The sequence below is a fragment of the Anoplophora glabripennis genome, unplaced genomic scaffold, assembly GCF_000390285.2.
Source record: "Anoplophora glabripennis isolate ALB-LARVAE unplaced genomic scaffold, Agla_2.0 scaffold236, whole genome shotgun sequence".
Taxonomy (NCBI): domain Eukaryota; kingdom Metazoa; phylum Arthropoda; class Insecta; order Coleoptera; family Cerambycidae; genus Anoplophora; species Anoplophora glabripennis.
Window position 1 is genome coordinate 590,990 of NW_019416367.1, and position 129,853 is coordinate 720,842.

The 129,853-nt window shown below is 33.4% G+C and overlaps 4 protein-coding genes across 6 annotated transcripts in view; 1 reads left to right on the plus strand and 3 right to left on the minus strand.

The window, feature by feature from the left end:
* Positions 1-14,223: 14,223 nt before the first annotated feature.
* On the minus strand, positions 14,224-51,689 carry LOC108905928 (serine/threonine-protein kinase GL21140). 2 transcript variants are annotated; one of them, XM_018709002.1, is made up of 9 exons: positions 51,072-51,689; positions 30,183-30,407; positions 24,115-24,377; positions 23,913-24,064; positions 23,767-23,858; positions 21,993-22,113; positions 21,744-21,889; positions 21,532-21,678; positions 14,224-16,252 (listed from the first exon to the last, which is right to left on the minus strand). In XM_018709002.1, the coding sequence occupies exons 1-9, from the start codon at positions 51,402-51,404 to the stop codon at positions 15,995-15,997; spliced, it is 1,737 nt and encodes a 578-aa protein (XP_018564518.1). In that variant the 5' UTR covers positions 51,405-51,689; the 3' UTR covers positions 14,224-15,994. The 2 variants fall into 2 exon arrangements, with proteins under 2 accessions (XP_018564518.1, XP_023310050.1); XM_023454282.1 differs by lacking the exon at positions 51,072-51,689 and adding an exon at positions 49,989-50,057.
* A 118-nt stretch (positions 51,690-51,807) lies between these two features.
* Positions 51,808-54,770, plus strand: LOC108905930 (U3 small nucleolar ribonucleoprotein protein IMP3). 2 transcript variants are annotated; one of them, XM_018709004.1, is made up of 4 exons: positions 51,808-52,003; positions 52,055-52,162; positions 52,216-52,495; positions 54,674-54,770. In XM_018709004.1, exons 1-4 carry the CDS (start codon positions 51,867-51,869, stop codon positions 54,692-54,694), a joined length of 546 nt encoding a protein of 181 aa, XP_018564520.1. In that variant the 5' UTR covers positions 51,808-51,866; the 3' UTR covers positions 54,695-54,770. The 2 variants fall into 2 exon arrangements, with proteins under 2 accessions (XP_018564520.1, XP_018564521.1); XM_018709005.1 differs by having other exon boundaries at positions 52,291-52,495.
* On the minus strand, positions 54,734-57,152 carry LOC108905929 (NADPH:adrenodoxin oxidoreductase, mitochondrial). The gene is made up of 4 exons (XM_018709003.2): positions 56,868-57,152; positions 56,652-56,808; positions 56,384-56,599; positions 54,734-56,321 (listed from the first exon to the last, which is right to left on the minus strand). Exons 1-4 carry the CDS (start codon positions 57,053-57,055, stop codon positions 55,485-55,487), a joined length of 1,398 nt encoding a protein of 465 aa, XP_018564519.1. The 5' UTR covers positions 57,056-57,152; the 3' UTR covers positions 54,734-55,484.
* Positions 57,153-99,396: 42,244 nt separating this feature from the next.
* LOC108905923 (anoctamin-4-like) overlaps positions 99,397-129,853 on the minus strand; it is a 38,369-nt gene continuing 7,912 nt past the window's right edge. The window contains exons 5-15 of the mRNA XM_018708995.1: positions 124,354-124,526; positions 116,606-116,792; positions 116,344-116,552; positions 114,530-114,656; positions 112,516-112,659; positions 111,392-111,450; positions 110,711-110,835; positions 105,771-105,976; positions 105,146-105,245; positions 99,754-99,920; positions 99,397-99,585 (exon numbers count right to left, since the gene is read on the minus strand). Of these exons, the coding sequence (XP_018564511.1) occupies positions 99,397-99,585; positions 99,754-99,920; positions 105,146-105,245; positions 105,771-105,976; positions 110,711-110,835; positions 111,392-111,450; positions 112,516-112,659; positions 114,530-114,656; positions 116,344-116,552; positions 116,606-116,792; positions 124,354-124,526 (1,686 nt within the window). The remainder of the gene's footprint in view (positions 99,586-99,753; positions 99,921-105,145; positions 105,246-105,770; positions 105,977-110,710; positions 110,836-111,391; positions 111,451-112,515; positions 112,660-114,529; positions 114,657-116,343; positions 116,553-116,605; positions 116,793-124,353; positions 124,527-129,853) is intronic.

The following is a 129,853-nucleotide window of genomic DNA, read 5'->3' on the forward strand; positions in this document are numbered from 1 at the left end:
TAGCGAAAAAATCAAAGAGATCAAAATTGTAGAAAATATAATTCTTTCCCACTTTGTTTATGTATATTTATGTCGTAAAGTCAATAACAAACTAGATAATTCAATAATTATACTTTGTCACTATTTTCCCCCTTAACTTGAAAAATATCGATCGCACGATAAAATTTGTAATAAAAGAAGTTGTAGGAAATCGCATTTGCAACAACTTAAGTCCTTACCATTTTTGTTGTAAAGTTGAAAATGGCCGAGATATTGAGGAAAAACGATTTTTCCTTAAATTCAAGATGGCGGCCGATGCAGGGGTGGAATTCAGTCGCGATTCTGAATTTACACTGCTATTAACCCCCCCTAAAGGTCGGAACAATAAAATTATGGTCCCTAATTTTTTCCCAGTTAAGCCCTTTTTTTGTCTAACGCGACTGGACTATTTTGGCCCCAGAATTTATTGCATTCGTTTTTTAAATTTTGTGTACAGGTGACAAAATATCCAATGAGGCAGTGCAGTATTGGGGGTCATGAAGGCTTGCAAAAAATTTTATAAAATTTCTAGGGTCGTATTTAAAAAAATGAAGTTGATGATGGTCCTAGTGAGTCAAAACGTTACATATAAATATTGATTATGCCATTCGATAGAGGGCAAAAAGTGGCCATGAGAAAAAGTTCTTCTTTTTTCAATATCACCTCAAACAAGGCTGAAATGAAACAAAAACCAATTTCCAAAATTTCGGTTTTTTTTCGAATATTTCGAAAACTAAACGTGTTAGCCATGATTTTTTAAAGGCATTATGTCGGTCCCCTGATTATGCAACTTTGTGTCCATTCAAGCTACTTCGTATCTATTGCCGTTTCCGAGATCCCTGCAGTGAGAAGCGAATTTGTAACAGCCTGTATATCCAATCCTTTGTGAGATTTCAAGATCGATTTCTCATTTCTCATCGCCTAGAAATAATTCCCTAAGAATGGTATGCATTATTATCAAAATATAACCGCTTTAATTTTCACTAGCCTCCTGCAGCTAAGGTTAAAAGCCTCCCTATTAAATTTTAGAACAGCAGCTATGCACAGGACAATCATTTCTTTTCAAGCATGTATTTTCTTTAGATAACACTAAATCGAATCCCATTTTCTCCACGATCTATCTTACTTCGCTTTTCGATTCCTCCCTAGATTTCAGATGGAATTAAACCGGAACTCTTGGTGGTTATCTATTAGATCCCTCCAAAGTCCGCAACGACAATTGGCCGAGAATTTATAAGCAAGCAAAACGAACGTGACAGGGAAATATTAGTCCTCGAACAATTGCAGGAACAATGTAATTGCAGGAAAGGAAAACTAAAGGTATAGTCCAAGCATTATGTCACGGATTAATGTTAAATTTGCAGAAATTATTACCTGGACAAAAAAAATATGACCGTATAGAAAATTAAATTTTAAATTGAGTTTCTTGTTCTTTAAACTCGATCCAATATGGCGAACATGGTTAAAAAAAATCGCAAAGTTGAAAAAAACGGTTTTTCTAAAATAACTAAAAAAATATAGCACGGATTGAAAAATTTTAAGTGAGAAAGTTGTAGGTTTTAAAAAGATCTATCGACTGATTTTTTGAAAGTATTGATTGCTTTGTTACTTTTCGATATATATCGAAAAAACCGTTAAAAATCTTCTCTTTTCTCTTCTTCTATAACTCGTTTACATTTACGTGCCCATATTTGCTATTTACTGCAAGCATAGCCCGCGGTAAGCCAAAAAAGTACATTTTTGAAAAATTAAAAAATATTAATTATTTTTCGAGATATATCGATTTTTAGAAAAAAAGGCGCTCTCGAAAATTGGCTAGATCTTCTCAGAGGATAGCCCTACAGTAACGATTTTCGGTTTATTTTCTTCGTAAAGAGTTATATTATCATGCTGTTAAAAAATGTTGACGATTTTATTAATTTTAAGGATCAAAAAATGACTGAAAATGTTGCACTTTTTTGGGTATGTTTTTTTCAAATAACTATTTCAATTTATATGAATTAGATCCTTAACTTAATATTTATTGGAGATGGCAATTATGTATTCAAAACTGAAGACATACTTTACATTATTGAAAAACTAACTATTGTCAACAAGACCAATGAAAAACAATAGATACGTTATAATAGCATTAGCGTCATTAAATACGCCTTTCACTCTATACAATCAATACTCCCATTAATTACAATTTTTACTGAAAATATACGCGTGACGTGCACGCATGAGTGACAAACTTAACCATCCTAATTAAAAGCCCATTTATTCCGGAGGGGCGCGATGGGGGCGATCGGGTACAATCAGATAAAGTAGAAACGCACGCATATTAACTGATTTTAGCTCAGCGCAGAGAAAATTGTAGTGGGTGTTCCTGCGACTCACGGTGTTTTCATTACGCGCGGGTAGTTTTATAGGGTTATATCGATCCCGATCGCAACACCTGGTCCGGAAAGGCGGAAGTCTCTGACAGCCCTACATGTGCCTGTGAGAAATTGACAGCGGCGCCGGTACGGGGGAGACAAATAATAGGTGGCTACAATAGATTTCACGATTTCTTTCTTACTGTCGCGGTTTTAGTTTCCCCAGACCTTTATTTTGGGGAAGAGTGCTCTTTTTATTGAAATCCTCATATTTGGTAGACGGTGCTGAGACTCCTCCTGCTCGCTTGCAAATGGCAGCATCCTTATTTACCAGATTTATTTGCCTTTAACATTGGATACACTCAAAGATGGTATTGGTTTGGTAGAAATACTTTCAACTAAGCCATTTTGTACTGAAATGTTTTCACTTAGGATTTATGAACATTTTCTGTACTGTGGCTAGGTTTTTCACTATTTCTTTGACTATTTTTTGTCTTTATATCCTTTTGGCACTACTTTTTAAGCTTGACTTTAACGCCATAGAAATTCTTAAATGGATTGGGCGCTTAATGGTTGGACAACTAATTTTTGGCTGTATTTTCCGTGCGTAGCAGTTCTGCAAACGGGTTCATAGGTCAAATTCGAAAGTTGAATGAAATTCGAAATGCACTTGGGTCTTGGAATACATTGCCTTTGTACAATTTCGCTTTCTTAAAAGCTTTAAAATCTTTAAATAAAATATTTGATGCGTGTTGGCAAGTTCGTCACATTCACACGAGCGCCATTAACACGGAATCTAAGGAGGAAAAATTTAAAATATCCTAAAATCTATATTTAAAGTCTGTGATAAAACGTGAACGACGGAAAATCCAGGGAATGGTTTTGAACACCACGTCTCTTTAATTTTTTTAAATATTTTTTCCACATTTGTAAAATACCCGACAAATAAAAACGCCACTGCTAGGCAAGCTTGTGCTACCTAGCTTACCATCAGTGTGTCTGTTTCCAGTGTAGGTGCACTGTTTTTCGTTTAATTATGGATGAAACTATGACGGCAAAGTAAATATTTAGTTTCTTTCTCCCTTTCGTCTCGCTTGTAGTCATCGAGATCCCGATATTATGAATAAGAACTAAAGGAAAATCTCTCGTTTTCTTTGCACAGACTGTAATAACGTGTAATATTTACCTAGCTGGTTCTTGAAATAATTAATCACGGAGATGTCTGTCCACATATTTGCAACACTTCGGTACCTACTGTTTGTTTTCACAAGAAAGGCGAGAATGTCTTTAAAAACGTTTATAATATTCCCTAAAAAAATAAACTTTCGGTTCAAGTTTATTGCTTTTTCAATGCGACTTTTTGGAGCAAATACTTTGCAAGTTTTATTTAAATTAATGGAATGTTAATGAATAAAGATATCCAATTTTTTACACATTAAAACGTCTCTTTGTAGTGTTTAATCACACCTACCATTTCTTAAATGAATTTCTCTAATTCATCATAATTGGCCTTTATACAGTGTGTAAATAAATATGTGTGAAAACCTTAAGGTAGTGACTCTTGGTTGAAAATTTACGAAGAGTCTTTCATATTTCATGTAAAAAAATTCTCCGCCCCCTTCCTGCGGATATTTGACCCGTCAAGGGAAGAAATTTTTTCAGTGCATATAGAGGCAGTTACCTACAGAAAACTTTTTTTCTAGTGATTTAAAAATCATATGTTTCTTGAATGGCTTGATTTAATTTAAACAAAGTTGACCTCTTTTAGTGTAAATGCAATAGCTTTCCAGCAAAAAAAAATAGAATAAGCTCGTTTTGGGGAACGCTAAAGGAATTTGTCTATTCTACACCAGTCGAAACACGTGATGACATGAAATCGCACTATCAATAAATTAACTTTATAATCAAGAGTTATTGGAGTGAATTTTCATTTGCCTTAAGCCCCGTACAGACTTGGATACAATTGGTGGAAACATTGTCGGCCGACTGTATTTTTCTTGTAGCTCTTGAATCGGCCGATTTTGCAGCAACTTGACAACATCGGGCAGCATTTTATCAAAGGAACCGTGAACGAGTTGCTTGTTTTCCGTTTTAAATGGAAAACATCGGTAGGTCTGTACGGGTTTTAGAATTAGATACGTCGTTTCAACTGTCAAACGAGATATTTTATTTAAATTTGAAGTTAGGTTGTAAATCAGTGTTTACTTTAAAATCAACAAAAAACGTTGCAAAATGTGGACAACTGAAAACACGTTGAATTTAATAGCAAATTTAAGACCTGCCTGCTCTGGAATGGAATGTCTCTTGTAAAGAATACAAGGATCGTAACAAGAAAATGGACGAAACAACACTGGCTGGCTGCTATAATTAAATCATCATTTGATGCCATTTTCACCAAAATTGCAACTTTAAATGTGGACGAGATACATTTGTGTTTATTGATCGACCAATGTAATCGGCCGACTGTTGGTGAAGAAAAGATACAGTCGGCCGACAATGTTTCCACCGATTGTATCCAAGTCTGTACGGGGCTTTAGAGAAAATGATAATTATTTGGAACAGTTTATCTAAGTTACAGCCTCATAATTTCATTGTGTACATTTAAATTACATTGTTAGCGTAATGGCTTTGTTTTTTCATTAAACCGTTCTCGTTTAAATCATTTTTTTAGAGTCAAATACAGCTAATTTTTTCGGTATTTAGGACATTAATTTGAAAACCTACATCTTCGCCTAAGTGCAACTTTGTATATGCGTAAGTTTGGTAAAATTACAATATTTTGAACACTCCTACATGAACCTGCTCGTGTCAGTGCTTATGCGAGACGCTCTGTATATGTATATTTCTTCACGAACTATTTTATCCGATAAGCAAGAGTTTGGATATCAAAGAGAAAGGTACCTACGCAACAAAATTATTAAAATTACATAAATACTTACCACATTAGTGTACCATTCCTCCCTTCGCAGTATAAAAATCACCTCGATATGAACCCGACAAACTACGGTCATACCGATATAATTGCAGGTGCACGAAAATTACTATCCTGAAAACAATTTATAAATCTCAGTCGTCACAGGAGTCTGGTTACTTCATTTACGTTTCGAATAAACATTTCCAAGAAGAAATTAAGCCAGTACCGTACATGGCACTTAATCACGTTTGGTGAACACAGGAGAATGTTGGCATACTTTTCACGTAATGTTTATCTCTAGTTATGCATTTAATTGCAAAAAAATTAATCTGCGGATAAAATTATGCAGCCATGGGCAATTTTCGGACTGATGCCGGGTCTAAATAATGATATGCAGAATGCACACTAAATTAATGTTTGAATTCAAAAGTAAGAGAAAAACATCAACAATGATAATCATCAAAAGGAAAAATATATTAATTTACTGATTTAAATTTTGTGTATATTACTCGCATTGTGCAGGTGCAGGATAACCTTTGCAAAATGGAGTAAAATAGCGACCATTTTTCTAAATGATATTTTAGTTTTTATTCGAACTCCTCAATTTCTAAAGATTGTAGTAACAGGTGCATAAAGTATATCTTAAATTTCTTCTATACACGTTGTCCCGTTTATATTTCAAACGCTGGGGAATGAATTCCTCATGGATAAATAATGGGGGTAATTCATATAACGTTTCCAAGATGTTAAAATTGTTACTTTGGTGAAGGTTTTTCTTGATCATCTTTAAATCTAAAGATAAAGCTCAAATTTACGCGAACAAGCCTGAAGGAAAATATGTTAAAGTTAAAACGGCATTACAAATCCCTGAAGAGACAAGAAAACGTATACTAGTTGGTGAGGTCCAAACAGTCCTTTTCAAGTAAACTGTATGTTTAAAAGAAAAGAAAAAAACTCACCGCACATTCTGATACAATTGGGTAAAATGGAATATGTTCGACAAATTGCTATTCGTGGTTCACTTAAAGAATTAATGGCAAAATTATTCATTTTAAGATGTATACATATACCGAAAATATCGCGAAAACTAAACTGATACTAATATTTTATATAAAAAAAAGTAAAAAATTCTACAAAAAACCGGGGATCGAACGCCAGCGGTTCGCCGGGATGGAGATCTCTTTCACCTACCATATCACTAGGTAAGATAACGACTAGTTAAAGAATGATAGGATACATTTTTATTTGCTCACAGAAAAAGGCAAAAATAAATTTAAAAATGTTAATGTATTGATGAGAATTATCCAATTATTGGGATTCATATTCTGAAAGGTTTAAAAGTCTTGAAAAAAGAAACATACCTACCTATAATAAATCGAGTGTGACACAAACTTACCAGGTTTTCGTAGTTTAAAGAGCTTACGCGGCTTCTTCACAGATAGAGTATTAGATATTAGAAAAGAATTATCACAATGAAAATTGTTAGTTCACAAATTATTTAAGCGGTTTTTATAGTTCATTACAGGCGCACGCACTACAGCGAAGTTTTAGCGAGTATTCTTCTTCTTCTTTTTTTTTTTGACCTTCAACCAGAAGGTATCTAGCCAGGTTGTTATATAATGAAATAATTAATTGTTTATTTAATGGAAAGCACCGTGATTGTAGTGAGTATATTTATTAAGACCAAAAAATCAGGACTTTGTCCGGGTCACACAAAAAGAACGAGCAAAAAAGCAAATATTTTTAAGACAAAATAAATCAAATTTAAGCGAGTTTGTACGGGCAACAAGACTTTATAATTAATAATATTTAGGAATTTAAATTTAAAATAAGAACAATTACGGAACAAGTATGGATTCATTATATTTTGTCAACACAAATTTTAATTTGTTACAATATATCAATCAATTTGTTGTATTAACTTACAGTTAAGTACATAAAAATATAAAAAATGTACTCATTCTCATGAGATGAGTTTAAGTTTATGAAGACACAATGTTTTAAATTTACATATTTGTCAAAGTTTCACAAATAATTTTAAAATATCATATTCAGCAAATACGGTGATCAATTTAGCATCGTTCTTATAGTGCTCTCAAATTCTAAAAAATAACAATTTTGTCAGTTAAGGTTACGTAACCACTTTTTTTAAAGACCGTATAAAAAAATACAGAAAGGAAAATTACAAATGTAGAGAGTAAATCAATTTCATGATGAGAACTTTAATCATCTATAGGTACCTAGATCTCGTCAAATAATATCATTTTGTGGTAGGTATAAGTAGGTAGCTACAAAATTTTTTTTTAGATTTTCTTAGTCTACGAAAGACATTTCTTTTAAATTTTGTAAGAAGTGACCAATAAAAAGTTCTATAGATTTTACAAAAAAAAAACAGCAGAAAACATATTGGAAAAATAATTTTTCCAGATAGGTAGGTACTCGTCAAACATTGTAAACGACAGATTTTGACAATATCGGTACAATATATTTACCTATTCATGATATTTTAGTTATTAATTTTAAGATGTACCTATATAGCGAAATGGCTAAGAACATACCACGAGTGCGAGAACTGAACTGATACCTACGACTATTTTAAATACAAAAAAAAAAGTAAAAAATTCTGCAAAAAACCGGTGGCCGAACTCCTTCACATACCGGCGTATCCAATCAATTTTTCGTAAAACATGCGTTGCAGAAGTCATTATTTTCGTTTTGTTTATTCCATAACCAGCTACGTTACAAAAATATAATCTAGCAATGTTATCCTAAGATAAAAGTGAACTCTTAGGTAGGTAATAGGGACGTAATTGTTGTTCTCTTAATGTTCTGTGGACTGTAGAGTTTGAAACATTAAACTGACAAGAAATTCTTCTTACACTTGTAAGTAGATTTTCTTCAACAGTATTTAAAATGGCTTCGTTAACATCTACAGTCCTTACAGGCCGTGGACTAGCGTGTTCTTTAGTGCGAGTTAAAAATGTACCTTTTCTCGAAACCTTCGATCAATTACAGCAAAGGTACAGAGATAGCGAACATGTCGATCAGGAAACTTTTCAGCATATTGTCTTGATGCTAAAGAACTACATTTACATTCTCTATATGCTAAATGCATGTCGGCCATCAATTTAAACTTTACTGATTATGCGACATCATGACCATGCCAAAAATGAATAAAGTTGTTATGATATCTTATGACGGTTAAAATTTGTGTTTTCAGATTATAATGAATCTCATACACTGACCAGGGCCGCTAACCCGCTATCGCGGGCACCCGACACGGCAATCGAAGGGACTCTACCAAAGTTCTAAAATATCCAAAAAATTCTGCCAAGAAAAATTTAAAAATTTGGTTAATTAGAAAAAATCGAACCTTTATTACAATCCAGGGTATAAAGAGTTTTAGCCACTTTTCTTTTCTTTCATGTTAATATTTTAAAATTTATTTCTGTGAGGAAAGAGCTTTACCTTTTTGTATACCTATTTTTTTATATTATCCTTTGGGGTTTGCAAAGCTGTTAGGATCTGCCCCATCCATTCCACTGCTACTGGGTATAGAACGATTTGCACATTTTTCTGAAGCCACAGTTGATAGTTAATATTTATCCGGGTACAAATTTTGACATCTTTATCACATTTAAAAAAAATAAGAAAAACCCTCTTCAATGTAATCGCAACTGTATATATGAACTCCCTCAAGTATTTTCCCTATTTTTAGTATAAATGGGACACCTACATAGAGAAAAAATAAGGCAAGACAAGATTTGTGGAACTGACAGTGCAAATACAAATAACTAAGCGACTAATGCAAACAATAACAGCTTGCAAAGATCTATTTTTCTAAGAAAACTGCCTAATAAATTTTGCAAATACTTTAATTAGATTAAGATAAAAGTTAGTGGGCATTCGGAGAACGTTAAGCAATATATGGCATACATTCACTGTACATACTATTACACACTCAACCCCTTCCGGGCTACCCCCCGGATATCCCCGGCTTTGGAATTCTCGAACACGCGTTCACCAGGTAAGAGGTGACACGATACTGTTTGGGAACGGCGCGGCGAGTTGTGCGAGCCACCCACACACGTACAGGGGGTTTGGCGGAAAGGCCTGCGCTGATAACGACGTTCCAGCTTTTTCGGTGGCGGGGTAATTTTATTTTTACGTCCAAGAGGACCCGCAGCGGCTGGAAGATGACTGCCGGACCCCCATGGGATTCTGGGGAAGAAAACAGCGTTAGTCTTACCGGCGAGAGTGGCGGGGGAATATGTGGCGGCACGGCGAATATATGGAAAGAAAACGACACATTTTTGAGACTAATTCGTTATTTTATTATTTTTATTATATTCACAATTTTTCTTACTAGTGTTATAATCAAGTTAAGTTTAATAAAAATGATTTTACTAACATGATTTTACTTTTAATTTTCTTCTTCAAAGATTTTGACGCATCTTTTGACAAAAAAAGTCCGTAAACTGTACCGCAAATAAGTAACATCAGACAACAGTAGTTAATATTGTTGCCATCACTTTGAATGTTTTGTGTAAAAATTTGGTTAATTTACTCAATATGCCAATGGTAATATCGTAGATCTCTGCTTTATTGAGTAATAAGCCGCAGGTTGCTCGCCTTGTCGCGAATTTAAGTAGGTTGGTCGCCGGTTCTCTAGTGCGGCCCCACGGTGGGCGCCAGGCGCGGATTCGCCTCGTTCCCGCCAGCTTCCGATTGAAGAAACCTGTCGGCTCTCCTCTGAGCATCGTCAGTAGGTCGTAGACCCTCGGTGCTACAGCGTCAGACGCCTGCTCGGTGGTGAGAGGGTTCCCCGGCATCTCATTTTGCTCCGTCTTGACGTAAGGCCTTTTGGTCGTCAACGACGGAAAATAAGATTTCCGATCCTGCGCCATCGTGAGTTCAAGATACTCAGGTGGAGAGTCCACGATCTAATTTGTTGTGAGTTGATGCGACCTATGAGGCCTTCGGAGCCCTAACACTGGTTTTTTCCAACTTGGGACACATGGAAAAAATGTTTTGGTTCGGGTTTTTAGAATCACCCTGTATAGCACGTTTTCGGGTCTGATACCCTAGTGTCTGAAAATCACTGTCCTTATTCACTAATGTTTAAGCACTCCGTAGACAGACTCCATAGAGTGCCTGTACAAAAGCTTTTAAGAAGCTCGTTGTATGAAACTGTTGTAAAGTCCGGTCTAGGGACACCCTATTCCGGAGGGCGACGTTTGCACTTCTGGTGGTTCTGGTCGTTTACTTATAGTTTGGTATCCGAAACTTAATGGAAGTTAATATTGACCCGAAAATCTTGTGGGCGGCGAAATTTAAAGTTAATCTATTTCGTGAAAATTTCGAAAGTGGAACGAAATTTTTGTTTTCCTCATTTCTCGTGGGCGATCTTCGGGGATGCTTCGGCACAGGTCGGTGTCATCATCCAATGGAACAGGAACTTTTAGCATGTTTCCTCTCATCCTGGCGGCTCGACGGTCGAAATTTGGAAACATCGGTGATTTTTCAGGTTCGTCTAACGCGTACAGCGTTCGTTCACGGGCCTGTCGACATCGATGTGGACGTATTTAGGACGATTTTACGTCGATAGCATCATTTGCGTAGTTTTAAGCGGATTTTTAAAAACATCCGCTATTTTTCCAAGTCTTCTAATGGTGTTAAGAGTGTGCAGCGCTCGTCTGCGCATCTTTTTACATTGCCATGAAGGTCTCTGGCACGAAAAGGGACTGATCGCGTCATCTGCGGAGCTTCGAGTGGGATTTTGAAAACATCCGCGATTTTTTTCAAAGTTTTTGCTAAGTTCGCTCGTTTTACATTCTACGACAGTAAGTAACTTTGAAGAAGCATCTCGATTTTAAGCTGAAATGTATCCTCAATGTATCACCATACCTGTTTGCACTCCTCCATAAATTACTACCTGAATCTGGAACTTTCATGAGAAGAATTTATTACTGTAGTTGCCACCACGAAAATAGAATAATGGCTTAGGAAAAAGTTGTGTTGAACTTGATTGATGAAGAATCGTTCACCAGTGCCAAATAAAATTGCTTTGCAACCATTCACATGACAGTATAGGCCATTTCCAAAGATCATCTTTTATATCCCTTTCACATACATTTTGGATAAGATGAAGAAGAAGCCAATTTCTCAAGACAATCAGTAATTAATAGAAATTCTTGGAGACCACTTAGTTAACCCACAATATCTGCTAGCTAGATTGAACGAAGATATCTCACTTTCAGTACCTCTTGAAGATTGAAGACATACTAGGTGTCAGAACTCAGCTTTGGTTTATGTATGATGGAACCCATTTTGGTATAAAAGCACGACAATATTTAAATGAAACCTATTCATATCGTTGGATAGGCTGTGGTAGACCTCAGATTTGACCTCCTAAAATACCGGATTTAAATCTATACAGAAAACTATATGTTTCTTGTATATGGGATTACATAAAAACTTCAGTGTATCTGTGCAAATACAAGTATATTCAAACCACATTATTGATGCAAGTATGGTAGGTAATTCAAAATTCTCCAGGAATTTTTAATCAAATGTAATGGTAGGAGGTGGTCACTTGCAACATGTTATTTTATAACTTTCCATTTATAATTAAAATTTCTTTTTTATTTTCATTAATTTAAATGGATTTTTATTGTAGTAAAAGTTTTCCCACGAAGCAAAATTCTGTGTGCACTATGGCCTATTTTATATTTTTTTGCACAAAAACTATTACATTCAAGAAAATACATGAGATCAAATTTGTAAAAAAAGCTATCGATAACAGATTTTCAAATGATTAAATTGCTGATAGAAGAAAAGGTACCTTAGAAATTATTTGCAGGGATGGTTACTTCTACTCCTTAAAATTGATGGGGAAAGTTGGGGAATTATTCAAAATCAGAAAAAGTGTACATAATCTCATTTTTATCACTTTCTCATCTACTTAAATAATTGTACAAACTGTGTTCTACACGGCATCCATGTGAATCAATACACTTTTTGAAACGTCTTCTAGTATATCCTTTTATTCACTGAAATATTCCATCTAGGTACTCCAATTATGCTTTTTTTAAACGTCAACAGTCTGTACCTCAAAAGTAAATATTTATTTATATAAAGGAATATTATTAAATTTAGACCACAAAAATGCTCCGTTGTCCCAAAACGATAAAATTTGTGCAAAGTTATCACTTCAATTAATACAAAATAAAATTTGCATTTCAATAACGAATTTTTTTTCATGCTATCTTTCAATGTTTCAATCTTTTTATTCTAAAAATATTTGTGGTTATTTAAGACACAGAAAGGTCTTTCACCAAGTTTCGTTAAAATTAAATTATTTTTGCAGAAATGAGAAATAAATAACGAAAAATCAGAAAAAACCGTTTTCCACATTTTTCTCGGAAATTTTGAGGTTATCGTAAAAAGTGACCTCTACAAAAGTTGTAGATTTTTGCATGATCTACAACTTTTGTGTTGTATACTTTTTTATTTGACGTCAACTTTCGCCAGAAATTCCAATGATACAATTTTTCACTTTTCAACCCCCCAAATCAACCCTCCCCTCACGCTTTTATATTTTTTAGGTTTATTATAAGCCCTTTTACCATTTCCACTTATAAAAGTTCAGGTAACATTTTTTTTTTCTCCAAGTGTAATTTGGACTAATAAGGGAATATTATTAAAAGACCACAAAAATACTTCTTTGTCCCAAAACGATAAAAGTGGTGCAAAGTTATCACTTTAATTCATTCAAAATAAAATTTTCATTTCAATAACAAATTTTTTTTATTCAAGTGATGTACCATAATTTTAAAATAAAATGCAACCAACATAACTCCTATCTACGATACAGGTTTCAGCTAAAATTAATTTTTTCTCATGCTGACTATCATTCATTGTTTCAATAAGATTAAATATCTTCATTTACTTAAAAGATAATATATATCACTTTTTTGAAATTTAAAAAAAAAATTCAAGGCTTTATTGTGTAAAGTTGTGTACATTTTTCATCGCCAGTGACTATTCGATGCAAAAAATTTTCTTTTTTTGCCGTTGAAGCAATTGCTCACATATGAAAAGTCAACGTTCAACATCTCTCGACTTTAATTCGTATGGCACCCAATTTCCTTGCTTTTGAAACGTTTGGAATCTGTTGTTCATTCAACAATTCAACAAGTTCATCTTGCATTTGACACGAATCTTTGTCAAGTAATGCTTCCAGTTCGTCATCTTCGAACTTTTTCAGTTGTCCAGTGTTCATTGTCAACTGTATCGAAATCAACACTTTTAAAACGTCGAAACCAATACTCACACGTTTTTATTGATGGAGTATGTTCACTGTAAGTTTCCAACAGCATTCGATGACTTTCAGCAAAACTTTTCTTTGAATTTAACAGGAAAAATAAAACTTCCCGCTCATAATTCGTCAGCTTCGGAGCTGTTAGTTACACAATGTATCGTAGTCCTTCAAAATTAATTCACAGGCCTGGTTAGTAGTAAACATTATTTCAAACAACTGTTCTGCTTACGATTTTCCATTTCGTTTAAATTTCGCTTGGTTTCAGGTGAAAGTGGGACGGAACGAAATAACAAACCCTTTACTACTTAAATAATTTATTTACATTAATATCTACTGCATTTTACAGCGAGAAATCTATAACTGATTGTATAAAAAAGTAAAATATAGATCTAGATAGGTGTACGCTAGGCTTACATAAAATTAAATAACTATAATAAATAATACTTATACGTCGAAATAAGTCTCAGATTTTAAATTTGAAAATATTTAATTTATTAAAAACAGTGATAAGTGTACGAGACAGAAAACCGTTCCCTTTATTTCTAAATAAATAATTCCTCAATGGCAACAGCAAATTCAATAAAATAAACATTTTCAGTCCGTTTTATTTGGGGGGTACTCCAATTTCGTATTAACAATAATAATACCGTGATATAAAAAATGCACTTTGGTATAATATAATTTTCGTGTATACGTCGTATAAAGATCACAAAATTCAAAGTAAAGCTTTGGTTAAAAAGCCTAGGTGTAATGATATGCTTTTAAAAATGCTTTCGGGACATTTCACGTAGTGATTAGTAAATGAGCACATAAATTGTGAATAAATTACAAATCGGCCTTCCCGGCTACGCCCCTAACTGGTTAATGCCAGAACCGAATAAAATCACACGCTTGTGTGAGAAACATGTCGGCATTGCATCATCGGACAATTCCTGTTAATTAATAAAAAACGCTATAAACTATTTTAAAATCCATACATCACAAATTTTTTTTAGGCAGAATGCAAACCTCAAGTATTGTCAAAGTTTTTTCGTAACATCGCAACAAATCATTCAGGTTTCCTGGGTAGTACGATTATAAACTTGCTATTGAACATCATTCAGGGCCCAAAACCCTTGATATCCGGAATAATTTACATCAAAGAACTAGAGAGATAAAGAGAAGCGCATGAATAATAATGAGAAGAACGAGAAAAACGTGTAGAAGAATAATCAAGAATTCAAGAGGGAAAGGAATAGTGACAAGAATGCAAAGAATTGTTAGGATGGAAGATGAATAAGCAGCTTGAGAAGAACATTCAGGAATTGAAAAAAAAGTATAATATAATAATGAGAAGCATGAGAAAAATAATTGAAGAGAAAGTAGTATGACGGGAAGAATTATAACAAGGAATTAGGAATTAAAAAGGAGAAATAAGAACTGAGAAGAGTGTAAATGAATTTGTTAAGAATTGAAGAAGACAAATAATGAGAAGTATGAGAAGAACGTAAAAATAAATAATTAGAAATTAAAGTATAATGAGGAGAATGTAAAAAGAAATAATTGAGGATTGGAGAAAACACATCTTCAATTTTCAATTATTCTTCTTTACATTCTTCTTCTCATGTTTCTCCTTATTTGTCTTCTTCAGTTCCTAACCATTCCTCTTTGGATTCTTCTCGTGCCTCTCATTATTTCTCTTCTTTAATTCCTAATTACTCTTTACGTTCTTCTCATTGTGCTTCTCTTTCCTCAACACCTAATTATACCTCTTTGCATTATTCTCCTTACTTATTTATTGCATTCTCGAGGAGAAATAATTATGAATTGAAGAGAAAGAAATATGAGAAAAATTTAAAGAGAAATAATTGGAAATTGAAGACAAATAATAAGCACAAAAAAATGAAGAGGAATAGTTAGGATTTGAAAACGAATATGAGACAAATGCAAAGAAGAATAACTAAGAATAGAAATGGAAGGAGTATAATGAGGAGCACGAGAAGATATTAAGAGGAATAATTAGAAATGAAGCGGAAGAATAATGAGAAGTAGGAACCGATCTCGAAAAAACAATAGCAAGCCTATAAAAAAATGATTCAAAATTTTTAATTTTAATTCCACGAGCAAACCAAATTTCCCAAACCGTGAATATTTGTCGAGAGCATGGTGAAATTTCATTCCCGTCGCTCTTACTACGCCAAAAAATAACGACTATCTACGTATCAAAAAATGGAAGTCGTTTATGCGTGCTTTATGTACAATATATAAATCTCGTATTTCTCGGTCCGAGTCAACTCGATATTATATCGTTTCTACTTGCCTACTTCTGCCCCTCATCGCTCGAACTATTGCAGCTAAGTGGATTTGTACATAATTCCAATTAAAAAAATAAAGGCGCTTATTTTAACAGTTAGCAAGCTGTAGCCAGGGGTGGTCCAGGACGTCCTCGGCGGAGAACCGTAGCTCGGGCGCCAGCTGGAGCATGTGCTGGATCAGTTCCTTGGCGGAGGCAGAGACTTCATGCCAGTACTCGTCGGGGAAGTCGTACTGGCCGGACAGAATGCAGTCAAACAGTTTCTCTTGGTCGTTGTCCTGGCTGACGAAGGGCGGATAGCCGCAGAGAAGGATATAGAGAATGACCCCAGCGGCCCACACGTCTATCTATAAGGATTCGAATACTTGAGAAAGGTATCATTCAAACAAAAATGAAATTTTTTTAACCAGACATGCATAAATGAATCAGCATATTATTATTTATATAACTATAAAGGTTGATTTATAAACTTTTTCTATTGCCGTTCCCATTCCCGTTACATAGGAACTACTTCTCCAATTCGTTTACCTATAATCGTTTCTGTCCGTCATAAATGGAAACGATGAATAATAGACTACGTAAATTTCACAGGTAATGGGTACAAGAATGGCAACAAAAAAGGTTACAAGGCCTCTGTAGAAAAAATCTAGTTCACAACACACAAAATAAGTTTTTGATTTCATATGAGCCAATTCATATTGCATGCATAAAACACTTTCACAACTCGTTGCAAAAATTGTTAAAAATGAATTGATAACAGTCGAAAATGAATTTTCTTGTTTTTAAAAAATTTAAAAGGAAAATTTGATGAAAAAATCGTTAATAAACAATTTGAAAAAAAAGCAAATAATTCGATTTTTTTATTTTTTACTTTTTTACCTCTAGTTTTTTTTTTTTGAGTACGAGATAGGTACAGATAGGTATTGCTTTATTGAAAAAAAAAGTAGATAAAATTTTCTTCAAAATAAGAGGTTGTATAGTATTTTTGGATGAAAATTGACTGATAAATGGCGCTTAAACTTACAATTAGCCAATTTTTCGATTTTCGTCATGTTTATTCTTATACGTTTTAATTCTCATTTTTTGCAAAAAAGGAAGGAAATAAGACATTCAAGGATTTTCATCACGACTTGTTCGAAGGGTCATTAAAAATGAAAAAACCGTGGGGTATGATAAAGGCATAAAAATACTATTCTTAGATCGCTTGAACCTTAAACTAAAAAAGACATTCTTGGTTGATGTCGATAAAATGAACTGTTTTTGAGAAAAAACTATTTTTGTTTAATATGATTTTTATTACTTCTGTAAAGAGCAATGAACCAATGAGAATTTCATTATTATTATTTCAGTTATTTCTGTACCTATCTAAAATAATGTCCCTTTAATTTACATTTGTTTTTTTCCTAAAAATAATTAAATTACACAAAGTATTTTAAAAGTTATTTAAAAAAATCAATTTCCAGGGGTGTCCTTTAGGACCTGTATCTCCATAAGGGGACCCTCTAGGGAAAATTTTTATACGAACTTGTCATGTTATTTGAACGTTCCCTGTATAAATCCGACAGATTGCCCACATATTCTGGGACACTCTGTATGTTTCAAATTCATATTCGGTTAGTCATAATCTTGTTTCAAACTTTCCCAAATTACTATATTTTAAATTTGTACAAGGGCATATTCATACTAAGAAATTGATTATATCCAGTACTCATAGAAATAGCACAAAATTTCAGTATAATTCATAGGAAAAATTTTGTAGAGAATTGATTTTCCCATCGAAATGGCTTATTTAAAAAATTGAAAAGAAAAATTTTATGCAAAAAATCATTAACAATTTAAAAAAAGCAAAAAATATATTTTTTTATTTTTTCTACTTTTCGCATCATTTTGAAGCATATAGTTTTTTTGTATTTTCTTTGACTACTTCTACTAAAAGAAAAATTAGTCGAAAAAGTAAAAAAAATAAAAAATCTTACTTTTTGCTTTTTTTTAAATTGTTTATTAGCGATTTTTGCATAAATTTTTTCTTTTAATTTTTTTAAATCTATTTTTTTTATAATTTTTCCTCTGAACTATATTTTCTTCGTTTTCGTGCCATATTTAAAAGACTGCAAAAAATGCATTTCCACCCCTATCTTCAATTTCAACCCTCTAATTTAATAGCACCCCGCGGTTTTTTCATTTTTAATTACTCTTCGAACTAGTCAACGTGGAACATCCTTGAACGTCTTATTTCCTTCCTTTTTTGCAAAAAATGAGAATTAAAATGGATGAAGGTAAACGCGACGAAAATCGAAAAATTGGTACAACCTCTTATTTTGAAGAAAATTTTATTCAATTCTCTAAATAATTTTTCCTATGAAATATAGCGAAATTTTTCTTCATTTTCGAACTACAATTAAAACACTGAAAGGGGTATGTTTTCACCCCTATCCAATTTCCACCCTCTAATTTAATAGTACTCCGCGGTTTTTTCATCTAAAATGACCCTTTGAACGATTCATGCAATAAAATTGCTTGAACGTCATAGTTCCTTTTAACCCTGTTTTTTGGATATAATCAGTAGCCTATAAAACAAGAAACATTCTTACAAAAAACTATTCTGCAAACAAAATAAAGGAATAGTTCAGTAATGAACAAAAATTACAGAATAAAAAGCATTCCTGGTGTGAACAGAATCAGGAACGAAATGCACCATCTATGCCAACTATGGGCAGTATAAGCAATAGGGTTGGTGCTATCTATCGCAAAAATAAGTTAGTACCAAGAATATCCCCTGGGTATTTCGTTCTTACTTCACAAACAGCACCAAAATATAAAACAATATCACTAAAAACCATTCTGTAATGAACGAAAATTAGTACAGAATATGAAGTGTTCCTGATGTGAACCCAATCTGGAACGAGATGCACAAGTTATGGTGATTATATCAATGAACGTGATATGTTTTTAATTCATTTGTTACAAAAATAAGTTAACGAAAAATGTTCTCTTTGTATTCTGTTCCCGTTTTTGTTCACTTCACAAGTTGAACTAAAATAAGAAACATTCTCACTAAAAATTCATCTGAAACATGACAGAGAACGGTCCTGCAGTAAGTGAAATTAACTACAGAATAAGAAAAAAAGCAACGTATAATCTATGGCAATTATAAATGAAGTGGTATTTAATAATCAATGAGAGAAAAAAATACTGTGAATATCATTTGCATATTTCGTTCTAAGTTAACAAACTGAACCAAAAGATGAAACAATCTCACAAACAACCGTTCTGAAGCAAGATGCAAGGATGGTTCTATAATCAAGGAAAATAAATACAGAATAAGAAATGTTCTGAGTAAGAATAAAATTAAAAGATATTAAAAACAAAGGCGAATTTTTTAAAATCCATCGCAATAAGATATTTCTAAGAGAATGTCCCCAGTGTGTTCCATTCTCGTTTTTGTTCACTTCACAGATTGAAACACTGGTTAAAATGAGAAATATTCTCACCAAGAACTGTTCTGAAACAAGATACAGGAGTGGTCTCCCAATGAATGAAAATAAGTACAAAACAAGGAACGAAATGGTAATTATAAATAAAGGCAGTATTTAACAAAGAACGAAAAAAATTTGTTTCTATACATCTATACATTATTGCAGAGAATATCCTGTGTATTTCATTCTGAGTTCACAAATTGCGTCAAAAGATGATATAATCTCGCTAAGAACTCGGAAGACTGAGTATGTACAGAATAGAACGAATTTTTCAAATCCATTGCAAGAAGTTAATGCACAATGCGTGTTTCATTCCAGTTTTCGTTCAGTTCACAAACTGAACTAAAAGAAGGAAAATTCTCACCAAGAACTTTTCTGAAATAAGACACAGAACGGTCTTGCAATAAACGAAAATAAGTGCAGAAGGAACGAAATGTGCAATCTATGGAGCTCGATTCTTGACAGTGAGAGAATAGATTGTTCCCTGGGGAACGTTCCCTCATTTCGCTCTACTACTGTTCTATCACAAAATTCATACTGTATTCTTGACACAAAGAGATCGAGCCAAGAAAGTGAAGAACGAGGAACAATGTTGTCAAATGTACCGACCAATCAGAAAGCAGTAAATAGGCGGTAGAATGAAAACTAGTGATGAGCTAGTCATGAAATAAGTGCTACTTATTATTGTTATTTGATTGTCAGTGTCAGGTCTTAAAAAGAAATGAAATGGAAATCAATAAAAAACCGAAGCTAAATCCAATAAGTTCTAAACAAAAAGAACTTCTAATAGATTATATTGAGGGTAAAAAACAAATGTACACTGGGAGGTTTACACCCAGCTACACTAGAGAGACAATGAGGGCTAACTTACAAATATTTTAATACTATTTTAAGTAAATCTATTTTATTCTATAATTATTTTATTCGAGTACTGTACAATCCTTCAAGTAAACATCAATTATACGAAAGTTCCCGAAGGATATCATCACAAAACAGTAACTAGACAGACAAATTGTGGAATTCGTAATTTGTGAAACATGTCAAAAAATATAGGGTTAGGATTAATGATCCCTGCCTGTTCCCGAGAAAAAAACTATAGAAGAAATAGGGAACAATTCTTCTATCATTACTCAATAGAACACCATTCAAGAATACCGATTAATGAGTTTTAGTAGAGACACGCCCCCTTTCTCTCATTCCTTCTACTCCCTATAATTCAAGAATAAAGTCCATGGTAATTATACAAAGGCAATATTTAAAAGGGAATGGGAAAGTTACTGTTATCTTTCGCAAGAATAAGTTTTACCGAGAATATCCCATGTATTTCGTTCCCTTTTATTGTTCTTACTTCTCAAACTACACCAAATGATAAAACAATGTCACTAAGAATCATACCAAAATAAGACCCTGTAATGAACGAAAACAGGTAAAAAATACGAGATGTTCCTGGTACAAACAAACTGCAGAGGCTATGGTAATTATAAATGGTGGTGCATTTAGAATCCATGGCAAGAATAAGTAAATGGAGAATATTCTGTGTGAGAAAATAAATTCAGAATAAAAAGCAATCTTGATAAGAACAAAATCAGGAACGAAATACGTAAATTATGGCAATAATAAACGAAAGCGGTATTTGCAAGGAATTGAAAAGCTCATGTTACCTGTACTGTTAAAATTTGTCATAAGAATAGGTTATTCCCGGAAACATTCCCTGTGCATTTCGTTCCTGTTTTTATTCTAGGTTCCAATTTTTTTGTTACTGACAACATTCCTAGAATTTTCCTTTCAGTTTTGTTCTTAAAACATTTTTTACAATATTGTTAATATTGGTCAATTTGTCCCTCGTTCTTGAGAATGGACACAAAAAGTTATTTCCGAAAACGTTCCCTGTGCATTTCGTTCCCGTTTTTATTCTAGGTCCCAATTTTTTTGTTACTGAGAACATTCCTAGAATTTTTCTTTCAGTTTTGTTCCTAAAACTTTTTTTTACAATATTGTTAATGTTGCTCAATTTGTCCCTTGTTCTTAAGAACGGAAACGAAAAAATTGTAAGTTTGTTTCAGAATATTAACAGTGCTTAGAGGGAAGAATTACATTTTAATCAATAAAATTCCTTAATCTGCTCTCTCCTAAATATTAAAGAAACTTACCTTTAGCCCATATCCCGATTCCGCTAGTATTTCAGGCGCCACATAAGTCGGAGTACCGCAGACAGTGAACAAGGGTCTCGTCACTTCGCAAGCCAAGCCGAAGTCTCCTAACTTCAAGTACACAACTCTGTTACCATCCACCTCGACCTGAAAATTAATTACGATAAAAAAATCAATGAAGAATACTCTAATTCAACAACTTTGCAACGTACTAAGAGATTTTCGGGTTTAACGTCGCGATGAACAATATTGAGATTGTGTAGGTAGGCTAACGCCGACACTAAGTGATTGATCATCAGGGCGGCTTGGTCTTCGGGGAACTTCTGGGCCACCGTTATTGCATCAAACAGATCTCCGCCTGAAACAAACAAAAGTTATCTAAAAATCAGATAAGGACAATAGTTACTTCTTCTCAGAAATAGATTTAGGGAATAGGAAATCGTTATAGAGCTCATAGATACCTGCTACGTATTCGCAGACCAAATAAAGCATACATTTCGTGTCTTGCTCGGCTATTAGCGCCATTATATTCGGATGGTTCACTTTCCGGAGAATCTTTACCTCGTTCTCTATCATGTCTTCCTAAAACAAGGAAAAATAATTGATATTGTCGTCCTGTAACATCCATAAGATTCAGATCTGGTGATCTTGATGGACCGGTTGTAGAAATTAATTTCTCAATCGTTTCATTAATATGAAGTTAATGTTTAGGTGAAGATCATCGCATAATTGGATTTTAATACACTTTTAAAACCAGTTCTTATATTTTAAACTAAAATCCATGACAGTACTTTAGAGTTTGATTTACCTGGATTATAAAACTAGAAAATTGAATTCTTATTCTACATAATTTTCTTGACACATGACTTGGCAAAATTATAATTAAAATGTCCATACACTTGTAGTTTTGGAAAATAACTAGTCGATAGTGTAACTTTAAGTGGGATTCAATTTTTTAAAATAGTCCTGAGCTCTCCAGAATTCTGATCTGAAAGATACAGGGTGTTTATTAAGTACTTGTACAAACTTTAAAGGGTAAATCTTTGACTAATTTTAGGATAAAAAGTTCATACAAACATGGCTTCACAACGGCTTCGTTCTTGAGATACAGAACGTCCAAAAAAATTTGTGTTATTAACTTTCTTGTAGAAGTAGTAAAGTCTTAGTCATATAAATGACCAAAGTTTGTCACATTGCTATATAGTCAAGAAAAGACACATTTTCTCACTTGTTTTTCAAAAAATTTTAATGATTTAACTTTCAACCCGTTTTTTTACAATCCGTTTACAACCCGTTTTCAGCGACAAATACTAAGAGTACTTTTTGTACGTAAAATTGAATGGAGAATAGGTATGTTTAGTCAAAAATGACATGCAGTGCGACACAAAAAAGTTATGGTTATTTAAATCCACAGACAACCCTGTATGTGGCGCCCTCTAACATTAAACAAAAAACTAAGTAAATATTTGAGTTTCTCATCACAATACTCCCAGTTTCCCGAATTTCATGAAATTGCCATGTTATTGAACAAAAATATAATCAAAATACCAAAAAAAAAAATGTTTTGGACGCCCTGTATTTCAAGAACCAAGCCATTGCAGATCCATGTTCACACAACAAACTTTTTATCTTAAAATTCGTCAAAGATTCACCCTTTAAAGTTTGTACAAGAACTTAGTAAACACCCTGTATATTTTTTAATCAAATAAGTGGTCGAGTTATAATTTGTTTTTTAAACTCCTCTTATCTTCCGAATTCGGTTGTTACTTTTTTTATCGATTACATAAAATTATGGGTGTTAGAGCGAAATTACAATGAAAAATAATTTTGTAAAAACTGATTGTTTTTGTATGACTTTGCAAGACGTTATTTTAAATTTGTCATATTTTTTTGTTAACGTGGATAAGGCGACGAACATAAAAAATTTTTTTCAGTATTGATATTTGCCGTTTCTATTTACCTACCAATCTGATAGATATCAAATATATTTTTAAAGCATTTAAAATTTTTTATAAAAAGTGATTTTTTAAAGCACTGTGTTTAGCTTATGAATATCAGTTACTAACTTCTAACACGAATCAAATTAATTTGATAGAACAAGAATGGCTTGTGTGTGAAATAACACTCTGTCTATTAATTTTTCATTCAAGATAACCAATGTTAAAATTTTTTCAATTTTTCAAGAACTGTTTATTCAACTTGCTTTACGTCAATGAATATTCAAAATACACTTACTTTTCCTTTACACTTTGACTTGTCAATAATTTTCAGGGCGTATTCTTTATTTGTTGACGACTCCTTACACAATCTAACCACAGCAAAATTTCCTAAAAAGCAATATTTTCGTTCATCTGTTAAATACGCTCATTTTTAACACTCACCGTCTCCTATCGTCCTTCCTACGACATATTTATTTTTCAATGGGTACGGCAGAATGATATTATTATCCTCACTGAGTTTCTTCAGCAAACTTTCCTCAGATTCGTAAGTCCTGTTCAACTCCTTCTTAGGCATTTTCGGCTTGGGTCCGGCACTAGAAAAATATTTCTCGTAACGAAAGTTAGCGAACGAAATATTACTTACCCATTTCGAAGACCGGGCGTCTTCTTGTACTGCTGTATGGCCTTACTCTCCTCGAATTCCAATTCGAAGTCGTCCTGCGAGGGCCGCTCATTGCCGTACACGAAAAAGACGTCCTCGGTGGCAAACAGTTGAGGTAGATCTACGACGGGTTGTCCGGATAACGAAAAAACTTTCCTCACGGCTAATTGAGCTACTTCGGAGAATGCGCTTAGTACTTGGTCCATGCTGGACGAGTTCCTTTTGTTGAGTAGTAGTCGTAGGATCTGAAACCGAGAGAGATCCAGTGAGATCCTTCTTTGACGATTGGAGACTGAATACTAACATGTTTTGAAGAAACAATGTAACAGGTTCGAGAGTTGTAATTTGGAGATTATATAATGAATTATAACCATTTGTTTCCTAGTCATTTGTGTTCATTGTAAATATTGCGTAACAATACGTTCTGTAATTATATGATTACGGTTATTATAGTTCGTAACGGAGTCACCAGGAAGTGATTCTCTTAAATTTCTTTCCAAGAAATTGGGTGATATTTTAGTTTGCTTAACACTTAACAACTAGGTAGCTAACAAAATATTATGAAAAATTAAATATCTTAGACTGAAAATTATATAAATCCTTTAAACTTCCCTCGACACTACTCTAAATTTAAAATAATAAATTTTTCCTACTTGTTTTCTTCTTCTAATGAAGATTGTTATTACACCCCAGGACCTGCTATACTTAATTTTAATATAGGGACAAACAACATGCTTAATCTATGACAAATTTTCTCCTTAAAACTACGTTATGCATGCAAATTAAAACTGTTAATGTTAATTACTCATTACATTGCATTACATGAATAGAAGATTGATGACACCACGATGAAGGGACTGAATACGAATACAAATTTGTAATGACCAGACAAAAGGAAATTAAATATAAACAATGGAAAGAAAAGAAGACAAAAATGCCTTTAATTCAAGTAACTACAATCACAATTTTATAAAATGTGAAATTAATTCTCAAAACTATTTAAACTCTGGACAGTATTTATATAATTGATGCACATTTTAAAAAAATTGAAGTAATAACTGCACAAATAACTGAATAATAAAATTCAGCATGAGGATTTTTATCAAGAAACAACTGATTAACAAAGAAGATTTTTCATAACACATTCCTGTTTTTTTAGGATACACAATTCCAATTCAAAATTTTGATATACGGGGTGTCAATTAATTAAGTAGGTTGACAGACTTTAAGGGGCAATTCTTTGAGTAATTTTAAATGAAAGAGATTAAAAATTAAATCTATACTAATATTATAAAGAGGAAAGATTTGTATTTTTGTATGTATGTATGTTTGTTACAAATAAACTCAAAAACTACTGGACGGATTTCGATAATTCTTTCACCATTAGAATGCTACATTATCCCTGAGTAACATAGGCTATATTTTTTTATATCCCAAAATGTTTAAAATAAATGTCCATCCGTGCGAAGCCGGAACGGGCCGCTAGTATATTATAAAAATGGAACCACAAACCAATAAATTTTCAAAATGCAGGATATTGAAATAATAAAAACAAAATTTTCTAAAATACATCTGAAAACGTTATGATGATTTAAAATAAAAGTAGAAATCCATTGAATTCATAGATAAATGTGTACCAATGGTAAGTAGATATACCAGGAGTTACTTTCACTAAAAACCCCAGAAATTCAAGCCACTGATTACACAGCCACAAAAAAAAAAAGTGGTTTGTACTTTTCATGTTATCCATAGTATTTTTGCCTCCTGATCACGAATCCGGTGACAGAATTGAGCTATCACATCACAGGAATTTCCTAACCTCAAAAAACAGGTCAAAAATAGCAAAAATTCACGAAAAAGTACTAGGAAAAATACAACACTTTTTTTCTATATTCAAATGTTCATTTATATGGTTAAAACCCGCCGAACGTGAATCCGCGGTCAAAATTGATGTTTTTTTTTCTAACCTCAAAAAAACAGGTCAATTAAGGTCAGATATCACGAATTTTCAAAAAATAACAGATTCGCGCCAAATTTGGTATACGGGGGTTTTCGGGGTCGCTGATCACGGATCCGAGGTCAATTTTGCAAAATTTAAGATGGCGGATCAAAGATGGCCGAACAAATTTTCAAAAAATAACATTCGTGCCAAATTTGGTATACGGATCCAAGGTTTTGCAAAATTTAAGATGGCGGATCAAAGATGGCCGACCAAAATTTAAAAATATAACACATTCCCGTCAAATTTGATATGCGTGGGTTTTCGAAGTCGCTGATTACGAATTCGAGATCAGAATTGCGAAATTCATTTTGTAAAATTTTTGTTTACTTTATAACCTGAGTACCCAATCATGTTGTAGCGTTCTTAATAATTGATTAAATTTGTAAAAACAAATTTTGTAAATCTGATCTTGGATTTGTGATCAGTGACCTCGAAAACCCCCGTATACCAAATTTGGCGCGAATCTGTTATTTTTTGAAATTTTGGTCGGCCATCTCGACTCCGCCATCTTGAATTTTGCAGAATTGACCTCGGATCCATGATCAGCGACCCCGAAAACCCCCGTAAACCAAATTTGGCGTGAATCTGTTATTTATTGAAAATTCGTGATATCTGACCTTAATTATGTTCCAACCATCAATTCTAACCGCGGATTCACGTTCTGCGGAGTCTTAATCATATAAATGAACATTTGAATATAGAAAACAAAATTTGTTGTACTTTTCCTAGCACTTTTTCGTGAATGTTTGTTATTTTTTACCTGTTTTTTGAGGTTATGAAATTCCTGTGATGTGATAGCTCAATTCTGACACCGGATTCGTGTGATCAGGAGGCGGATAACATGTCGCATGAAAAGTACAACTTTTTTGTGTGTGTGACTGTGTTGTTTTGAAAATTGTATGTATAATGGTGTTTCCAAAAAAACACAATATCTTTCTTTTTATTTCAAAAACGAACCATTTTTGGAACATCACTTTTTTTTTAACTTTCCTTAAGGTAGTAGTAATAAACCTAACATAACTCTAGAATCTTACTCTTGCTTTGTCTTTCCCTATTTCTATAGATTTATAATGCAGAATATTTTTTTATATAAAGCTACAGTTTTTAATTCGTGAAGTTTCCGTTTCAGTTAAAAAATCTAGGATTTGGAAACCTTGCAAAAATTAGTCAATTACTGACCGTGCTTAATATTATTATAATTGATAAATAATAGAGTATGCATACAAATTATTCTCACAATCTTGGACAGGACCTAAGATTTTCATACTAGAATCAGCAGTAATAAAATTTCCAATGCCTTCTACATTCTTAAACAGAAAAAACTTTAAAATTTGAAATTTTAAATATAAAAAAATTATTACGTATATAAATCAATAAAAAAACGCCCTATATCTCTTAACCCATTTAATCCTGAAACTGTTTTTTTCCTCAAAAATTACTGTTTTTATGTAAAGTTTGTTAAAAATAGATTATTGGAGCTAGAAAAAATTGTAAAAAAAATATGGAAGCTTTTAATTGGTCACAACGAGGTGTCCTTTTAAAAGGACGGTAGGATCATAGGATACTGAGCAAGCAATATTTTTTAAACATTTTATTAGTCAAATTCTACATGGTATGGTACATGAAAAAACAATCCTTAGGGTGAAGGGCTACATTACACTTATTGCAGATAAAATTTACTTTCTTATAACAGGACGCACATCTCCGTTGCTGATCTTGATAGAGTATGAGATGATTGAGTCCATCAAAACGAGAATATTCGTGCTGTGTTTTTGGTGCCTTCGATGGTCCCCTCTTTGTAGTCCTTTTATAAGTTTCCAGTAACTCAATGGCAATTGATCGTCTAAAAGCGAGCTGATCCATCTTCCCCCCATTGCACTTTTGTAATTGCCAAGAATTTTGGACTGCCATATCGATGCAGTGGGTTAGTAATGGAAAATACCATTTTTTTCCACGTATCGTTGTTCTATACTGACTAATATTCTGGTCACTTCTATCTACGCCGCCCATATTTTCGTTATATAATTTTATCAAAAACGGTTGGTCGACTTGAATATGTTTTTTCTGAGATTGTGAAAATCTTTTGACCCTATTTAGTGGGAATACTGATGACGCATTTGAAGCCAAAGTTACGACGCTATTGTCGTTCCATTTACAGATCACCATGTTATCGTCAGCTAAGGAATAATCAAAGGCACCTCTTTCGACCTTCTTTAGTTCATGTGATGATTTTAGAGGACACTGTGGGATCCGATTCTCTCTAATTGTTCCAGTACCTTTGATTTTTCGCAGTGTAAGTTCTTTTAGAAGGGACAGAGAGGTGAAATAATTATCAAAAAATAGATGAAATGAGTGATATGGCATCTTCTGTAAAACATCAGCATATTTCAGGATCACGGCGGAACCTAATCCCATATGTTTATACTGCTCCGGTAACTTTGAGGATGAGCCTTGGTAAGGGTCAAAATAATTGATGTAACCAAGTCTTGTAGCTCCCACCCATAGCTTGTAGCCCCAACGAATGGGTTTTCCACGAATGAACTGCTTGCAGCCATGGCGACCAAAGTATGGCACCATGGCTTCATCCACACTGTGGTTTTCCTCTGCAGGCGCATGTTCGAAGAACTTTTTATTCAAAATGTCAAAAAGTGGTCTCATTTTTGAGTACCTATCATCTTTGTCTAATCGACCATTATCGTTACAGTGAATATTTTGCATTATATAATGAAATCGGTCACGAGACATGGCAGCACACACCATTTTATTGTTAGTATCCTCTAAATTTTGCCAGTACATATTTCTTCGAGAAACAATGCAATATCCACTGAGAAGCAATATACCAATATAACAATACATTTCGTTCTTTGATATATCATCATGTAGATTTTTTTGGTGTGCGTAATTATTGCTATAATGAAGAATCAAATCAATGACGTCATCGTCAAAAAACATCTTGAAAATGGTGGCTGGAGATTGCTGGTTTCGTACTGTCTGAACTGGAATCCAAGGTGGAAAATCGGGCTGCAAATCTTGAGTCTTGTACGAGAACTTTTTCATTATTTTAGGCTTGCGCAAAACGAAGTGTGACAAGGGCCTATCGTCCTCAGAATCCGAATCTTCGGATATTACAGACGTCCCTACTTTTTCCTCAGGGATTTTGATTTCTACCTCTACCCTCAATTGAGATCCAGGTAGATTTTCCATTACAACCTGATCTTCATCACCTGAATCCTCATCAGTAACGGGATCATTGGCGTTCTCCGGAGGAAAAATTATAATATCATTTGGAATCTCCGATTCACCGATGTTTTCTAATTCTTCGCCTAATTCGGCTAGGGTTAACGGCTTTTTCCAATAACTAGAAACAAGAATATATACTTATTAGCATTTACACCGAACAGTAGTGGATTTTCCTACTGTCCTTTTAAAAGAACACCTCTTTTTTATGACCACGTGCCCATGAAAATAAATAAAAACGGACTAGTATTTTATACTCAATAACTATTTGTACATTTAGCTTCGTGATGTAAGTTACAAAAACACTATTACTTATTGAAAAAACAATATTTACATACCTCCAATTATCCATTGTCGATTCGCACTTTGCAAGAGTACCAAAAATATTCGACACGTGCCGCAAGAACGTAAACAAATCACTTTTATCCTGTTTGCGGTTGCACTAATAATCATTGAAACTATACCAATAGCGACATCTAGAATTTCAACGCTGATCTTGATTTTATCGCGCTCTACATTCAGCGGCCCTTATAAAGGACGGTAGGATCAAATGGGTTAAACAGATCAAAATGTTAAGATGAGCTTTTGAACTATCTTTCATTTCTCTGCCCAGGAAATACGATAAACCACCCAACAAAAGATAAGGGCAAGATAATGTTGAAAAACGTTATCTAAAATTACTTTATCCTTATAAATCATAAAAAGGATATTTACATTGGTGACTAGAATAATCTTTGAAAAGTTATTAAACCGACTCATTTCTTGAATTTGTGAAATGACAATGGACAAACGACGACAGCGGCCTCCTTACCTTCCTGGGCTTAATCCCATGCCTAATAATAGTTACTATTCGAGGCCGAACACAGTCTGGGGGTATCACCTTGGGCGAGCTCACGGTGTGGACAGTGAATTTCGTGTTGGACAGCCTCTTGGACTTCAGGGTATCGGTCTTGGTGTATTCGATCTTCTTGAAAAGCTCCCCTTTCCCGCTCACCACGTACTCCTTCCCATCCTCCAAGTCGTCTATCGTGCACACCTGGAAATATAACTTTCCAATGAATACCAAAAAATAAATCAGTTTTGAACAGAGCGCACACAAATACGTTAAGGATATTTTTGTTTAAATTATTATCATCTAAAAAAAATTAACAATGTTAGAATATTGAAAAATAACTTTAAATTTTCGGCCAGGAGCGCGATTGGTGATTCAAACGAAGAATTCACACTTTTAACTTCCCACCATTTTCAGAAAATAAAACAGATTAATCATAACCTCACAATTTGTTTGGATTTATATTATTTTCATGGATTTAAGAAAGATAAGACATATACAGGGTCGGAAAGTCCCCATGGTTCATCGGCCGTTACGTGAGAGTGATAAAGAAAGTCATACAAATTCGTGTGATAGAGAAAGATGGCTATAATGAAGGCGTCTAATAGTCACCGCCCATTTCGCTCTTCCAAAAATAAGAAGTGGATCTTATTTGTGGAAGGGCGAAATGGGCGGTGACTATTAGACAGCTTCATTATAGCCATCTTTCTCTATCGCACGGATTTCTATGACTTTCTTTATCGCTCTCACGTAACGGCCGATGAACCATGGGGACTTTCCCACCCTGTAGGTATAAGTCTTTCCGATATCAATCGAAGAACCAAGAGGTTGACAGTATGTACCGCATGTACTGTACATGTATGTACAGATTCGGCCGCTGACGCAGCAACTCGGTATTGAAATATTTGAAAAACTTGTTCCCATATTTATTTAGCCATACCATGTCGACATGTCTGGTCGAACTAAACGTGGGGGTGCTAGAAATGTATACGCCCATTTGAAGCATGCGAGCGCAGGCAAACAAAATACAAACACAGCTGCATTGGGCTACTGGGCAATAAATCTCAGCTGTTGACAAGTGGTTGGTAAATTGCCCAGCAGTGCAGTGCAGCAATGCGGAATTTGGTGTGATTCAGGTAATTTTAATTTATTATAGACACCTCCTATTAATCATTGATATTACAATTGCGAAACGGAAAAATAATATTAATACATCATGGCATTTTGGAGGACTTTTGAAAGGGAACAAAACGAAATTTACCATCAACATATTAAAATTGTTTGAGGACATAAATAATTAAAATATGTTGTTGGCCAAATTGTTATATACAAATTATTGTAATTTTTTACCTTTAGCATAAAACTTTTTTTTGGGACGCCTATGAGTCATTAAATTTTATTACCAGGCGTTTTTTTACATGTTCAATTGACTTCGGAAGGACTATACTACTGTGCATGCTGTAAATTTCTCACTCTTCTCACCACATTTTTACAGTATCTTGTTCATGAAAAGCTTAGTGTCCTAACTAGATTAAAATTATTAACGGTACACCTCAGTTTTTGACAGTTTGGTAGTTTTAATTTTTTATTAGGTATGTTGTCCCAGGGACAAGCAATAAAGTGATTTTTATTTTTTTTTCTCCAAAAAGGAAGCAAGATACAAAAAAATCAAGAGACAAGAAAGTATTTTTAGTTGCTTAATGCGAAAAAAAATTATAAAAGTTTTAAAAAAGTCAGTGGCGCACATTTTCTTTGTCAAAAATATTGGTTAAGGACGCCATTGGACTTAATAATTTTAATCTAGTTAGGGCTAAATTAGCCCCTTACTACCATAAATAACACTGCCTAATTTCAACAAAATCGGCTAAAGGATTACTAAGATTTTTACGAAAAAACGATTTTTAAAAAAGTTTGACGCCCTGTATCTTGAAAACGAAGCATGAAACGACCTATGTTTATATAACTTTTCGTCTTAAAATAATTCAAAGAATCACCCCTTGAAGCTTGGCCGCTTACTTAAATAACACCCTGTATAATAGAGAGTCTGGGACGTAGTCCATGTGTTCGCATCAGTGTAGACCCGACCAAATGTAACGTAGTGTTCATTAAGTTATATTATGAATTATAATGGGCCTCGTGGTCAAGGCAAGTAATAATAACGAAAATGTTTAATTTGAGTAAATAGCGAAATAACAACTAGAAATGGAAGTATCGATTGTCGGATCCGGTCAAATCGCATGATGGAGGAACCGGGTGGGCGGCTAATTTTTCTTTCTAATTCGTTTTTAAAAGGTCGGGAGGTTACTGACATTTCCATTTATAGCCTCGAATAGATGTAGTTAAGCAATCTGAATGGTAATTTGGAGGAAATGTCAGATCCAAGTTTCCATAGTTAATTATGGCTATTTTTAACTCTGTAATTGAAAAAAATAATAATGATAGTCGTTACCAGAAGCTAGAATAACACAAAAAGACATTTGAGTCAAATTTATCATTGCCAAGTAATATTATCATTGATCGTGTAAGATATTTAATAATATTATATAGTTGTACAGGGTGTGCCAATGGGCGTCTTTTCTCAGATTTGGAGAGTATAATTTCCATAAAAATGCAAATTCGAAGACGGCTATGACTTTTTAGATGCTAAATTTTAAAAAATTGTATAAATTTTTTTATTCGAAATTTAACAACACGTTCTGTATCCTTCAAAAGGGGCCAAATTAAATTTATACTGTTTACAAAATTAAAAACTCCGTAATCCAAAAAAAAATAAATATAAAAAATACTTGTGAGATACCTAATAAATATCGAAAAACAAAATTTTTATTACTATTATAAAATAACAACTATTCTTATTCTTTCAATGCCCTTATTTTAAATAGGTACTATGGTCATACCGAATTTAGTAAATATCCACTTAATAAATAGACTGCCAAAATAAATATTTACTTTTGAAATTACTGTAAGCACTATTAAAAACTATTATTAGGTCGCACAAGTTGTTTGCTTGCTTATAAAAGATAAAAGAAACTTATAACGAAAAACCAATGTTTTGATTTAATAGTAGATATTGTCTGAAGTCATTTATTTGGCACAGTTTTCGTTTTTTTTTTCTTCTATTGTGTATTTTGCTACCTCTGAAACAATTTAAAAAATTAATCATCATGAATCAAACATGTAATCAACATGCCAAATAAAGATTCCAAAAATTATAAAAATTACATTTATAGCATACCTTGTGCTTGTGAATTCAATAAACATTATGTTAGACAAGCACGAAGATTATATTGAAAAATGAGAATTTGAGTAAACAAAAATTTGCTCTTGAAATTAAAAGTAGATATCATCTATTTGATGAACTTGGAATTTTTAAGAAACAAAAACATTTTTTTACTGTCAAATAATTTAAGAATATCACTAAATATACAGGGTGTTAAACTTTTGTAAAAAAATTATATTTCATAAATACCTTAAACACCCTTTACCCAATTTTGTTGTAATTTGGCAGTTATTTGTAGTGTTAAGGGGCTAATTTAACCCTAACTTGATTAGATTTGTTAAGTCCAGTGGCGTCCCGAGCGATACCTTAACGAATATTTTTAATAATGTTTCTTGTGTGGTCCAAGGATATGCAACTAAGTGGATTATATTTTTTTTTTCTCCAAAAATTAATCAAGGTACGAAAAACATTCAAGAGACAAAGTTGTATTTTTAGTTGCTTAATCCAAAAAATATATATAAAAATTACAAAAAAGTCAGTGGTGTACATTTTTTTGTCAAAAATGGGTGTCTCAAAATTCACGCAAAATTTGATGTTGCGCCATTTCTGCGGTAAAATGTTGCCAACGAAATAAAAAAGACAGCGTGACAGCTGACTGTTCAGGATTATTAAAAATGGAGCGCTACACGAAAGAACAACGCGTTTTCATTGTTGAGCAATATTTTAAAAATAATGAAGCAAGCTACAATTAGAAATTCGCAATGGAACAACATGTGGATGCTAATTTTTCGAACAAAATCATCTTCAGAAATGAGGCCTATTTTTATCTCGTATCTCGTATCTTCGTAAATTGACAAAATTGTCGCATTTGGGATTCAAAAAACCACGAGTGGTTGTTACGAAACACAACATGTAATCCTTGCAGATGTAAATGTTTTAAAACTTGAAAGGCATGATGATTACAAGTCATCGACGGCAGTAAAATCTTACGTAGAAGTAGAAATTCAAAACAAAATTGTGATATTAAATCAAATTGTAAAGTAGATGTACACATTGTAAAAAATGAATGAGTAAAATACCGATGTTATTACTGATATGCCTTTTAACAAAAATCATGCAATAAAAGCGTGAAGTGAAATAACAACTTTTATTGTACAGGCCTGAAAGCCTAAACTATACACTGGAAATCAAGTAAAAAACTGTCACTTTTGACAAGATCGTAGATAAAGATTTTTTTATGCAATTTTGAGAGAATTATAATTTATAAATATGCAGGTTTTAGTCTATAGTATTTGTTGAAAATATTTTAACTCCATCTATTTTTACTGTTACTTATTTATGTTTATGACCTGAATTATACATCGGGACACCCCGTACGCATACTGTACATTTTTGCATATTCCCATAGGATTGTAATGATATCGTTTCCAGCCTCCTTAAAAATATAACAAGTTTAATTAATTAACGCATATTTCAAATCGAAATATTTGATTGTACAACTTGTTTACATTGCTTGCATACCGAAGATGAAGGGCATACCAATAAATAAAAACACATTGGGAATGTAAAGATCGCGGCTGATCGTGCATGGATCAATAATTATATCAGTTACAAGGTTATTATAAATATCAAATTAATCACGAAGATGCCAATATATATTATATTCTTATGATAATTATGACAACGTATTTATTTATCTCTAGATGTGACTTCACGAGGAACCTCTGTCGCATTAGGTCTAATCTAGACTTGAAAAATTATATAGGTCCGTTACATCAACGTTTTCATTAGTCCTTCCACGAGAAATACAGAACAATCGGAGGTGGGGATGCCCAGGAGTTGGTAGAATGTTTTTTTCACACTCTGCATTTTGTATGGGTGCGTTTTCCAGGTAGCTTAAAAAAAATTCTTGCCTGCAAAGATATAAGCTCTTTCCTATTTTTTTTTTTTGTAAATACACTGCTCAAAATAATTAGAGGAACACTTATTTAAATCTCAATAACTTTTTTATTTGTAATACTATACATATAAATCTAATAATGCATATCTTAAAGACTAACATTTTGTTCGAATAAATTTACGAAAATAAAACAAATTTACATAATCACTCTTGAGACAACAGCGCCAATTAAAAAAAAACTACAAGAAATAAAGAGAAGAGTCTGTGATCCTGTCTGTATAACATAAAGGTCCTGGTGAGATTTGATTCACTAATATCGTGTATGTCTTCCATTAGCACGAATTACTGCTTGACACCTCCGTGGTAAGCTTCAGATGAACCTACGAATGTCTTTTTGTGGTATATTCTCCCATTTTTCGATTAGGGCATTTGTTAACTGTTGAATAGTCTGAGGTGGGTCTGGGCGCCTCCGAACACGCCTATCTAACAAATCCCAAAGATGTTCGATGGGGTTTAGATCAGGACTTAGCGGAGGCCAATCCATAGATTGAATCCCGTGATGTTGAAGGTAGTTCATGGTGATAATCGCAGTATGTGGCCTTGCGTTATCTTGCATAAACAGAAAATTTGGACCTATACCATAAGCGGCTGGTATAACATGATATTCTAGAATGAGATCAATGTACCGTTCAGCGGTTTGAGTCCCTGGAACTATGATAAGATCGGTTCTTTCATCAAGACTAATTCCGCCCCAAACCATCACTGACCCACCACCAAATCTGTCGGCTTCTTGTATGGTAGCTGAAGAATGGCGTTCATGTGGACGTCGGTATACACGTACTCGAGCATCACAACGACTTAAACGAAATCGTGACTCATATGTGAAGAGTACTGGTATCCAATATCCATGCCACATGCTCACGTGCAAAATGTAAACGAGACCTTATATGATACGGAGTTAAAATAGGTTTTCGCACGGGTCTTCTTGGTCTACAGTTTGCTTCTCTCAGTCTATTCCTAACTGTCTGATCGGAAATTTCCAACCCATGAGTGGTTCTGAGCCTACTTTGAAGGTCTTTTGCTGTGGATGTACGAGAACGCAAGGAGGATAGGACTAAAAACCTGTCCTGAATTCGGTTTGTTTTCCTCTTAGGACCTTGTCCAATGCGTCTTTTATATCCTCCGGTTTCTAAGTAACGATTCCACACGCGATGGATGACAGAAGGGCTTACGTTAAAATCTCTTGCAACCTGTCGAATACTGGTGCCATACTCTATACTAGCAACAACACGAACGACTTCAACTTCACTTAGATGCCTCATTTTTTACAATTTATGCTGAACTGTCAACATTGTTTACTATTCCAAGGCACAGCATATTTCTAAATTGAAATTTTGATTGTATGTTTCACTTTATTTCTTGTAGTTTTTTTGAATTGGTACTATTGTCTCAAGAATGATTATGTAAATTTGTTTTATTTTCGTAAATTTATTCGAACAAAATGTTAGTCTTTAAGATATGCATTATTAGATTTATATAGTATTACAAATAAAAAAGTTATTGAGATTTAAATAAGTGTTCCTCTAATTATTTTGAGCAGTGTATCTCTAGAGTAAATATTTAAGTATGATTTTTTTTAATTATGTAGTAGCCGCCATAACCACCAGCAAATAAGGAACATTATATTTACGATTTTAGAAAAAAAATTCTAATAATGTTTGCTTGTTTGTAATACATAATGGCAATCTATACACGGAGATTTTTGGTTTAAGGGGGGCGTTTGTATTACACAATTTTTTGGCCAGCATTTTAGTTAGAAAATCTAAGCAAGTTTGAAACAATATCTCTTCACTGTACCAGTTATAATTTTTCTTCTTTTTTTTAGGACATCTTTCCTTTCCTGAATTTTACATGCCTGTTGAACATACAGAAAATCGCGTACTATAAACTATAAACATAATCACACCCTGCAGAATGCTTTTGGGAAACTGTTAACACATGCATTAGTTACAATTATTGAGTATCTTTACAAATTTGCTGGACAAAACAAAATAGGTACATTTACTGATGTTTACATGTTCTCCATAATCTTCCAATCCGAAAAATTAAAGGAAGTTGCTTTAGTTTAGCGTTACACTTCGTCGCAAAAGGGTGATTTCTTGTCTTTAAAACGCCGATCTTAAGAAAAATTGGCGATATTTAAATTAACTAATCGAGAAAAGAAGAAAAGTTCGCGAGTTTTCGAGTGATACAGGGTGTCCCGTATAAGAACCGATACAGGGCAGGTGCATGTAGGGAGGTCCAAAATATTGTTAATTTAAACAAACTTACCTATATACAAAGTTGCACCCCTGAGGAGTTATTAACACCCAAAGTGGGGCCCCAAATTTCGAAAAAAATATCTCTGCAACACTTTACCGCAGAAGAACCAAATTTGGTACATGATTTAGGTTTATTACTGGTCTTCTTTGACTACGATTTAAAATTAATTGAAGCACCACAAGATGTTCATTGGGGATGAATCACCCCTAAAATTGTACCGAACTTTTTTTTCATTGACCGAATTGAAAATAATATTAATTCACAGCAGAATTTAATTTAAAAATTTTTTTTACTCTTGTTAAATTTTAAATACTTTATGGTTTTCAAGAAAACCCGTATTAACTGAAACAAGATTTTAACAGTGTTTATTAGAAAATAATCGAAAAGTCAGTAGTATATTTAATCAAAATATTTAGTCAAAATTCCTATAAGTATTTATTAAGTAATATTTTTAATTTATGCATATAAAATAACGCCATTTTCTTCTATATCGACAACTTTTAAGCAGTAATTAAACTTATATGAAGCGTGAACAAAATTACAAAGATTTCAGAAACTATTAAATAAAACTGACAAGTTATATGGACAAAGTAGTGCAAAATACAGTGCTTAACAACATCCCGCTTGAAAAAAAGTACATTATAAAACAAATTACACGTTATTTAAAGAAATGTTATAGATTTTTTTTTCAATTGGACTGCAAAGAACAAGTTTCAGCTGACGTTTAAATTCTAACAAAACCAAAGTGAACAGGACTATCGCTTTCAGTTATCCAATAGTTTGCAAGATCCTTGTGCAGTAAGCAGTGATAACTAAATTTAGTTCAATAAGAATTTGAAAAACAGAAATATTAAAATATAAATATAAATAACTATTCCTAATGACAGTCAACAATCAGGCTTACAACACATGTGGTACAGATAAACGCCATAAAATTTGTGTTAGGAGTAGCAACTTTGCCTTTCGGTGATATTACATCTAGAGGCACAATGAAAAGATTACATGAAATTTTGAAAAAAAATCATGTTTCCCTGTTATTTCCAGATCTACGAAATTCCCTGTTAACTTCCGGTTTTCCAGATTTGTATAAGCCCTGTATGTTACTGTTAACGTAACACGAAGCTAAAAAATGAAATCTACCATTTAAAACGCTGTAACGTTTCGACTAATGCTTAAACTTAATACTTTAAATGTCCCTATTTGGGCACTCCGGGGGATGACCCTGTTTTAAAGAGAGGCTCTTCGAAAATATCAGCGCTGCCTTGGAAACCCGTTCCTTGAGCTTTCTTTTGAACACCGCCGACTATGACTAACGAAATCGCTACTCGCGGCCTTGAAAGTAAGCGCGAGATCAAAGTAAATCATCCGGTTGGGTATTAATATTCTATTTACGATTAAAACGACCGTTGGCGATACCAACAAAACGGCGATTTAATAAATTTTTATCCATCGAAAACTTTATTGAGTACACCTATGTGAACTGGGGCATAAACAGCAATCAAAATCGGTTAAAACGAAATCAGTTCAGCGTAACAGAACTAGGTGATTGACGACATACTGCGGTTAAGTTCAACAGATAGAAGACAAACTTTCCACGTATGTATTTATATTATGAGGGCGTTCTTTTCGGTGGGACGTCAATGAAAACAAAACGGCAACAGGTTTAGAGGGAATTTATTCTAGTTTCGTTTATGCAGAGGGATTAAAATCATGGGACACATTGGAATTGTTGAAAATGTCGCAAATAATTGGAGACATAACAGAAGTTCAAAGCTTATCTAATAAATCTCCATTACAATAAGATGAAGTTCCAATTGAACATACGTAGCAAAACATTGCTGCTAAAATCGATTCTCTCTAAACAGGCGTTGTAATTTTCTTTTTATGTTTTCTAAATTTCAATTGCCCATAAATGCGGCACTAAAGAATTTCAGCTCCCACTTCTGTTTTTATTTTAATTAGCACAGCAAATCAGTTAAAAAAAGACAAGTAATAACATTTTTATTTTGAAACGAGGGGAACTTTGAGTAATACTAAGTAAAATTATTTCAGTATTAAAACCGAGATTAAAACAATTATTTAATAGAACTTGAGTAATTAATTGTAAAAATAAGTATTTTAGTGTATAAATTATGTCCAGATTTCGGTCAAAATTGAATCAAATCGTGGCATTTGGTTGGTCAATACCCAATGAGTAAAATAGTCAATATTTCTGTGTAAACCAGCCTTAAAAAGGGTGAAACGTTAAAAAGTAATCGATTTAAGTACGCAGTACCCGTTTTTAGAACTGTTTAGTCTCTCGATTTAAAGATAAGCAAACCACAGGGTATCATTTACGGTTAGTTATGAGGCATGTTGCGAAATCGAATTTACAGCAATTTGCACGTGGCATTAAGCGTTAACCACAGCTTTAACAATAATATTAACGTCTTACGTATACATTGTATGTGAAAATTAATTTTTGAAGCACCATTAAAGAAATGATCCCTTAAATATCTCGAATTATACTATAAAATCTTGAAAAGATAGTCGCATATTATAAAATATAAGAAACAGCAGATATTCCTGGATTTTCCGCAAATATAATCGGATATACTCCTTAAACGATTAGTGTTGCTTTTGCTTGTCAACTATTATTAACGATAAAAAAATTAATCAATTTTTAAGAAGTGATAAAGTAGGTATTAGTATTTCCTTTGTATTACTACAGGAAACTTCTGGTCAGATCAGGAAATAGTGTGTAAACAAATTATTCTACTCTATAATAATTCTGAAACTTTTTTTAATTTTGAAGGCAGATAATCCAAAAAACTAAAGCGAAATAGCATTATCAGTTTTACAGGCAAACAGAACAGATATTGAAATTAAATTATTTTCTTTAGCAAATTTTAAAACACGTTTCACAATAATTTAAACCACAGAACCTTTCAATTTTATGAGTTTTCATGAAACTAAAATAAAAACGCCACGGGTACTATAAGAAAGTAATTACAATTAGAAAAAAAAACTTTAATCGCTCAAGAAATAATCATGTTAGCGTTATATACGAGGGGGAAACCGCAGGTGTAATTTACTGTAGAAGTTTTGAGTAATACCATTGTATAAGTAAATATAGTATTATATTTGTTATGGCCGAATAGTTGATCAAATTTTAGTTCTCGAATTCGTTACAAGGAGGAGCCATATGTATGTAAACTTGATATTTAATCGTTCACGTTCAATTTTACACTTTCGATACTGCGCCATCTTATGTTCAATAGTTAAATGATCCATTACACAGATATTTGGAAATACACTTTTCTTGAGATGAAATGACAGGGTAACGGAATAAATTCATATCACGTGACATGAAAATTAGTAAAATACCAGCTACCGGCAAATACGACAAAAAGCTTCAGTTAATGCGGTTTGAGGTTTGAGTTTTTATCTAGGGTTTGGGAAATTATTTAAATAAGATAACATTAGTTAAATCAATATGTGTGTAATTTAAGCAAGATATTTATTTTAAATTCATTAATTTCAGTATAGCAATAACAGGGCCGGCTGCAAAATAAATTGCAGCCGCTTCATAAATACATAAAAAACAATTATGAACGAATATGATATCAACGAGTGATATAAAAAACAATTGAATGTTGCGTTTTAAAGATATAAACAAAATTAAATTCCTCTACTTTTTCTGATTACAGGAATATATACATATGTCATATGTTTGCTTAGACACATTGCATAATATTTTGTAAATGAAAAGTAAGAGATTTTTTTTTTAATTTTAATTTTAATTTTTACACGTAACCCGTTCATTAAATTTTGACAGCTATCTGTGTTCAATTTAGTCTTGAAATACTTTCAAGAGTTGGACGAGCTTCCCCCACCACTACGCCGCCGGCCGCCGGACAGTTTACTTAGCGAGTAACTTCTCTTTAAAGGGCTCGTGAGTCGTTAATTTTCCACATTTTTCAATGCAATTCATGGGAAATCGTAGTTTACGTCGTAAACTTTATTTTGCGAAAAATTCAAGTTTTAATATTTATAAACAATTGCGCTACGATTTAAAAAAAAATTCGTATCTTGGCTCATGTTGGTCGTAGACTTTTTTTATTTTAAAACTGTATTTTTTTGCCAGCTATCCATTGCATCTATTTTCTGTGAGATAGCATAAATAGCAACAATGGTATTCAAATTGTTTATAAGCGAAAAACGCAAGGTTGTTTAATGCACAATTTGAGAATGTTAATGTCAAAAAAACGGTGATATTTTTTAATAGGTCGCTTAATTGCATCTTTAAGATTACAATGACGCTTTCAGAATCAAGTTTGATTGAAAATTAACGCCTGTACAGAGGCTTAAAGTTCATAACTTTTGGAGCCTCCGCTATAAACAAATAGAATTGTGCGAAAACTATTGCACCTATAGCGCCCACTTTTGGCATACTTTTAAAGTATGCCAAAACCTTCAACTTGTCATAGGTTATATAAAATTTTAACAACAAATGCGATAGTTATAAACAAATTAAAAAATGGGCACTTTTCTTGTTTTTTTGCAATAACTTTTTTGTTTATTAACCGATTTTAATTTAACGAGTCTCATTTTGTAGATAATTTTACTCCCTATAAGCTGTATGGGAGTCAATTTTCGCTAAAATTGATGCTTTTCCCTGCAAAGTGAAAAAACTGTTTTCCTCACTTATTTGTTTAAATAAAAAAGTTAGCTAATAAAAGTTTTTGACCCACGAGACGAGAGATGTCTTGTATTATGTTCCTTTAGACAATTTTACAATAATCTCGCGGATAAGACTTTTTTCGAGTTTCTCTTTTATTTTCGCTAATTTTTCTGGTGTAGTAGATCTGCCGCCGTGTATAGTGTATACATACAATATGATGCCCATCGAGATCCGTATTTTAAACGGAGCGAATATACCCCCCGGCGACGACACATGTGACCCTTTTATAGAATGATACATTAATTCCCCAACCATCTGGAATGGTCAATTACAAAATTTTTTGGTAGACCTAATATTTTTTATTTCAATAAATATAAATATAAATAAATTTGTCAAAATTACATTTTTTTATTTTTTCGCATATACCTCTTATATTTCCAGAACTAATTTAGATAGAGACATCATCATGCATTCATTTAAGAACATTAAAAGAAAACTTACAGCGATAAAATTAGTCAAGTCTTTATATACTAGATACTAGACAATGCCAAGACCTACCTACGTCAATTTCTAGTACTACTTTTTTTTTTGGAATGACGAAAACTTGAAATTAGTAGGTATAAAATTATTAGATATAAGTATATACATTCTTGATAATATTTTTGACATACCGACGTTACTCTGGCAGCTTTTTACAAACCTACGAAAATCATTTTCACCGACACATTGGCTTTTTATTGATAATTAGTAATCACAATGCCGAGCCGTAAGAAATAGGACCCCGATCATGGACCACGAAAATGTTCTCCGGTTTATTCTAAGTTATTCAAGGTGTAAACTCTAATTTTTACCTTTCCTCTATGCTTATCGGTGAAAATAATTCATAAATTAAAATGCAAACTTCTATGAAATTGTGATTAATTTTAAAAATCATTTAAGTTTAAATTTTTTTATTAAACTGCTCAATTTTGATAATGAAATTTGTAAAAATTTTGAAGAATCTTTGAAGTTGAAAATTTTGTATTAAACTTTTAAATAAAATATTTAACTTTCAAAGTGTTCCTACCTATGGTATAATGATATTAGGACACCCTGTATATGTATATTTATTTACTCGCCACAATTTTCTATCCATTTTTTAATTCGTTCTTCACCATCATATTTTTCCGATGGAAATCGATGTAATATTACATTGGGAAATTTTGCTTCAGATTTCCCACATTATAATATTGACATATATTTCCTGCCATTATTAATTTATTTTAAATACCTATGTATACAGTACACAGAACACCGATTCAGCACCAGTTTTTTATGCATTATATAGTGGCAATTTTTTATTCCAGTCTTACCTAGAGCCATCTACAAACGAATTACTATACCCCTTGTATAATAACAGTATAGTAGAGACCGCCTAGACCTACAGTTAGTTCTTTAGCACAAATTTCAGAAATATGAATAAAGAGACAGCCGATAGATGTCCACACTATCTTTCGTATCATTTTACTGGTTAACAAAATTTATATGGGGATTATATTACTATATTTACTTATACAATGGTAATACTGAGTAATATTTTAGTTAAATTATCTACGTCAGATGTACGATACGCGCATGTGTCATCCTCCCCCTTGCCCAGGTCACTATTATTTGAGTAGTAATTAATTATTATGTAAGTATTTTATTGCATATACTGGGTGTCCCAAAATTAATGCAAAAAAATTTGGTCAAAAATTCACAAATTTAGTGGACCCGCATTCTTTATTTTTGCCAAGGGCCCCCCTTTTCGGAGTTACAGCCCCCTAAAATCCGCCCCTAAGAATAGTCTTTTTTATATCTCAGAACGAGAATCAGTAGATTTGCTACACATGAATTTCATTACATGTGAAATTTGATAGTGCTACGATTTTTGGCGGGGAACCCCCTTAAGATTCATTTTCGTGGTCCCCCTTGTCTTTGGAGCCAAAAAAATTTGGTCGTATAATTGGTACTTCACTTTAAGGGTTGATTTGCAGATTCAAAATAAAACAAAAAATTTATATAAACATGGGTCCGCAAATCCACCCTATGGGAGGTAGACGCGTTTGAAGATGACTTTAAATAAATGGGTTTTTGCCAATAACTTATAACTGCTTTGAAGGAGAGGGATAAGTTTTGGGTGATAAATTACTACTAAAGTGCAAAGAATTATTTGGTAGTACAATAATATACAGAAATTAACTGAACCATTTTTTTTTTTGATAAAAATGTGGACCCCAGTTTGCACGCCATGGATCAACTAATACCGAGACTAATACCCTCAAATAATCATGTTTCTTGTTCATGTTTATATGAAATTTTTGTCTTATTTTGAGTCGACAAATCTATGCTCAAAGTTGAAATATCACTATTTCCGAACACCCAGTATAGTACAATACGATCACCGTTAAAATTAATAATCAAGTGTCCTCAGTCAGAACTGCTTGAAAACAGATACGGAAATAAAGAATAAATATGATTTTTATCATTAACTTTTCTAAAAAAAACTGATAAGCCGCATTTGAGTTTTTTCATATATTTTTTTAATTAGAGATAAATTATTATTTAGTTAAAATCAAGGTTGAAACATCAGTTCCTTGTGAGAGAAATTTTTATCCATTTTCATAAAAAAATTTTATGACAAGAATTTTGAAAATAGTTAAATTATCTATTTTATTTAAAATTTGGCTTTAACATTTTGAATCAATTCCGCGGTCAAATAGGCAATAATAAGGCTAAAGTGCGAAAAATAAAAATATTCTCTATAAAAAAAGGTAAAAACTTGCTATATTACTGAATGTAGATACTAGACTACCGTCTTTCACACAAGTGATTAAGTAATGTTGCAAATTAGTTAAATTTGCTAGTAATAACCTGTTGAAGCATTAATCCTGTGTATGCTGCATTTTTCTCCTCTTTTTTTTTGGAAAACATAAAATTCCCTGTCGTAGCACGAGTCCCGAATGGATTTTCGAATTTTTACCTGTTCCAAATCCCGTCAAAAGTACGAGATCCTGGACAAGAGATCACAGACGACCTACGACTAGGGTTGCCAGTCCTCGGGCTCCGGGTTAACATGTCATTTCTCCGGGTTTCCTGGAAAAATCGTGATTTCTTCCCCATATTTCCTGATCCCGTCGGTTTTTTTTTCTTTTCTTTTTAGACATCAATTATTTTCCGCTCCAGGTGTGTCACAAAGTAGAGAAGTAGATATTTCCTGGGTATATTTTTTCAGATCTCGATTTCTTCGAAAACACAATTTGACTCTCAAATCAGATTTGCATCAATTTCCCCGGGTCTATCATGAACTAGATCTGGTAACCCTACCTACGACGCAAATCGGAAGTCGCACGGTGGGAAAACAAAATTTCACGGATGTTTCGAAATTTTCCGGAAAATCTTCTAGGAAGCCCAGATTGCCGCCAAGCACCATCAGGCGTAGCAGACGATGTTCTAGTTTTTCCGATGTCAATTGAAGAACCTATAATTTCAAGGTATGTACCAGGCTCGGTCGCTAAGCAGCAACTCGGCATTGAAATATTTGAAAAACTTGTTCCCATATTTATTTAGCCATACCCGTATATAGGTCTGGTCGAACTAAACGTGCAGGTCTCGATGCAGGTGGTAGAAATGTATACGACCAGTTGAAGAATGCGAGCGCGGCCAAAGGAAAACGAGCACAGTTGTATTGGGCTTCCGGGCAATAAATCACAGCAGGCGACAAGTGGTTCATAAATTGCCCAGCAGTGCAGTGCAGTTGTGTGGAATTTGGTGTGAATCAGGTAATTTTAATTTATTATAGGCACCTTCTATCAATCATTCATATTACAATTGCGAAAGGGAGAAATAAGAGGGATATTTTGTATATTATCACAACATGGCATTTTGGAGACCTTTTGAAACGGAACAAAACAAAATTTACCACCAATATAATAAAATTGTTTGAACACATAAATAATTAAAATATGTTGTTGGCCAAATGAACATATAATAAAAATTTTCTACACATTATATACAAATTATTATAATTTTTTACCTTTAGCAGAAAATTTTTTAGGGACGCCTATGAAACTCATTAAATTTTATTAATTATTATCAGACGTTTTTTTGCATATTCAACTGACTTCGGAAGGGGACTATAACAGAGAGCACGCTACAGATCACTGAGTCATCGTCGACAGCACAAAGGCTCGAAAATTTTCACCTCACTTCTGGATTTTTGAAAAATAAAATCTGATGTTAATACGCACGGGTCTGACATTTCAACATAAATGTGTTATAATAAAAAAAGTAAAGCGAATTCTGTTGACTTCTTCATTATCACCAAGAACCTCGCCAAAAACGTAATTGAGGGTAGAAAAATACTATTAACATATCCTCAAGCTCGATTCACGAAAAAAATTCAACAAACAAATTAAATATTTGATATAGCCGCTTCTAAATAGATTAAAATTAGAATTCTAAAGTAAAATTGATCCATATGAACTGTTTGACGTAGAATCGAGTGTTGATACTAGTTTTCAACGGATCAAATTTTTATGAAGTTGTAAAGCATACTTATATATTTTTTATTAGACATATAAATGTCATAATTATTTAAACAAATATGGGAAATACTGATTTGTATACAGCAATATATTTTTTTCTGTTTAATATGCCGATGCCGCCAAAAATTTATCTTTTTCAAATAGAAGTTTTGTTGTCACAGAGATTTACAGTAATTGAATACCTACATCACGAAACTGAAAAGAAATACGTTCCTTCACTTTTGGCGGCTGATAAAAATAAATTATTACCAGTGATTTATGTAAAAAATATAAAAATGTATTTCCTATATTCGTGGAAACACTAGGTACTAGGGCAGGGGTCGGCAAGTAATTTTAGGTGGGGTCCGGACACTTTTGAAAATTTTTAACGAGGTCCAAAAAAAAATTCATATTATTTTTTATTTTAATTTGGACTCAAATTTAATCTGCTTACTAACCATTAAGAACTCACACATTTGTAAAATACTAGAAAAAATTATAAGATTGGCACTTAAACGTAAAAAACATTTTTTAAATAATTTATTTGAGTAATTTATACTTTCAAAAAATTTTTGGCGGTCCAGTATTTTACCTTCCGCGGTCCGGACCTGGACCGCGGTCCGCCAGTTGCCGACCCTTGTACTAGGGGATATTATACTAATGAAAAACATAAAAAATGTATCTTTCTAGACAATACCTGCGGTTCCCAATTGAAAAATTATGTTTATTTCATAGTTTCGTAACCAGGAAATTTACTAAAAGATCAAAAATGCTATCATTAATCGATTCTGCACCGAAAAATCTACATATACCTACATACAGAGCAGTTATTACTTTAATTTTCATTTATTTAGAGGCAGAGGTGACGGAAAATATTTCCAAAATCAATATGACCCTAAAACAAATTAAGATATCAAATATTTAATTTAATAAATGAATTTATATTGAAAATCGAACTCAAAAACGTATCATCCATTTTCACTCATTGTCAGTGTCGTATTTCATACAATCAGTTCCGTGTATTTAAAAAAAATCGTTATAATTGAAAAATTAGACACGCGTGGCCTGGTTATCGTACAAAAATAGAATACAGGGTTTCTAACGCTTAGGTTCCCGCAGTTGTATTGGCATTTTCTGCTAAATTCAAAGACAAAATGCAGTTTTAATTACTAACTATTGAAGTATCACATATATACGAAAATATACAACAGCCTGGGTCCAGCTAAAAACATTTAACATTTCTTAGCAAACAATCAAAACCCAGACGAGTTCATGCATTATGAATTAGTCATTTCCTAAATCCCAGCATCGGAACCCTCAAGGACCTGACTTAACCGATTAAAATTACTGCAATAATATAAATGAGGACAGCGGGAATCTCCGCGAGACGTACTTGTAACTTGTAACAGTGTCGGTGAGTCATCGAAATGCAACTGTACCTCAACCCACCATTGCGATATTTTCCGTCACGCATAAGTGAACTTTACAATCGGTCATTATTGATAAAGCCAACGTCATTATTTAAATATGTACAAAACTTGAACATATAAACTACATCAAATTTCGTATCTGAAAATAAAGAAAACGTATCTTTATGAAAGATTTCATAAACAGTTGCGGATAATTGATTATTTTTTATTTAGTTCTAGCAGCGCAAAACGGTTCATATTTCGAAACGAGATTTGCAAAAAAGGACGCCTATTTTCTTCATTTTTATGCTACACCCCAAAGTAAAGCTGCTACAGGTACTTTGCAGGCTATATATTTTTTAATTTAATAAATGATGATGAATTCCAAAATTTTTTGAGGATAACACCAATTTGGAATTTTAACTGAAAATATTGGTACATTTATGATTATGCCCATACAAAATAACAAAATTTAGAATTGCAAGTCTAAATTCGACCGTGTTTATGAAGAAACCTGTCCACATCAGGCAAATGCTTGTGTTTGAAACTTTTGTTTCCCATCCTCGATCCTATATCCTAGATGGGATTACACAAATATGTGCAAACAATTTCTACACATGTTTTTGTTAGGCATAACAAATAAAAACCCTTGTACCGCGAAACAATGAATGTATTTGACTTGACCTTGATATTGACATTCAAGACATTAAAAGTCACTCATTCAGAAACCAAGACCTCTTCTAGCATTAAGCATTCACTAGAATTACTTGCATTGTTACGTTCCATGCATCGTTAATGGTCAACGGGCAATCTTATATACCTACTAAATCTGACTTTGATATGAACAAATTTCTTAATTTCACTTTAAAGACGTGATTCGTTATGTTTTACAAAATACCGATGAAATATGAATGACATAGGTAGATATATACCCCTTTTAAGAATTAGCGAAATCCCCTCATTTCAACTCTAATTAATAAAACTAACTTCACGCATAATACTCGTATGACTCATAACAATAACGGCAAGTCGACAACTTTGGCCACAGAATAAATTACAGCTGCAAAGTAAATACTACTGCCTATATAAAACGAATATAATATGAATACATACAATACTTAGATGCACCTTTCTGAAATGTGCTGAAACTGTTTTGCATATTCGTAAAGGCAAGACGCAGATCAAAGATAATATTAGTAAATTATGCTTTTTTTATAACACATGCATTTGACGTGCTGTGGAGGCGCCCCAATTTATTTCTATTTAGTAGGTACGGCAATAAACGTAACATTCACGGAAAAGATTAGATTGAAATAAATATATTAAAGTACCTATATCAAATTAAAAGGTAATATTTACTGTAGCCTTTAATTATCATGTAATCAATCAAATATTAACAAAATTAATCGTACTTTCGCAATAAAATCTCTCACAGGGTGTTAGTAACACTTCAACTTGTCAATGAATCGAATGAAAATGACCTCCTTTTTGAGACAGGTTATTGAAGTCTAAAAAAATATATCTCTGCATATCTTTTGAACAAATGAAGATATTCAGGTAAAATATTGTACAATACACAATACATAATTAAAATAGCATTCAACGTAATAAGTTTTCGCTCAAACCTGTGGTGTAGATATGACACCCCACTGGAGAAAGAATATATTGCTACTTTTAAAATGTAAATTTTATTTTGAAGGAAAATAACCTGCTTGCGTAGTTCTTACCCGAGTTTTGCTGTTTTGGTACCAATTTTCATTTTTTAAACATGATACGCTTAAATAAATAGAATTTAAATGATCCAAAATGTCAAAATTCACTTTTTAGTACATCATATTATCTTTTCTTCTCTTACAGATTCTCGTATTCTAACGAATTTGCTGATATCCACTGAGTTAGAGAACTTTAACACACTATCTCGGAAACAAGAACTTCAACGAATGTATTTATAATAAAATATTCATAAATTTGAACAGGAAAATCGTAAAAATTAAGATTTTTGACAAAGTTACACCCTGTATAGGCAATAATATTACACGGAAGAACGAGCATTAAAGTTTGTGTAATTAAATGTTAAAAGCTTGTAATTTTCACTTTCACACGTAACATGCCAGGTGCATGAGTTATATAATTAGTAGGTACTGTTTAATTAAACATATATCTCGGTTGTAAACACAAAGGTAACCAACAATTAAATACAACTAAGTAAGTCCTTGCATGTGACATTTTTCCAATATTTATTGCGTTTCTCATATATTTTAAAACTATGTACAAATATTTCTTTTCAGCTTTCACAGATACAAGAAAGCTGATATATTTACAACAATACTGAGTTTATCATTCAAGGAATTGTGATGATAACTTATATATTCTTTATCACTGTTGTGTTAAGAACAGGGAATGGCAAATTTTTTCATTATTCCTAGATTACTGGTATTTCTACATCCTTTAAATACTTTCATAGTCAGAACTTATAAACTTCAAGATTTCTAAAGTTCTCTTAGTACACCAATTTTTTTAAGTTTCAAAAAGCTGCTTACTGATTCATTCTATATTTATTTTATTGAACATCATTTCAAAAATTGTTAACCTTTTTATCAAGTAATAAAATAATAAATCATTACTAAAAATCATAAAAAAAAAATACTGAATTTTTTAAATCTCCGTTACATTTTATAAATTTTACAATAGAAAAAGGTACGTTTGTGTCACATCACATGCATTTAGAATATTAAGCTGACGGTAACAATTAAGGTTGGTTAAAAAAATCAATAAGGGGTGTAAGTGGATTATAATAATTATTCTCTTACCTTTCTTCCATCCATGGTATAGATATTCCTGACACCACTGGGCAAAGTAACATTTTTAACTAGTATATTAGTTAATTCTGATGTTAAACTATCGAATGACCTGTATCGTTCTGGTGCCACTGGTATAACAATCCCATTAAAAAACTTATTTCCATTATGGTAAAATCTGATCCTCTTCGCTTTTTGTGTTCTTGATGATGAAGATGGTCTGTTACTTTTGCTACCTAAACTTAAATCCTCGAGACCACTATCAATAATCTCACTATCAGACATGAAACTGTTAAAACTATTGGAGGAAACACTCCTAGACCCGTTTAAGTTATTTTTCGACATTTTCCTTACTTCGTCAATAGTACTTTTTTCAGACTATCATTCTGTTACGTTAACTTACTTTTTTCCAGGATTTTTATGTAGGTACCGCCTATTACTCACACAGCTGTCAGGATTACACTTTAAATGGGTCAAAAATCAGGAAAAAATCATTTCAACTTCACTTACAATCAGAAGAGATAAAGCACACTCGCAGAGCGACAACACAGTTACCGAAAAAAAAAGTTAAATTGTTTAAAAATAACTGTTTATTACTAGAAAAAAGGTAATAACCTCTTTTCAGCTAGAGGGAGGGATATAAAATTTGTTACATAGTCATACCAACGTTACAAATACGAACAAAAAATGTACACTAAATCAATTTCATTGTTAGTGTTTTTCATATTTTTATATTGTCCGCCCTGCTACTATATCGAAAAGCAGCAGAAATTTGTATTTATACACGTGAGTTTAATTTGAATAAAAATGGTTAGAAAATTAAAATATCATGAACAGAAGTTGTTAAAGAAAGTTGATTTCATTTCTTGGGAGGTAGATAATAACTTACATGAAATAAAAATCCTGAAAAAATACCATATTCAAAGAAGAGAAGACTACACAAAGTGAGGTTAGTAATTTAAAATTTTTTGTTTTTCTATTAATTTTGTTTTTAGGTATAACAAACTGGCCCGAAATATTAGGGAATTAGCTAGGAAAATAAAAGAAATAGATCCTAAACACCCCTTTCGTACAGAGAGTAGTGCACAATTGTTAGAAAAATTGTAAGCAAAATTGTTTGGTTTAAGCTTTCGCGATAAAATAAACATTGTTTTAGATATTTAATGGGATTGATTCCAACGAGGTGGGACCTTAGTCTAGCAGAGAAAGTTACAGCATCATGTTTTTGTAGGAGGAGGTTAGCCGTTGTTATGGTTAGAAATAAAATGTCCGAAACGATTAAAGGAGCAACAAAGCTTATAGAACAAGGCCATGTAAGGATTGGCCCTGAACTAGTTAAGGATCCTGCTTTATTAGTAACCAGAACTTTAGAAGATTTTGTTACTTGGGTAGATAGTTCAAAGATTAAGCAACATGTTCTAGAATATAATGGAATGGTAAGATATAATCAATTTAATTATTAGTGTTAACTACGATAATGATTGGATAATGTAGAGTTTTAAATTCAATTAGAATAGAGTTCAGGGGCACGTGGCTCGCTACAGAACCGGACATAGTTTATACGTTCACAGAAAATGTGCCATAGCACAGTAATATTAAAACTAAACAGTAACACTAAATATTAAGAAAACACTAACAACTATATACAGTGGAGTTAAATTATATCCCAAAGGATAGTGCAATTATGTGGTCCTAAACGGATGATGTAATAAACGAACTGAGAGCCAACAAATTTATGTTTTACTTGGTATAATGGGGTGTGTGCCACCTTTCAAATGAAATAACATGACAAAAAACTTGCCCTGAATTGTTCTCCTTTTGTATAAATCATTATTTAATTGCGAATTATAAAAAAATTTAAGACCAATACGAATTTGACGGGCAGCTGAGGATGCGTAGAAAAATGCCTTAATTGTGCCGTCTTAATAGGAAGTTCAACTAAAATGTCATACCACTGTCTAGTACAGGGGTTGGCAAGTAATTTTAGGTGGGATCTGGATACTTTTAAAAATTTTTAACGAGGTCCACAAAAAAAAACTCATTTACTAATTTTTTATTTTAATTTGCACACAAATTTAATCTACCTACTAACCATTAAGACCTCAAATCAGTCGCACAATTGTAAAATACTTGAAAAAATTATAAAGGTGACACTCTTTATTATTATCTATAGAAAAATATTTTTTAAATAATTTATTTGATTACTTAATTTATACTTTTAAAAAATTTTTGGGCTCCATTATTTTACCTTCCGCGGTCTGAATCTGGACCACTGTCCACCAGTTGCCAACTGCTGGGCTAGTATGTCACAAGTTAATAACAATTGTGTAAGGTTCGAGTTAAAATTTTTAGTCAGATAAAAATGTATGAGTTTTTAGTGAAATCGCATTAACTTTCTTGTAGATTTATACTCAGTGACAAACATGCAAACACCCCATTGTTATAAAATTAAGAAACATGAGATACCTACTTTACTTTTTAAATCATGAAAATTTTCATTATTTTTGACGTTCTCGTAAAAATGCTGAATATTCTCCAATTTTCTAGAAAATGTTTTTAGAAAAGGCGTTTTTCATTAATTTTCTATGAGTGGGGGACATATTCATTAGAGTTTGATCAACTTTGACATTATTTTATTAACATTTTGAACTACGTTTACAAATTTTTTTCAAGTTATTTGTGTTGAAAATGCCGATGTTATGGGCTGTTGTCCACGGAAGGTTTGGTTTTAGGCTTGTAAAATCGGAACGAATAGGAATTTCGTTTTGAAATTTTGGCAGCATATTCTTGAATAGTTATACTAATAATTTATGCAATAAAAAACTGATTTTCTTGAACCTCCTAATGTCGTTTCCCCCTCTAAAGTGCCCTATGTTTTACAACATTTACAAAAACAGTATTTGAAAAAAAGTAGGTATTGAAATGTGGGTTTCTATTTGGGTGTTGCGAAATTTGAAAATTCAGAAAAAAATTCCCTGTTTCCAAAGGGAACATTCGTGAATATCCTCAAAAGCACGTTGAGAATATTATATTATTATATTATACAAGCGTCCAATATAAATCAGGGTTCGTAGTTCAAAAGTAATAAGGAATTCCCTGACTTTTCCAGGTTTTCTCCGACTCTTCTCCAGGTCACTTGTAGTTCACTTTTACAATACTAATTGGTGTTTATGCATTAAACTTTTTCTCAACTGGACTCCATAATCTTTTTTATACCCAAAGAACCTCTTATAAAGGTTTCAAAACCACAAATAGTTTTCTCTTTCGACAACCCAGGGCCGGCTTTCGCAAAATTTCCAGTTGCAAACATCAAATTCCCTGACTCATGAATATTTTTAAAATTCCCTGACTATTCCCTGTTTTTCATGTAGAATAACAAATTCCCTGACTTTTCCCGGACCCTACGAACCCTGTAAATGCATTAAACAGATGATTGATGCCTAGGAATATCTAGGAAACACTGAAATGACAACCGAAAGAATGAAGGAACGAGTTGCAAGCCATGTGTCCTACACTCTAATGATAAATCATACAAAGGAGATGCTTAAATGAATCGTCTATAAGAAAATAGTAAGTAAACTTTGCCAAGTTTAGCATTTTTTTTTTTTTTTCAGAGGGACGATTTTACTTTATGAGTGGAATCAATAATTACCTGTATATTGTAAAGACATTAGATACTGCAAAATATTTAATAAAAATAACTTTTGTTTACATTGATTTATAAACATAACCTGCCTTGCACCTTAAAATCAAATATAAAATAATACAGAGTATAACTTTAAGTGAGGGTCAGTTTTTTAGGGGTAATAGTACGTGTTCCCTTTAATCAAATAAATAGTTGAGTTATAGTTTTTTAAAATGCACTTTAGTACTTGTACGCCACCACTGTAATCATGTATTACAAATACATGAATTGTAGGCAACCTACAATGCATGTTAAGGGAGATAGTGCTGGTAAACAGTGACGAAGTGAAGGGCGTCAGTTATTCCGCATTTGGAGACACAACATCTAACTGTGAATTTGAATGTTTTTCATCGCTGGAAGCCATCAATAGACTTTATTATGTGTTTTATTTGTCATTATTGATTACTACGCGAGTTTTTTACTTGATTACTTGTTAAAAACTGTTTGTGTGACGAACACCCACTCAACAAAAGTAGGCCAATGGTGTGAAATTATACATGCGATGCGACTAAAGTGTGCCGTTATTTGAGGTTACACTAGGTTTTCCAGTGGTTTTTTGGCGGAATCTGAAGAAATAAACATGTGTTTCTAATGGTCAAAGGAGGCCTCTGTATAAATATGAATCCCACTCAAAGTTACGCCCTGTATAAAGGAAATTTATCTTTAACAATACAACATGAAAACATAAGATAACATATGTTGTCTTAAATACATTTGTCATTTTATAAATACCAGAACAGTTAAGTAGCGGCAATTTGAAGCATTTTTTCAATACTGACTATCTTCTCTCTTGGTTTCCCAACTTTCCGACCCTCTTCTTCCTCGTACTTATCTATTTTCTGCCAGTCTTTCCACGTTACGACTTGTACATTGTTTTTGTGTAACAATTCCATAATTTCTTCATGTCCCCCTTTGTTTTCATTAATTAGTTTTTCAGCTTGTACATCGTGAAGTATCAAGTCCGCTACGCCAAACGCATTGCTCATAGTCGTAAGAATCACGCCCGTAGGACCCGTACCAAGCCATCCCGATACATATACCCCTGTCTCGATTTTGCCGTTTGTGTTTTTGACTACTCCACGATCGAAATTGAATGGTATGTCTTTATCTGCCTGAATTGATTTATAGCCTATGCTGGGTATAGCTAAATCACATTTTATCGTTTCTCTGTCCTTTGTTAATAGTGACTTTTTGTTTAAAATATCATCGCCTTCCAGCTTATTTATGCCGACAATCACTTCTTCAACTTTGGTTTTTCCTAGAATTTCCAAAGGCGATCGATGAAAAACTGGTTTGAAGGTGTTACCATCACATGCGGAATTCTTCTGTTCAGAGACAGATTTTATCATGAGCTCTGTGATTCGTTTTTTAGGTCTAGCTAATTTAGGAACGCAATCGGAAATACCTTCAAAGTCTTTTGGTTGCCATTCCGTCCTACAGTTTTCTAGTTTTAACATCTCCCGAAGCTCTTTTATCGTGAAAGCTGCTTGCAAAGGACCTCTTCGTCCTATCAGGTGAATAGTTTTAACTTTAGAACGAGATATAACTTCTAGTGCATGTTGCGTTATATCGGTTTTCTGAAATAGTGAAAAGACAAATATAAAAGGCCTAAAACTATGACAATAGTTTGATGACCTACCTTTAACTGATCGACTGGTGTTAATAAAACCCTAGCAACATCTATAGCAACATTTCCTTGCCCAAAAATCGCAGCCGTTTCTCCACTAAGGTCTATTTCTAGGTTAGAATCCCACGGAATTCCATTGTACCATCCCACAATTTTTCTCGCCTCAATAACATTTTTCTTATTCTCACCAGGAATGTCTAATTTCCTACCTTGTTCTGCACCATAAGTCTAAAGCAATGAAAGTAATAAGAATAAATTATTTCATGTTCAATTTACCTACAAGTAAAACTATGTGGTAAGCATTTTTTAAGTGAGCTAATGAGACATCACTGCCTAGATTTACATTTCCTAAAAATCTAACACATGGATTTTCCGCCGTTTTAGAAAATGTGTTGATAACATTTTTTACTTCTGGGTGATCTGGGGCGACGCCAAATCTAAAATACGTTTATTTTCCGTCAGTAAAACTTTTATATTGTACTTTGTTATTAGGTACCTTACTAAACCAAAAGGTACTGGTAGCCTTTCGTAAATATCTATTTCAGATTCAGACTGCTCCAATTTCTTTGCTAAATGTTGTGCTGCATAGAAACCTGCTGGACCACCGCCTACGATACAAATTTTTGGTTTTATTTTTTGGAATGACAAAAATCTTTTTAGAATAGAAACATTCCCTACTTTCATTTTTGTCGACAAATTGTAAATTAGGCGTAGATTCTCGATTAGATAGTCCTTCAGCTCTGATATGGCTCTGATTAGGATAAATTTAATTGTTTAATATGAGATAAAACATAACCTTACCACTTTGAAGTTTGAACTTTGATCATGATCATAAAGGGTTTTTTGGCGAGCCAAATCACATCAAACCCGGTTAGCTCGAGTTTGATTGTGTTAAGAGTTTGAGTTAACATTTGACAGAACTCGCAAACATTCTTTTGGTTTGGATCTAATCAATAATAAAATCGTAACCTATATTCTATGATAGTGCTCGTAGCTCAAGTTCTTTGATTATTTCTTATATACTATAGTTGTTATTCCTAATCTGAAATGGACATCCATGAAATAACGTTAATGTATAGATGGTTATTAAATCAAAATGGGTTTACCTTGTTCACAAATATTATCTATTCCAACGCAAATGTATCGTCTATAAGGAAGTTAATAAAGATCTATACAATACAATATAGAAAATGCATATCTACGATTAGTTATTTGGATCCTCGATTACAATTTTTTTTATTATCAATTTTAAATATTACTTTGTATTTTTTGCAAAGTGATCCATTACCAATTTTTTTTATTCACAACTTATTTAAACCTCTAAAAAAACGAAGAAGTGACTAGGTACGATGGTACGAAACAGAAAATAAATAAACAAAGATAGAAATATTAACTTAAGATCCAAACCAACCCACAAGTCCGGTTTGATGGTTAGGCAAACTCTGCCAAACCGGGTTAACTACATTTCTCGCCAAAACGTCAAACCGCAACAAACTATAGTTAACCGGGCTAGCGGTCTTCTCGCCAAAAAACCCTTATAGAATATTTTCTGTGACCTTAATTAATTTCACTTCATTGATCTTAAAGGTTAAGATGTGAAATATTTCCATTGATTCGATAACCCATATACAAGCACACCACAGAACACCCTCTAGAATAGAAACTGATTACTCAGCATTTTTACACACAGTTGACAGCACCGCCTTAGGTGAATGCGAACCAAAGTTTCGCATTTAGCGTAGACAATTACTCCTGATCTGTTACTGAAGCTATTCAATAAAAGATGGCGCTACAATTTTGAGCGGTAAATTCGATTTTGACAATTTTGATTAATATATATGTATCTAGGACAAAAAGTGAAGCTTTAAGTATGAGTAAATTTTTACGGCAGAAGCGTAGCCGAGGCCGTAAAAATTTACGAGTACCCTAATGCTACTTTTCGTCCCTGGTACATACAATTTTTATGACTATTTAAAAAATCAAATAGTATTTATTTATACTATGGTAATACGTGGGTTACCATAGAAATTTCTTTGAAGTACTAGGACTTTTACTTTATCGTCCTAGAACTTTAAAGTTCTATTTTTTGTCCAAAAAATGATTCAAAAAATGGTTAACTATTGAACAGTATGAAATAAAATTTATTTATAAATTTGACTATTAAAAGAAATAACTTAAATTTTGCATAAAAATAAACTAATCCATCATACTTAACAAATCATTTCAGGTAAAAAAAGAGTAGTTTAAAAAACCAGCACTTTATTATAAGAAAACATATTCATTTTCTAATTTCCTTAATAGAAATGGGTTTTAACATAATTATAACAAAATTTTTCATTTAGATTCTAAAATGATTGATGAATTGATATAAAGCTAGTATCATTTATTCCCTAGTACAACTACGGAGGCACGAATTCAACATATATAAGCTGAATTATTATACAGGGTGTTCCTAAATAAGTGTCGCAACGGAAAACTGTAAATTCCTCTTGAAAAAAGAAACATTTTTTTCCTCTTCCATTTTTCTCTCCGGGCTTTCGTTTTCGAGATACATGGTGTCAAAACTTTAATTTTTTTTTGTTTTTTCGCCAATATCTTAGGAATCGTTTGAACTACAGGACTGAGCTTTTGTACACACATTACCACTATTAATAGCTACTTTTTCGCACCCTTCTCTGATTCATTGGACGTGCCAGTAGTGGAGATTTTAAGGTATCGTAAGGGTTTCCCCCCCCCCCCCTAAATTTTACACCACTGGAAAAATTGACCTTTGACAGCAAATTCTAAAGCGCCAATGAATTTTACACAATAAGAGTTCTCTTGGTTCATTGCTCTAAAGTGAACCGTTTTCAAGAAAAATGACTTTTCATGAACAAAAGCAAATATTTTGCTAACGTTTCGAAAATCTTTTGTAATTCAAAAAATAGGTAGTAATAATTAACAATTTTAACGAAATTCAACAACAGATAGCATTTTAACTTTTTTTTATCGATTTGGCGAGTAAAATTTACAGAAACTGTTCAAAATTACGTCCGTTGGCTTGAATGCACGCATTACATCTTCTAATCATGTTTCTTTCTGCCACTGCGGCTTCACCTCTATCAGTCAACTTTTCGATAGTATTGACATGGAACGTTACTAAAAATGTTTACTTTTGTTCAGTCATTTTTCTTGAAAACGGTTGACTTTAGAGCAATGAACCAAGAGAACTCTTATTGTGTAAAATTTATTGGCGCTTTAGAATTTGCTGTCAAAAGTCAATTTTTCCAGTGGCGTAAAATTTAGGGGGGGGGGAACCCTTACAATACCTTAAAATCTCCACCACTGGCAGGCACGTCCAATGAATTCGAGAAGGGTGTGAAAAAGTAGCTATTAATAGTGGTAATGTGTGTACAAAAGCTCAGTCCTGTAGTTCAAACGATTCCTAAGATATTGGCGAAAAACTAAAAAAAAAATTAAAGTTTTGACACCGTGTATCTCGAAAACGAAAGCCCGGAGAGAAAAATGGAAGACGAAAATAATGTTTCTTTTTTCAAGAGGAATTTACAGTTTTCCGTTGCGACACTTATTTAGCAACACCCTGTATCTGGTGGATCGTTGTACAGACCCTTTAGAGACACCCTGTATAGCGGGTAGTTTTAAGGGCTGACCACCACATTGTTTCACATCCAACATTTTCACTCATTTTTTTTAGGCTGCATTTTGTAGACACGAAATCGCACTTTTAGTAAGACAATCATAGAATAATCTGTTTAAAAACCAGAAAAATGTTTAAATACAAGCATTCTATTAATTTTTCACGGTTTAAAATCACGGAAAACAAGTTTTATCGAAAATTTTGTAAAAAATACTCAATTATGATTAATTCTGCGAGGTGTGATTATGTTTACAGTCAGGGCCGGTTTTCTGACTAGGCCTCGTAGGCCTGGGCCTAGGGGCGCCCCTCTGCAGGGGACAGGCGCATAGTGTACTAAGTCGAGGGACAAAATCTAATAACTTTTGATAGGCATTAAATGAAGACAAGAGTGATGTCATTGGAAAGGTTGAGTAATAAAAAATTTAAAAAAAAAAATGAAATCTGTCAAAGGCAACGTAATTAATCCGGAGTACAGTATTTTCATAAGAAAATATATTAAAAACAATAAACATACTATTAAATTTTAATCATCCTCATCGAGCGAGTCGCTGTCATATACGCTTCCTGAAGTAATCCTGCAAAACAATTTTATTTTTAATTATAATTTAAATTTTAGAGAGCATTTGTTTGCTTACTGATCTTGAATGAATTGTTCTACATTAGACAAATTGATGAATTGAAAAAAATATACTGCTCGATCGAACATATCTTTTATCCGATTTAATCTACTACTCTGCCGAGCATGATAGGTCATGTTTTATCCATAAAACATATGCCAGGATTCATTGGCATCTTCTGAATAGTAGTCGACTGGAAGAGGTAGTTGTCGGATAAAAGATGTGTTCGATCGACCAGTGTATTTTTCTGATCCGAAAATATCGTTGATTCTCATAAATCGTCGATTAAGAAAAGAACACTAATTTGTCTAATGTAGAACAATTCATTCAAGATCAGTAAGTAAACAAATGCTCTCTAAAATTTAAATTATAATGAAAGATAAAAATTGTTTTGCAGGATTACTTCAGGAAACGTATATGCACGCATTACATCTTCTAATCATGTTTCTTTCTGCAGCTGCGGCTTCACCTCTATCGGTCAACTTTTCAATAGTATTGACATGGAACGTTAGCAAAAATGTTTGCTTTTGTTCATAAAAAGTCATTTTTCTTGAAAACGGTTGACTTTAGAGCAATGAACCAAGAGAACTCTTATTGTGTAAAATTCATTGGCGCTTTAGAATTTGCTGTCAAAGGTCAATTTTTCCAGTGGTGTAAAATTTAGTGGGGGGGAAACCCTTACGATACCTTCAAATCTCCACCACTGGCACGTCCAATGAATTCGAGAAGGGTGAGAAAAAGTAGCTATTAATAGTGGTAATGTGCGTACAAAAGCTCAGTCCTGTAGTTCAAACGATTCCTAAGATATTGACGAAAAACTTAAAAAAAATTAAAGTTTTGACACCGTGTATCTCGAAAACGAAAGCCCTGAGAGAAAAATGGAAGAGGAAAAAAATGTTTCTTTTTTCAAGAGGAATTTACAGTTTTCCGTTGCGACACTTATTTAGGAACACCCTGTATTATATAAATTATTGTTATATCGTGACGTGCATATGTTATTGTCCTCACTATATATACATATATACATATTTAAGAGAACATTTTAATAAAACACTTTTCATCGATAAAACTCACCAAATAAATTTAAAGTAGGCACTGCCGTAAAAGTTAATCTTCTTTTTGTTCCCTGAACAAAACAGGTTGGTAAAAAATGTTCCTCACAGACATAATATTTATTATACAGGGTGCCGAAAATTAGTAGGTCAATCCGTTAACCATAGATAGCTGATATGAAAATAATGGGACTTTCATTATGCCACTTTTCAATTAGGAGCCCCATTTTTGAAATACAGGGTGTCAAAATGTAAATTTCAAAAACGAAATTTGTCGATAACTCCGGTAGAATTAGAGATATTTGTTTGAAATTTCGCTAATATTTTTTTCTTGTAGAGACACACTTTCAGTATACTTTTGGTAAAAAAAATCAAAGCACGAGCGGAGGTGAGGGGGTTAAAGTGCATTATGACCCCCCCAACTTTTTCATACGCACGCCTATGGTAAAAACATATATTTTCTTAGATAAAGCGGCTTTTATTCTAACTTTTCTTATTCTTGCAAGATTTTGATTTGGAGCCTGGGTTACCAGATATTGTAACTTATTTGGACGGATAGTATGGATTTGGTAACTAGTGTATCCAAAATTAATTTTAATTCGATGTTATTGGGCTATATTCCGAGAGGAAAACACATTACTTTCTTATTTTATAAAAAGTAATGATTGTTCTTGTGCTGTTACAAGAGAAATAAGACGAAAAAATCAATGTTTTGGTAACGGTATTGATAATGAGTGTGGTATAATTTCTTCTTTTTTTCTTTCTTTTGTATACATAAAAAAGTATTTTTTATATCCTATACGGTCCTGTTTTTATTTTTTTATAGTACATCAAATAAAAAAGTTAAAGGGGTGGGACATTATAAATGATCGCCTGGTACAATTCGTTTAAACAATGAAGCATGCCACAAGAAAAATATTCTTAAATATTTCGAACTAATTTTTTAAGGTAAATTTGCAATAGACTTTCAGTACTTAAAAAATGTTTTATTTATTCAGTTTGTTGTCAATAGTGGGAAATTAGAGGCCAAATTTCAAAGAAAATATTAAAATTTTAATACATGATCTTGATGTATGTGTACGCTATTCTCTACCTATATCCTATATCTACTGTCCAAGATTGTTATATGACATACTATGTACAACGAGACTAGGAAAACACAGTGAAGCACTTAAATCTGTAATTGTCCTGAGGATGTCACGATAAGTGACGAAACGTCGACAATTGAGACAATTTGGTGTTTTTCTTTGAAATTTGGCCTCTAATTTATTTAGACATTTTTTAATTGAAGTGTTGAATAAGAAATGGTGAACAGAGAAGGTTTGCTATCATTTTCTCAAATGACCGATATGATTTTAATAATGGGTAAGTACTTATTAAAAGGAATAGGATTTTTTCTTAATAAGTGTTAATTGTAATCTCGAACCTAAACAATTTAATTTCTCTTGCTTTTAGGAAAATGTAACTCTAATGCTAGTTTAGCTGCTAGGCGTTATGCGGACAAATTTCCAACCAGGCACCTTCCAAAAAGGAGATTTTTCTTTAGCTTAGTCAACCGTCTGAGAGAATGTGGCAACTTTAAGCATAGGAGGATGGGCCAATGTGGACGGCAACTCAAATTACGTCCAAACGAAGAGGAACAAATCTTGCAAATTGTCGAAGAAACTCCGAGTATAAGTACGAGGATACTAGCTAATCAAATTAATAATGGTGGCAACAATAATATTAAGTCAGATGATGTGCGACGTGTCTTCAAACAGCAATTACTGTACCCATATCATGTACAAAAAGTGCAGGCACTTCTACCTTTAGATTCAGAAGCAAGAGTCACTTTCTGTAATTGGATATGCCAAGAAAATAATGATAATATTAATTTTAGTAAATTTATTTTATTTTCCGATGAGGCCACGTTTACTCGTAACGGAGTAACGAATATTCATAATACTCATACATGGGCTGCTGAAAACCGAAATTCATTGTAGAGGCACATCATCAAGTAAGTTTTAAAGTAAACGTATGGGCAGGAATAATTGATAATTTTCTCTTGGGACCGTTTTTTTACCCCCCCGTTTGAATGCCGACGAATTTTTGATTTTCTGCAAACCTCTTTTGCAGACTTACTTGATGATTTGCCTTTAGCGATTCGGCAAAATATGTGGTTTCAACTAGATGGGACTCCGCCACATTATGACCGAATTGTTCAGAACCATTTAAACCAAATCTTTCCTAACCGCTGGATCGGCCGGGGACGTCTTGCGCCAGTCAAATGGCCACCTCGATTCCCAGACCTTAATCCCTTAGACTTCTGTTTCTGGGGGTTTATGAAAGATTTTGTTTACATGGTTCCAATTGTGGATGAACAACATTTAAGATTAAGAATTTTAGAAGGGGCCGACCAATTTAGGGTGAAACCACATATTTTTCATAATATTCGTTTCTCCTTTATAAAGAGATGCAGGATGTGCGTCCGCGAAGGTGGTTCTCATGTTGAACATTTAATATAATTTTTCGAATTTAATTTCTGTTTGTAATATAAAATATATGCAGTTTGTTTCATGTTGTTAAATGTTAAATAAAATTTATAGTACAAAACGGATTTTAAACTTTATTAAAATAAGTTACAATATCTGGTAACCCAGGCTCCAAATCAAAATCTTGCAAGAATAAGAAAAGTTAGAATAAAAGCCGCTTTATCTAAGAAAATATAATGTTTTTACCATAGGCGTGCGTATGAAAAAGTTGGGGGGGTCATAATGCTCTTTAACCCCCTCACCTCCGCTCGTGCTTTGATTTTTTTTACCAAAAGTATACTGAAAGTGTATCTCTACAAGAAAAAAATATTAGCGAAATTTCAAACAAATATCTCTAATTCCACCGGAATTATCGACAAATTTCGTTTTTGAAATTTACATTTTGACACCCAGTATTTCAAAAATGGAACTCCTAAATGAAAAGTGGCATAATGAAAGTCCCATTATTTTCATATCAGCTATCTATGGTTAACGGATTGACCTACTAATTTTCGGCACGCTGTATATTTGGTCCATTATTAATGATTCATAGTTAGGAGGTTTAATAATGTTCACCCATTTTTTGAAAATATTTCACGTCACGTTTAGGAAACCTATGTTTGGCAGATTTCTACAGTTTGTTACACAGCATCTTTTTGGTTTTAGTGGTATGAGTTGTAAAATGAGAATCATGTTTTATTTGAAAACACAGACACTTCAAATTTAAATGCAAATCTGGACTTGCTTACCTATTATGAAAAGTTCTAAATTATGTATCACACGTGACGGTAATTTCTGTGATTCACTTAACAACCATTCAAACATGTGGCGCTATCTTTGTATTTTTGTTTCAACTATAAAGTCGCCAGCAGCGCCGCGAGTGAATGAGAACCCAAGTTTTTGGAAATTAGCGGGAAGTAGCTATCTTTCTATTCTGTTCTGTGAAGCACACTATGATACAATTTTTTAGCACAAGGCCCAAATCCTCCAATCTACTTCATTAAAATATGCTGTTGGTGCTGTTTATTTTTAGTTTTTACATCTACGAGGATTCAACTAATGTAGGCGGAAACAAACTTTAATCAATTTTAATAGGTAAATATGTCAATGATAGATGACAATGTACAGTCTGTTAATTATAGGAAATAATTGTTACTTGAACAAAGTTAAGGCTGTTAAGCGACTGTTCCAAAAATTGTAATTCTAAGTTGCTATTCTAGGTAGGTAGTCATAACATAAACACTACCTACTATACGAAAACCATTGAATGAGAAATATTTATGTCCTATATAGAGCTATCTCATTGAGACTTTCGACTCAAAATATTCACAGTATTATTAGTCCAATTAACTAAGCCTTTAAATCGAAATTTTGCCAACTTGGCTGAATTTTTGATATGAGTTAGTTTAAGGTATATTATAACAATAAGTGAGAGTAATTTTTTGTTCAACCCCCGGCCAAGGGTGGAAAAAGATAAAACAAAGGGCTTTTTCAAGATAACTCAAAAAGGGTAAGAGCTAGAAAAAAAAGTTTTTCATGAAAGTTGTAAAGCAGACAATTCTACATAAAAATGGCCTCTTAACTTTTTCTTGTACTATTACAATTAACAGAGTTAGGGAGGCTAGAAGTTAAGGGAAGATTTCAGAAATTTAAAAAAAATCATAACAAACAGAAAAATGATTGAATTTTGTAATTTTTTTTTTCAATCTGCTCTAAAATATGTAACTTTTCTTTTCAGAGAAATAGATATATTTTTTAATTTTTAATAAGAAAGTTATAACAAAAAATCAAATTTTTAATCGTTAATTTTAATGATTTAACAAAATTAAATTTCTGAAATCTTCCCTTAACTTCTAGCCTCCCTAACTCTGTTAATTGTAATAGTACAAGAAAAAGTTAAGAGGCCATTTTTATGTAGAATTGTCTGCTTTACAACTTTCATGAAAAACTTTTTTTTCTAGCTCTTACCCTTTTTGAGTTATCTTGAAAAAGCCCTTTGTTTTATCTTTTTCCACCCTTGGCCGGGGGTTGAACAAAAAATTACTCTCACTTATTGTTATAATATACCTTAAACTAACTCATATCAAAAATTCAGCCAAGTTGACAAAATTTCGATTTAAAGGCTTAGTTAATTGGACTATATACTACCAGTGTTTATTCTTTTCGTGTGGCACAATTTCAAAATTCGGACACCCTCAGGCTTCTTGAGGATAGCGTAAACATAACATATCCCTTGAACATCCTACCGCTAGACCTAGCCAGAGTCGTACATCTCTGGGACATACGGGATACGGATCCTTAGGACAGGTTTGTGTTATTTCGTGAATTTCCTGTAAATATATTTACTTACCTAATTTATCTGTACTATAAATAGTAGTTTTCAGTTAGTTTTATATAATACAAAGTTGTAATTATATACATTTTACATGTGGAACGAATATTTATCTAAAAAATTATAAAATCCTGCTGCACTCATATATCTAAATAACAAGATCCTCATCATTAAACCTTTATTAAAAAATATATGTTCTGATATGTGTTATACTGTGAATAAAACCATTTAGTATTTGGTCAATATTAATATAAACACTAAATAATCAACTATTTATTCATAAACATCACATAACACGTCTTTTCATGTAGTACTTCAATAATTTAAAAATTATAACACTATCCAATTTGTAGTGTCTACCAGTCCCCTCTTTCTATCTACTACGTGTATTGTGTCATTTATTGCTTTCACCTTTGCATCCTTTGCTAGATACCTTTCCAGGTGCATGTGTTTTTCCACAGCCTTTGGAAGATCTGGTATGACATATGAAAGTATCCAGTTTGATATCAGGATTACATGCTGAAAAATTGAAAATTTGTGAATTTTAACGCCAGTTAAAAAGCCAGCAATCACGGGTCAGGGGTGCCGTTAACGTGGAATCCAAGGTAGAGGGGCTTTTAGGTCTAAGGTCCGTGAGTAAATCGTACATGACATAAAAATCGGAAATCGATTCGAAACACGCGCTAATGTGTAAAGAATTGATAGACGATATATTTTGATTGGGATTTAGTAATATATTAAATAAAAAGGGTAAAAAATAACTCGCTGGTCATACAGTAGTGTCCACTTGTTACTTAAAGAATTTTAATAAATTTTCATTCCCTACGCTAAAAATTAATTTTGAGCGAACAAAATGACTTTCTCATCTCTACAGTTTACATAGGATATTTAAAATATTTGAAATGAAATACATATTTAAACTGTAAAATTGTGCCTTGGAAAACACTTGAACACGACAAACTAAGGGTATAAATATGCTGGAGTGTCATACCACACGTCAAGTCAATTTTGAACTATAAAAAAATCACGATTCTCTTATAGTTTTTGAATTGTTATAAATACGTCTCATTTCTCTAATAGTTTCATTCTGTTTGACAATTAAAAGAAAAGCTATTTAAATTATATATTACGGATATTCCTAATGCCAAGTTAAGTAAAAGAGTTCTAATTTAGAACTTATTTGTAGAAAGTAGTTCCCACTGAAACACCCGGTATACCAGTCCATTCCGCTGAGATGACAGATTAGGGGTCCATGTTTATATTATTATTAAGAGACATTTTTTATTTTATACGGAGTGCTTGTATTCCCTCTTGGGTGTTTCCATTTAGAACTTATTTTTTTTTTATATTTTAATGAACTGCAGTATTGAACAACTGCCGATAAATCCAAATATGATTTTGGCTTACTGATGGTTAGCCCTATAACATGTAAAAACCATATTTGCTAGGAGTAATTTATTGCTTTGTATTAGATACGACCATTAGATTTTGTAATATAGTATAGAATTCAGATTTTAAATCAAATACACATGAGGCCATCCAAATTACTCATAACTTGAATTTCGATAAAGAGTCAGATTGTTGATAAACGCCAATTGCTCCCAACTGCCACCAGTCTCTAGTTCAATGTTCATTTTAATTTTTTAATTATGACAAAACTACTTGTTTTCTTTATTTACATGTATATTTTTGATCACATCATGTGAAAACAAAGTACCTACGCACCTGGAATGTACGATAATCTCTCGGACCTTGGAAAAAACATAATTTTTGTGGTTATAAAATTTTATTTAACTTAAAAAATAAAAATGTTCATAAAACAATAATCTCTTCTAATAAAAAATGTTGTTTTCCTCGATGACAAAGCAAAAAAAACGCTCGCGGGAATATTTACATTTTTAAACATAAGTGACATCTTTTGTCTGGCGTAATTAATGTGTTAGTGAGAAAAGTAAATGAGTGTTCCATTTAAAAAACTAGATATGTTTAAAGTAATTTTTAGTTCGTTAAGTAATTATCATTATCTATATTAGAGAAACTTTCTCTAAAGATCTTCGCTAGAAAAATTACCTCGAAAACGACAACGAAAATTAATCTATAAGATACATCCACCCAATAATCGGTGGTCAATTGGTACTTTTGTGGGTGATCTGGAGGATGTCGTTTGTCATGGTAATAACAAACCTCTGGCTTTGGTGGTACATGTTTAAATAATTCGTAGTCCTGGGTGGCAAAAGCTAAAACATACCATACCGGTTCCATTATATGGCGTCACAAAATACATTAGTATACACGATGTTTTGAAAAAAGTTGCCATAAACACAACAAATCCGTAAGGACATGCACTTTTTTATATACAGTGCGTTCATGATGAAAGGAACAAATTCGTTTAAAATTCAGGTAATTATTTTGTGGAAAAACACTCGGACACGTCGGTTAGTATTTTTAGTTGGAGATTTTTTGACATAAGAAAATTGTATACAGAATGTCTCAAGAAGAACATATACAGTCATCATTAATTTTTTTAATGGAATCCATTTTTGAATTATACTTTAAATTCTTTTATATAAAATCGGCGGTTTTCGTAATAATGACGTTTGAAAAATGGAAAAAATTAATGTTGAATCATAAAACATTATTTAAATAACAATTGCTTTATAATAAATGTTCAATGGTTTGTCCGTTTACTTCAATATATTTTTGTAATCAATTTTGATCTATTTGGTCTATTCACATAATCTTTAGATTTCAAATAGCCCCATAAGAAGAAATCTAAATGGGTTAAATCCGGTGACCTTGGTGGCCACTCAATAGGACCTCTACGTCCAATCCATTTATTAGGGAAAGTTAAGTCAAGAAATTGTCGAACAGCAGTTGCAAAATGTGGAGGTGCCCCATCTTGTGGGTTAGCAACCACAACAGCTAAAGCGGAATGAGTTCAAACTGAAGAAAGTCTAAGTAGCGTTCTCCATTTAAATTTTCTTCAAAAAAATAAGGTCCAAGAATTCGGTTGTCCACAATACCTGCCCAAACATTTATTTTTTGACGATGCTGTGTGTGTCCAACGAGGATTTTCAGTTGCCCAGTACCTGCAGTTTTGTCTGTTTACGTGTCCATTTAAAACAAAAGTAGCCTCATCAGAAAAAATAATATTTCGGGTGAAATCTAAGTTTCGATTATTCGTCTCAATTATCTGCTCGCAAAACTGAGTTCTTCGGTCAAAATCGTCTTCTAACAATTCATGTATCAATTGATCCTTTAAAGATGATATTTATTTAGTGTTTGCGACACAGATCCCGATGACAATTACAATTCCTGGAGATTGTCCTAACGGCTACACGGGGATTATTTACAGTTTCCAGTAAAACGTCTAGTTTAGAATAGTCTGATATTTCTGCTGGTCTTCCTTTAGGTAAATCCCTAACGTGGTCGTGCACAGCTTTCATTTCAATTTTGCTGACAGTAGATCTAGTAATTGGAAGTCAATAAGGATGAATTACATTAAATAATTTACACACTTCTTGTTGAGTACACACTCCAAAAACCAATCATCAAAAGTACTTCAATACGTTCTTTCTCAGATAAATGCATTTTTAAAATGAAAAATAAACCTGACGAAATAACACTGACAAGTTTGGTTTTTATTGTCACAAAATACTACATCAAAATGGTCTACAGGGGTGAAGGATTGAAAAACAATTAATACGAAGAAAATTGTTTAGTTTAAGACAAAATTTGTCATATCAGGTTGTTTTTTTTGGCTTTTAAAAAAATGTTCAAGGTTGTTCAATTTAAACATTTTATTTCATTACTTGTGTGTATTTCAAAATATCAGTTTTCAAACGTCATTATTACGAAAACCGCTGATTTTGGAGGTACAGTATGTTATACAATTCAAAAATGGCATAATATACAGGGTGTTCTATTAAAAAAAATCAGTGATGACTGCATATGTTCTTCTTGAGACACCAAGTATACAATTTTTTTGTAAAAAAATTCGCAACTAAAAATACTAAAAGTGTCCGAACATTTTTCCACAAAATAATTACCTGAATCTTACACGAATTTGTTTATTTCATAATGAACGCACTGTATAAATAGGTTTTAAAGGAATAAAGAACTGTGACTTTAAACAAATCAACCATAATGTAACGTACGATGTAGAAAACCTAAACTGAATGAAGTGTGGCTGGCAAATATAGTAGAGGGCGGCATCTATCAAATGGTCGAAAATTGAGATTAGTAATAAGTAGGTATTTAACATTCTTAAAAACCTATTTGTACCTTACACAATACCTGTATTTTGAAAAAGATATGGCAAAAATTTAATAAAAAAGTGATATTCTGATCTACCAGCCCCCGAAGTTATATGGCACCGTTGTTCACAAAACACCTTGTATAACATCAAAAAAATGTACATCATAATTATAACTAAAACTAAACTAACTGTGTTTGAACTAAAATTGTTAAAATAAGTAAAAAAGCATAAAAGCAAATATTTGTACCTACATAATTATGCGCGTAAGTAAAACAGAAAATTAAGTAAAGTGAAAGCTTACCAGAGAAAGACGAATTAACAAATCCTCTAAGATCAGAATTATGATTATATTTATACACTTCTCTCCAGACAAAATCGCTAGTAAATGCTATCACAAACGCCTAAAAAACCGCTATAAATAACATCAAGACAAAACTTTTCAAAATTTCGATGAAAACTAAGTAACATCTGATATCGTATTTCTTCTTACGTTTGTTGCCGTGCTTAAGTACGTAACACCCAGTAAAATTCCATTCCAAGCGCCGATTCCGCCCATTTTCCTAGGAATTGGCCTTCTGTGTTTAGTCACCAACTTCGTGGCGTCCAAACGGTGCTCTAGAACATTATTTAGAAGGGCGCAGAGCGGGGCCAAGGGAAAGGCGGCCACGAAGAACGTCACCAACCCGAATACGATTACTGAAAAAACAATAGCAAGAAATACATAACCTTTAGAAATTTTGTAGTGCTCATCTCATAAAAATTTTTTACTGCAAAACTGACAGAAATTGATCACAAGAACTACAAATTACGAGGCATATCCACAAAGTAAGAATACTCAATTTTTTAAAAATCCAAACGGCATTTATGAAAAATTTATATATTCAGAAAGGTGCATCAAGCAGTATTTTCCGACGTAGTCGCCTTCAACCTGTGCACTTTGTGGGCCGAGGGATGAGCTTACTGATACTTTCGTCAAAAAATCTCCCGCCCCCTCTCGGGCCCATTGTTGCATGGCGCTGTGGACCTCATCGTCGGTAGAAAACCTTTTTCCACCAATAAACTAAAGTAAAAAAATAAAATAAAGTGCTAGATCAGGGCTGTGAGCGGGGTGGTTGATGATGTTCCAACCGAGTGAATCCAAGAGTTGTTGATAGTGAAGACGGAGGTCCACACTGCACTGATTTTAATTTCGTCTCCCACGTTTCGTCGCCAGTCATAATACAGTCAAGGAATTGTTCACCTGACTGCGGCACTCATTTCAACACGCCACTACAACGACAGCGTTCTGCTCCCAACAAATCGGCCTTGAATGCAGTGTTGTCAGCTTTGTCATAAACAAAAACCACAGGGCATCAGAGTCTCAGTAGTTTTACTTTGTGGATATGTCTAATATTTTCTTCAGATTAAACAAATGTTATTGTGAGCTTCAATTTAATTTTGGAACTGCATCAAATTCAGGATACAAGCGATGATGAATTTGTTATTTATGAACGTTTCACTTTTATTTCGTTTCTGCTTGAAAATTCAGATGGCATCGTAGTCACAACTTCCGAGATACTTGCATTGAAACTGTCCAATACTTATTAATAAAATAAAAATAATGAAAATATTCCATCAGATAATATAAAAAATTTTAACTACTTCTTATGCTGTCTTTTTACACAAAGATGAAACATTACTTACTCATTTCAGAAAATTCCGTAGTTAATAAATATCTATTTGTTGGTAGCAATGCGTAGTCCGCCTCGTATATTGCTATATCTATTTCTCTTTCTCTCTTAATCCTCCTGGACATAGTCTTGACATTTCTAGAAAATAAAAGGTTAAAATTTCCAAATTAACGTTTTATGTACAAAGGTATTTCCATAATAGTTTCCGCCAGATACTTTTTGTTTTCTATCCAGATAAAAAATGGTAAAGGCCAAAATTTTAGGAAATTCTTGCGGTTTCATAGAAATATGTGTATAAAAAACAGTGGGGATAGAACCAAACTTTTCTTATTTAAATGGGACACCCTGTATATTTTCGCCTCTCTTCTTTTATAACGACAATTACTTATATGAACATGTCATACATTTGCTTTGAACTGTGGCGAAGGCTACTCCACCAAAATAAACTCACGCTAAGTAACACAATTATTTATTTTGCAACTAAGTATTAGGTAAGGAAGAACGCGAAGAGAAGAGAGGTGCTTCTCTTGGTTATCCACATTTACATATATCCCAAGAATTACCTGGCAGTGTTTTTGATCCCGGATCTAGGTTATTAATGAATTGGGACGATTTAATTACACCGATAAATACCCTTAATGCAGGAAAACATACTTAAATGTAGTATGTACCAGGGTAGGTCACTATCCTGTCAATTTTAGTCCAGATACATTAAAAAAATGGGGGTTTCCATTTAAAAATTTCGAGTTTCCCACATTTTCTAAACTTCATATTCGATCCCTTTTTTTGACCACCTTGTATAAAAACTGGAAAATTTTCATGTCAAATCCGATAGATAGATCTTCCTCTACAAAATCTCCAATTTGCACAAAAAATAAACCTCTGTTTCCGGGAAAACTAAATTTTGCTGACAGTATGCATCTGTCAACTTTTTTTTTTAATCAAAATATCTCGGAAACGGTCAATCCTAAGTATGGAGGGTGCTATATGTTTTCAACTTAAAAATAAATGCTCCTTCCAAAAAGGCAATAATATATAGAGGGTTCAATTTAAAATAAGAAAGTTAGTATCGACTTCCGGTATAACCAGAAGTACGATGACCTTGAAAATATTTTAACTTGGTAGAGCTCACGGCCCGTATCACACCACCACAATTTAAAAAAAAAATCCTTAGAGCGGTTTCGCAAATATCCATCGATGAAGTTCGTGGTGGGACAATCTGTATACGGCCTTTGTCTAAAATAGGTTGAAGGTATTATGAAATAGTTTTAATAAGACATCTTTTCATAATAACACAGCCCCACAAAAAAAAGTTTCTGATCTGGTATTCAGACCCATGTATGTCCATGTATTTTTTTCCACTGAATCCGAATCTGCCTTCAGATTTGGCCCAACGGGTCTGACTTTTCGGGAAAATTCAAAATTCACAAAAAACATCATTTACGATCGACGAAAGTTATAAAAAATCAAATTATTCTACCAGCTCACTAGACGTATGATTTTTCACTCGTTTAGTTCCAATTTATCATCATAAAGTCAGACAAGCTGGTCCAATTTCATTCCAAAAACAGAAAATAGATCAAAATGCTTAAAAACCATGCCATTTTCATGACACAATTCATGTTGCAGAGTTCTGGATCCATCTTTTTGTCCACCCATCCATTTATGAATTCATACATCTTTCTATCCAGTCGTTCATGCATGAATACGCATATTTATTCATCCACCTGTACCACCTATAAAACCCACCCATCCACCCATCTATCCATCTATTTTTTGTACTGAGAGATGAGATAACAGCCTAGAAGATTGAGAATGCAATAAAACTTGTAGAATAGTCTACTTTCTAAACAAAAGAAAACGATATATACATAAACCATTCTTATTTTTGTTGCTATAACGTGTTCTCTTTTCTTCAAAGGATCTATGCAAAGAGTTACGCTTTCGTTTAGTCCGTCTATTTTTCGTTTATCTTTTTAACAACCAACAAAAATCGGCCATCATGTTGTGATCCCATCTTCCTTGATATCGCTGTTTTATAACCTTCATATCCTGATGAGATCGTCCGCTTTGTTCTTCGCTATAATCTCTAAGATTTTCAGGAAACCAATCCAGATGTGAATAAAGGAAGTACAACTGTAGTCCATCCCAGGTCTTGGAAGTCTTTTATCATTTTTAATATAATTTCTTCGTATTTAGGACTCTTGTTGTTTCCTAAAAAATTTGTCGTTACAACTTTGAAACTAGTCCAAGCACTCTTCTCAACGCTACTCATTGTAGTGATGAATGTTGCATCCTTGAACAATGTCCGAATCTGAAGAGATCCATCGAATACACCTTCTTTCAATTTCGCCTCAGAAATATTCGGAAATTTGTTGGTTGTTAAAAAGAGAAACGAAAAATAGAGGGACTAAACGAAAACGTAACCCTTTGCATAGATCCTTTAAAGAAAAGAGAACACGTTATAGCAACAAAAATATGAATGATTTGTAGATATCGTTTTCTTTTGTTTAGAATGTAGAGTATTCTACAAGTTTTATTGCATTCTCAATCTTCTAGGCTATCACATCTCTCGGCACAAAAAGTAGATGGATAGATGGGTGGATGGGTGGGTTTTATAGGTGGTACAGGTGGATTGATAAATATGCATATTCATGCATGAACGACTGGATAGAAAGATGTATGAATTCATAAATGGGTGGGTGGATAAAAAGATGGATCCAGAACTCTGCAACACAAATTATGCCATGAAAATGGCGTTTGTAAGCATTTTGATCTATTTTCTGTTTGTGAATGAAATTGGACCAGCTTGTCTGACTCTATGATGATAAATTGGAATTAAACGAGTGAAAAATCATACGTCTAGTGAGCTTTTAGAATAATTTGATTTTTTATAACTTTCGTCGATCGTAAATCTCGTTTTTTTGTGAATTTTGAATTTTTCCGAAAACTCAGACCCTTTGGGCCAAATCTGGGCAGATTCGGATTCAGCGGAAAAAAATACATGGAAATACATGGGTCTGAATACCAGATCCGATACTTTTTTTGTGGGGCTGTGTAATGAATTTAAAAGTTTGTTTAATGAACAAACCAAAAGATTATACAAGCCGTCAAAATAAATATACATATTCTTGTTGTCCGAAAAAAATTGGATGTGTCACGTATTTATCTACAGAAAGGCAAAAACAAGGGAAGTAGAATATCATGTGAATACCCCTGCACATTTCTGGAAAATATTATTTTACAATTGAAAGAAATACTTACATAATTATGAGTGAGCAAAAATTCCCTATTAACTTTTTCAGAGTCATCAGGAAGGCAAGCTGAATGCATAGCGGTAAAATGCAGTTAGTCGATTGACAAGTGTCCGTTTGTAACAGTCTCAGAATATCATTGCGATAAGGTATACGATAAAATCGACCCTTAAAAACATATACACTAGTAAGATCAAATGCTACTTATAGGCCAGGAAAATAAGCTGGGAAATGACCATTTCGCGACTTCTTGTTTCAGCAAGCTGAATTTATCACTATAGATGCGAAATGTTATGTACAATAACATATTAGTTTCCACAGTCATAAAAATGGGGGGAAGATTGTTTACAGAGTGATTAATTATATAATTTTTACGTAAATTCAAGTTTTTCGCTTATAACTTTTTTCCTTCATTTCCACGAGAAAGCAGTAAAGTACTTTTTTTCGTCTTCAAAAGACCTGCAAAACTAGCCCTCGAGCCTAAAAATAAATATAAACAGAAGAAGTTTATTTATGACTTTTGAATTAAACATTTATAAACTGCGTTATTATTACCAGAACGTTTTGGCATCGTATCCTCTCATTTCTTATCACTGTCTAATAACTCACACGAAATCTGGAATCGGTAAATTGAATAGTTTATAAGTTATGGCTTTATAAACAAATAAACTAATTATTAGTCTGGACGATCCCGAGGATCTTCCACAATCGCACTGATTTTTTTTATGGTAGATTTCATAATAATACATTGAAATCTATAACTTTTTTTTAATTTCAAATTTGCAAACTGGAATTTTTTTTTATTTTTTAGCCTTAGTTGCAAAATACGACGCACGAGCGTGATATAGTTATATATTATTCCATATTCGGAAGGCTTATGAAAAGAGCTTTAAGTTAAAAAAAATCGTCCAGATTCGTTGAAAAACACGGAGTTACAGACTGTCAAAGTTGACGGCCTCTTGTGAAACAAATTAGGGTCGTAGCGGCAAAAAAAATACTATCATAACTGGCAACCCGAGTACCTACTTTCCCAGATAAAAATATTTTATTTGTGGAAGTATGATAAGTAGGAAGTGGAGCAAGCGAACGACAGCGAGTCCGAAGAAAATGACCATAATATTCATAGTCCTGCTGTTAAATAAGCGAAATTCGCTTGAAAATAATACATTTGATAGTCTGTAACTCCGTTGTTTTTCAACGAATCTTAACGATTTAATCAATATTTTTTGACGCTCGAGGGCTAGTTTTGCAGGTCTTTTGAACACGAAAAAAAGTACTTTACTTTTCTCGTGGAAATGAACGGAAAAAAGTTATAAGCGAAAAACGTGAATTTACGTAAAAATTATACAATTAACCACACTGTAAACAATCTTCCCCCCATTTTTATGACTCCGGAAACTAATATGTTATTGATAAATTCAGCTTGCCGAAACAACTCTATATTTCCTGGTCCATTTTGCAAGAATACAGAGCATATGTACAGGGTGATTCACTATATTTTTACCCCCACTTTAACTTTTTTGTTTTAAGAGTTATAAAATAATGTGAAATATAAAAGTTGCACGAGTTTTTATGAATTTTTAGAAAATGATAGTAGAAAAACAAATGAAGTCCAAACAAAATGGCCGCGGATATTAACTTTGTTAAGTTAAATGGAACACCCTGTATATTTTTACATATTTGGATAGAACGTTCCCTGTAGAGCATAGCCTATATATAGGATTTGTTGGTTATCAAGACATTACTATCTGTCACTGTCACGACCTACCATGTAATGTCCATGAGCAATTAGACCTCTCACGGCCTAATTAGTGAGACTTCGTTACATTCCTATACGCATTTTGGACCGTATCTATGTCCGATCTGTCAAAATATATTATAACTAATCTGTAAATCCTTACGTAATTGAAAAAAAAGGCAGAAATGCCTGAAAGAGGTCTAACAATTACAAGATGTATTATTTTCTTAATAAAAAAAACTTCTTTTCGTTTTTTAAAAGTATATTGCTTATTGTTAGAGATAAACCCAACAAACCCTGTATGGTTATGCTCTACAGGGAACGTTCTATCCAAATATGTAAAAATATACAGAGTGTTCCATTTAACTTAACAAAGTTAACATCCGCGGCCATTTTGTTTGGACTTCATTTGTTTTTCTACTATAATTTTCGAAAAATTCATAAAAAATCGTGCAACTTTTATATTTAACATTTTTTTATAACTCTTAAAACAAAAAAGTTAAAGTCAAAATATAGTGAACCACCCTGTACACTGTTCCAAGGAATTAACGCACCGTTGAAATAATTTTATTACGTTGAAAATAACATATTTAAATTTTATACTCTCATTATTTAGATATAATAGCTTCACAAATAACACCTTAATTAACATTTAATAAAAAATAAATAAATTTACCCCTGTTTCGAATTACATTCGCGCATGTATGGTTCATGTTTAAAAAGATAAATTATTTGTATGTTGTCCTATCTAGTTCATTGCGTATTTCAATCACAAGTGGTGCGTTAATTTTTTGGAGCAGTGTATATCTCCTAAAATTTATTAACTCTTCAATAGCTAGAGCGTGTTTTCTCAGCCCATATCGTAACTTCAAAAGCCTTAATGAGTTAGAAGTCTATCTCGTTTTTAAGACACAGAATGTTAGAAAAAAATTAATAAATATGCTTCATTCTTTTCAATTAGACAAGGCGAAAACCTCGCATCCGTGGGAGTTTTCCGATTCGATTTGTTTGCATATTCAGATTCGTAAGATGTTCCTTAACATGAATCAAGATGATGCTGGCCAGAAATCTGGTGCCCATTTATTTAAACAAACTTTTTTTAAACAAATTGTAAAAATTGGTTTTTTCACTTTGGAACATTTTTTTTAGGTTTTTTGGCATATTATGAACAAAAAAGTTCCTATGCACTTTGCCTCTAAAATTGATAGTTTTAAAGTTATAAATAATTTAAGTTGCTAAAAATACAAAAATGACGATTTTCAACGGCAGATTTTCGCGTTAAAAATTGTTATTTTTGATGTTGCCAGGTACCTAAACTAAAGTTTAAACATCCCCCTACAAGATGCTGAAGAGTTTTTGGGACTCGCTTTATTCTAAAGCCTTGTCTATTTTATTGTTAATAAAGCGCTATTAGCCGCGCGCGCGCCTCTCTCATACGCGGATTCGCTATTTCGTCTAGCGGCTTCAGCTTATTTTTATATTTGAATTAAGCAACAAAGAGTTTGATGCATTGCAAAGATTATACCTAAAAATATTAAGTAAGCAAGGCGACACAGCCGATGAAGCTAGAAAATTAATTTTCTGTCATTGTAGCGGAATGGGTATTAAATTAAGTAAAATGTCATGCACTTCCGATGCATTGAAATTACACGTCTTAAGAGCTTCTTTACAAAAGTACATATGGAAAAGTTCAATTTTTCCTCAATATCAATATTTGGATTTCACAGCTTTTGGTTATCAAAATGAAACAGGTGAATTATTACCTAAATTACCAAAGATCCGTTACCCAAAGACTTAGTTAAACAATGTAAATGTACAAATAACTGTAAGACTAAAGCTTGTTCTTGTAGGGAAAACTATGTTACTTGTGTACCTTTATGTGATTGTAAAATAGAACAGTGTGAGAATTCTTATGATTGAATAAATGTGTGATGATAATAACAATATGCAGTATTAAATAAATGTTCTTTAATAAAAATCAAATATATTTGATACTATTGCCTTTTTATTTTTTTCTGCACTCTATTCGTACAATTTTGAATTAATTAAATAAAATTATTATGAATTATGAAATTTAAATAATCAATTTTTACATTATTTTATGAGTAGTAATAGTACTTAGAATGCTAAATTCAAAAAACATAATTAACAATTAAAAAACAAGGCTTTAGAATAATGCAAGTCCCAAAAACTCTTCAGCATCTTATAGGGGGATGTTTAAACTTTAATTTAGGTACCTGGCAACATCAAAAATAACAATTTTTAACCCGGAAATCGGCCGTTGAAAATCGTCATTTTCGCATTTTTAGCTATTTAAATTGTTTATAACTTTAAAAGTATCAATTTTAGAGGCATAGTGCATAGGAACTTTTTTGTTCATAATGTGCCAAAAAACCTGAAAAAAACAACAACAACAATTTTTACAATTAGTTTAAAAAAGTTTATTTAAACAAATGTGCACCAGATTTCCGGCCGGCATAGGTTTTCGCCTTGTCTAAATAGACTTTTGTCAGAGAACACTATATCAACGAGAAGCGACAGCAAGGCTTTCTGCGTTAACAGTTTTCGTATGCGCATGCGCGAATTGGGTTGTGTTGTTGTCAGTTGTCAGTGGCTGTCAGAGCCGTCAAATATAAATAGAAGAAACGAGTAATAGTTTTTTGGCGGTGGACAGTTGTGTTATATAATGTTAATTGATAGTGGATTTATTTGTATTGTATTTCGTTTCCATCTACAATTAAAATCAACTTGAAATCGATAAAATGCATGGTTATTATTGTGCTTTTTGCGATTGTTCATCCAAAACTGGTGAAGGATCAACCCTTTTGAGATTACGTAAGGATTAGAAAAGTAATTATTATTATTACTTTAAGTACTTACCTATAAATGTAATAAAAAAAAAGTATTTTGATTTTTAAAATAATGTGGTATGTTTTCTTGTATTATGGTATTGCATAAGTATAAAGAATATCTTTAGGAGAATTTTTATTTTTGTTTGCAGTGCTCGAGTGTGGATAGAAACTTGCAATAGACTCGATTTATTGCCTAGGATTGTGGATGTATATAAGAATTATAGGCTTTGTGAACACCATTTCGAAACCAAATATATTGGTAAAGGGAATGTAAGAATAACCTTATTGCCAAACGGAATACCTATACAGTTTCCTCAACTTATAAATGGGCAAGAAGAGCTAGAGGCAAAAATTGTGAAGGATTGTCCCAAAGAAGTTATTGCATTGTCAGGTACCTATTTTTAAAAAACTATTTCAAATATTGCAGAAAAATATATCTGTTTAATAAAAATATTAGTTGTAAAACATCTTGTTTTATTTTTTTATATATTATACCTAATTTGTCTACATTTTACCACAGTTATCCTTGTATTATATGAATAATGTTTGATACTGATGCAGTTCGTTCAGTGTACATCTATTCGAAAGTGTAACTTCTTTCAGTGTAAACGATTGTGTTTCTGTCAAATCGGTCGACTCTAGCGTGACCACAAAACATCAAAGGAACCGCCGATTCTGTCGCTTCTCGTTGGTACAGTGTTCTCTGCTTTTGTTGGATCGTGAACAGAAACGAGAATGGCCGATTATATCAGGTTGACTGTACGTTTTTTTATCTGCCTAGTGCCCTGTTGTCATATCAGGTGGATTGATATTAGATAGTTTGCCTAAATAAGGCCAATCTCTGAGGTCATTGACACAGATTCGTATACTAAACAAAGTGCTTTAAAATTCTTATATATTAAATGCTGCTTGCTCCCACACTGTAGTTCACAAAGAAAATAAACACAGAGCTAAAAGAGAAATAGTAACACAGATTTATAATTAAAAACTTGTAATGATTTTGAAAGAATATTTAAAATTTATTAGATTGGGAGGTATTTTTTACTATGATGATGCGCTTCGTCCTCGTTGACATCAAAAAAATATTGTGATTTTAACATAACATGTCACAAAATCGTACAAAAGCATTATGTTCTTACAGAATTAGTTTTCATTGCAGTTTCGCTCTTTGCCACTCCGTTTTCATACTACATAACAACCAGACAACACTGTCGCGCACATACAGTCCAGATGTAGAGCTGGCCAGTGATGGCGTAGACAAGAGTTTAAGTGCTGTTTAAAAATGTATTATAGCTTGACTATTTATTTGATAAAAAAATTAATTTCAGATTAGTATTCTGGCGTATCATTAATCCTAAAAAAAAACGACCTCCCCCTCCCACTTAAAATTACACCCTTACAGGGCGTTAGAAGTTTGACTGCCTAAATTTTAACAGACGACAGAATACATTAAAATAAACAAAAAAACCTTATATGACATGGCTCCTAAACTCGACCATTTCCGAGAAAAAAATTATCAAAATCTCCAACTTGATGTACAAAAGTTCAATTAATTAAGGAATATTGACATAACTGCGTGCATAAAATACCATAAAATACAATGTTTATCATTTTTTGAACTTCTTTATCTTTAATTCTAAAAAATAATTAGCGTTGTAATAAATTTAAAATACGGTAAAATTCATATCGAGCACCATAAGTCTTATTGAAAAGAATGCGCGGCGGTTTATTAATACAAGGTGCTAAGGTATCCAGCAACTACCAATACGCAATTCAGTTGGTATCTGGATTGTTTTTTGCGTACCACTATTTCCTTTTCTTGAGGTGTTTTCCAGCGAGTTCGCGAATATTGGATCCGAAGGTGTCGTGCGTGCATCGAAAATGGTGGGGGATATTTTGAGCATATGTTCTAGTTTGTTTTGCACTTGTGCATTTAAAAATTACTGAATTTTGCTTTTTGGTAAGTACCTAAATTATTTTTAATACGTCTGATTATTTGGATGACGTGATCTTTGGGTACTCTAGTAACATATTTTTCAAATACATAAAGTTAAGTTCCTGTTTTAAGAGATTCATAATTACTAAAATTCGAACTAAAATTTAAGCACAACACTATCTTCGTACTACAAAATCGATACATTTTATTTTATTTATTTAAAAACTGGAAAACAATTGTCTTGAAATTTACTAAATGTTTCACAATAATAACTGTTTACATTTTTTCCGTAGGACAAGTCTGCCGCGTGTACACGTGGGTGCATCAGCAGGTTAAGCGCTATTGTCACGTTGTGAAGAAATTCCCCAACATTAATACTCGCTGTATTTTGAAAACTGATAATCTTACGCCCCTGTAATATACAACTTTTTTGTTCATTGATGATTACTCCATCTCATGCTGAAATAATGGCAGTCAACTTCTTACACCCTGTATATTTTCATTAAAGTTTGGAAAAATTTTATTGGGATATTTCACGGCTAGTCCTTTTGGGCATATTTACAAACAAGTACTCTACAATTTACGGATGTAATATCACTTACCTTTAGGAATGCCATGTAGAAAAGCGCAGCATAGTTATTCACAAACGACAAGAAGTATATTTTGTATAGCACCGATTTGTCAAAGTCTCGTTTAGTCCTTGGGTTCTCAAAAGCCGTTAACCGAATGGAAAGATTCTTATACATCTACAAACATAACGTTATGGTTCAAACCTTTCCATAGAAAGAGTAGAACCTTATTGAAATATACAGGGTGTTCCAGAGTAACGTGTACAACGGATGAACACAGATTCGTGGACTCAAAATAGGCAGATTTAGGATAATGAGGCCATCTAGCGGCCAAACGAAGTGATTTCCGATATAGGTGAATTAGCCTAAATCTGCCTATTTTGAATCCACGAGTCTGTGGTCTTCCGTTGTACACGGTCGTTACTCTCGGATGCCTTGTATAATTAATTTTATTTAATTCCGGAACTGAAAAAATTAATACAACAAATGATGAACTTTTATACAATATAGAAATTATTACTATTCAGCTAAATATACTTATATAGTAATAAGAGAATAAATCATGTACTCTGACTTTCTTACCGCACCAAAGATTTTTATGAATATGACTTGAAGGATAGATCCTGTAACTGTAGCTACGGTTTTAGCACTGGGTCTAAAATATTGCGACTTTCCCATAGCAGTCTCAGCACGGACAATTAATTTGTAAATTATTACTCCCACAGCAACAATCAGAACTAGTAGAATCTTAAACAAAAGTATTATTGCAGTTTTAATATTTATGTTGTCAAAAGTTATTTATTTGCGGCATAGTTTTTTTCTGTGTTTGTACGATAGAGCTAAACTGATTTCCTCAAAAGATTAAATTTTTAATTATAAACTGAAATTTATAAAAAAATGTACTATATGCAATCAATACGTTGTGACTTTTGTTGACAGAGTTTTTAAGAATAACACAAATTCTGCAAGACAACAAAATGAAATTACATATTACACAGTATTTAGTATTTTAGGAAAAATTAAATAGAATATGTAGCAAATTTAAAATTAGAACAGTTTTTCAAACAACTAATATTTTTTTGACTAAAATACGTTGAAATATAAAATTAAAAAAATTACATTTGAAGCATGTTTGTGAATACAATAATCATTATGTTGGAGAGACCTCTCGACCTGTAAAAATTTGAATAGACGAGCTCAAAGATTACATTAAAAAACGAGAATTTGAGAAATAAAAAATTAACGATCATAGGAAGCGGTCATTAATTCAATGGGGTTTTTCAAGTGCATTATTAATGATATGTATTTTTTATTTTTTGGTTGCCTGATTTTTCAGTAACTCTAAACTGATCCTTTTGTCGGAAGGGTTTATTTAATAATTAGTTTTTCAGAGGTAGCAAAATGAACAGAGAAAAAAATTAAAACTAATTTTAACAGAGACGATTTTTATAGTGGGCTGAACTATTCTTTTTTAGTTATATTTCTTACCATGAAAACGCAAACAGAAATCGTTGCGACCATACGTGGCCACGTGACGTATTTCGGCAGGAACGGTTCCAGCCCATTAGATTTTCTTTTCAAATTTCTTTTTCTTAATTCATCGCGGTACTCGCACCTAGAACACGTCTATGTGGCAGGGCATTGCACGAGTCAAATACTTTTTATCTGCTCCCACTGTAGAAAATAGACATTGCTTTTAAGGAGGTAAGTGGATTTTACCGTAGAAGTGGGAGTTGCTATGAACAACAGGAGGTAAGTGAAGTAACTTACCTCCCTAGGGAAAAAAGCAATTTCGAGTTATAAATACATATTTCACGAACAAATAAATAGAAATATTTGATGAACATTACATTTTATTAATTATTATGAATGAATATTTATAGTAATTGTACAGTTATTACATATAGTAACATTTATAAAATCATTCCCCTCGCGTTACTAATTGTCACATTTTTCTCAAAATGATTTGAGCGCTCCATTTCAGTCACCGGACTGATCCATTAAAACAGCATGATGCGACGTACTACTAGAACCTGAGATTGAAATGTCATTGTAAAGAATCCTGTTGGCTAATTCATTTTTGTTACTTAAACTGTCAGCAACATAACTTTCTGCAGTTGTGGCTGATTTCCACCCACCATGTCTCTAGATTGCTAATACATCAACTCATGTATTAGCCAGTAATGTTGCCGATGTTCTTCGGAATGAATGGCCTGTATATGTTCCAGGATGTTCTAATTTCAAAAACTGTGCAATCTTATTAGGAATCATAGAAAGGGTATTCTTACCGACTGGTTGGTTGTAACATCTACCTGCTTGACAGCGCATAAAAAAGCGTGAAATTTCAGTTTTAATTTCCAATCTAATCTTGATATCCTTGAGATTTCTAAGTAATTGTAAACGTACGTGACATACCATTTTTAGAATCTGTAATTGTAACTACAATAATGTCATCGAAATTTTTGAAATTGACGTCCAAAATAAGTCTGTATAACTCATCAGAACGGCATGCTTCTGCAATACCTAAGACCGTCACTACCTTCATTAGCAAATATGTGTTATCGGGTGCCTAAACAAGAAAATCGTTGGCCTGTTCTCTTGTAGAAACATTTGACTGTTTAGGTGTATAGCCGTCATTCTTACGTTTCAAAAATGCTCTCAGCTTGGGGTATTTTCATATATCCACGTCCTCCTCTATGAAAATAGTTGACTTAATCATTGACTATTCACTCCACAAACTCGCCGGTGACTTTAAAGTTGTCTCCATGAAATATGCTAGCAGTGACATTTCAGAAACACATCAGTATTTTTGTTCTGGCACCATTCTTAGAAATTTCTATATGCCCGTCCATAGCGCACTTTCGACTTCTCGGGCAATAAGAATTCGCAGGCAGCATTTGCTGCACTTTCTATTTGAAAATCACTCATTTAAAAATAATAATTCAAAACCAGCAAAATTACAGCTTTTATGTAGCTTTGTTTATAAACACCTTAGAATCGACAAAATCCAAACAACCAAGGCGACTTTGCAAGATTTCGAATAATGCCAAAATGAATTGATTAAGAAATGTCAAAAAATAAACCTAATCTTTATTTCATGAACCATAAAGAACTGTGGGAACAGATAAAATGTTAAACACCACGCAGCAGTTAAGTATAATTTACCAGTCTCGAACTCTATTGCCAGCCCTCGCTCCGCTCGGGCGCAAATCGTCCTCGACTGGTAAATAATACTTACCTCCTTTATGGTACAAATAACAATTTAATTAACTATGATCAGTAACACAGCCACATAAAATAATGTTTTTCGGGTCCGGAGGGCAGACTATGTCTACCACATGTTTTCGGGGTTGCTGAATCCGTTTAACCCCATCACGTCACCCAATTTCATCATTTCCAGAAGAATCTCAGTGAATTTAAAAAATACGTGCCAAATGATGCTTTTTTTCGCGGGGCCCGCTTTCCCACCCTGACTACCCGCCAATTCTGAGCATCCGAAACTCTGCCTAGTACATCTTCCACTAGTGCCTTCCATGAAGGCATGAATGATTCCAAGGGCATGAGTTAGTACACGCGAAATAAAGCATGATGTTTTTTAAATTGACGGAGAATTTAATGGAGATGATGAAACTTGGAACCAATAACGATATAGACTGTTTATTGCATCAAACAATCGAACTACTGCGTTACGTGGTTATTGAAGTTATGGAACTGTGGAGTTATAGGGTTATGGGTTAGGAGGTTAGAGGATTATAATTATAGGGTTAAATATATTATGTTTATAGTCCTGATACATACCGCCATAATGTCAAACTACTGAGTAACGTGGTTATTGGAGTTATCAGTTATGGGGTTATGGAGTTATACGGTTATGGGGTTAGAGGGTTTGAGGTTGATTATATAGGATTCTAGGGTTGGTGTGGGTAAACAGGATCGTTGTATGTAATAGGACTTGACAGCTTGGGTTATGAGGTTATATGGGGTTATTGGTAAAACCTGACGTAATGGGGTTAAATAGATCACGGATTCGGATTCGGCAACCCCGAAAACATGTAATAGACATAGTCTCCAGATCCGAAAAACAATTTTTTGTGTAATTATAAATAAAAATAATTTAAATAATAATCTATAGGGTGTCTCATAATTAGCTGCCAACCCTGAACAGGCCGATTCTATGATCAAAACTAAGTAAAAAAGTCCATATGAACATGAGCCCGGAAATGCTTCCTAAGGGCACAGGGACCCATTGAAGAGGGAGGAATGGAAATCATTTTTTTGCAATATCTCTCAATCGCGTTGTGATAAATGAATGAAATTTGGTATACACAGCTAAATTTTGATGAGCAATTTGATGGACTAATCCATTTATTTCCACAAGGTCCATTGGGGTGGGTACGGGGGGGCCCTTGGTACTTTGCGTGTGTAACTTTTTCATCTTTGACTTTTTAACAAATTGGACAGCAAATTCCGTTTTCCCGAACTGTTTTACGTTAAAAAGGTACTCTTGTTTCAAATCGTTATCTTTAACGGTTTCTGAGAAAATCGCTCTTGAATTAATCCCACTTTGGTCAATTTCATAGTAATTTAAACAAAAAAAATTTTTTTGTTTAAATTTAATCTAATTTTAATAAAAAAATAATAATAAAAAATTAAATTAAATAAAAATTAATCCTTTAAATGGAAAAGAGAGGAAAGGAAAATTATTATTATTTTTTTTTGTTTAAATTACTATGAAATTGACCAAAGTGGGATTAATTCAAGAGCGATTTTCTCAGAAACCGTTAAAGATAACGATTTGAAACAAGAGTACCTTTTTAACGTAAAACAGTTCGGGAAAACGGAATTTGCTGTCCAATTTGTTAAAAAGTCAAAGATGAAAAAGTTACACACGCAAAGTACCAAGGGCCCCCCCGTACCCACCCCAATGGACCTTGTGGAAATAAATGGATTAGTCCATCAAATTGCTCATCAAAATTTAGCTGTGTATACCAAATTTCATTCATTTATCACAACGCGATTGAGAGATATTGCAAAAAAATGATTTCCATTCCTCCCTCTTCAATAGGTCCCTGTGCCCTTAGGAAGCATTTCCGGACCCATGTTCATATGAACTTTTTTACTTAGTTTTGATCATAGAATCGGCCTGTACAGGGTTGGCAGCTAATTATGAGACACCCTGTATAAGGGTGAATCTTAAATGTGTATGTATACTTAAACTTATCAATATGTATATTTTGAATTAATGTTGAAAACTTGTGGTCTTTGTTTTTCGGACTAAGAAGAAAAGTCAATATCATACCGAAATCTTGTGTCACCTAAACTTTGGTAACTGTTTTCACTTTTAAGCACTTTTTTAACTTTTATAGTTAGCGTTATTATTATGTTGAGTCTTATTTTGTGTCAACATGTCACCATTTACATTAGTAAATTGAGACCTATACTGTTAAGAGCGTTGACTTATTTGAGTGGATTTGTTATTTTCACGGACGGTGTTTTTTTAAGTACCTATATTTGTATTTAATGCGTATTGGAGAAAAGAGTACACTGGACTAATTTAAGTCCAGGAATCTGTGGTTTTCCAATGTACTTATGGGAAATCCTATAAATGTACACATTTAAAATTCACCCTGTATACCTCTGAATTGTACCTTATTTTTGATTCTTCGCTGTTAACATAGTGAACACCCCATTTCATTTTCAAAGTATTCTGTTTCCTATTCCACAAATTTAAGAAAACCGTAGCTAAAAATTATAATAAAATTATAATTCATATCAGTCAACATAACTCTACATACAGATACATATAGGGTGTTAATAAACTTATATAAAAAATTTAAAGGGGTGAAAAAGGAGAAAAAAGGAGTTAACAAACTTGTATCGGAAGTTTAAGGTCATAGAGAAGCTAATTAAAAATGTATTTAAAACTGTTTTGGAACTGCTGAAATACATGTATTTTATCGCAGCGAGTACTTACAAAATATTCTGTAACACTTTTTACGAGTTTGTAGGTTTCTTATGAAGCCGGACTGTATTCGAAAGTCAGTTTGTAATACATTGTTGTAGTGATTGCTGTGCTGTTTTTCGAGAGTACATTTAATAGCCGTATTTCCAAGTTTTCTTTTGAAAATGGCGCATTTATTTAGCAATCGCGAATATTATGCTCATAATTTATGGCGAAGCAAACGAAAATGACCATAGAGCTTGTCAAGTGTACCGTGCAAGATATCCTGAACGACGTGCCCCCGCACCGCGAACATTTGTTGCTGTAGCGCAAAGTACAACCGCGTCCAGGTCGCGACAGTGGCTCAGGGCGACCACTAAAAATCTAAAATGTGGAGGAGATGGTTTTAGATCTCTTCGAAGAAGATCCGCATCGTAGCACCAGAAATATGGCACAGCAAGTAAATATTTCGCATCCTGTTATGTGGCGGACATTACGGCAAGCTCAATTGTAACCATTCCATATTCAACGTGTTCAAGCGCTTACTCCTGAGGATTATCCACTACGTCGAGGTTTCTGCGAATGGTTGCTTCAGGAATATGCAAGAAATCCGCAATTTACAGCGCAAATTCTTGTTACAGATGAAGATGTTTCAGTCGAATGTCCACAACACTCACCACTGGACTATCGAAAATCCACACGAAATACGTCGCGGTACCTTTCAGCAACAGTTTTCAGTGAACATGTGGGTTGGTATCGTTAATAAAACTTTAATAGGACCTTTTGAATTGCCTAGACGCTTAGACGGTGCTTCATATCTAGATTTTTTGCAAAATCGCTTGCCGGAGTTACTGGAACACGTGCCATTAAATGTTCTGCAAAATATGTGGTTACTGCATGACGGAGCCCCGCTCACTTTTTTCGGAGAATGCACGACTTTCTAAACATTACTTTTCCCGATCGCTGGATAAGCCGCGGCAGCCTAGATAGATGGCCCCCCCGGTCCCTGGACCTAACCCCTTTAGACTTCTTTTTGCGGGGATATGTGAAGTGTTGTGTATTCCACGGAAGTTCATGACATCGACCAACTGCGACATCGTATTGCCGAAGCTTGTAATACGATTCGAAAGGACGTGGGCAATGTTGCAACGCGTACGAACGAATTGGATACGTCGCGCTGAAGCTTGTGTGCAAGCAAATGGTGGGTACATCGAACATCTTCTATGAAAATCAGCAGTTCTCAAAAGGTGGCTCCTTGCAACGTTGAGGTAAATCAGATTTTAAAATTACATTTTACTCAACACAAATCCGTGTATTTACCTCATTTTGACATAACGGCAAAAATATTTGACATAAGTTCATTAACACCCTGTATATGTAATTGAATTTATATTAAGCTATACTGGATGTAAATAAATGCTTGAACAAATAATGGGAGCTTACGTCACGAATTCCAAAAAAAATAGTCAGGGTAGAGGGTGTTAAAATTTAAAGAAATAAAGAAATATTTAATAATTGATAAAAGAAAACACTAAAATAGTTGTAAACAATTTAGTTTCTTGTGATTTTCTGTTTAGTATCATTAAAACTATAATCGAGTGATTCGTTAACTAACTCTAACTTCTAACTTTGCATGAAGAAAAACAACTTACCCCAGAACGACATGAAAATTGCAAACGCCACTGTCAGATAATTATCAAATATGTAGTTCCCTTTAGCTGAGAAACAGAATTTGGACAGTTTTTTATACAAGCAATACCTGGTAGTTGGACACGTAGGACATATATACATTTTATGCTCATTGCAGACCTCATTTCTAAAAAGTTTTTTTTTTCTTTTAAGGCTTGGTTTTTAAGGCAACGATGAACGCCGATAGAGATCGCCGGTGATCAGTGTCAGGATCTAAATCATTAGCTTATACTATCAGATCAGCAATGGAACATCGTTAAAAAAACACTTGTAACGATGTTCGATGCTTAAAGGCATTTTCCACCGGCGATGAATGCTTGCAGAATTCTTTACTTTATTTTATTACTGATAATAATCTGTAACTATCATTGAGGTGATTGAAAAATGTTTTAAAAAATTGCGAGGGTAGCCTGCTTTCAAAAGTATTTCAAAATAATGTACCATAAATTTTGGAAAAAAAAAATTGGATAGGCGATATTGTTTTATACCTTCAAAACAAAAGATGATAGACCACTAGTTTATAGGAAAAAATCTTACTTCTTGATAGTAATATATAGTAGGTACACTGTTCTAAAATACCCTGTATAATTATAAAGGGAGTCCCAAAATTCACACAAAAAGTAATTTTGATGGAAAACAGGTTTCTAATTACAAATTGTAATTAATTTATTGATTCAAAAAGTATACTGTATAGGGTTATGTATGGAATAGCATATCAGGCATGTGGCTGGCAGATACGCACTTTTTTGTCGAAATTTTCCATCACCGTTTTGCATAAATGCAGCCGAATTTCCTCCTCCAAGGCGCAGGTGGTCGTGGACTTGTTCGCATAAACTTTAGTATTCATAAAAAAAAAACCAAAGAAAGAAGTTCAACGGCGTTAAATCGCATGTTCTATGTAGCCAATTGTGATCACCAAAACGGGAAATTACACGACCAGGAAATGACTCATGCAATATTGAATTCTTTCTAGGTCTGTATGGCATGTGCCACCGTGTTATTTAAACCTGGCATGTCGTCTACATCCGTATTTTGCAACTTAACACAAAAAATTGGATTATTATGTCGCTATAGCGAACACCAATAACTGTTATTGCCTGACAAACAGCATTTTCGAAGAAGTATGGTCCCATGATGCCTCCATCCCAAAATCCGCACCCAACAGTGACACGTTGTGGATGCAGTTGTTTCTCAACAATAATTAGTGGATTTTCTGAACCCCAAATACGACAATTTTATCGAATAAAGAAGCTATCAAGATGAAAATGAGCCTCATCGCTGAAGATGATTTTGTTCAAAAAATCAGCATCGACTTGTTCCATAATCCATTCAACGATTTTTCTTCGCTCTGCGTGATCAGTAGGCTCAGTTCTTGAATCAATTCGACTTTGTCTAATTTTGCACTACAGTGCCTAATTGATGTTCCTGGACTCTCAGCAACACTCTCACGAAGTTTTGTGTTTTGTGTTGAACGATTTGTTGAAGAACGGCCAGTGTTTAAGATCACTACAATTAGTGATCTGGATCAATATCCAGTCTCCCTCAATTGATCTCTTCACAGTTGATGAAATTAAATCACTATTCCGACCATATTTTGCGAACTGAATAGCTGCTAAACCTTCATTATTTTTAAAATACTGCTCAACAATGAAAACGTGTTGTTTTCCTAACCCTAACAGTCACCTGTCACGCTTTCTTTTTGTTTCGTTGCCAATATACTGCACAAATGGCGCAAAATTCAAATCTTGCGTAAATTGTGGCACACCCGATAGATATTAATATTTAAAGAAAACTTACATCTCAGGAATGTTACTGCTTGTGTAAAATATCACAAAATTGATAATGAACACTAATAAGCCTAGAATGGCGGCAGGCAGTAACATCAGATTGAAAAATTCCACCCAGGCAAAATAAAACGCTATTTCGCAGCCAAAATACTTGTATATTAAATCGAGGGGTACTTCTTTGTACCAGCATCCAAACCTCGCCCAATGTAGAAATAAAAGCTGAAACATTTGCCATTTTCAGGGATAAGGATACAATATAAAACCATTATAACTACTAGATTATACAGATGTAAATAAACGCCACCATGATTTGAAGCAGTAGATTCTTATCGACAACCATCGTTCTAGGACCGTAGGTACTACGATAATAAATGTCTAATATATTACCATGGTCGCAGTTTGGAGGTGCAAAGGGGTCAGTAAACGTAGAATATGTATTCTGATATTTTAATTTTGCCTTCTTATTTGCCGATTATTACACATTTTCTGTTTATTGTGAAACCACGTTGCAATCGCTTTGTGTTGAAATGAAGTTTTCATTTAAACATTAACATGTGCAGTATTGATCAATTTTGACGTTTTTTACTCAAAAAATTCATAGAACTAACGAAAAAATCAGAAATTGGCAGCACAATGAGGAACTACATTTACAAAAAACTGTTTATATTTTATTTCATTTTTCATTACTACAGGGTCGTTCAGTCATAACGTCATTAATTTTAACCTCATATTCGGAAGGTCTAATAGAGAAAGAAAATCTAAAATAATGTTCACCAGCTTTTAAAAGATAAGCAAACTACCCCATAACTCCCGCTAATTCGACGCCCTACTTTGCATCACATTTTGTACCGGAAACAGCTGATTTCCCCGGTGGTCTTGAATTTTGCAATTATGTAGTTTCAAAATCAAGGGCAGCAGATCCCAACTTTTTTAATAAAGTGCTCTGGACGGGTGAGTTATGTTTTAGCCGTACTGACATTGTAACAACTTAACATTCACAAACAATTATTATCCTTATACATTTGTTTTTATTAACAAATAAATAATAATAATAATGTTAATATTTAAAATATAAAAAAATATCATATTCATTCATGTGTCTAGATAAAACGATCTACTTACTAATTGTCGTTCACTACATATTAAAAACAAAGTAAAAACTAGGTTAGTGACCGAATAATACGGTAGGTTAACATTCACTCTCGATACACCTTTGTGGATCAGCGAACAGAAGCGATTCGAATTTTTAATTATTTATTTGAAAGTATTTTTTTCAGCGTGAATATGCATTTTAAGTTTTTTTTAAACGCATATTCGTATTCTACACATTTTTCCCTATCTTCCTAAATCACCCTGTTTAGAGAATCTGTTTTATACAGGGTGTCCCGTTCATGTTTCAAAAAAACTTGTGTGCAAGTTCATCATGGGAAAATAATAGGTGTAGTTCATATAAAGTTTTTTTCTTAGACGCCCTGTTTTTGAGATACACTGTGTTGAAGTTGTTACTTTCCAAATGGTTTTTCTTAATTATCTTTAAATCGGCTAAAGATAAAAATGTCAAAATTTGTACACGAGTAAAAATCAACTGTGCGTTAAGAATAATGTGCAAACGGTTTCTTTCTGAAAAGCAGTGTCGCCGATAAAGGTAGTTGGAGGGGTACAATCGAAGAAAAAATATGTTAAAAGTCAAAATTTATTACATTTTTAAACGGTTCTATAAACTCTAAAGGATATTACAAAAAAAAGTTATACTTGTCGAAATTCGGTAGTATGTACCATTTTGGAGAAAAATGAAGTTGCATTTTTTTTGCTCACATAAAGCGGCACAAGTACATTAACAAAATATTAAATTGAAAGAGGACCTTACCATTGAATGAGCTGAAGACATTTAGCTACCAACAGTATTTGCATTTAAGACTATAATTTTAATTTACCGTTTGCACATTATTCTTAACGCACAGTTGATGTTTACTCGTGTAAAAATTTTGACATTTTTATTTTTAGCCGATTTAAAGATAATTAAGGAAAACCATTTGGAATGTAACAACTTCAACACACTGTATCTCGAAAACAGGGCGTCTAAGAAAAAAACTTTACATGAACTACTCCTATTATTTTTCCATGAGGAACTTGCACACAAATTTTTTTGAAACATGAACGGGACACCCTGTATATTATATCTTTGTTTTTTTTAAACACTTTTATAATAATGCTGAAATTATTCAAGTTAAGGTTGATTAAGTTTAATTTGAACTTACCCGTCTGTCGTTTTGTCTCACGGTGTCAGAGTCACAATAAGCTGATCCATCATGAAGTGGATACGCATCTTCTATCACATGTTGCTTCAGTAGCTTTGATAGTCCGGTTTCTTCCGGGTCCATGCCAAACTGTGCACGTTCTAACAAGTGATTTATGATCAATATCCTATCTGCACTAGTGAATGTGCTGGGAAAAAATCAGATTGAAAAAATTTCAACAATTGGTCATAAATAAAGTTGTCCTATTTTGACGATTTTTTAAACCAAAGTTGAAAACTTTATACTAATGGTATTGTGGAAAATAAATACTCTGCGGACTAAAGTCCTGATCATCATTAAGTTATGTATCTTTATGCAGTATGCATACTGCATACAACAGTATACTGTTTGCATTTATATAAACTTTTCGTTTATTTTCGTCTCCGGAATATTTGTCTAAAGGTAGTCCACTCCCTCATTTAGGCAAATAACTAACAAAATTTGAGCTATATTTTAAATGTCACGTTATCTAACGCATCTAAAAATAAAAAAACAATAGTGTAGTAATTACCCTCGCTTTTTATGAGGAACGTATAAATTTGTTTTTAACCATCTCAAGAATCTAGGCGTTTTAGTTTTATAAACCAGCGGCACTTCTAAGCCTATATCGTAGATTTTCGAGTAGGTTTCCAATTGTTCTTGGGGGATGTGGATTATCAAAAATAATTTATTTAGATCCTAAAAACGGTAATTTTTCGATAAATTTATATTTAACTAATCTACTCGATACTACCGGTCTTCGATTAGCTTCTAGTTCAAGCCCGAGCTTCTCCAGAGACCTGACATAATTTCTTAAAGCTGTGGATATGTCAGTGATCACGAGGGCGTAATCTGCTCTTCGTTTGCAGTCACGGAAAAAACACCCATGTTCTTCTTCTACCACGGACACCATTTTTAGTATAATCGATTAGATATTTCATACAATGACAGGCTTTTGACTGCGTCATAATTGTCTAAATATTGCGTCAAAATGAGTTAGCCTGGATCCACATGCATGCGTGATCAGTGATCACGGATCCATTTGTCACCACGTTATCATCAGTAAACCGACTTGACACTCCGTCAAGGTCAAAACGGATTGGATGTTGAAGGTTACGTGGTTACAATGGATACGTCCCCAGCACAGTCTAGAAAAAATATGTCTTTTTGCAATTCGGATTTCGTAAAATTTTTCGAAAAATCCGAAACTGCGTTGAACATTTTTGCATTTTCCTGCACTGTCGGCGACAGTTACGCGCTTGATTACCTGCACTGTCAACATTGTCTGGTACGACAATCGGGGCTTTATAAGAGAATTCCAGTTTTCGAAACATGCGTGAAAATATGTTTCGCCGCCCTACGCCTTTCGATGTGCTGAGTAGGCCGTCTGTGGTTCTTTCTGAGGTTTAGAGGGAATTGCGCTTTTTGAAGGGTTATCGAATTTTTTTCAGAACATGGATGAAAATTCTAAATCCGTTCCTAAAGTGTCGACGTTGATCAATTCTGTTCAGTAGCAGAGCAAATGAATTTTTTTATGTTATATATGTACAGGCTTGCACAAAAGTATGGAAACCCCTGAATAACTTGTCAGGAGTGCATTTTCTTGAAAAATAATAATTACAAAAGTTTTAGGATTTTTCCCTGGCTATTCAATGGCGTCCTTGTATTCGACCTCGACCTTGACTTTCAAGGTCATTTCAAGGTCAAAATTGATTTTTCTGCGAATTTGGAAAGAGCAGGAAATTTTACGTCCAAAAATGGTCTTGACCATGACTTTGACAATGAACTTCAAGGTCAAATGTGGGTCGACTTCCAAAAATCCCGGTACGGCAGAACTTCCGAATAATGCATTTTGGGAAAAAATGTTTCAAACAAAAGTGTAAGGATTTTTCCCTGGCTATCTTAAGGTGACCTTGGATTTGACCTTGACTTTGAACTTCAAGGTCATTTGAAGGTCAAGTTAAGTTTTTTAAATGGGAACCCCTGTTTTTTATTGCGGATTTGGAAAGAGCAAGGTCATTGTCAAAGTCATGGTCAAGACCAAGTTTGGACGTAAAGTTTCCTGTTCTTTCCAACTCCGCAATAAAAAATAGGGGTGCCTATTTGAAAAAACAATTTTGACCTTGAAATGACCTCGAAGGTCAAGGTCAAAGTCGAATACAAGGGCGCCATTGAATAGCCAGGGATAAATCCTAAAACTTTTGTATTTATCATTTTTTCAAGAAAATGCACTACTGACGAGTTATTCAAGGGTTTCCATACTTTTGGTGGACTTAATTTATTTTTGTTACAGAACTTTAACAATCGACAGAAGATTTCATTCTAAGAAATGAAGTCATTCAAACATAGACTATAAAAAAATATGTTTGTATGAACTTTTTCTGTATCAACTGTTAAGCGTTAAGCTAAGCACTGTGAAATAAATTTCACTCAAATTCACTCAGTTTTTTACTCAATAATGTATCAATTTCTGTCGACACCCGATTGAGTGAAATTTTCACTCTACTACTCTAAGTACAACTAAAATTTTATGTGAAACTATTGTAACAGAAGTGAGTGAATTTTACTCAAATCCGAATTTCTGCTAACTATCAAGTGAGTGACTTTTGACTCTGTTCTGTTAAGTAAGTATGTAAAACCAATTAAGAGTTGACTTTTTCTTTAATATGATTTAAATTTAACTATGTATTATTGAGTAATTTCGTATTTTGAAAATTTCCAAGGGGTCGGTTGGTTCCAAATCCCCCTAGTACCAGCCGCCGCTCTTTCATTTCATTAATATTTGGATTGGTTTTGCACCACTATATCCTCTTTAAATTTTAATTTAAATATCATTGTATTAAAGTCATAAACTACTCAGCTACCGCAGTGGTTTCTACACAGATCTGTTTTAGGGCAATATTTAAGGTCACGATTAAAGGAATTAGTTAACTGATCGGCCGAATATACCTATAACCTATATTGTACGTTACAGATACATAAATTAGAATAGGTAACAATTTAACTATGCGTTTATTTAAGCAAATATTAATCGAGACTCAATATATTATTGTTTTTAATTAATTAAACATTTAAACATACATACATAAACATAAGCATTTAAATATAATTTTCATTAAAATAATCGGATGGGAATAGACAAAGACAACACACGACAACCATAGAATGAGACGGGGTCACTCAATAATGAGGACATTTACTCCGATTTAGCTACAAGTGTACCAAATAAAAGTTTACTGCAGAATTTATTTAAAGGGTACCTATAATTGAGTAAAATTGTCAAAATAATCAATATTGAGTGAAAATGTGCTCAATAATTTCACTCAGTGGATTCACTCCGTATCTTTGTTGCTTTCACTCACACCGATATCTCCCAATACAAAAAACAATACAGTAATGAGAGACTCTATTTGTTCTACACCTACACAGAGATTAGTTGTCATTTTTTAGAGACGGAGAGAAGGTTTTCAGTTTTCACTATTTAGAATTCAAATATTATTCTGGGGCAATAAGTTTAAACTTGTACAGACACGCTCAAGTTAGTATCTACTCAATGTACACAGCTGTTGACAAAATATTTTCGGACAGTGCTCAATTCCATTCTTTTGGAACTCGTGATAGATTAATTGTAAGTTCTCGGAACGGATGGGTCAACTCAGTCAACAATAATTATTGAAAAGTTAAGGGTTTTAAAGTAGGTTTAGCGTCGCCATAAAGTCGTTAAGAAACTGGTGCCTCTTGTCACCGGGAGTAATAAATTTGCAAATTTCGACCATCGCAGTCCTTGAGAGAAGGCCTCATGAAATTTAGCAATGATTTTCAACAAATAGACTTAGATGGTCGGGGCCACGTGTTGGGTTGGGCATCTGGTATCGATACTAATTGCATCGATTTAGCCCATGGTAAAGGGAAAAAAATCGATATTTCTATTAACGCGCGAAATACATTCGAAAAGACGTAGGAAGTCCAAGATATTTAAATAACTTATTAGAATGTTGTGAAGAAAATAATAATAGATCAAATAGCTGTTTTTATGCGGATTTTCAAAGCTATAAGAATAGATTAAATGCGATTGACTAATACGTCCAGTGTTGCTATACGCAGTGACAAGAGGAACGTGTAGGGTTACTTGTAAGTACAGTTTAGTTACAAAATTATCCAAACAATTGTAAATACAATCAATTAGGTATTAACATGATATAGTTAAGCCATTTCAACCCCCGATATTCAGGAAGCCCTCCAATATGATAAGAACCGAAACTTCTGTACCCAAGAAATGGACGTGTCGAAGGGAGGTGTCGAATTCAGGAGAGATCTCCGAAAAAAGTCAGTTTCTCCTTGGGTTCCACACTGAGCAGTTATCATAATTTTAGAATCTCGGATTAATTTGATGATGGATAAAGTCTTTCCAAATTTTGCTATGAATTCGCGTTGGGTTCCCTGAATCTCGGATTGCGTTGTTACGTGTAAATTAATGAATAATGTTTGTTCGAATCCGTTGTGTCTTTGTTATTTTGTTCGTTTTGTTTTATTATTATTAAAAACCTTCCTCGAAGTTTTGGTGTCTTCTTGCTCTTCCAAATTAAGTGTCTATCGAGTGAGAGAGTGAAACACCCTGTACAACCAACACCTGGATGTACGTGAGCGACGTACAGTAAGTGTCTAAAATTCATTCTCTGAACGTACACTATTTCTAAGTTCCCACGTATTAATTAAAGTGTAGATGATAAATATAAACTCCCTTTCGAGAAGTAAATGGTAAACTCTACTAGTTTTGCATACATACTTTTTGTGTATATATAGACAACTAATTTAAATACCAAACAATTAATCTTTTATTAAACATATTTCACAGTGTATTTTATGCACACTGAAAATACTCCGTTGAAAGTAAATTAATTTAAAAATTATAACATTATCCAATCCGTAGTGTCTGTTGTTCCTCTCTTTCTTTCTTCCATGTGTATTGTATCACTTATTGTTTTCAGCTTCGCTTCCTTTACTAGCTGTCTTTCAAGGTGCATATGTTCTTTCACAGTTTTTGGAATATCGGGTATCGCGTACGAAAGGATTCCAGTTAATACCAGGATTACGTGCTGAAAAATGGAAAATCTGTCAAATTTAATACCAATTATTAATAAAATTTCGAGGTGAGTAATTAAGATCACGTTATATTTTTAGATGGTGTTAGGAGATATCATTAAAGATTTGCAATGAAATAGAAAACATATTTTTTCTGTAATCTCTTCATAAAAAAAAATTACCTCGAAAACGAACACGCAAATTAATCTATAAAATATGTCCACCCAATGATCAGTGGTGTACTCGTACTTCTGTGGGTGATCCGGAGGATGTCGCTTGCCGTAGTAGTAACAAACTTCTGGTTTTGGTGGTATATCTTTGAATAATTCATAATCTTGGGTGGCAAAAGCTAAAACACCATAAAGTACCATTAAGTGTTACTTTTCTACTACCTTGTAGAGGTCGTTAGCTACAACAAGTGACATTTCTTAAAACAAAACTGAAAATTATTACTAAAAATGAAGTTGGTTATACGAGGTCTGTTCAGAAAATAATAGACCTTTATTATTAATTTTATACATTATTGGTTTTTGTTTCCTTCAAAGTACTCCCCTCCCCTATTCGCACACTTAATCCCAACGATCTTTCCATTTCGCGAAGCAGTTTTTATAGCTTCATTTGAAATAGCCTTTAGTCTGTGAAAATTTTGATGTCATCATTAGTCTGAAAATGGTGTCCATTCAGCACTGATTTTAATTTCGAAAATGAGAAAAATTCGCGAGTGAGGAGGGTGAGGGATGACAGAAATCTGATTTTTGGCATAACACTGACGAATTAACGAAGCCGAATGTGATTGTGCAGGCGCATTGCCATGGTGCAAGAACAAGAACCATGAGTTGTCCCGTCACAACCATTCCATTGTCGTCGTAGTCGTAAACCCTGCTTTCGTTTCCCGTTGTAATCCTTTCATTACCCTTGGATTGAATTGTTCAAGGAGTTGCCGACACCATTTTCTTCTTGGTCGGTCATCAAACAAGAAACAAATTTGGCTGCAACTCGATGCGTGTTCAATTTTTCAGTCAGAATTTCATTGCATAACCCAATTGAGATGCTAACCTCTTCTGCAGATTCTCTGACAGTCAATCGACAATTTACACGCACCAGGTCTTTGACTTTCTAAACTTTGGAGTTATCAGTTGAAATCGAAGGCCTTCCTCGTCGAGGTTCATCTTCAACTGACTGACAACTACTTTTAAATCGTGAAAATCATTCGTAACATTACGTACGACCCAGAGCATCGTCGCCGTAAGCTTATTTCAAAAATGTTTCCGTGAAAGTTTTCCCAGTTTCACAAAAAATTTTGCGTTCGTCACTAACACTTAAAAACGTTACACTCAAATAACAATATCACGAAATTGTATATGCCTAATGCGGACTCTAAGGAGACTGCAATAAAAAGGATTATATAGTGGATTAGGCTAGGCCCCAAACTCCGGGTCTGAATCGTTCTTACTGCACCTCAATAAAAACAAATTGATTCTTAAAGGTACGGTAGCCGCGTGCTTGCATAGACTTTAGAAATGTAATGCAGGTATGCCACACTTTTATTACCGGTACTTTATGATCTGCTGGATATCGATGCGACGGGCGCAGAGCAGATGATATGCATGTGCACGTTTTCACGGTTCCCCATGCACACGTGTTTATCGTACATATCATTCAACTTTATACATTATATTTATATTCTGGTTATTATTATGTTAACTCTATTAATAACATTTTATGAATAAATGATGTTTTTCTACAAATTTTTGCATCTTGTTCTTATTTGAAAAGTAACGATTGTAAAAACCGTATTTCACAAAAGAACTGAAAAATGTTTTGTATTTTTAATTACGCATTTATAAAGCAGTGTATAAAAATCAAGATTTTATTTGAATGCAAGTTAAGAACAATTGCCAAGACAATCCACGTATAGCTGCTCTACACGGGCATATTGTCCAGGTAAGAACGATCAGAGCCGGGATTTGAAGCCTAGCCTGGTCCACTATAATCCTTTTTATTGCAGTCTCCTTGGAGTCCGCATTAAGGCTTACAAAATTATTTTTAGAATAAAAGTAAGAGTAGTGGCTATAAATCAGATAAGAGTGCGTATTAATTTGTATATCAAAGCAAACTTGTATGAAAAAAATCGAATAATTTTTGGTAATAATAAATTTTTTTATACATAATTAAATTAAGGTATACCCTATTTTTTTTATAATTTGTTATTTCAAAGAAACGTCGAGTAATGTACGTATTGCAGCATACCTACTGCATATTATTCAATTTTTTTAATTAACAATTTTGTCGTTTATAACAGTAACTTAACAAAATTAATTGAAAAATGTTACATGAAAAAAATAAAATAAACAGTTACCTAAACATAAATATTCCTTACTTTTTGAAAAATATATTATATGAGTTTATTACATAGAAAATATAGTTACTACTTAGTACTATATGTTCTATGGTTTATTATAAGTGCACGGTTTCAATCGTTCAATATGCATTTCAACGCCAATGCAGCCAACTTAAATTTCTAGTCAAACTTGCTTTAGTGTGAGATAGCATGTTTGTTTCTTAAAGATCTAAGCTAGCATATTTTCCAAGCTTAATTTGAGGTAGCATCTTTTCCAGTTACAATTTTAGATAGCAGGTTTTCCAAGCTAAATTTGAGGTAGCATGTTTTCGTAGTAACGCGTCGATTGTGGTTACAGAGGAGGTTATACGCAAAGCAATGCTGCCAACCGCATTTCACTAAATGTCTCCAATAGCGCATAATTCAAAAAGTTATTATTTTCTGAACATACCTCATATATAATAAGAGACTGTTGGTACTTTGTTTATGTTGTATTAATTAGTAGCGGAGGTATGCATTTTCTGAAAAATTACATTTATACATGATCATTTCTATAAGGAATTGCTATAAAAAGTTTTGGAACATAAGAAACGGTGAATATCATGGCCCGAACTAGATTAATGACCATCAAATATCGACCGAAGAGGAGAGTTACAAAGGTTGCGGTACTTCTAGTATGACCATGAACTCGCGATCCCCGACAATGAAGTAAGGTTTCATGAGTTAATAAAGTTGGGATTATATTCTAAAATCTATGAGAGATGTGTTCTTTAGGACAGCCAGTATTGCCAGGTGTGTGGGAAATTCCCGTTTTGGCGGGAATTTACGACGGTGGTGGAAAAACGGGAAATTTATTTGAAATGGCGTGAATTATGATAATATGGCGAACGTGTACACTGTTCAATGGTCTAAGGATGATCCGTCCAACAGTGCTCCGTGGTCCGTGCTCGTCTAAATTCGTTTCTATGATAAACGCGCGCTGTCATATCGTCAGATGTCATTTGTTTGTCTAGTTTGTCAATTTGACCTACAGATGAACATTTGAAAATGTTCAATCAAGAAATATATAACTTAAAATAAAAAATTAAATACTTCCATGAAAAATGTGAATTTATAGTTTTATGTTTTATATATTTATGTACCTACGTGTATATTTTGTTAAAAAAAATCTACCTATTTTAAGTTAGGTAACTACCTACAAATGTTTTTATTGAGCTGTTTAATTGTTGACATTAAACAATTCTAATTCTAATGAACCTGCTTTTTTATATTTTCCCTTTAGTAATCAACATTCAGAAGAAAATTTACCTTGTATTGTATTGTGAAAAATTTGGCGGGAATTTGGCATTTAAAGCGAGAATTTTTTAATGTATTGTGGGATATTTTTCTTTACCAACCTGGCAACACTGGGGACAGCCCACTTTAACACCTCGCAGCGAACAAACCTTTCTCCTCATTGAACTTTCACTTTCTACCACTATCTACCCAATTATGCAAATTCAATAAAACAAAATTTTCAATCTTCTATTTTGATAATTAATTACTAATTTAATTATGTCCTAAATATGATGATGACCACAAAGTCGTGGACTTAAAATAGGCAGATTTAGGCTAATTTATCTATACCCGAAATCGCTTCGTTTGGTCGCTAGATGGCCTCAAAGTTCGTAAACATTTTTTGAGTTTTGCAAATAACTCGAATACGGATTATTCGATTTTGATTATTTTTGAGGTGTGTACTTCTGCTTTCAATCTACAAATTATGGTGTTATACAGAGTATTTTTTAAAACTTACAACTCCTACAAAATTGATGTATGTTGATAACTTTTCCCTCTTTCGGGAAATAATTACAGCAATTTTTTATTTGATAGGTGATAGCATTTGGAAGTTTTTAGGCCTCCTGTAAAATTTTGATTAAATGGGCGGTTTGGGTACAAAAAAATATTTTTTAAATGTATATATTATCTTGCCACTCATATTACAATACTTAACAGAGTGCTAGTAGACTCAAATTTTGTAGGTTGACTGTAATTTCAGTTTAATTTTTAGGTCATTTTACCTGCCAATTCTGTTTTACTAGAAACGGAATAATAAATATTCACGATGATTATGTGTATACTCTAGAAAATCCACATGCTCTCAAAGTGAAACATTATCAGTATGAATTGTACATCAATGTTTGGTTTGGGATCATTGATAGCATTATTATTGACCCTGTTATTCTACCCAATAGACTGAGTGGGGAATTTTATTTAGAATTTTTATAGAACTCGAGTTATTGGAAGATGTGCCGTTATTACTCAGAGCTAACATGTGATTTATGCACGATGGCGCTTTACCACATTTCACTGTAAATGTCCGGCAGTATCTGAACTAAAGATTCCCTCGTTGATGGATCGGTAGAGGGGTTCCTGTTAACTGGACTATAAGTTCAGCAGACTTAACATCTTGTGACTATTATTTTTGGGGCACTCTGAAAACAACAGTGCATGCTTCCACATCTAACACTGAAGAAGACTTGTGGAGGCATATCCAAAATGCCATAAATTTAAAAAATATCCCTTAAGAACTGCAAGGGTGTTTTTTAACTTTCTTCGTTTTGTTGTAGAAACAACGGTGGTAATTTTGAACAGTTTTTATAATAAGTTGTACTAAATTTAATAACATCAACTTTGTTACTTTTATCTCCAGCATTTTTTATTTTATTTGATTGTTTCTACGAATTATTTCAATAAAATTGGGCACGTTGTAAATAATCCTAATCGTCGAATGTGTGTATCGATATCGAAAAATCAAGTAACTAACGTGATATATTTTATCGTAGTAAACACTCAGTCAATCTACAAAATCAGTGACTACTAGCACTTTAATTATAATATGGGTGGCAAGATAATGTAGACATTTAAAAAATATTTTTTTGTACGCCAATTTTGTAGGAGTTGTGAGTTTTAAAAAAACACTCTATATAAGTAACACCTAGATTGAAAGCAAAAGTTCACACCTCAAAAATAATTTCGGATATAGGTAAATTAGCCTAAATCTGCCTATTTTGAGTCCACGAATCTGTGGTTTTCCGTTGTACATGTTATTCTGGGACACCTCAGGATTTACAAATTTTAGCCTTAATGTGACAAATGAAATAAAATAGTTGACAGTGAAACGTGGGTATGAGTTTTTTAATCATTTATTTTTTTGTAAATTATAAACGTAAGAATGACTCCTGAAGACTTACCAGATAGGGAAGAATTAACAAATCCTCTGAGATAAAAATTATACCTACGTTTATATACTTCTCTCCAGACAAAATCGCTAGTAAATGCTATCACAAATGCCTAGAAAATTCACTGTAAATAAAATCAAGCCAATAATATACAATTTCAATGAAAGCACATCTAAAATTAAACCAGTAATTTCTGATGGTGCGTCCACATTGCTCATGATCCTGCTCATGCTTCTGCTTGTGATCGTGCTTGCGCTATTCTATGTTACGAGCATTTGCTACTATATTTGTCAACAATATTCTGCTCGCAGAAATGGATATTCTGCATGTATCTCTGGTCTTTGAGCTAGCTGATTAGGAGAGGATGGGTGTACCATTTATAATCGCTATCATCAGCATTGCCAGAGTTGCCAAGGAAAAAGATCTTTAAACATCGCACGGATTCAGTAAGATAGAACTACAAAAGCGTATAATTTTGTAATAACGAAAATAGGACTGCGAAATGTAATGTTGCGAACATAGCAAACACGGTTTTTGTATTTTTAGTGCTGAGCGCTGTATTTCTTGCTCTTGCTGGTTTATTTTGGTTGCTTCTGAGTAATGTGGACGCATCTTAATTCATAATTTTTGTTCTTACGTTTGTTACTGTGCTTAAGTACGTAACACCTAGTAGCACTCCGTTCCAGGCGCCAATTCCGCCCATTTTCCTAGGAATGGGCCTTCTGTATTTAGTCACTAATTTGTTGGCGTCCAAACGGTGCTCTAGAAGATTATTTAGAAGAGCGCAGAGAGGGGCCAAGGGGAAGGCGGCCACGAAGAACGTCACGAACCCGAATTCAATAACTGAAAAATTATTTGAATGTCCCAAAAGCATAATCAATATTTTAAAAAAATGACATACAAGTTTTGTATGTAACTTATGAGTATATGTACAAGATGCAGATTTTTTTACATACAATAGGAGCATAGTTCCAGGGTAGCCTTAACAAAAACAAATTTTGTACTTCTTGAAAAAACTGTTTTCAAAATAAAAATTCGACTTGTAGGAGTGACATTTTCTATAATTACACAGGTCAACATTTGATCTAAGCGGGAACACCGTAATCGGTATAGGCTACAAGGGGTTTTTGGGGTCGCTGATTACGATGAGAGGGTCAGTTAACCTCTATCACGTCAGGTTCAAGGTCATTTGAAGGTCAAATGCAGAAAAAGCCGTGAAAAAATCTGAAAAAAATCATGGATATTTCTTTGAGATCGGACAATCCGAACCTGAGGTCAGCTAAGCTCCACAAGATCAAGGTCAAGGTCATTTGAAGGTCAAATGTAGAAAAAGCCATGAAAAAATCTGAAAAAATCATGGATATGTTTTTGGGGTCCGAAAATCCGAATCTGAGGTCAGCTAAGCTCCACAAGGTCAAAGTCAAGGTCATTTGAAGATCAAATGCAGAAAAAGCCATGGAAAAGTCTGAAAAAAATCATGGATATGTTTTTGAGATCGGAGAATCCAAATCTGAGGTCAGCTAAGCTCCGCAAGGTCAAGGTCAAGGTATTAGAAGGTCAAGTTCAAAAAAAAATTTTAACCGATAACATTTTTTAGTTGTTATTCTTCATATTTTTTATATAAACCCTTACTTCTTACTTGTGTCTATAAGCAACTGTTTTACAAGATTTATACTCATTTCACGCACTTTCGCTCGAAATGTGGAACTCACTCACTCATATATCACAGATAAGTAACAAAACTACTTAAAGTACTTTCGCTTGAATCATCGCGCTTATTCAGTTACATATCACTGATCCGACAATAATACCGTAAAATCAGTATATCGAAGAACATTTTCTGCGGGTGATATGTGGCTACCGTTCTATCTCGTATGAGGTTACATGCTTACTAGCAGAAGAGGCATCTATATAGCTACTAGTAAAAGAAATAACAAACAATTTCCGTTGAAAGCAACCAAACTATCAAAATGGAGATATCCTAGGAAAAGAAGAAAAGACCCAGACCATGAATCTACGGCAAATAGGATGAAAGGAATCACCTAATGGAAGAGGGATGCACCGATTGATTAAAGTTATCGGTAGCTGGTGTAGAAGAGCACATGGCGAAGTTCATTTCTTCTGAACACAGTTGGAAGAATAGAGGATCCAGAGAATATGATTGAAGTGATGTCTTCGCCAACAAATTAGTCAGCTGATCAAGTTTCGCAGCAACTGCAATAAAGAAACTGAGAGCAGAAGAACGCAGAAGAGCGAACGTGTAGAATAGGCATTTATCCTATCTTCACTTCGAAAAGTAATGCTTGACGGAGGTTCAGCGGGGTGGTTTCAAGAAAGGAAGAGAAAAGTTTGATTTGACTTATAGCTTTTGATTCTACATCGGCCAAGTTTCCCACCGATGTAGAGCTACGGTCGCATGATGACGACGCCTGCGAGCCCGCTTTCCCACCCTGACCAGCCGCCGATTCTGGGTCTAAACCCTGTCTCGTAATTTGTTTATGTGCGGTTGCCATGACGGCATGAAAGCCATCACCCAGGGACTTCGCCGGATAGTGAAACAACTCCGTTGCCCACCGTCACCGCGTGGAGGTGCCCTGAGTCCAACCACACATAAATTTTCATGTACGAAACCGGAATTTTATGAGCCTTGCTACTTTGCCTTACTAGGGTTTAATAAAAAAGTACCATATTGCAAAAAAGTAACATTACAGATCACACTACAAATCAAGCTTGAGCTCACAAGTGAAGCATAAAAGGTAGCTAACAGTACCATGACGCTAAAAGTAAAAAAGAATTGACACAGCTCCCAATAAGTATCCTCAGAAGTAACTTGTATATTCTAGACGTAAAAACGTCTGGATTCATCTTAATCCAGCATCATTTTTTCAGATTTTTTCAAAAATTACTTCATTCCTTAACCTTGACCATTTGGAACTTCAAAGACCTCAGATTCAGATTTCCTGGCCCCAAAAACATAAGTATGATTTTTTTCACATTTTATCATGTCTTTTTCTGCATTTCACCTCTAAATAACCTTGACCTTGACCTTGTGGAGCTTAGCTGACCTCAGATTCGGATTCCTCGACCTCAAAAACGTTTCCATGATTTTTTTTCAGACTTTTCCATGTCATTTTCTGCATTTGACCTTCAAATGACCTTGACTTTGACCTTGTGGAGCTTAGCTGACCTCAGATTCGGATTGTCCGACCTCAAAAACATATCCATGATTTTTTTCAGATTTTTTCATGGCTTTTTCTGCATTTGACCTTCAAATGACCTTGACCTTGTGGAGCTTAGCTGACCTCAGATTCGGACTGTCCGGCCTCAAAAACATATCCATGATTTTTTCAGATTTTTTCATGGCTTTTTCTGCATTTGACCTTCAAATGAGCTTGACCTTGTGGAGCTTAGCTGACCTCAAATTCGGACTGTCCGGCCTCAAAAACATATCCATGATTTTTTCAGATTTTTTCATGGCTTTTTCTGCATTTGACCTTCAAATGACCTTGAACCTGACGTGATGGAGGTTAACTGACCCTCTCATCGTAATCAGCGACCCCAAAAACCCCTAGTAGCCTATACCGATTACGGTGTTCCCACTTAGATCAAATGTTGACCTGTGTTATCGTCTGTTCGCTTACCTATTAGGACATATTTTATTAAATCTTCGCCTTCCACTTCTTTATAGACACTATTAATTTTGCAATATTTGTTACGGATACACAAATATCGGTACTAATTGTAAATATAAACGCTGTGACGGAATGAGTTCTGAATTTATTAACAAAAAATGTCTGTTAATATTCCTGGAGCTATTAAATACAAGTACCTACTAATTTATAAAATCAAAAATATCTCCCCAACCTTTTTTGTTATTCATTTTGTGTATTTTGTTTCGAAAAGCTGTATACGAAGACTGACAAAAAAGTTAATACCTACATATCTTTATTCCACCAACAGAACTATAACAAAGGGTGACCGTATGAGGCTGTTGGGTGTGACACTGGATGATGGCCTGAATTGGACAGGTCATGTTGAATATCTGTTGAAGTCGCTACCAAGTACCATTTTTTAATTAGACAACTAAAACCCGTAGTTAGTCAGAACACTCTAATTTTCACCTATTTTGCTCTGTTTCACTCCCGCTTGTGTTACGCGGTTGCATTGTGGGGAAATTCTAGTCAGTCACACAAAATCTTCTGCATACAAAAAAAAAAGGAATTAGAGTGATAGCCAGACAGCATTGCCAACAGTACTTCATTGCTTTAGGCATTTTACCTTTGCCTTGACTATACATTTATTTTACACTTATTGAAATACATAAACATATTGACAACTTTCATCATCTGTCAGATATACATAAGTATAACACAAGAGGCTGTAATACAATTAGAGTGGACTGCTACCGACTTAAAAAATCAAAATGTAATTTACTGGAAGTGGGGCTTTACAATAGGTTGCCACTGTCTGTTACACAATTAAATTTAACTTGTTTCAAAGCTGAAATCAGAAGATTTTTACTTAAATACTGTTTTTATTCAGTACAGGCTTTTAATAATACTCATTATGAGTAGGATATGTATGTGCTGTAGGGTATGTTTGTGAGTAGTTAATGTTGATAATATTGTATTGCTGTTTTCATACTATTATTGTTATTGTTGTATTAGAAGTAAATATTTTGTACACTTGACTTGCCGTAAATGTATGACAATATGTAAAATGGTCAAATATATACTATCTATCTATCTAAAGAACAACATTGCCTGCAGAGGGCTCCCACACGCGACAGCCAATATCTGAAAAATCTCTTGCTAGAAAATTTGAAACAGGCCTGACTAGAAATTATTAAAGAAAAAACATTTTTTATTTTTCACTTTGACACCCTGTATTTTTTTTATTAGGTATGCAACTTGGGTATATTAGGTTAAGGTGGCCATAGCCCTGGCCGAGAAATAGTAAAATTTCTGGCGTTTTTAGGTACTGAAATCTTGAAAAGTAAAACGTGTAGAACAAAAGTGAGCACAAAAATAAAATCCTTGATGTTCTGTTTATTCATTGTTATTATTTAAATTTATTCAAATAAAATAATAACTAAGAAAAGCGTTTGTAAAACATGCGTTTGCTGTTATCGTAACACCACATTTTAAGATTTTTTTGCACGTACTTATAAATAAAAATAAACAATTTTATATGTAGGACGAAGCAAGTAAATGTTATAAGAATCTTTACATGTGGAGTTGTATATAAAAAAGTTAATATTTTCGTAGATTTCAGTACCTAAAACCTTGATGGTTTGATCGTTTTTTGCACCTGTTTATTCGTTTTACTGCGGCGTCTTTGAAAATACCCAGATGGCATGACATAACATTCCTATTATTTGATAAGCTTTAGATTATTCAGTTATTAAATGTTTGAAATTATTTGTCTTTATGGAAAACACTATTTAAAAAATATGTCGCCCTTAAATCAAATTACTTTCACCTAAGGAATATCTTTGATATCATATGTGCCCCTTCATTTAAATACACCCTGTACAGTAAGTTCGAAAAATAATTTTATACAAAACAAATTACTTACTCATTTCACAAAATTCCGTCGTTAATAAATATCTATCGGTTGGTAACAATGCGTAGTCCCTCTCGTATATTGGTATATCCATCTCCTTTTTCCCCTTATACCCCCTGGACCTAGTCATGATATTACTGAAATATAAAATGTAACATTTCTTAATATACAGGGTCGCAAAGTCCCCATGGTTCATCGGCCGTTACGTGAGAGCGATAAAGTAACGGCCGATGAACCATGGGGACTTTCCGACCCTGTAGATAGAGCCTTCACAAGTGACTACAAGCCACGTGACCAGTAATTTTGTTGGAAACAGGATAAAATTGAAACAATAAGATCAAGATTGCGTTAAAACACAATATTCTCTTTCACTTGCTGGTGATTGGTGTAATTTTTCACGGGATTTTATTCAACCAATCAACGATAGCATTATGTCGAGTGTATATATAACGGTTTGTCATTGTTCATTGTAAAAAAATCATTAATATTGGTGCAACTAAGATTTAGGGATTTCTAGGTAACAGTACCATCCGCACAATGTTGGTTGCCTAAGCTCAGTGGTCTCGTGGCTTGTATACATTTATGAAGGTCCTGTATAATTACGTATCCTTATCCTTATATCTTATATTAATTCGTTTCAACTTAAGTTATGCACATTTCTAAAAAGTTTTATTCATTGAAATAAATACTTACAGCTTTATGAGGGTTAAAATATTTCCTGCAAGTTTTTTCAGCAATATCAGGAAAGCCAACTGAACGCACAACCATAAAATACAATTCGTGGATTGGCAAGTATCCGTTCCTATTAGTCTGAAGATATTTGTGCGAAAAGGTATACGATAAAACCGACCCTTAAATATTTACATAATATAGTAATTACTGTATTCCAGAGCATTTTTTAATCTGATAAAATTATTATATTTATTATGTGCATAGAAAATGTGATGTGCTATTCATTTCGCAATGTGTTTCCACCTCGTGTGTCGAATGCGGTTAATTCCAAGAAAGTGACGCAGGGGTGTTCTTGGAATTCTATCTCAACAAATATTCAAGTGAAGTTTACAAGTAAGGCATGTCCGTGCGTGTCATAAGCATACATAAGTGGGAAAGACGTACTAGTATTTTCATATTGTAGTTATTACAATAAATTTTGTTAAAAATGAAATCGCGTGCCACTGTTAGTGGCCAATCTGATAATCAGGGTAGTCGTGAACGACCTAATTTAACAGATCAAGGACATTGAATGAAAAACAGGAAATCAGAGGACGAAAAGCCGATATGTCAGTGAATGATATGGTGAAAATGTGCAGTCCTTTAAAAAAACTGTCAGAAGGGTTGTTAGTGTGTTAAAAAGTAGTAAAAATGTAAAAACGAAACGTGGTTGGAAAAAAAATTTAAATCGTCATTGACGTTAAATGCGAGATGTAGAAATTTTATTAAAAAAATGAACTTCCAGTATTAATGAAAATTCAAACTGTACTCACAGAAGACAAAGGTTTGTCTATATTGTCCCGAAAAGTTTCTGCGTGTACTATGCAAGAAATAAATTATCATTGTTTAAAATGAATTTGAAAAAGTATGCTAGTAGAAAAGAGCAAAATTGTAGTACAATTGAGATATTAGTTTTAAAAAAGTAATAGTGACGCATTAACCACAGCGTCGGCGTTAGGCAAGTGCACCGACGGTTCTTGTGAAAGAATGAGCCCATTGTATTTACATCGAAATTTGAAAAAAATTATTTTGAGCATTTAACGATATGCAATTTTAAGCATTCTTACAAATTAGCGCCTATTCCACAGTTTGCAGATATTACTTACCTGTAGGAACGCTATGTAGAATAGCGCAGTATAGTTGTTCACAAATAACAAAAAGTATCTTTTGTATAACACCGAATTGTCGAAGTCTCGTTTAGTCCTTGGGATCTCAAAAGTGGTTAACCAAATAGAAAGATCATCATACATCTACAAAAACAAACATAATCAAAATATAGCAAATAAAGCAATGTCAGAAGTAGTCCTTAACACTGTTTCCTGAACAACGAATGAAATATCTCTTTCAAACTAGTTATATTCTTTATTTAAGGAGGTTTAAATACTTAAATAAAATCATAGGTAAAATAATACAGTCACTAAATTCCTTACCATATCAAATATTTTTATAAATATGACTTGCAGTATAGAACCGGTAACTATAGCTGTGGCTTTGCCCCTATTTTTAAAAAATTCAATTGATCCTACACTTGCTTCAGCCTGGACAATTATTTTGTAGATTATTACGCCTATAGCAGCAATCAGAACTAACAGAATCTTAAACAAATTAATTAACAATATTCTAGTTTGATAGTCTATTAAGATAAAAGTGTAAAAAGTCATTCTTTATTATTTAAAAATACTAGAGAGTCGAGTTTATGTGGTCATATACAACCATATCGGCCATATCGAAGTACCGTACATAGTACTCTTGCACCATGTGCCTATGTTTCCAATACGCTCGGCAATAAGGTCAGTCAGCATTCATGGCTCGATTTTATCCACAACAGACACCTACAACATTCGTAACAGCTCTGCAAACCGGCAAAAGAATTCGAAAAAATCGCGGATGTTTCGAAGATTTCAAGCAAAGTTCCACAGACGACGCGATCTGCCTCATATCACGCCAGAGACCGCTATATCGCAGTGTGGAAAAATGGACAAAAGTCCGGCCGCGGCTCAATTCTTAACGTTTTTTAATTTCTTTTTGTTCCTCAACCTCAACCTCATACTTCTTCATTCCAAATCTATAAACACCAAACCCATAAACCATAACCTCATAAACCTAATATCCAAAAACCCTAGTTTGAGTTTATACGTTTGAAGTTTTAGGTGAATGGGTTTGGGATTTATTGGTTTTGGGTTATAGGTTTTAGAATATTAGTTTTGAATTTGTGTACAGATTTTGGGTTATGGGTTTATGGGATTATGGTTTATGGATTTGGTGTTTATAGGTTTGGAATGAAGGTGTGTGAGGTTTATGGGTTCAGTTATGGTTCGGTTACAAAATCGCGGATCTTTCGAAGATTTCGATATGCATTCGCCTCGGAAACCTCCACATCGATGTCGGCAGGCACACAAACGAGCGCTGTAGGCATCCGACATCGCCAAGAAGCAGTACACAAAATCTACTGTCAAGCCACCATGACGAGGAATACCACGCCGAGAGTTTTCCGTTCACACAAATCTTGATCGTGAACTTTCCACCTAAGTATTTCGAACTCACGATGGCGGAGGATCTCATTTGACCTTGTTGACGACTTAGTACCAAAGGTGAAAAAGGCCCAGGATATTACGATCCCTTCAATGCCATTATGAGGGTCACGGCACGATCATGATACTCAGAGAAGAGGCAATAGGTCATTTCCACCGAAAGCTAGCGGAACCGAGCAAAATTCGCGTCCTGGCGCCCGACGTGGGGCCACTACCGAGGACCGACATGGCGCACAGCTAGATGAAAACGCGACCTATTCGATTCCACGACATAACCATTGAATTAAATGCGTATGGTGCCGTGCTATGCGCGGTGCATCGTTATGATCGTTTTAAACTTGAAGAGGTACGGTGGCTGGAAGTTATTTACTGACAGTGGTAGACTCTTAGGTAGAAGAAAACCGCTATATTAAATCAAATTTTGCGCAACGAGCCAATTAAGTAAGTCTCAAACAATGACATTGCTGCTGCTGATATAAAACTGTCTACCACACCGAGGAATAAATTTCTTATTGAAAATTGTGGTTGTTAAAAACGAACATTGAACAAAATACTGTCATTATACCTTTTAAAAAAATATAAGTCTTACCATGAAAACGCAAACAGAAATCGTTGCAATCATGCGTGGCCACGTGACATATTTCGGCAAGAACGGTTCCAGCCCGCTTGATTTTGTTTTCAAATTTCTCTTTCTCAGTTCATCACGATACTCGTATCTGGAACATGTCTCTGTTATAGTCTTTCCGATAACAATTGAAAAACCAAAAGGTTGTCAGTATGTACCAGGTTCGGTCGCTGACAAAGCAACTCAGCATTGAAATATTTGAAAAACTTGTTCCCATATTTATTTAGCCATACCCATATACGGGTCTGGTCGATTTAATCGTGGAGGTTGTAGAAATGTATACGCCCAGTTGAAGAATGCGAATGCTGGCAAACGAAATACAAACACAGCTGCATTGGGCCACTGGGCAATAAATCTCAGCTATTGACAAGTGGTTGGCAAAGTGCAGTGCAGCAACGCGGAATTTGGTGTGATTCATGTAATTTTAATTTACTATAGGCACCTTCTATTAATTATTGATATTACAATTTCGAAAGGGAACAATAATATTATTACACGATGGCATTTTGGAGAACTTTTGAAACGGAACAAAACAAAATTTACCATCAATATAATAAAATTGCTTGAGGACATAAATAATTAAAATATATTGTTGGCCAAATGAATATATAATAGAAATTTTTTACACATCATATACAAATTATTATAATTTTGTACCTTTAGTAGAAAACTTTTTTAGAGACGCTTATGAAAGTCATTAAATTTTATTGTCAGGCATTTTTTACATGTTCAACTGACTTCGGAAAGACTGTACCTTGTAAAATATAGCATCAAATGTGATATATTGCATTATATAGGTTGTTTCAGAATTAATCGACCAAAATTGAAATTTGAAAAAAATTTGAGTGATCAAGATAAGAAAGAAAAGTCCTCAGAAATTTGACGCTACAGGGATTTTGTAATTTCGGTCACTTTCTGTGAGTCGTATTCCTAAGAAATCACATTACAGAAAACGTCTTCAGAGATGTTTCAGAAAATATTATTTCTTTTTCGTTTGCGGACAAACTTTTTTCTCATATCCGAATTCAAGTATTTTTGGCCAGTTAATCATGAAAGCCCTGTATATGTATCTTTTACCTAATTTCTGCTTCATCGTTGTCTACATAGTCAACACCCCATTTCAGTTTCAGAGTATTCTGCTTCCTATACCATAAATTTAGAAAAATCGTAGCTGTAAATTACAAAGAAATTAAAAATAATTTATATTTTTTAAATTGAAATAATAATTATACCACACATATAATTAGAAAAAATACAGTGATATTAATCCGATAGTATAATTTTTATTTTTTAAAAAGTTAAGTTCTAATTTTATTTTTTTGAAACCCGTTAACTTTTGTTATTAATTGCGTAACTAAAAATAACTTACACCAGAACGACATGAAGACTGCAAATGCTACCGTTAAATAATTATCGAATATAAAGTCCGCCTTTGCCGAGAAACAGAATTTGGACAGTTTTCTATACAAGCAATACTTGTTAAAGGCACACTCTGGGCATATATACATTTTATGCTCATTGCAGATATCATTTCTGAAAGAAACATTTTTAGTCTTCTTTAAACGCGTGTAAAATAATGTCAAATTCTAAAGGCAATAGAACATCAAAAAAAATATATATTCCGATCGTCCTTTGTTCAATATACATTACATTACAAAAAATAGTGTAGCGTCGTGACGATAGACCCATAGCTCATAGGAAAATCTTATTTTTTGATATTCTGTTGCGCTTATTCTGAAATACCCTGTGAAATACTAGATATAAAGAAATATACTTACATCTTAACAATGTTACTGCTAGCATAATAAATTATAAGATCGATAATGAACACTAACGATCCTAGAATGGAGGCATAGAGCAGCATCAAATTGAAAAATTCGACCCAGGCAAAATAGAACGCTATTTCACACCCAAAGTATTTGTACACCAAATCCAAAGGTACTTCTTTATACCAACACCTAAATCTTGCCCAATGCAGGTATAAAAGCTGAAACATTTGATATTTAAAACGTAAAGTTTAAGACGTTATTCTTCACTTACCCGTCTATCGTTTTGTCTCACACTGTCAGACCCATAATAAGCCGATCCATCATGAAGTGGATAAGCATCTTCTATAACGCGTTGTTTCAGTAGCTTTGATAGTCCGGTTTCTCCGGGTTCTGTCCCAAAACTGGCACGCTCTAACAATTGATTTATGATCAATATCCGGTCTCTGCTATTGAACGTGCTGGGAAAAAAATCAGACTGACTTTCAAAATTTCAACAATATAATGTTGGACATAAATAAAATTGCGCTATTAATACGATTTTTTAAAACAAATTTAAAAATTGCGTATTTGGCGACCGAGGAGAAAATGCACAAATTTTAAGGTAAAATTTCTCAGAAAAAAAAGTTGATATCCATAAATGCATCATTTCCAAGAATCAGATCTTCCCAAAATTTGATACAATTGCCAGTGCCATAATAATTGTAGGGAATTGACACCCCTTTCATAAAACGACTATGCCTGTGGCTTAAAAAAGTATGTAATAATATTTTGTACAGTTCCTAGAAAAACACATTAATTTTCTTCTACAGTAGGACCAGTTTTAGGTAAAAAGTGTTCCTTTAAAATTTGTGCACTATATTTGTACTAGCGTTTAGACAAATTATTCAGCAAATTACCTACTTATCTGGATTAGTTAAATAAGAGTTGTGCAATAAATTAAATCTCAAGCTCTCTACAAAGTCATGTTTACTTTGAAACGCACCATGTATATCTAACGCATTTAAAAAATATGAAAACAACAGTAATTACCCTCTTTTCTTAGGAGGAACTTTTAAATTTGTATTTATCCATTTGAAGCATCTAGACCTTTTAGTGTTATAAAATAGCGGCACTTCTAAGCCTATGTCGTAGATTTTCGAGTAGGTTTCCAATTGTTTTTGAGGGATATGAATTATCAAAAATAATTTACCTATTTCCTAAAAAGGGTAATGTGTCGATAGGCCTGTATTTACATAAAATCAACACGATACTACCGGTCTTCGATTTGCCTCTAGTTCAAGTCCGAGTTTTTCCAATGAGTCAACATAATTTGTTAAAGCTGTGGATCTGTCTTTTATCACGAGGGCGTAATCTGCTCTTCGTTTGTTGTCACTGAAAAAGCAACCATCCTCTTCTGCCATGAACACTATTTCTCAAGTGTAACGATTAGATATTCCATACAGTGACAAGCTTATGACAACGTCAAAAATGTCTAAATATTACGTATAAATGAGCTAAATCTAGTAATAGATCTTATACCTGTAGCATTGGTTATACAGGGTGTCCGGTAAGTACCTCCTAATCTCTCGGGAGTGTATAGGGGAGGTCAAAATAAAACTAGTTCTTCCTATAATTTTTTTTCCTAATGTGCCCCCTAACGGAGTTATGGGGGTCAAAGGGGTACCTAGAAATTAACGTTTAGGGTTATAACTTTGAAACCACCCTGTATATTTTAATAAAATTTCCATACGTTGTATTACACATGGAGCTCTACGATTTGATGCTAAAATCAACTTTTTGCTATTATCAGGTGTCCAGAAACGGACTGGCCCTATCACAATTTTTCTCAAAATTTTGACAGAAGTAATTTTATCAAACTGAAAATATTATTATTAGATACTCTGAAGGTTTTTCTTTAAAAATGGTACTCTTTATTTATTTCGAAAAAATGAACGGTTTGCGAGATAAATCGGTTTTGAAAAAAATTGGTAACAAATACAACAACAATTAAAATTTATTTTTTTACAATAAAATCATTCCCGCTAGTGCCAGCCTACAGATTCACCATAAACATTTACTGGTGGTGAATTAAGGGAATGAATAATGCCGTTTCTTGTAAAATCAACATCTATGACCAAAATACATCTACAAATTATTATTGCTCTTGTCTCCATGGAGTTCTTTTCTATTGTTTTCGTTGTTAGACCCTGTTGATTTTAAAGTACTTGTCAAAGGCGCGTGACAGAATAAAAATTCAATTTTATTGTGGTATTCGTTTTAAGCCGTTAGAAATAACATTTAAAAATGGAAGAATATTCCTGTGCAGAATATGCTGATATGCACCTAATTTATGGGGAAGCATTATGCAACTCCGTGGAGGCAAGAAGACTTTATGAGGAAAGGTTTCCGGGTCGACATTTGCCGAGTCCAAAAACTTTTGAAAGAGTTGATCGTAGTTTAAGAGAAACAGGTAAAAAAAAATAGTGAAAAACGTTAGTGAAACTAATTTCTTCCGAATCCTTTATTTAGGAAGCTTTTTGCCACGCCGTGGTGGAGCAGGAGCCCCGAGGAGAGTACGAGACCCTCATGTAGAGGAACAAATATTGGAAGACGTTGCTAATAATCCTTCAAATAGCATAAGGAAGCTTGCGGCGCAAAACAATGTTACAAAATGGGCTGTACATGAAACTCTGAAAGAACAATTGCTTTACCCGTACCACATCCAAAAAGTACATGCTATGTCTCCAGATGATTATCCAAAAAGACTTCAATACGCCAATTGGTTTTTACAGCATCATATTCGGAATCATAATTTTGGTACATCTATTTTGTTCACCGATGAAGCAGGTTTTACAAGAGACGGCATAATTAATTCGCATAATCTACATGTCTGGGATGAAGAAAACCCTCACGCTTTAGTTCAAACTCGCTACCAACAAAGGTTTATGGTGAATGTGTGGGCTGGCATTATCGGGAATCATTTGATTGGTCCATTTATTCTGGAGCAAAGACTTAATGGTGCTCTTTATTTGCAATTTTTAGAGGAAAATCTAAATATTTTGTTAGAAGAAGTGCCCCTTCAAATAAGAACTGAAATGTGGTACATGCATGACGGTGCACCACCCCACTTTGATCGTTTAGTACGTCAACATCTGACGAATGTTTTTGGTGATCGATGGATAGGTCGAGGCGGACCTGTATTATGGCCACCTAGGTCGCCCGACCTAAACCCATTAGACTTTTTTCTGTGGGGTCATTTAAAAAATAACGTTTATTCAACACCCGTAAATAGTAGAGAGGAACTTCTGCTGAGGCTAACACAGAACTGTGACCATCTCCGCAATAATCACGGAATATTATTTCAAGTGCACCGGGAAAACATTCGTAGGATTAGAAAGTGCATTGAAGTACGGGGTGCTCATTTTGAACATCTACCGAAGTAACATTTAGGTACCTTTGTTCATTGTTGAATGTTCTTTGTTGCATGTCTTGTAAGTAAGTTATTTTTCAAATGTTATTTTTAATTGGTCACTACTTGCTCATAAAGTATAGCCAACCCGTTCAAAGATTTCTGGACTTGATAAAGTTAAAGAAATTAAATGCATGAAATAATATGTAAAAAAAATAAATTTTAATTGTTGTATTTGTTACCAATTTTTTTCAAAACCGATTTATCTCGCAAACCGTTCATTTTTTCGAAATAAATAAAGAGTACCATTTTTAAAGAAAAACCTTCAGAGTATCTAATAATAATATTTTCAGTTTGATAAAATTACTTCTGTCAAAATTTTGAGAAAAATTGTGATAGGGCCAGTCCGTTTCTGGACACCTGATAATAGCAAAAAGTTGATTTTAGCATCAAATCGTAGAGCTCCATGTGTAATACAACGTACGAAAATTTTATTAAAATATACAGGGTGGTTTCAAAGTTATAACCCTAAACGTTAATTTCTAGGTACCCCTTTGACCCCCCATAACTCCGTTAGGGGGCACATTAGGAAAAAAAATTATAGGAAGGACTAGTTTTATTTTGACCTCCCCTATACACTCCCGAGAGATTAGGAGGTACTTACCGGACACCCTGTATAATATTGCTAGCATATTTTTGTATTTCTTTCAGTGCTCGATAAAGTAAAATTAATTTTGTAATGACAATGGGGTTTTTCTTTTCCAATATCTCCATATTAAAAATATAATACAATAATGAAACAATACAATAATAATAAAATAAAAAGAAAACAAGAAAGTAGTAGTAGTTGTCAGATAAAAAGGATTTACCTACCCGTAACAAGAAAAGTTTAATAGAAATTTTTTTTAAAAACATCAATGAAAGTTGAAATGATAGACCGATCAAAATAACTCATTTAGAGGGAAAAAAAAGAAAATTGTTACCTGGACTTTTATAAGTGGAAATGGTAAAGGGGATTATATTAAACGAAAAAAAAAAATAAATGCGTTAGCAGGGGCGGCGGAGGGTTGATTTGGGGAATGGAAAAGTTATGAAAAATTGCATCATTGGGATTTCTGGCGAAAGTTGACGTCAGACAAAAAAGTATCTAATACAAAAGTTGTAGATCATGCAAAAATCTACAACTTTGGTATGGGTCAATTTTTTAACATAAGCCCAAAGTTTCCGAGAAAATGCAAAAAACTGTTTTTTTTTCTGATTTTTCGATTTTTATTTCTTATTTCCGCAAAAATAATTTAATTTTGACGAAACTTGGTGAAAGTATACCTTTACCCGCCTTAAATAACCTCAATTTTTTTTTAGATAAAAAAATCAAGAATTCTGAAATATTAATTTTTTCGGCCTGAAACGCTTTTTTTCAAAGAAAAATTCTACTTAAAAAAATCATCGTACAGAGTTCTGCCGGTAATCATTTTTTTCGTTTTGACATACTTTTTGGTGAAATAAAAAAATTGTAATCACAGTTCAAAAACATGCTCAAAAATGCAAAAAAGTAAAAAATGACAATGAATTTTTCAGTAATTATTGTTGATAATTTGTTTAAATTAAAAAAAAAATCAAAAATCACTCAAAACTATTTTTGTACAGTATTGCTATAAACATAAGTCGAATAGTGAATAAATAAAATATTTTTTTTTCCGTAGGATCGATTAGTGTACTTATTTTTTTATAGTTTGATGAATTCATAGATATACAGTGTGTTCAAGATAAGGATGGTATAGCATTAGAATCTAGGAAACGGTAAGAGATACGGGGTGGGTCAGATTAGAAAAAAGTTGTGTTTTTTATACCTAACAATATACTTTTTAGAAAGTTTTAAAATTCCGGGTAGTTCCGGAGATATCCGGAAAAACCCGAAATTTTGCAAAATTGTTTAATTTTTTCTGGCTTTATTTGAAAACGAATTTTAAAATAAATTACATAGTTACAATGCCACTTTTTTCGCTATATACAGTGGCATCAACATTTTTGCAATCCGACGTTTCGTCTTCGAGGGGCCATCGGATTAATTTTTTTAAATACGTCGCTGCTATTTTTATGACAAAATCGAAAGTCATTTTTAATTCTGAATTAGAGGATATTACTATTGTAATCGCTTAAAAAGTTTTTATCTTGTTTTAGCTATAATTTAAAATTTCTCCGGAGTACGGCTCTGAACACTTTCAAAATATCTATTGGATGAAATCATAACAGTATAAAAGTCAATACCGCATAAAATATACAACAATTTTTTTACTACTATTAGCAATACTAATTAGAAATAATAACATATTTCATAAATTCGTATTTTTTTATTAGGTATCTACAACTTTTTAAATTATGCATTAAAAAAAATTGTTGGATATTTTGTGCTGTATTGACTTTTATTCTCTCCTCTCTCTCTCTTTCTCTCTCTCCTCCAATAGATACAGGTATTTTGAAAGCGTTCAGAGCCGTACTCAGGAAAAATTTTCAATGATAGCTAAAAATCTTTTTAATTAGAATAGCAATATCCAAAACAGAATTAAAAATGACTAGATTTTGTCATAATAATTGCAGCGATATATTTAAAAAAATTAATCTGATGATGGCACCTCGAAGACGAAACGTCGAATTGCAAAAATGTTGACGCCATTGGATAGAGCTAAAAAAGTGGCAATGTAAATATGCTATTTATTTAAAATTCGTTTTCAAATAAAGCCAGAAAAGAAAACTATTTTGCAAAACTTCGGGTTTTCGGATTTCGCGTCAACAGTAGATTTTGCAGTTAATACTTTGTATTGTTGAAATCTCCAATCATTCAGAGATAATTTATCATTTGTGCATTTGTAATTCGACTTAGATGTTTATAGCAATACTGTTCAAATATAAAGTTTTGGGTCAAACAATGAGACACAGTTTTTTTTCCGTAGAATTGAATGGTGTGATCAGTTTTTGAATGTTTTTTAATTTAAACAAATTATCAACAGTAGGTAACTGAAAAATTCATTGTTGCAAGTCATTTTTTAGCTTTTTGCATTTTTCAGCATGTTTTTTAACTGTTATTGCAGATTTTTTTATTTCTCCAAAAGTATATGTCAAAACGAAAAAAATAATTACCGGCAGAACTCTGTACGATAATTTATTTAAGTAGAATTTTTCTTTCAATAAAAAGTGTTTCAGGCCGAGAAAAATGAATATCTCAGAAACTTCTTGATTTTTTTATCTAAAAAAATTTAAGGTTATTTAAGACAGAAAAAGGTATAATTTCACCAAGTTTCGTCAAAATTAAGTTATTTTTGCGGAAATGAGAAATAAAAATGAAAAATCAGAAAATAAACCGTTTTTCGCATTTTTCTCGGAAATTTTGACGTTATGTTAAAAAGTAACTTCTACAAAAATTGTACATTTTTGCATGATTTACAACTTTTGTATGTGATACTTTTTTGTTGGTGTCAACTTTCGCCAGAAATCCCAATGATACAATTTTTCATAACTTTTCAACACCCCGAAACCAACCCTCCGCCGCCCCTGCTCACGCATTAATTTTTTTTAGGTTTATTACCTTTTACCATTTCCACTTATAAAAGTCTAGGTAACAATTTTTTTTTCTCCAAATGTAATTTGCTTGGACTTCCCCTTAAATATTCAATTATTTCTAAAATCAAGAATATCACTTAATATTTTTCTAGGTATATGAAATATATACTTTTAACATTTTTGTAATAAATAAATACTCGTCGTTATAAGAAAACTTGTCCCCGAATTTAGTCGTATTTAATGCGAGTAATATACAGGATGTTTATTAATTGAATGCCGATACTTAAGGGTGTGAATCCTTGGGTCATTTTGAGAAGAAAACTTAATATTAACATATGTCCTAAACCTCTTAATTTTTGAGCTACAGGGTGTTACAGTTTTAAGAAAAAATTTACTTTTTATTATAATTTTCTTATCACTCCAGATATTTTTATGAAATTTTGTACACACCTATTAATCATTAAGGAGCATTGTTTGATGTAAAAAATGTTTTAAAATCTTTCTAGCCTACTAATTTTTATTTCATTTGATTTAAGGGGGCATTTAATGAGCTTACCGTTTTTTCTGTCCAAACATTTAATATTATGCCTACGTGAACGTCATTTGTGAAAGTAGAAAATTAATTTTTGCCCCAGAAAAAGTGTTCCCACGCGTGGTGGGTGTCTACAAAATGGCAACAAAATATCAAGAGCAGTCTCAATGAACTTGGGGAAAAAACTTTTTTTGGTTTTCATTTTTTTACGTGTAAATGGTGCGTCGTACGAGAGTAAGACCAGGGACCGAATTTGCTGTAAAATAAATGGAGATTTTAAAAATAATTTTAGTTTTTAGAAAAAGCCATGGCGTACCATTTTTTTCTTCAAAAATGTTTAGTTCAAACAATTCAAATACACATAAAGATACGCTTTCACCTATTGTGTATATTTTGTTAAAGCCAATAATACATCTTGTATATGTGCAGATATTCCTTGCTTTTGATATTGATTTTTTTAAATTATATGACAAACATACTACTAAACGAATAAGAGTTTATTTTATACTACATATACCAAATGCAAACAAATATTGATCACATAATATCATCTGTAACACTAATTCTTCTTTGTGTAGGGTCATATTTCTTATCAAGAGCAGCCATTCTCGTTTCTTTCTTCTTTGTTTCCTCCATTGCAAGTCGTTCGGTGACGTGAGCTGGTACGTCAGGTATGGCGTATGCTATAATGCCATTGGTAACCATTACCACGTGCTGAAAATTATAATTTTCAAAAAGCGGGTGGACAAATGTATTGCTGATATAATCAAGAATGTAAAACTGTCATTCAGCTTAATTTTGATGTATCATATCTATTCAGTACACACGGTGGCCCATTTTAAATAACGCATTGCAATATCCAGGGAAGGACTTTCAAAAAATAACTTTTTAGACAAAAGTTGTGGGGTTCTGAGGGGGACATTCGATGGTTGCCTTGACCTTGGCGTAAAGGTCAACCGTACAGGTCATTTTTAAGGTCAACTTGGATTTTTAGATATGAAAGCGATCTTGCCTTGACTGGCTGGGCCATAACAATCTTGCTTTAACTTAATGGGGCTGCAAACAGGGTTTTCCTATTTCGTAACTTGATTACACCTTCAAAGAACCTTCAAGTTTGACCTGTAACCATCAAACCATAAAACTTTCAACTAGAATCTTTTGTCGTAAGTGCTTTCCCGAAAAAATCGCAAAACCCAATCAAAAACCTAATCCAACCGAAAAAAAACCCTTAAGAACAATTTTACCCACAACATAAAGATATATATGAATGTCAAATTTTCTTCTCTATCCATTTCCGGTGTCAGAAATATATCTATCTAAAAATCCAAGTTGACCTTCAAATTATCTCTACGGTTGACCTTTATGATAAGGTCACCATAGAATGTCCACCTCAGAACGCTACAACCTTTAAAAAAAAATTCTTGAAAGTGCTTCTCTAAGAAGATATTACAATGCGTTGTTTAAAATGGGACATCGTGTATACTAAATATCAAAATTAACTGCTGTAAATAGTGAAATCGAAAAGAAACTTAAAATACTAAGCAAAGACTAAGTAAAAATAAATTTTCATCGTATACAAAAGCAGATTATTAAGGATGCAACTAAAATGCTTGCCTTATTGCTGGAGTAGTATGGAAATGCTATTACAGAAAATTTCTTATTTAAGTCGCCCTTCTGTCTCTCTCTTAAATTAAAAGATAAAAAGAGGATAGTGGTATCTATTTTGTCACGTCACGTCACGATTGTCCACAATATTCATTTCACTTTACTATATGTATACAGGGTGATTCAGTCATAATGTCATTAATTTTAAGCACGTATTCGGAAGGCCTAATAAAGACAGAAACTCGGAAAAAAAATTATTCTACTTTAAAAATGAAGGAAATGCCCGGATGTTCGGAAAATTTTGTTACGTAATGTCACGAACCAGTCGTCAGCTGAAGTGAACAGGGTTGCCACGTCCACATCATAATCTGTAGTTCACATTTACTTTGGGTTCCGCGTTAAACGTATCCACATAATCCGCTTTAGTATATATAAGTACGAAACCAATAAAATGTAAGTAAATTTTAGAGGAGCATGATGCATTTTATTATAAACAAGTTTAACAATTGTATTAACATAGTGCAAAATGTTTTAACAAGCCTGACTTCTCGAAGTCAACTGTTGTTAAAAGAAAATAAATAAAGTAGAGGTAGGTAGTTACCTGTTAATAGGCACACTGTATTTTATCAAATAAAAAAAGTCGGCACATTAAATATCCGAACATACAAAATAAACTACACACGGTTACAAAACCATTAACAATTTAAAGGGTTTATTCAAATCTACCACCCTCCATATCTAACACATTTTTTCCGCAAAGGAGTGAAGATCACACCATACAGATGGAGAGGGAATGTGGATTGGAAAGACACACGAAACCGTTAGTACTTGTTCTTATCTATGACCGTTAGTTTATTTCGGATTATTTAAAGTGTCGGTCGTGATGGCTTTGTATACGTATGCCGAATATATGGATATGGTGAAATGCCGCTACAATTGAATATCTGAGACGTTTCCGTGGTAGACAGAACTTCTCAAGCCCACGGACAATTGTGCAGGCCGTCCAACGTCTTCGTGACACGGGGTCTATCATACCGCGCAGAGAACGTGCAGGACATCGACAAAATGACTTAAATGTGATAGAGGCTGTTTTAAATTTAGTCGAGGAGCAGCCTACTATATCCACAAGAAAAATTTCAAGGCGATTGGAGATATCACAAACCAAAGTTTGGCGGATATTGCGCGAGAATTCACTCAACCCGTACCATTTTCAAAAAGTTCAAGCTTTAGAACCAGCCGATTTCCCCAATCGTCTTGAATTTTGCAATTGGTTCCTAAACTAACTTTATTAACAAAGTGCTCTGGGCGGGTGTATGCTGTTTTACTCGTGCTGGCATTTTAAACAGGTAAAACACTTATTGCTTTCTCAAAAACAATAAGTGCCTAGGATTAAAGTTTACATTTATCATCATGTTTATCATCAATATTAATGAATAAATAACATTTATCGAGACAAAAAAAAGGACGAAGGAATCAGTTCACATCTGGCACCCTTGTTCCTACAAAAATTACTTTATTCTCGTAAACTATTCATTTTAAATGTAATTTATTAAAAATCCAATTTGTTTTTTAAATTCCACATATGTACTACATTTTATCTTTGTACGCGCCACTGTTGTTAACTTGTTTTTTGGAGGCGCTCTCTGTTTTACGACTAAGCTCGCCAGGTTAGTATTTGACGTATAACAGACCTCCTCGTACACTCGATGCACCTGGGCGACTACAGTTACCACCAGAACACAGTGCGTATGCAGCGGTATTTCAGATTTTACATTCAATTTCATTTTAAATTTACGCCTCCTAAAAGTGATGACACGATTTTCCTTTGATAATAATTGACCGACAACTTTTTGCTCATTTTGCGTCGAATACGATCCTACTACAGTCATATAGTGCACGTGCAAGTCAAAAGTGGGTTAGAAGGTTAGTGATCTGGACAGGTTAGCCTCGGTCGGAAACACGTACCGAGTTGTTTATTTGTCTCCGTCCGATTGTTTTTTTTATGGAATATACAAGTCTCTCTTCTATTACTTACAGTCAATATTTAAATACTACATACATTTCACCCTCTCTTTATAATTTATCTAGTGAGTGTAGGTTTTTTATGTCATTATTTCTGTAATGAAATTGAAATGGTTTTGAAATGAAATTTAAATTATTTGAACTTGTGGAGTTTTGTAACTTCATATGGAGTTATATGAAATTTGTCGTGTATCACACCGAGGTAGAGAATGTAGAGCAGTTGCGGAATCGTATCGAAGATGCCGCTGAGGAATACGTAACAACCCTGATTTATTCCATCGCATCCGCCGCTCATCTATCCAACGTGAACTTGTGCATAGACGGTAACGGTAATGTATTTGAACATTTGCTGTAAGCCCGAAGGCTTACAGCAAATTAAAAAATTAACATTATGATGTTAATAAAAACTGATTTTTGGCAAGGCATGCTCAGGCCTCCTCAAAGTTCTTGCTGGACAGCAATAACAATTTAATATGTTGATTGCATAATTATAAAAAATAATTTATAGCATTTTAAATTATTATTGGCTGACACGAGCAAACCGTTTATTTATTGTCTTTATATGTGCGAAAATATGGCAACGTTACTTCTAGGGCGCCTTGTTCATGTCGTAGCCGTGCGCAATATTGTAAATAACCGGCTGACGTCAGCCGGTCAGTAACAGCCTGAAATGGTGGTTAAATAATGATTTCAAAATATTTTTCTTCAGCTTACGCCTTCGTATTATACTCATTTTTCTCTATCTCGTCTTAAAATTAATGACATTATGACTGAATCACCCTGTATATTTTTAAATTGCCAGTTAAATAATAACACAGACCCACAAAAAAAAGTGTTCGGACTTGTGGGTCGGACATATGTATTCCCATGTAGGGGCCGGAGAATCGTGTTTCTGCCCCTAAGGGGCCATTTTCCCGGTCGCAAACGGGGAATTCCAGTTGGCCATGAACTTTTCGAGCACAGTCTGAGTTCCAGAATTTAAAAGTACATAAAAATACCACTGTTGTGATTGTGCCGTCCGAAACACGATTTGTCGGCCCCTAAGGGGTCATTTTCTCGGTCCCAAACGGGGAATTTCAGTTGGCCATAAACTTTTCGACCACAAATTCGGCTTTGGCTTTAGAATGCACCTTCGACCTCGCCATATTCCGGAATCCATCTTTCAGGCTCTATGGAGGCCATTTTTGGCCCCTGGAGCCAATTCCAGACGTGGAGGGCCATTTCTGAGCTCGGGATCGGATTCAGCGTCGAAAAATACATGGGAATGCATATGTCCGACTCACAAGTCCGAACACTTTTTTTTTGTGGGGCTGTGTAATCAGTTATAATATCACAAGTGCATAGAAAATATTCGATTATACTTCCGAGTCACAAGACATATTCTGCGAAACACCACGACAGCGTAGCTGGAGTGGTGTTTTAAGGATATACGGCAAGTAAGGAGGTTAGTATAATCGAATATTTTCGTTTGCTCGAGTGGTATTCGATACGATTATACAGGGTGTATCTTAAGTAATGACTTTAATTTCAAGGGGTGATTCCTTCTCTTATTTTAAGCAAAAAAGTGCATATGAACATCGGTCCGCAAGTGCTTCGTTACCGAGATATAGGGTGTCAAAGTTGGGAAAATAAATCGCATTTTCTTAAATATCTTTCGACTTATTCGAAATAATTTAATGAAATTTCATACACGGGGGTTTTTTGGAATGACAAATTCAAAGCAGTGGTCAATTTAGGTGTATTTTTTTGAGGGCGCCACCGGCAACGATTTCGGCCTCTTTAATCCATCGCAACTTTTTTCTGCTACCCTGTATGCCATTTTGGACTAGAATAATCGATTCTCCTACCTTATCTGCTTAAAAAAGATTTTAAAGAAATGTTTTTTTGTTGAATACAAAAATTCCTGTGATAACAAAATTCCGATGATATTTGGCATTAAAAGTGACAAGATACTGTCAGTTGACTATCTTTTAGTGTGCAGTTAACTATGAATAACGTTGAACAAGCTCAAATACATTTCATTTATGGGCTAGCAGATGGAAATGCTGCACAAGCCCGTCGAATTTACCAGGAACGATTTCCCAATAGACCACTTCCATCAGAAAGAACTTTCATAAGGCTCCATGCTAGACTGTGCGAAACTGGATCTTTAAATGCTCACGCTGAACGTATTGGTAGACCGAGAACAATAATGACACCACAACTAGAAGAAGCAATCCTACAAGAAGTGGAAGCTAATCCGTCAAGTAGTACGCGAAGATTATCTGAACAGTTTAACATAAGTCATCAAAGTGTTTGGAGGGTTTTGCACACAAATTTACTTTATCCGTACCACATTCAACGCGTGCAACCACTGTTGCCAAGAGATTTTCCTGCACGGTTAGATTATTGTCGATGGTTTCTCCAAAAAACTG

What these genes read in the sequence shown, in the direction of transcription:
- LOC108905928 (XM_018709002.1), bottom strand. Translation starts at nt 51,404, where the DNA reads ATGTCGAAAAATAACTTAAACGGGTCTAGGAGTGTTTCCTCCAATAGT. An exon ending in ACGCCCGGTCTTCGAAATGG is followed by an intron (nt 24,065 to 24,114) that starts GTAAGTAATATT and finishes ATATTTTTCTAG; the next exon opens with TGCCGGACCCAAGCCGAAAA. An exon ending in AGGAAGGACGATAGGAGACG is followed by an intron (nt 23,859 to 23,912) that starts GTGAGTGTTAAA and finishes ATTGCTTTTTAG; the next exon opens with GAAATTTTGCTGTGGTTAGA.
- LOC108905930 (XM_018709004.1), top strand. Translation starts at nt 51,867, where the DNA reads ATGGTTAGAAAATTAAAATATCATGAACAGAAGTTGTTAAAGAAAGTT. An exon ending in AGAAGAGAAGACTACACAAA is followed by an intron (nt 52,004 to 52,054) that starts GTGAGGTTAGTA and finishes TTTTGTTTTTAG; the next exon opens with GTATAACAAACTGGCCCGAA. An exon ending in GCACAATTGTTAGAAAAATT is followed by an intron (nt 52,163 to 52,215) that starts GTAAGCAAAATT and finishes ACATTGTTTTAG; the next exon opens with ATATTTAATGGGATTGATTC.
- LOC108905929 (XM_018709003.2), bottom strand. Translation starts at nt 57,055, where the DNA reads ATGAAAGTAGGGAATGTTTCTATTCTAAAAAGATTTTTGTCATTCCAA. An exon ending in CTTACCACATAGTTTTACTT is followed by an intron (nt 56,600 to 56,651) that starts GTAGGTAAATTG and finishes TCATTGCTTTAG; the next exon opens with ACTTATGGTGCAGAACAAGG. An exon ending in CACCAGTCGATCAGTTAAAG is followed by an intron (nt 56,322 to 56,383) that starts GTAGGTCATCAA and finishes TCACTATTTCAG; the next exon opens with AAAACCGATATAACGCAACA.